This window comes from Pinus tabuliformis, chromosome Q (genome assembly GCF_031772625.1).
Source record: "Pinus tabuliformis cultivar Carrire ecotype Pingquan chromosome Q, CPIR1, whole genome shotgun sequence".
Classification (NCBI taxonomy): Eukaryota; Viridiplantae; Streptophyta; class Pinopsida; order Pinales; family Pinaceae; genus Pinus; species Pinus tabuliformis.
The window spans coordinates 1,307,484,497-1,307,628,675 of record NC_142296.1 but is presented as its reverse complement, the minus strand read 5'-3'; the positions used below and the strand labels follow the sequence as shown (position 1 = coordinate 1,307,628,675).

The window sequence follows — 144,179 nt, the reverse complement described above, 5'->3', positions numbered from 1 at the left end:
CAGTTGTCCCTTTTATTGTGGTATTGCTAGCTTTTATGGTTGGTTTTTAAGCCCTTTATGCTGGCTTCTTGTTGTGTTCTTCTACACTAGAATCTTCTTTAACCTTTACCTTTCACCTAATACTCTTTGGCACTAATACTCTTTAGCTAGCCGACCTGTCTTCATTTGTTTACCTGGTTATCTACTTTTACAGTGTAATAACCTTTTCATTGTAAATTTCTCACAGTAAATCAGTCATCTTTTCCCACCATTCAACATTAGTTGTCTTGACATTCATCGTTCTCCATATATCTCATCATACTCGGTATTTTTGGCAAAATTGGGCTTTGTGATGAACAAATGTTTTACCTCGTGCTGGAGGAAAAACAAGTTTTATTAATGAAATGCTAGCTTATTTTTTGGCCAACTGTCTGAGTCTCTTATCATAGTCTTGTTGTGTCCTAATTTTTTCATTGATAACCAATATGCTCGGCAGTCCTTTCTCCCTCAAGATTTGGAATTTAGCCATGAATCTATCAATGGCTACCTGCATGTTATGGCACTTTTCCTCTATGTTAAGCATTAGGTTCCTTTTGGAAAGGACCTTCGTTATTTCCAAAATAGTCTCAATTCTGTCTTCTATATCTAGCTCATGAAGTTCATACCTATTTTTTCTATTGAGGAAGTCGATGAGTCTACTGGCATCCTCAGGCATCTCTCCTAATTCTTCTTTGAACTTTTGGATTTCTTTTGGAGCTATCTTTATCAATTCTATCTACTAAAAAATAACTTGAATAGATGGCCAAATATCATTGAAAGATTCAACGATATTGGCCCATAAAAATTTCTTGGCTTGCCCAAGGGGTTTCTCCAGTGTTAAGTATTTATCTATGAATTTGATTCTTTCACTCATTCTTTGGGCCTTTTGTGCCTCTTCCTTTTGCTTAAGTTGGACAGGTTTGTAGTCAGTTTCTAAACATGCCACCTTTTCTCTTAGTTTGTTCATTCATGTAGCTTGGATAGACATTTCTTCCATGGCTTTAACTAATTCTTCTTCTTTTTCTCCTGATGCACCTATTGGTGTAGGCATTTTTATGACTAGCAATGCTATGGCAGGTGGAGCTATAGGTGCTAGTGAAGCTACTAGTGTGGAAGGGACTATTGTAGATATTATAGGGATGACATCCTTAGAAGTTGTGGCCAAGTCACTTTGCTTCAATTGAATTAAAGTGTCCAACTCCTTTTCTATCTCCTTTAATTGATTATTAAGCTTTAGGACCAAGTCCATCAACTCCTCATGTCTGGTTTGTCTCTCTAAGACTTCTAGAGTTTGAGGATGTTGCAGCTAGGGTATTTTTAGTTTCCTCTTAAGTGCAACAGTATCATCATTTTTCTTCTTTATAAGCTTCTCTGTAGCTTTGATATCTTTGAGATCGTGTCCCATTTCAATCGCTAAGTCCTCTAAGTACTTGATCCTAGTATCCTTGGCCTGTGAGGAGGCCTTCACCAACTAACATTGAGATGAGATATTGGTTAATGAGTTTTGCAGCTGATGGGAAGCTATGGCTTTACCTGTTAGGGTGGAGTATATCATCTCCTTAGCCTGTTTATGCAGTTTTATTTGGTCTATAGGATGAATATCCCGAGCCAATACTTCAAAGTGCACCATTTTGAGGTCTGATGAAGTTTTGAGTTGTTGTGTTGTAGGCTTAATAAAGGACATTTGCAACTTTCCCTTCTTGATGTGAAAGGCTGACATCAGCCTTGTTTGATTTGTAGGAGTGAGCTTAAGGTATTGAGCATATGTTTGAGCTCTAAGTTTATTATTCCCAATTTTGATTCCTTTATACCTGTGCTTTATGTCTTAATTTTTTTCAACAGGCCTACTAAAGGAAGACACTTCCACGCTAAGCTAACTTTCCAACATATGAGTCTGTGATGTGGAAGGCTCTTGTATGTCTTCATATGGAGTTGTGGGTCTGCTTCCATATACCTCTGTGTTGGTTTCCTATGCTGATCCTTCTATATATTCTTGTTCAGAGGCTGAATTCAGCCTTTGCCTCTTGTTGTGACATGTTTCCTGCTACAAATTAGAGGTGTCCATTCCTAAGGTGGAAGCTCCCTCTTTGTTTCTTTTTTAATTTTTCGACTCATTCTAAGGAGTCTGTATGATTGGAGGGGTGTTCATGGCTCTTTCTTTCTCTTCTGGTACCTATAGAAAAGAGATCCCATCAAGCTACTTTTCCAAATCAATAAAATCATTTTCAACATCTACCCTTGTGTTGTCTCTGTCTACTAAGGTATTTTCCACCCAATCTGTCTGATTGGCATATCCCTTTATCTCTGGTATCGGGTGGTGGATAACAAGTCCTAGCTTAAAATTTTTCCTTTTCTTGGTAATGACTTATAAAAGACCATATCTCCATACAAAACTCCTTTGGAACTTCATTCTTTGCAGGATCAAGTATGCTTCTTTCCCTGCCTCTATGGAATTGCATATGAAGGGACCTAATTGGTCTCTGATTCTGAAATAGGCCTTCTTCTTGGCATTGAAAAGGTTGACTTCATCTGCATTGATGATCTCTCTATAATACTCTAAGGAAGATAATCTCATATGGAGGTATCTTGGAAACATATATGGTGCAAGTAGGCAACCATATATTCTTATTTCTATGTGGTTTTGGTAAAGGTACCAATCTCCCACTCTGTTTTTCTTAGAAGGTTGGAGGACTCTTTTTATCTTTGGACTTATCCTAGGTGGAGGATTTCTAGTGAGCATAGTCATGATTGGATACACAAAATAATATATGAAGTCTGAATATGGATATGGTGATCCAAACTCATAGAAAAGCGGGGTCTAGAAAGTGATAGATCTGTGCTAGCCCATGGTGTCAAGCTTTTGGAGAGTGAGAGGGAACTTATCTGAATGATAATACAAAAATATATGGTACAATATAGAGGAGTATTTGAAACCTCTCTCATTGCCTATTCATGTGAACTGCTCATGCATTCTATCAGCCATGAATTTGGCAAAGTCATGGTTGCAGGAGGCTATCCTAGGGTATAAATGGACATGAAAGTAAGAATAATTTCATCAATGTATTCACTTGTAGTGTAACCCAAAACACGTGATATCATGGTTACAATGTTCTGGCCCCATTTAGAGAAAATGGTTGACATATATGGAGGGGGGTCCTTAGGGATGTGTTTATCCTCTACAATGAAGTTTTGGAATAACTCGGCCAATTTTAAAGGGCTTATCTTGGGATACTGGTCCAACAGGTCTACAATTGAGAGTGGGGTTAGTTTTGGCCCTGGTTGGAACTACAACATTTCATTAATTCACTCATCTGTGATAGTGAATAGAACCTTCTGGTCTTGATACATTATGGCTCTATGGCTGGGGACATAACATCCATAGCACATATGAACACCTTCTGGAAAGGTATGAACTTGGGGGAACTGGTATCTAGGTAAATTAGACTCCCATAGGCCAATATCATCTCTATGGTTCAAGTGTCTGTCTTTGCTTAAGCAATGAATTTTGAGCAAGAGCTCTATGGTAGTAGTATCTTTTATTTGGAAGTCCCTATCATCTTGGGGAAGGTGGTCTAGCTCTAAGTGTGGAGTGGTAATGGGTCTAACGTCCATGGTAATAGGGGCAGCCATAATTCAGTTCTTGTGGATTTAAATTTAGGCTCTAGGGGTTTTAGAAAAGGTTTTGGGACTTTCATGGGGTTTAGGCAAATAGTTCATGAATTTGGTACATTTTTAGGACTGGAGAGGACTTGGAAGTCTATGTGTAAATTCAACGTTTGTAGGGATTGCAATGGTTTACAAAGTTCACAAAGGGAATGCATGAAGAAATGGAAAGAGCGCTTCGCGGCCTTTTATGGAAAAAATGGTTAGTTTTGGCGGGTTCACTTTTGGATGAACAATTAATGGTTTTTGGTTAAGTGGGGAAGTGGTTTTGTGGGGTTATCACACTGCTTTTATGTTGCGGATAGCTTTTGGGATGGGTCACCCGATACCATACATCATTTGACATGTAGCCATCGGGGGCCAGGAGAAAATTACTTTATCGGGTAGTTATTGTTCAGCGATGGGGCGCGGCTGATATTGCTTCAGGCAATTGCATTTGGGAAATTGTGATATGATGGTAGTCAGGCAGAGAAGTTACGTGAAGGGAACAAATGGGAGTTTGAGGGGGGGACCAGGGGTTTAATCGTGGCGATTTGGGATTAGTTTAGGAATTAATCATGGGATAATCGATCGAGCAAGGCTTAATCTTGTGTTTAGTGGATCAGATGAGGTTTTTTAACGGGATTAACTTAGGTTTACCGGGATTAGGTAAAGAAAGTAAAGTTGTAGTGGGATATGGGTATTTATATTAGTTTTCATTAAAACTAAGGTTTGGGGTATTTAATTAGGATTTAGTTATATAGGAAAAATGGGGAATTTATGGGATTTATATAATAATGTTAAATAATTAATATGAAAATGCAATGGCGGAGTGGGTTTTTTCTTAGTAATAAGATAAAGTAAAACATTTGCACACTTAGCCTTATACTTAGGAAAAAGGATTTTTTGTGGGTCTTTTGTGCGAAAGGGTTTTATATGGCGGGGTATTACTTTCCTTATGTAGAAGGTGTTTAAACCTTAGGAAAAGGGATTTTCTTAGGATAATGAGGGGAAATGAAAGCAAATGAATTTTATGAAGGGGATTCTAATAGTTGCATCCATAAGTCATTAAGCTGAGGATCGGTCCCTCCAAAAGTCATAGAAATGCTCTGAGCCTTTTTTTCTTAAAGGATTTAAGTGTTTAGAACGTTATTTGAGGGGAATTAACAAATGGATGGGGTAGAATGAATGAGGGGATGTTAGAAAAACCAAGTTGTGAACCATGTCCTTGCTTTATTTACTGCTTATGTACATTTTAAAGATATATTTAAACATGACATAAGTAATTTTTGTGTGTTCACTTGATATTTCTGCAACCTTTCTTCTACTTACTCATTCACTCACCTTACCATTTTTTCTTCATTTTATTTGGGTGCATTTAGGCTAGCAAACCCTTATCGATCCTTTTCTTTTACAAAGTAGACTATCTAATTATAACCTTATATCATCCAAGGGCTCATATTAAATAGATGAGCTCCTTTTATTTTCTCTACCTATCTAATGATCTACCAAGATTACATTGTTTCATCAGATTTTATTCTCTAACTATAAACATAAAATCCAAAGAATGGTATAATCAAGATTAAACAATTTGATTACCATGGATTGTGGCATGAGTGAAAAGTTGCACACAATCATTATTATGCATGAAAGTAAATAGTAGTGGCATTTTGAATTGCACACTTTCATGGTCTCTTTTTCTCTTTTGGGGTTCATATATCTTTATTTTTTGGCCTTTTTCATTCTTTTTGCCATTTGATTTTTCTTTTAGGACATACCCTCTTTACAATTTTTAATTTTTTTAATATTAAAAAACATTTATAAAAGGAAAAGTTATCTACAATATTACAAGGCTTAACCTTAGTCATTCAAAATTATGACTCCTATTAGTATAGGAACCTAACAGAACCTAAGACCTCTATTCTCATGAAGTTACTTTAGGTCAAGTGAGCGAGTTAAAATATTTAGTAATTATTGGAAAAGAGGAAGGGTTTCTTTGTTTTTTTTGCTTACTAAAACTTTAAGATGCGTTCTTTCTTGAAAAAACCCTTCTTGCCTACAAAACAAGAAAACATGTACACAAACCAAACAAGCAAGAAGAGGTATCCAAGCCTTATGACTTAAAGTTAGTTTTGGGGTTAGTCCCCTAAAAATGAGATATTTTTCTCAATGTTTTTAATTTTTTGAGATCACACTAAAGCGTAGTAGAAAATATCATACCCATGAGAAAGATCCTTCCTTTCTATTTATGGATTTACTAGATCGCACAGAGTCACAGGAAAAATACCATATGCAGAAATGAAAGGTTTATATATGGTAATAAAAAGAATTATATATGACTATAAACCGAAATAAATAGAGAGATAAATAACTATAACTATAAATAAAGACTATATACCTCTAGATCTTAAAAATGGCGTATCTAGGGCTACCATAAACGTTTTCGCATGAAATGAAATGGGTTCCTCACTGGAAAAGATGATCCTAACACAATAGACCAGTCATCTTGGTCTGAAATTGGTCAGTAATAGTAGAACTAGGAAAAAATAGTGGGATGCAGTTGTACTGGCTTCGGATTTGGATCACCAATGGATGATTCTCTAATGGTTCTGATACCATGTAGGAATTTACAGGATGTGTTCGTTCGATTGAACACCAAAGGACACCACTCACAAATAGATCACAGATTAGTACACCAGTATTCTTAACGTGGTTAAGACCTTCGAAGAGAGAAATAGTCCACAGCCTGAGCCAATGCAGTCACCTCACGCAATATTCTTAATAAAAAGAAAGAATATTTACATAATCTTCTCTCATACATTGTCATTAGAAAAATGAGCACCCATGCTCTTTAAATAGAGGTCATGGAGCACTCAGGTGTTAGGAAACAGATTAAGTATCGATAATACCAAGGATAAAACGAATTGTCACATCACTTCATGTTTAGAACATATCGTGACCATCATATTGTAAGTTATAAAAAGTATATACTAATGAAATAAACTTTACCTAACTATACACTAGACCAAGTTATACTTAATTATTTCCTATGTGTTATAATATCCTAACATCCCCACTTAAGAAAAACTTGGGATAGGATTAAAAGATGTAAAAGAATGTGACGATAAGGGAAGAAAGGAGGAATTAGAGCCTATTAGGACCATATTGGAGTGGTTTGAGCTTTTGATGGGCTATGGCAAGGTTTTCTTTTTATAAATGCAACCAGACCTTGTCACCAACTCGAAACGTGTCTGGCACACGATGTTGATCATGTTGTTGCTTATACCTGGAATTTGACTTCTCTAAGATGGCATGAACCTACTAGCGGATGTGTTGGATGTGTTCAATAATATGGTTGCTTTATTAGCCTCGAAATGTACATGTATGGATTTTTTCTCTATAGTTGCATGAGGCATGTAAACATCATTCAAACACAATGATTGAAATCCTAGACCCACTTCAAAGGGATTATGATCGATCAAGCTATGGAGAGATCTATTATAATTGTGTTGCACATATGAGAGACTCCCATCCCACATTTGAGGATGCTTGGATTTGTACATGCAGAGTATGCGCACTATCATCTTATTGACGACCTTCGTCTGATCATCATTATCGGGATTGAAGGTAGTCAATTTGCTAAGCTTAGTGTCCAATATTTTCTAAAGGCTTGACTAGAATGTGCTCATGAACCTACTATCCTGATCAATATAATGGTTTGTGGGATCCAAAAATGTACCCATACTCCTTCAAAGAATATTTTGGCAAATTCCTCTACTCTGATACTCTTCTTGTAGACCTCCAATGTAGCCGTCTTAGGAAATTTCTCGATGACCACAAATACACAGTCATTACCATGCTTGGTAGAAGGGAGGCCAGACATATAGTTCATGGAGATGGATTCCCATGGCTAGTTGAGAGTAGGTAGAGGAGTATACAAGCCTTGCTTCCTAATGGTTGGCATGGTGATGGTGTAGGCAATGCAATGTCTGATATATTTCCGAACCTCTAGTCAAGGTTGGGGCCATTAAAATTACTTTTGTAGTTCATCCACAATTTTCTCCACACCAAAGTGCCTTACGATCTAATTATAGTGTGCCTCCCATATCATCCTACCACACTTACTTGAAGGAGCACAAAGGTGGCCCAGGTAGCATAATAATGCGTCCTGGATGTGGAAATTAAGAATTTTCTTGCCAGCTACTAGCATCTGGTATGTCGAGGTGAGCTCTGGATTATTTTTGTATAGTTGTTGCCATCTAGAGGTCTGGTGACCCCAAGTGTTAAGAACAGTAGTCAGTGCTACAACTAGGGGCTAGTTGTATTTAATTTTCAAACGGAATTGTTTCAAATATGTAGACCACTTCTTATGGAAATTGTTTTGTAACTTTCCTTATGTCTCTATAAACTAAATAGGTGGGTGATCGGTGTGGATGACCATCTCCTTCCCCATAATGTAGTGCTTCCATTGTCAAAAAGCCTCCATGATGGAATACATCTCTTTATAATAGGTGGGGTACTTTTGAATTGTATCAGAAAGTGTCTCACTATGATAGGCCAATGGATTCCTATGTTGGGTGAGGATTGTAGCAATAGCATAGTCTGAGGTATCTTTATTGATTTCAAATGGCTATTGCAGTTTTGGTAGTGTGAGTATCGGTGCAAAGTAGATGTGGTGCTTCAACTTAATGAATTCCTTCTATTGGGACTCAGACCAGGAAAAATTTTCTTTTGTTCTGCCCTTAGTAATCTCACTCAAAGGCAAAGTGCTATGGGAGAATCCTAACACAAACCTTCGATAGAAATTAGCAAGGCCCAAAAAGTTTTGAAGCTCCATTAGAGTGGTTGGGGTTGGCCAATCCTGAATGAATTGGATCTTGGTTGGCTCCACATGCACACCATGCTCATCTATGACGTAACCCAAGTATTGGACTTGGCTCATGCCAAAGGTGCATTTCCCCAAGTTGGCACATACTTTGTGATGTCGAAGGCTTTGAATGGATTTTCAAATGTGTTACAAGTGTTCTTCTCAACTCTTGTTGAATATGAGGATATTGTCCAGATAAACCGCAACGAAAATTTTGTGTATGGTTGCAAGATGGCATCCAATAGCCTCATAAAAGTAGTAGGGGAATGTTTCAACTCGAAGGGCATAACTAACAATTTAAAAAGGCCTTCCTTGGATTGAAAGGTGGTCTTCCATACATTTGTGGGCTCTATTGGAACCTCGTGATAACATGAACTCAAATCAACCTTGCTGAAATACTTGGCTCCCTTTAGTTGGTTCAGTAGGTCATCAATTTATGCGATTGGATATCTGTTCCCGACAATGATTTTGTTTATTGACTGATTTTTAGTACAGAGCCTCCAGGTCCCATCCTTCTTTTGTAAAAGTACAATCAGGCTCCCACAAGGCGAGGAAATGGTAAGATGTTCCCTTTTTGTAGAACCTCCTGGATTTTCTGCTTGATCTCTTCAATTTCTAGAATGGAGCAACGATATATCTATTCATTGGTTAGAGGTACTGCAAGAGTCATATCAATTGAATACTTTACCTCACACTACAAGAGTACCTCTTTGGTCAAGGAAAAGATGTACCTGTATTCTCCCACGACTGTATCCACCTACTTTTGCTACTTGGAAGAACCCTTTGTGTGGGCCATGGATGTGCCTATGACCATACCCTTACTTTGAGAGTGAATTAGAAGGAAAAAAAAAATATCCAGTCTGGGAGATGACCTTACTGCATTTCTTAGTAGAGATCAAAGAGATTGTAGTAGGTGAGGCTACCTTCGGTATCCTGTATAACTTAGTACCCAAATAAATAATAGGAGAGCGAGGTCTAGAATCATATACAACATGTCGCTTCCATCAGTATGGGTTTTCTAATAATACATCACAAACCTCAAGAGGAGAAACATCACACAGTACCTCATTCATGAAGGCCTCGATGCTATAGCGAAGGCGAAATTGCTAACTTACTTGGAGGTCTCATGCTTGGTGAAGCCACCTAATGGTATACCGCTGCAAATGTGTTATAGTCTATAGTAATAACTACTTCATGACCTCTACTAAAATGAAGTTCAGCTCCGGCTATCGACAATGAACACCAGCGGAAAACCCTTCATGACCATTTGTGACTAGAATAGGTTCTCCCACTCTTTTGGATATTCAAGATCAATCTTCTGGATCTTGCTCGTGGACCTAATGGCATTGGGCTCCATGTCAATAATCTTTTCCTCTTTTTAGGTTTTGATTTAGAGTCAAAACATGCATTAGACTTAAAATCCTTTATGTCGACTGCCGATGATGGCTTGGCCTCACACTCACTTGCCTTGTGAGTGGAGCTCCTATGGAACTCACACCACTTTCCCATGTCCTTATTTGCCTTCATGGTGTTATTATTTTCTTACGGCTTTGGTATGTTCTCCTCGGTCGCCCTACCTTAGCCTTGCCCTTTTCTCTGTAGTTTTGGAGCCCATTTTCCTTGCTTCCAATTTCCATATCCAAAGTATCGCTTTTTTTGTTTAAGCTTCTGCTTGATCTCGACAACATATTGGTACAATGTGCCTAGCGAGGAGATGTTTAGTTACTACATCTCATCTGGGATGTACTTGTGTAGGTATTCGCAATACTTGAGTACCAAATGTTTCTCAGAATCCTTGATACCCAGCTTCGTGCGAAGGGTATGAAAAGCATTAGTAAACTCTTACACGTCTTGGCCCCTTCCCTATTGTAGTGTAGTTTACTTTACTTATTTATCCTCATAGCTCCTGATAGGGTATTGTTGTTCCTTGATGGCATCCTGAAACAAATCCCAAGTGGGTGTGACCGAAAATAGTGAGGGAATAATTTCATCCTTCTACTCACAGTAGGTTTCCCAAAACTTGTTGACGTGGGGGGGTGGCTTTGAGAAGAGAAAAATTAATCTTTTCCTCACTGTAAACATCACGAACAAAAAAATATCCTTCTAGTAAATTTAACCATATATCTATGGTGCCTGAATTTATCTAACCCTGAAATATGGGAATGTCAAAGTTACTTGTGCCTTAAAGGGTTTGGCGCTTTCATAGTAGTGACTGGAAATAAATGCATTGTCCTTGGGTAGCTGCTGAAGGATATGGCAAAAGTTATCCATCATCACACTACTCTATCACTCTAGGGATTCTTCAAGCAATATTTTGAAAGGATCTCCTGCCCCTTCATCTTTATTTTCTTCCCACATGGGAGTTTGTCGAGATTTGCGAGGTTGGTCTTCCATAGGTTCGACTACTTCAAGCTATAACTCCTTATATCCCATCCTCTTTGGGTACATGCAAAGAAAAACAAAGAAAGGGCAGACCGCTCTGGTAACACTTATCCAAATTTAAATAGGAATGGAACAAACTATAGGTATCACCGTAAATGCAAAGATGCAGTGGAAATAATATTTCATTTCAGTAGTATCAAGTATTTAAATATGCTTAAAAGGGATGTGGCAGTTGCATGCCTTTGAACTATGTTACAATGAGGTTCCAAGACTTATTTATTATCAGGAAATAATGGAGAACCCTAAACATGCATAAGACTAACCCTAGGAGATTAAGCGCCAAAACTGTGGGTTCCATTTGGGTAAATTGGCACATCAATTTCACAGGGTCGTAACTTTGGCATACAATATCGATTTGGCTATCATAATGCCTTATTTTGAAGATCTCGAGGAGTAGGGAAAAATCAAATGGGTTTCCCCATAAGGGTATTTTCTAGACACTCTTTTTTCCCTAAAAACATCGTTTAGGGCCTCAAAACAACTCCGGAAGTTCACGAGCCGAAAAGCTGCCAAAACAGTACACTGTGCTACAGTTAAGGAAACTGAAAAACTCAAGCAGACAATGTTAGTGGTCCAACTAGAATAGGAGGGTGGTCACCAATAGCCACTTAGATCGTTGCTCATTGGTGAATAAACTTATAAACTTGTTGTAGTTATCAATTTCAAACCTGTGTTTTTCAAAATATTATGCTAACAGCATGGTCGACCTAGGGAATCCTTCGGCCCATCGAAACCCTTGTCTGGTGTAGTGGGTTCAACATAACACTCTTGGATATATGACACGATTCTGGTTATACGAAGAAGAAAACGGAGAAACCCTCAGAAAGAAAAAGAAAACCCCAAAGCTATTAGTACTAGTATGTTTGGCGAGCTTTCAAAAAAATTCAATACCCAAATATAACTCTCATTACTTGTTTATCATCAGCCAAGCGGGGGAAAAGTTACATGTCCAATATAAAAAGAAATCAATGGCTGCTTCCAGAGCAATACCCTTGTCGCAAGATTTGCAAAGGTTTCATGAAATTAGAAATGATGAGAATGGGACTCGGTCATTGGTGGAGAGAAGTGAGTAGTTACTCAAACAATCCATTACAACCTTAGTCATAGATGTCAAGCCTAGTGGCTCAGGGTCATCAATCTTGCAACCATGAATCTAGAGGTATACATATTCCATCTACCATTTCGTAGTAGATTAGTGTGTATCCACAAAATGTCACCAAGACATTATAACGAAAAAAGAACAATGTGTTGTACATTGGGTAATTTGTTTTTGAAGAGGAAACTTTATGTAAGTCCAACCATAACGGGAGCCCCATACTTGAGTAACCCCAACCATTACCTCGAAGTTAGGAATTAATTTGCATATAAATGCATGTTTGTTCTTGATTGTCCCTTTTCTGGGGTAGAGGGTATGTTACAAAAATAAATTAAATTAACAATAAAAAAAAAAAAACTTATATTTATAACAATAATTATAATTAATAATTAAGTCAACCTACATCCATCTAAACTCTTGATCTACCAACACTAAGAATGATCAAATCTCTAATGATGCAAACCTCTTTGGTAGATCCTACTTAAGATGAATTTTCACTGGTTATTATTATTGTGGTTATTTTATATATATCTATATAAAACAAGATTGTTAAGTATGGAAGTTAAACCTCTACCATCCAACTAATAATTAAATTAAAATTCTAAAAACTCTATACTAAAATAGATATTCATGTAATTAGAAAAATTAACAATTTATAATAACCTAAATTTAAGACAAGCATCAAATTAAATGTCAATAAAATTTTAAAAATTTTATCAAAAAATACTTATATAAACGAAAAAAAACTAATTAATAATAATAATAAAATTTTAAAATTATGTTCAAATTAAATAAGCAAATCAAAAATAATTACCAGCCAAGATGTAAAAAACCGTGGCCGAGTATCTCCATTAAAATATTTTGGATGTACCTGTAACAATTATTAAGTTTTTCATTAAAACACTGAACAATTATTCATAATTTCAACTCTTAGAAATTTTTTATTCATATTGAGCAAAGATAAACAATATTTTCATCATTCATATTTTATAAATTATTATTGAGCAAAGATAAAACAATATTTTCATCATTCATATTTTATAAATTATTATGTATTTAGATGAAAGGTTTAAAATATTTAGATATGCACTTAGAAAAAGCTTACCATCCAGCCAGCCACAATGGTTTCGATTTGTCCATGCGTAATTTCTCCACTATCATTTATTACCCAAATTTGTGACGCACTGAATGAACCGTTACCATCCACATTTGGCTTCCAGACGTTCAACGTTGCACTTGCTTCATTGACTTGATAATGATGGAGTGGGGGGAGTTGGTCTGTCGCAGTGCCTCGCAACTCTTGGAGTTGGTATGTCACAATGCCGAACTTTCAATGATAAACCAACGAGAAGGCGTTAATTAAGTGTTTTTTAAGTGTTTTTTTAAGAAATAAAATGTGAATTTTATCTTAAAAAAAAATTGTTTAATTTATTATGGATCACGAAAATTTGAATAGGGAAATAATCTTAGAAATTAAAAAACTCTATTATAATATATATATATATTTTTAAACAATTTATATTGTTTTTATTTTTTCAAAAATTTATTGGTAAATAAATTTAAATAAATTCAATGAAATGTTTTAATTTTATGAAAAAAAATTATTGAATTAATTAAATGCACAAAAAAATTATTATTATTTTTATATGGTTTTAAATTGAATTGTTAAATATAAAAATTATATTAAAAAATATAAAAATTATTAGACAAATGTCATGATAATTTAGACTTTGTTACAATATCATGGATCAATATTGTCTTATCAATACAATATGACTAAAAACCATAACTCATTTCAAACTCGAAATATTTTATTTTAGTTTAATTTTATAACATTTTTTAATTTAAAACTTAATAATAATAATATAAAAAATTTTTTAATCATAAATATTTAGTAATAATGATATAACAATACTTTTAATCACAAATATTTATCCCCACTTAGAAATAAAATTTTCTAAAAACCTTTAACTAATTTTAAACTCAAATATTTTATTATAAATTCATAATAAAACTCTTATTCTGTTAAATTTTACATTAATTTATATATATGATAGAACTTCTAAATAACCACATTACATATTATATTTATTATCATTCCTACAATATAATTATTATAAACTTTAAGCATTATATATTATTTCATAACACTAAATTAATTATTTAAAAATATTCTTATCTTATTAGAACAAAACGAAAATCTTAAACTTTAAACTTTTTACAACGGTATATTAATGGTTCAAAAATATTCCAATCTTATTTAGATAATATAAAAATTATACACTTTTTTCAAGTGAGTTTAATTTATAAATAATATATATTTAAATATATATTATTATTTAAAAAAATTAAATCAATAAATAAATAAAAATAAAAAAACCTTTCAATATTATTCATAAACATTAATAAAAAACAAATGAATATATTTAAATATTCATATTCATTTTACTATATCATACATATGTAGAGGATAGCTAAAACTATTTAAAATAAGAAATTTATAACTTTATTTATAACATGTTTTTACACATTTCGATTTTTTAGTTTCAGAAAGATGTATTTTTAGTATAAGACAACTAAAATATTTCAATATCTATAATAAATGATCTAAGTTTATATCAAATAATAATAAAAAGAATTAAGTATTTTAAGTTAAATATAAAATATTTAAATATTTATGTTAATTGATATATTTTTATATCAATTTTATATATAAAAAGAATAAAAAAATGTTTTAATGTCGATATATATATAGAAAATATAAAAAAATATCAATGTCATTTTTAAATTTAATTATTTCTTATTTTTCTATATTATATATATATATATTTTAAGTTTTTGATTAATTTGTTAAAATATGGGCATACAATTTTGTATGAGATTTTGATTTTTAATGATTCAGCATTCTAAAATCTCTTTTCCCACTTGGATTGTATAATCTAGACAAATCAAACTGGTGATTTTAATAAATTGTGCCAATTGAGATTTACGTAAAAATATGTTAAGGAAAAAAACCCTAAATCTAGGTATGTATATATATATATATATATATATATATATATATATATATATCATGCAACCATGTATTTAAACATTTTTCACTATGAGAAAAAAAAATTACTGTGGATAATATAGGACATAGATAAAATATTTCAATCTTCATCTTAAGTAGAATATTTCAATGTTAATTTTGGGTATATTATATAAAAGAATTGAAAGTAAAAATAGTTTTATAGTTAGCACATTTTGTTCGTATATTGTTTCAAAATGAAGGAGATGTGTGATCCCTTCCATATTCACCATGGACTGCACACACATACATATATCACAAATGATTATTAACCTTGGATTTATGAAGATATGATTGAGTCTCTCCAAGTGTAAATAATTTTTAAAGTTTCACACGTTAAATGAAGTTTGCACCTTCAAATATTTGATCCCTCTTGTCACACCGTTGAGTTGGGACCAAGGCCAATGGGAACCCAAGATGGGACATGATCACTTCATGGGAAAAAAATGACTTGGATGCATGATGAGTTCACCCTCGCGATGAGTGTGCTATCAAGGAGCAGGGGTGTCTAGGTCCACATAGGGGAAGCGTGCATGATTTGGAGGGGCCTTTGCCCTTGACATGCAGACACAATGGTGGGGTACCGAGCGCTACACCGCGTGAGACAAGTGGGTATGTCACAATGGGCACGCCCACCCAAATGAAATAGACTCAGGTGACACAAACTCGGGCAACAAAAACTTAGGTGACATGAGTGACATGGACATGGGTGATATGCATTAGGTGACACAAACTCGACTTACATGGGTGACACAGAATCCGGTGACATAAACTCGACCGACAAGAACTTGAGTGAAATGGGTGACACAAGCTCGGGTGACACAAACTCAGGTGACATCAACTTGGGTGTCACGGACCCACAGTGTGGCTACCTTGAGTTGAATGCAACGTTGTGTGACACCGACGATATTCCATTACAAGTTATATAGTTACTTTAACCTGGACTACGCGTACTTCCCAAAACTTCTTACTTAGCCATTTTTTTCAAGTTTTTTTTACTTCATCAAGTGCTTCATTAACGTTCAATAGTTTTGCAATATCGTAAGTTCAACATAAGTAGTGGACATGAACTTCATTAACATTTTGATATCGTAAGGCCAATAATGTGAAAAATAATATGGTGGGAGGGAGAAACTCCCAAAGAATCCCCTCCCTTTACTTTTATTAATTCAAGTATATTACATAAAAATTAAAACCAAGGGAGCCCTGAACCCCAAAGCTTCATTTCCGCAAGACTTATCCATGTTTTTTGCAACACTTAAGCTTCGAACTTCAACAATAAAACAATTTTCTTTACAACCAAACTAGGGTGCTATATTGTTGGCCCTTCCCATAGAAACGCAACAAAACACTTATTATAAGTCTTCCTAGCTTGTTCTAGATGGGTGCATAGCCATGCAACTCTCTATGTGTTTTTTTGGTACTGCCCTTTCACTGCCTAAAAAAATTCTACGATATCTCAAACTTTTCCTTACGAGCTTGTTCTACAATATTACATTTGTATTCGTTGATGCCTTTCTCCTTTGTTCGTATGCTCCCTTTATATGGGTCCTATCTTATAAATTAAGTCTAACTGACACTCCTTTACATATTCAAGTCGAACTTACATCTTGTGTGGGTGCCCCTTACCAAGCGGATGTGCCCCTTGGCTTACCTATCAAAATGTTTCTAAAATTCCATCAGTTGGTGCAATCATGCCCTTTCATAACATTGAGCCGACCCTTCATTTTTTTGTTCTGGAGTTGGGGTGCCCATTCCATGGTCGACACCCTCCAAACTGTTGTAGCCCACATTCCTTCACCATGTAGATCCCCTCAATCTTAGAGTCTTAGTCTGATAGTCACCGAGTGCCCTGCCCTTGTGCAGGTGCACCCAAGGCGTATGCCCATCGCCAATGTGTAGACCATGTTTTTCCCATATCTCTTTTACTTGTGTTTTGGAGTCACCTTGTGCACCCACTAAACAAATTTTTTTATTAATGCCTAGGCACCCCTGCCTTTGTGTAGGCACACGTAGGGTACACACCCTCCTTTCCATGTTCTTATTTCAACATCTGACAGTCCGCTCCAACCTAGTTTAGCTCGCTTGCACAATACAATATTTTTGCCTTGCTTTGGGTGGCCATCGCCCACCTAGATGCAAGCGCAACTAGTTGGCATGACCCATCCAAATTTCATTCACCAGGTCACTTCCTTTTCACAAGGGTTGGTGCCCTACCTTCTGCGACCCGTTCCATTAAATCGCTTTGCCAACTCGGTTGCTAATTTTGGTTTGTTTCCACTCCGAGTGGTTGTGGGTCTTCATGGGTTCCTGTTGGCCTTAGTGCCAATTTGAGGCCCTGAAATCCTCCTCTAGTTTCAAAAGGTTATATTCCTCGACAAAAACTCTAATTATCAACTTCGCTAATAAGTCCATCTATCGCAAAGTGCTACTATCTCAAACTTCAATTGTTCCTACTATATGAACTCCTTTCCTTCTTCACAAAAACGTTCAATGAGGTTCATGACTCCATACGAGAATCACCTCTGGATGTTACATTCATCAACCACAACTTTTCGCAATTCTCCACACTGCCCCATCTTATGAAAGGCTACCCCTCCCCCCCCCCCCCCCCCCGACATGGTTACAATGCATTAATTTCAATTTGCATCATGCCCACCCACCATATGCCATCATGTGAACTTTTTCTACCATACTCCTACTCAATTGCAACAAATCTCAGTGCAGTCATTGGCCTCATGAATTTACCTAGCTTGGGGATCAGTCCAACATCCCATTCAACCCATGAGAGTGTACCTCCTCATGCCTTCGTTAGTTTCTTCTCCAGCACTAGTCACATCTTTTCCTTCAGTAATTCCTCCCATGTGATGCTCCTCCAAGCATTGCTTCTTTGGGCCACAAGGCTCTTTCTTCAAGGACCCATTCTTGTGGTGGTGTAGCACCTCTTACCTCAAAAAGGCACTACACTCAACCATCCCCAAAGGTTCTAGTGCATGGAAAGGATTAGGAAGTTTCCTCCCCAACTTTTGACCACCCATGTATCCAATTCATGTTGTGTCATCACGTAATTTTTCACACCATCAACCTCTTCCTTTGTGTATCCTAACTTATAAAGTATCTCTTCAGTCAACTAAAATTCATAGATTCCCATAGCATATCTACAAAAATTGACTATGTATGTTAGATCCATACCTGCTTCATCACTTCCTTTGCTTGGCTTGGAAGAAGCACTTGGGCCTCCTCCCACTTCAACATTCTTTTGGTGAAGACTTATGGTAGAAGTCACTTCTTCCTTTTTTGTGATGGGAGGAGTCATTCCTCCACCTTCATCCCCTTTATTCTTCCTCGTGGCTTGTGAAACAGAGCCCATCAACTTATTCTCCTTTAATTCTTGAGCCAAACTTCCAACTTCTTGTTGTTACACATGTTCATTCTTCACATTGGTTCCTTATCCTACAAAATCATCAAAGAAATACTTAAAGGATACCCTAAGAAACTCTTTCTTGTCAATGAAATGGTCACAATCTTTTGATCAACTATAATTATGTCTCAGTCCATCATGGGTATGGCTGAAGCTTCTACCAGAAAATCTTGTCCCAACACCATAGAATGATCATCCATCTCAACCATCCTTAGATCTGAAATTTGAAGCCATGATCTAACCTTGACCTACGTATCCCTTACAAGACATGTCACAACCATCATGCCTGAGTTAATAGTTGTGAAAGTGTATAACTCCCTTTCCATTTCAATATTCAAATTCAGGGCTTTCACAACCTCCTTCCTAAGGAAGTTGTTCATAGCTCCAATTTCAACCAACGCAACCAAATTCCTTCGACATGTGTTTACCTGCACAAAACATAACTCTAATGTATTTACATTCGATTAGGGCCTTGTCTTTCATCTTACCTCTATAAGCTTCTTCATTGTTTCCTCAACGAACTACCTCTTGACTCATGTTTCAATATAATTGTCCTCTTAAGATACATCACTTCTTCTTTCAGCACACCTGAACAACTTGAACCTAGTTTAGTTTGAGTGGACTACATTCCACCAAACTCATCCTTATTCATTTGTTGCCTTATTGCACCTACTTGATATTCATCAGATCCCTCAACTTCGAGAGTTGCAATAATCTTCCCTTCATTCTTAATCACTCTAAACCAAGTGGAAATATTATCAATCCATTCAATATCATGCTCTTCTATGGTTATTTGATCATATTTTTTATTAGGAAAGTCCCTCTTGATCCCTTCTTCAATTTCATCAACTTCACCCTACAACCTGGCTTGTTTCTCCCTTATGTGAGCTCATGCATGCATGAGTTGTTAAAATCTATGATTTCCTTTTCATAGTTCTTCTTCAGGTGAGGGAAGCTTTTCATGGAAATCTTCCAAATCCCTTCACAAATCCATTATCTCCACTTTGATGTAGTTCCAGTGTTCAATACCTGCACAAGTTCCTCATAGTGTTTTTTTCTTCGAGATTCCAACAAATCCGCCATCTCCGTGGTATGTTGATTAGCCCTTGCATTTTCCTTCAACATGACTATGCCTCAACAATTTCCACAACGTGTTGTTGTACTTCATTTAGTTTGGCTCTTACCTTGCTTTGTCTTTTCCCATGCTAAACCAAACTTCATATTTTAACCAACTAATTAATTCATCAAGTGCCTAACTTCACAAAGTAGACTCTAATAGCATCCACTCACACAATGGGGAGATGTATCTCTACCTCAAACCTTCACAAGTGGGCTATGGTAGAATTTGTCATGGCCCCACACTATGGATTCCTTGATTCCACCATGGGTGTTGTCTGACATTGAAGATATTTGGTTATAAGTAATACAATTAATCTAACCCCGGTTATGCCTACTTCTCAACATTTCTTACTTAGACAATTTTTTCAAGTTCAATTTACTTCCTCAATTTCTTCATTAAATTTCATTAGTTCTATGATATTGAAAGTTCAACATAAGCAGTGGAAATAAACTTCATTTACAGGGTGATATCATAAAGTAAAATTTTCCATATAAATATATAATGGGGGGGGGGGGGGGGGGGAATCTCCACAACAAGTTTGCCCCTTTAATTTTATTAAATTCATGTTAATATTATAATGGAATTATAAACAAGGTTGGGTCCAAGCCCAAAGGTTCACTACCACAACACTTAGCCAAGTTTCATGCAGTACATAAGGTTCGCACCTAAAAAATACAACAATTTTCTTTACAACCAAGCTAGGGCACCCTATTGATGCACCTGCCCACAAAAACCCAACAGAACACTTATCACAAGTTTTCATAGCTTTCCCTAGGTAAGAACATACACCTACTCCTCTCTACATGTCGGTTTCCTCTGCTTGTTCACTGCCTCAAAAAAAAATTTCGTTATCGCTGACTTCTCGCTACTAACTCATTCTACAATATTACATCTTTTTTCAAGGACACCTTCATCCTTTGTGCCTTTGATCCTTTTATATGCATCCTAGATCAACCATTAATTCCAATTGACATGAATTTACATCTTCAAGATGATATTACATCTTGTGTGGGTGCCCCTTACCAAGTGGGTGTGCCCCTAGGTTGACCTATCACAATGTTTCTGGAACTCTTTCAGTTGGTGTGGTCGGCCTCTTCATAATGTTGAGCTGACCTTTCGTTTCATTTTTGTTGTGGATTTGGGTCACCCATTCCATGGTAGATTCCCTCCCAACTCATGTAGCTAAAATTTATTCACTGTGCGAGGTCCCTTCATCTTAGATTATTGGCATGCATGACACGTGATGCCAACTGGCTCAGGCTCCTGCTCTCATGCAAGTGTGCCTAGGGCATGCACCCTTTTCCAACATGCACAATAGATTTTTGCCATTTCTCTTTTACTTGTGCTCACCTGTCTCCTTGCACGCTCACTAAAAAACTTACCCAATAGCTCCCAAGTGCCCTTTCCTTCATGTGGGCATGACTAGTGCACACGTCCTCCTCACCATGTGCCTGACGCAACATCCCATAGGTCATTCTAACTTGGTTTAGTTCACTTTCCTGATAGGGCATGTTTTCCTTGTGTTGGGTGCACGACCTTCCACCTTCATTTAGGCATGCCCCATCCAACCGTTGTTCACCAAGTCACTTCCTTGTCATATTGGTATAAACCTTGCCATGTGTGACTTGCCCCACTATACCACTTTCCCAAATCGGTTCCTCATTTCATTTTTTCACCACTTCAAGTAGCCATGGGTCTTGATGGGCACCCATTGGCCTTGGTTCCAATTTAATTCCATGACATTGGGTGACATGAGTAACATAGACTAAAGTCATCTGAATTTGAGTGACACAAACTTAGGTGACATGGACTCACGAAAACCGAGTGAAGGCATGTGAATGAAGGTGAAGTCAGGTGAAATTTTAGCATGTGAGAAAACACTGGCAGGAAAGGAATGAAAACATAATGAAGGGGCACATGCACAAACAAATCATTAGTTGGCCCACATGATATGGTTTCCCACATGGCCAAAGGATGGGTCGACCTGATGCCCACATGACCAGACAACTTGAACGATGTGCCGGCTTCAATAGAAATGACATGTCGGTTGGAATGGAGGGTGGCTTCACAGATATAAAGAGAAGTTTACACAACTTGGAGGGAGAAAGAAACAAAGTTCACACAAGGGAATTAATATCGCAGAATGGATCATAAACATGGAGAATTCCACGGTATGACATAAATGTAGGGGGTGTGATATGATAGATTCACAAGCCATACATCACAAAATTTGAAAATACAACTAAGGCACATCAGAGAAGGAGGAGAGCTCTCCCAAGTGGAATTGCTTTTGTGTAAGGCTGAGGGTTTTTTTTTAGGGCTATTTTGGGGTGCCATTTTCTAGGTTTCTGTTGGGAAAGGTTCCAACCTTAGGTTGCGCACACCCTAGTTGTGAGACCAAGCACTTTTGTTAGTCCGTTAGGTTTCGCCAATGACTTCCACTCTTTGTAATTGGTTAGCACATGATTTTTGACATGGTTGGCCCCTTTATAAAAACTATTTTAAATATTATTTCAATTTTAATAAGAGTAAATATCAAAAGTGTTTTGCGAGTTGTCCCCTCCCATCGCATATATTGTCTTCCTAATATAGGTTTTCAGATATCACAAAACTGTGGAACTATTCAATGTTAATCAAAGTTTTATTTCCATTGTTGTAATAATTGAGTAATAAGATTGAATTGGAATATATATTAAGCATTGAAGTGTGAAGAAAGTTGTGTTTAGTCCTGGTTAGAGTACTTTTGTAAATTGCGACAAAATTTTGTTAGTGCCCATGGTGGTCTTAAGGCATCATATTGTGGGTCTGTGATAGATGGTATGAAAGCCTACTTTGCAAAGTTGGGCACTTAAAGAATTTGGGTAGAAGATGAAAAGGGATTGTGATCAAGGTTGTGAACAGGTTGAAGGTTACGGAGCACGATTGTAGGCCTACAAAAGGGCCATCATAGACTTATGGAGCTCATGGAAAAGTTGGGTCTCATGAAGGAAGAGAGTCTATGATTGCGTAAGGATATTGAAGTTTTGGATGACAATGTTAAAAGGGATCTTATTCAGCTTGGTTGGTCAGTTGGGAAAGCTCCTAACTGCGACGAAGGAGAAGTTGTGATTTATGAAGAGGAAGTTGGTCCAATGCTCAAGTGTGATGTTAGTGTTGTGAACATGCATCCAAAAGAGGAAGAGGTTTTTGGGATGATTCCTACTGTAGTTGGACCATACTTGGACATGTCGCAGTCATTGAAGGAAGTAGTTGACAATGGTAATGAGCATGAAGAAATAAGTGTTGCTACTTTATTCATCAAAGAGGTAGAACTTGGTGAGATGGAGCTTAGCCAAGTTAGACCATATTCATGCGTATCACAATCATGGAAGAAAGATGAAGCTATTGATGGAAGTAATATGATGGATCCGCTAGTGTTGATCAAGAGGAACATGCAATGGATGATTTTCACATCAAAGGTTGATGAGGGTTTGGGTTTAGTTTCACAATGGATGATTTTGGATTTTCTAAGACTTCTTTGGGTTATATTCAACCTTAGGGTAGATGGTGTGAATGCCAAATACAAGGGTGTAATGTGATTAACTTATTATATGAGTGATTCATGCTTAGATGAAGGGAGGTTTGGCTAAGTTCCCAACATGAATAATGGAAAGAATGAAGGAAGGGCACACCAAAGTGAAGAAGGAAATATGATTCATATTTGGGTTGAATTCATCACTGGATCTTCACTTGGGCCAAGGAGAAGAATTTGGTGAACCTTTAGTGGGGGAAGAAATAGTGATGGAAGGAACATGTTATGGAAATATGAGGGTAGGGAAACCGAGGGCACTAACTTGACTGAAGGCATGGATGCAATGACTAAAATTCTAGTTCTTTTGTAGAAAGGAATAAGTTGGGCTACTAAAGTTATGTGCATGAAGTAGAAGAGAAAGGGCATGGAAAAATTTATCAAGGACATCAAGAAAGGGCACTTGTAGAGATGTCGCATATGTGCATTGAGAAGAAGTGCCAAGTGTGGATGTTGTATAGAATGGATGTATAAATTCCATACAATGATGTTTTGTAGATGGAATGATACAGGTATTGGGCTCATTCGAACAATAAATCCATGGTTGTTTTGAACACATGGGAGACCTACGAGACCATTCATTCAATGAAGAGGGTATAGGAACTCGTGATGGCACTTGCGACTGAGATAAGTGTGCTTTCCTAAAGTGTTTGATGAAGATGGTTTAGAGGAGCCTATGATGACTTGAAGGAAGTTATAGCTGATGAAGACTTCATGAGTTAGTGGTCTTGGACTATTTGATTCGTTAAGGAGTTGAGGTTAGTTTTGACTTGAGTTTGATGGGGAATTGAACAAATATCTTTGGGATAGTATGGGACATGCTCGTGAGGAGTGACTTGATGGATGTGATAGGAGTGAGACACCTTGGAGTTTGATGCTAGTTGCACCAAAGAACATGCCTTAGTGGGAGTCCTTGGGCATGGATTGAGTTTGATGAGACCTAACCATTTCAATAGACATGGAGGCTGTTGGTCTATGACCAAAGGTATCATATGAATGACACGATGAGGCAAGTGGAGATTTTTCCCTCTAGCAATGTTAATGGTAAGCATATCATAGATGAGATGAAGTTTTCTTCATGGACCTAGATGTGGCACAATGAGTATTGGCTATAGGGTTGATGCATGGGGATGGGAAGAATTCTTAATCGAGTTGAATATGTGACGAATTGATAAAGAAATGACTGACGAAGCCATGAGGAAGTGAATTCTAATGGATTTGGACATGATGGTTAGATTGATCATCTAAGTAATTCGAGTCACGGGGACATGCAGTGCACTGAGATGTGCTTAAATTGAGTTGGAGTATGGAAGTAGTAGTTCACATGATGATGATATTCAATGGATTGGGACAATATGAGTTTGACAAAAGCAGACAGCTGAGTTGGGGGAGTAACCTTCCATGAGTTGAGGCAGTGTGAAGGATTCCAATCAGTTGTGGGTGATGACCATGATATTGAGGAGCCTTTCCCACATTGACTCGTGGGTCTTGATGAATGTTTGTGTGATGAAGGCAAGGAGTTCATGTACAATAAATGATTGGTGTTGGAGACATTGCCACTTTATTGCATATGGACTTGGCAGTGGAGTTGCTAAGTGGAGTTGTTGTCGAAGAAGACAACCATTTTGAAGTGGGGGAGGATCTCAGAGCCCTGAGTTGGCACCAAGACCAATGGGTGCCCATGACTGGCCATGCTCGCTTGGTGGTGAGAAAACAATTTGGAGGCATGATGACTGTGTCCTTATGATGAGTGGACCCTTGCAAGAAGCATGCCAACATGGAGGAGGGCCGCCCAAGTCCACATAGTGGTAGCATGCATCACTTAGAGGGGGGTGCGCCTGCATCATGCTGGAGCATCGGGTGCTACGTCAGGTGAGACATAGCGGGAACATCACAATGGGTGTGCCTACCCACATGACACAAACTTTCATGACATGAACCTAGGTGACATGAACTCTAGTGACATGGGTGACATGAACTTGGGTGACATGAACTCAAGTGACACGAACTTAGTTTACACGAACATGGGCAATAGGAACTAGGGTGACATGGAATCAAGTGTCATGAACTCGGGTGACACGAACTCGTGTGACACAAGCTCGGGTGACATGGGTGACATGGACTCAAATGGCACAAACATGGGCAACATGGACTTGGATGGCATGGACAACACGAAATCGGTTGGACTGGCTGATGTCATGTGAACGAAGGTAATTTTAGCTGAAAGTTTATCGTGTGAGTGAGCGACCGCGTGCAAGGCATGCAGACATCACTGAAGGAATCACACATGACCAAAGTGTGGGTCAGCTCGATGCATACATGAATACACAACTTGAATGACAAGTCAACTTGAACAAAAATGATGCGTCAGTTACAACAGAGCATGGTCACATAGGTATAAAGAGAAGTTTGCATAATGTGGAGGGAGCAAGGAAGACATTTTGCACAAGGGAAGTAATATTGCAAAGCAAATCAGAGAAAGGGAAAAGTCTACAATATCACCAAAATGTAAAGGGTGTGATATCGTAGACCCACAAGGTGCACATTGTAGTGTTTGAAAATGCAGCTAAGGCAAGTTGCAAGACGAGGAGAGCTCGCCCAAGTGAGTTGATTTATGGGCAGGGTCAAGGTCTAGTTTTCCTAGCTATTTTGGGGCATAGTTTTTGGTGTTTCTGCTAGGCGAGGTGCTAACCATATGGTTGGGCATGACCTGGTTGTGAGACATGACAATTTGGCTAGTGCAAAAAATAATAATATAAAAATATCAATTAAATGAGTTGAGTTTCATACTTGTTAATTATAAGAAATAAATGCTAAATTTGTAACAAAGATAACTCACAATAAATTTTGGTAAAAGCTATAGTGAACCTATTTATTGGGTTTAAAAAATATAAATAATGTTATAAAAAGTAAATATTAAATTTGCAAATAAGTCAACTGATAGTAAATATTGGTAAAAGCTATGGTTAATCACTCACAAAATATAAATAACTTTATGTAAAGTTAAATGAAATGCTAAAACTCTTTAAAAATATATAAAAGTAGAAGTAGAATTTCTAAACAAATAATTTTCTATATTATATTTTGAATAATATAAAATACGTTATTATAATCATAATTAAAAATTTTATTATAAAAAATATAAAATATATTTTAAAAATTTTCAAAAAATAATTTTAACATTTTGTTATATGTTATTTTCAAATTTCTATTAAAAAAAATTGATTTTATAAACTTGAAAGGGTAGTTTCTTGGGTCGTGGTTTTATATATACGAAAATATGATCATTTTTACTAGTATTTTAATAATAATTAAAAAATATGCTTATTTTTTATTTTTAAATTTGTTTAGCAATCTTTAGAATGTTTACAACACATCTCTTAAATAAATTGGAATTAAAAAACATAAATCAATAGAGAAATGGGGGGTCGCGGTTTTGTCACTACTTAAAAATTTATGTAAAATATTAATGATACCTTTTAAAGAAAATGAATAAATTAGATAAAAATTATATATTAAATTTTAGAAAAAATATGACATGAAATTGAATTTAAATTGACATGTTTTGTCTTCTTTTACCACCACCTAGTTTTTGATGATTTTGTAATTTTAAGAGTAAACATTCCAACTCCATTTATTTTTATAAAACTTCTTTGCCACAAGAAGGGAAAAAGTGATACACATTAACATGCTTGGCCAACAAGTACCACTCTTTGTATGTTTGGGCATTGCATGAGCTTGGACATGGTTGGCCCCTTTATAAATCTATTGTAGATATTATTTGATGTTTAATATGAGTAAAAGGAAAAATTGTTCCAGGACTTTCCCTCTCTTGTCACATATACTGTGTCCATATTTTTTGTTTTACGATATCGTAGAATTATAGAACTGTTGAATGTTAATCGAATTCTTATTTCTATTATTGTAATAATTGAATAGTAAGATTGAATTGGAAAATTTACTAAGCATTGAAGTGTGAAGAAATTTAGACATAATCCAAGTTACAGTAGTTGTGTAAATTGTGACGAAATATCATGAATGTCGCACAATGCTCACAATCATCTTAAAACATCACATCCTCTCAACACTGAGTCTAGAGTTAAAATAAATTTATCTAGAATTATTGAAAATAAATTAATATTTATTATTGATCAATGTTTTTGAAATTAATTTCAAATAATATATATATATATAGATATATATATAATTTCCATTATAGTAAAAAGACTAACTCTCTAATTTAAACCATTCACATTACACGGGTGGATGTCGAAGAATGTGAGTGATTAAGGCGGAGAATGTGAGTGATTAAGGGTGAGAGAGTTAATTCAAGTGAGGTTTTGCCGGTCTGAGTCTAGATTCACTCTCCCGCTTTCAATAGGAAGGGAGCTACTCCCTCGCTATTTGGATGGGATCTAAATATGAGTGAGAAATATGTCCGTAGGCAGGGTGGTCCCACAAAAAAATGAGGAAAGACAGGACGATCCACAAGACTTTGTCGACTGCTCCAAAACCCCAACTGCCAAAGAAAGATGGTGATAGTAGGATTTGTAGTTTTGAACCCTAAACTGATTTTTTTCCAGTTGAAAAAGATTTCTCTCTACTTTAAATAGTTCTATAGTAAGAAATCTCATAAATATATATATCCATTCCATTAAACCTATTTAAATTTATTATATATATATATATATATATATATATATATATTATATAAGATATTTATACGAATACATTTATGCTTAATTTATATTTAAATATATAATATTAACTATTTAAATTAATATTATGTATAATCATTTAATTATACAATAACATTAGTTATTTAGAATATATTAATGTTTATGGTTTGTTTTGATTTTTTATCAAAATTGTGATTTTCCATGATGATTTATACATTTTTATTTATTTTTTATTTAATTTTTAAGTGATAACTATAGCATTGAGAAAAGGATTAATGGGATGGAAAGCTTATTTTGGTTATGAAAATAATTGTAAAACGACAAATCTCATAATGTGGGATAGAAAGAAGTTCCTCTTTGAAACTTTAGTCACTCAGGTTATCTTATATGGATGTGAGGTTTAGTGTTGTAGCATCTCTAGAGAATCTAGAGAAAGATTGACAAAATTCAGAAGTGTTTTATAACATATAACCTCAAAATTAAAATCAACACACCCAATCCTATTCTCCTTATAGAAGTGGGTCTTTCCCGTTATCGATAGCCTAGCTATGACTAGTTGTACAAGCATAAACTCAATAACATAGGAGACCATAGACTTCCTAAGCTAGCTTTAAATTCTAGGAAAAGCTACCTAAGGCTCAAACTAGATTTCTATAAAGACACCAAGGCTACTTAAACTATTGGGCGATGGACGAGAATGTTGCATTGCAAAACATTAATAACATTAAAAATATTGTTACCACTAAGTTCAAAGAAAAAATGTGGTGTGAGAAAGATTTAGCGGCGAAAAGAAAATTACGATATTATGAGGAGGTCATTAATCCCACCCTAGAAGATCAAAATTATCTCTTTATTTTAATGAGCTCAAAGAAGTAAATTAATATAGCCAAGATTAGAACGTACCCTCATGAACTCCATAGTGATAGATGGAAAGGTTCTGCCATCTTTGTTAGAATACGAACATGGAGGATGAAAATCACTTCCTCTTAGAGTGCGTGGCGTACAACCACATTAGATCTCACTTTCAAAATCTTTGTTGCAATACTAACATTCCTAGCCTTTTACATTGTAAAAATTAATGTGAGATGGGGAGGCTTCTTTCAAAGCTTTTGACCATAGGAACAAAACCTTAAATCAAACTAAATAATTAGTTTCTTTAGGTCCAATAGAGCAAAGTTTGGTCTCACTGAACACTACCGTCATCATCATAATAACTAAAGCAAATTTATTATTAATTTTTTTATAATTTTTAATGAAATTAATTATTGATTTTGATGTAATAATATGTTTTTTTATTATATAAATTTTGATTTAATTTATAAAATAACAGTTTAGTTAAAAAAATATTTATTATTTTGAATCAATTAATTAAAAACTAATAAATTTTTATTAGAAAATTTGCAATTTTAAATTATTGAGTTTATACCATTTATATATTTCATTAAAAAAATCAAAATATCTAAAATTTAACTTTTGTAAAACTTGAAAATCTAAACTCTAAACATTAATCATTCTATCTATAATAATGAAATAGCAAAAATTACTCTACTTAATTACCAATTCACTGTATGTATGTATATAAATATAAATATAACAATACCTCAACATCCATTACGCCATCAGGATCCTCAGTACGGTCATCGCTGTCTTTGATTTCGCCCCTTAGAGTTTTAGCTGACCGTGTCATGATTTCCCTGTTGCTGTTTATAAAACGTGTCACAGATCCAGCCCATTCTACATGTTCACGTTTTGTCTCCATAATTGCCACTGTGTCTCCAGGACAGCCTGTTTTAGTATCAAACCTTGAAAAATTTCGTACCGACTCTGTCTTTCGTTCATCCCCGGCTACCACAGACGGTTGCTCCAAACCCTTCAACAAAAATGCATGCTACCACATTATTTCATTATTTCTTGTAACTGAGTTGAAAAAAGGCAAAATGCTTCCCACAGTGGATTTATTCAAAATCAGCTAGGATTTGGTTATGCCCACGCCATCTCGCATATTAATAACTCACTAAATTGACGAATAAGATGTTTCGAAATGTTTCAGAAATGACATGGACAGAATATGGGTGGGAATATTGCAAATTTATTTGAAATATTAAAATTTCAGAAGCCCTAATTGGTAATGGGACTTGCAGTAAAGTTAGTAAAGTTATTTGTTTATGATTTTATATCTTTCAATATTATTTTCTAAATATTCTAAAATTTAGAATTAAATTCCAGATAAAGAGCTAAAAATACTATTACATAGCTGTATATTGCTATTAAGTGTTTTAAATTTTCACTTGCCTTGAGAGATATTTGATCAGTGTACAATACACAGAGAATGGTATCTCCATATTCATTCTGCAGGGAGAGAAATGTTATTAGAAAATTGTATACACTATCATATAACATAACGTAAAATTGTATACAATATAACATAGCATATGCGCAGAAATTTAAAGATGTAATTAGATTAGAAATTACTCGAAATTTGTGAACTGCTGGAGGATTGATGTAATTAAGATATTCGTCAATATTCATGTCATGCACGTTCATAGCAAATGCCACAATAGTAATACACAACTGTAAACACATAAGAGTCCATTGAAAATGCAAAAAAGCCATTGTAATGTTTGCTGGTAAGCTTTGGTTACAAATCCATGGCCAGAGAGCTCGATATAAAATCTAGTTCTCTGAAATATTGTATGCATAATAAATATTTGGATATTTAAAACAGCGCGATTTTTTCAATAGATATAAGATTTTCGAGGATAAGTCATAATGGGTTCGTTAGCATCAACATTTATTTTAACCATCGTTTCTGGATTATTAGTGGGTCTAAGTGCGCTTCCTAAGGGCTGCAGGAAATCTTTTTGTCATGGTCTCTTAACACGTAAGCAATAAATTATGAGAGCCAGAAAATCTTTCTGAAGCATTTAAGCCGATGTGTCCGCCAAATTTTTAGTATCTAAACTTATCTTCCTTCTTTAATATTGTTGGGCCATTACGGGATAGGGCAAAGGAACACCTTCGGAGGGTCTTTCAACACGTAACCAGTAAACAATGGCCAGAAAATCTGTCGAAAGCGTTTAAAACGATAGTGGCATATCTAGTGGCATTTCATTGTGACGCTCTCTTGACTATGTGTTTTTCAGCCCGGCTTTTTTTCCATATTCCCCATGTGAAATGGCAATAGCATTTTATTTTCCCGTTAGTCTAACAAGGTAGAGGAATTGCCCTTGAAGTTATGGAAATTCCCGTTATATTTAGAGAAAATTTGGCAAGGATTTTTGTAAATCTAAATTATAGTTGTTAAACCTCAAAATTTTAGGTGTCTTAGAAGTGTTTTATGGTGCTGAATCAATTTCCAGCATCAAAAACACTATTCAAGCATTGCCTCTACAAAATTTTTTGAAATTCTTTTGCCCAGATTCCAATCACCAATTCCTCCGCTTCATTAGACTACTCTTTTATTTTACTTCAGAAATAGTTACATTCAAATGCGTAGAGAGCACTTTGATGTTCAGCTCCACGAAAACTTTGACAAAATACTGCCCATAACAAAAAATATAAAAAAATGATCTTCAGTCCAATATCTAACCACTCTACTAATCATAACGGATCCCTAAAGTTGAAGGTCCATTGTCTTGTTCATTAACCACTCACATATTTTCTATAATCAAATGATTTTTTAACATTTTCCATAATCCTATGATTTTTTAACACTAGCATTTGCAACACATGTTGCAAAGGAAACGCCGTAAGGAAATGGCATAAGAAATAATAGTGTAGAAAAAAAAAGTCAAAATTTTATACAATGCATAAGAAATAATAGCATAGAAGAGAAGTTGTGTGATTTTAAAATGGGTTTCTCTCCATCATAAAAAAAACTAAACACATGTAAGACTACGCTAGTTGTCACGCCCCGAGGCCGGCGGTAGTCTTTCAACCGCTCTTGGCCAGGTGCAGCACCACCAAACACTTTCTTTTCAACAACACTTACGTTCACGGACTACGCCTAACCACTTCTCCTACTTAGTTTGTGTTTCGCAACCAAGTATTATTATGTTTTCCTTTATACCAATGAACACCCATACACACTCATTATCAACAACAATTATAAACGAGAACACAATTGCACAGTATAAAGGGAGGGGCAACTCCCTGAACAATGAGTCTGCCTGGATAATATATTATACAACTTTACAAAGTCACAATGCTTTACAAGTATACTTGGAAACTCCAAGTTTCATACTTAGCCAAATTTACAACCTCGGCACACCACCATGTCACAACCAAGATTTCTTTGCCCAAGGTGGGCGGAGGCGCCCTCAGACAAGATGCCTCTCGCACTTCGCAACTGAACCTTGTCTTCGTGAACGACGGGCAAGTGACTCCACCAAGTCACCAAGACACCCCCTTCGCACAACTCGCTTCACTTCGTTCCATCATGCACAACTTTCGCGTTTGCCTCTGCATGATGGGCGCGCGCTCACTCGAGTTTCCCAAGAACCCGTGCACAACCGAACAACTGCACAACCAGGTCATCCACACCTTCACTTGTGCACCTTCACAAAACCAAGCACCCATGCCTTCACCTGTGCATGCCTTGCACAATCGGGTACCCACGCCTTCACCCATGCATGCCCTACATCGGCAGGCGGGTGCTCCTCACCCTATGCCTTCATTTAGACTTGTGCGTTCAAGCGACCTGCCCAAGACTTGGGCGCATAACCATCTGCGCCTTCCTCTTTTCTACAGCCTTTTCTACGCACCTCTTCCTTGAAGACTTTGCTTGCTGAATTGATGAAATTTCACTCCAACACCTCGTTGCATATATAAGGATGGTTGGGCGAATTGGCTTGCCCAAGCCGACTCATCCACCATGTAAACGCACACCCCTACTCTTCGCAAATGCCATCATAATACATGTCGGATTTGCTTCCATGTGTAGGTCGGCTGTGGATAATCCTATCATGCTACCACGCGTATATAAACATGTCGCTCTCCTTCTTGTGCTCACATTATTACATGACTCCATCGCACATCAAATCCGAGCTCATTCATTCAAGTTCCCCAACCGTTCATCCATCGTTGAATGCAATCACACTTCATGTGGAACCGTAGGTCCTTACATCCTCCTCCACCTAAAGTCATTGTCGTCCTCGACAACATACCATCTTGGTAACCATCCACCAAGATCATCTGTCTCATCCATGGTCCATGATGTCAGCTCCTCCACATACTGCAAACATCCCTACAACATATGTAGAACTGCCATCTCCATCATGCGGCATCCCATCCCGTGAATTGTCCTCCTTGTCTGCCTCATGCCAACATCTCTTTGGTACACTACTAGCCGTCATGACTTGAACTAGTCAGGTGATCAGTCTAACTGTCATGCTCAAATCATAAGAATTTCCATCCTTATGCCTTCACGAGTCTACCTTAGATTCTGCCACATCCTGGAATCACCAAGAATCTCTCCCATGCTCAGGTTCATGGAAACGCCATCCCATCTGCAACATGTCATGATGCTTGATTCCAAGCCGTCCCTACACCATCTGCCATACCTGCTCATTCTGTTTTAAGGAATCACTACCATGAGCAGTTAATAACGAGCCCCATCTTCTATGTCATCTAAGAAGATGTAGAGGGAGTAGAGCCTCAAGGCTCACCCTCACTAATCATCTCAATCCATCTATTAGGATTTCCTATCTCCATCCTTTGTAGAAAAGTGACCCGATCCTCCTCCCAGATATTCGGCCTCACATAAGCCTCGTCATCATCATCATCATCATCCTCAACCACTTCTGGCCTTCTTGACAAATCCAAGATACTATTAGAAAGTCTCTTGATGACCAATGACTGCTCGTTAAGCTTTATCTCAACCATAGACAACCGCTTACTCATGTCTTCCATCGATTCTCATCCTCGATTTGCATCACTGCCAACTTACAATCAGGCTTTGTCACTCCAATGGTTGGAACACGAATGGGTACATCTTCCCTTCCATCGTAAATGTACAACTTCTTGAAATGTGGAACAATAACAACATAGAATTGTTTCAAGAATTCCATTCCCAGTACAGCTTCATAGTCATCTATATGCACTATAGTGAAGTCGACTTTCCCTGTCCACTCACCTAGTGTTGTGTCCACCTTTTCAGCTACACCAAGAACACAATGAGGAGGAGAATTCACTGTCTACATCTATGCCTTCACCGGTACAAACTTCAACCCAATTCTTCTCGCAGTATCTTCACACATGAAGTTGTGAGTAGCCCCACTATCCACCATAGTGAGTATATTAGCGCTCCCAATCTTGATCCAAACATACTCCAAATTGTTCCTCTCATGATCTCTCTGAGAGACCACCTCTGTAGCAGCAGCAGCACTAAGTGTCTGCATCATCCTCACAGAAGCTTCTTCATTGTTCGTATTAGATTGTGCAATAGTAGCCACTTTTGGTTCGGAAGGACAATTCTTCACTGTATGTGGTTCATCACATATCCAACACTTCAAGGCTTTCTTCTTCTTCGACTTATCATTTGATTTAGAAGCATCACCCTTCTTCTTCTCTTTCGGCTTATCAGACTTCTTCTTCCTATCATTAGAAGTCTCATCGTAATGCTCCACCAACTTGTCCACTGCAGCAAAAGCTTCCTCAAGTGTTTTAATCTTCTGCCTCTTCACTTCATTTCATGCCCAAGGCTTCAATCCAATAACGAAGTTGAACACCTTGTCCCTCTTCGCCATGTGAGGAAGTTCTAGAACCGCACTTAACAACTCCCACTGATATGTCTGTAGGTTCCCTGTCTGCTTTATGAACTTAATCTTCATCCTTGCTTACCACGTTTCATCCTCAGGATTGAAATGGGTCTGCAGAGCTTTCTTCATATCATCCCACGAAGTAATGTCACCAGCACTACCATTGGCAATCTGATCCATCCTCCTTCGCCACCACATCTTAGCATCCTTCATCAAGAACTGAGCAGCTACCTTCACCTTCGTATCATCACCAGATAGACCCAAGCATTCCAAGTATTCCTCTATGTCCCATAGAAAGTTGCCAAGAGTCTTTGCACTCCTTATACCATCATAAGATTCTAGTTCCTTGACTTTCATATGAGGCACTCCTCCACCTGAGTTATGCCTCACGGCCTTCTTCAACACCACGATCTCATCTTTGGCTTCATCAAGAGATTTCTAGAAGTCCACGATCTCTGCCAAGCCTCTATCTCTTTCCTCTTCCATCTCCTTGAACCATACTTCAAGTTGTGTACACATAAGATCAGTGTACTCATGTTGAGTCTGGAGTTCTTTAAGCTCTTCCCTCATCTTCGAATTGGCCTCTTGATTCTTCTCGACCAAGTCCATCTTCTTAGTCCAGTAAGCCTCTAAGTCCTCCATCTTTCCCAACACCTTTTCCATGAATGCCACAGTAGTATCCTTCGCACCGTGACTAGACCTAGCCTGAGATTCACTGCCATTGCTAACAACTTCATTCTTTTATGCGATCTATTTTCCACCATCCAATAGCTTCACCAAGTTGCCTGCAACCTGAACCAGCTCTTGTCCCACTTGTATGTGAAAAAACTTCCTTCACCTGCAAGTACTTGCTTCACTGTCACCAACTATCAAGTGTTAACACACCTGCTTCACCCACCTTCCTGCAAGGCTTCTCCAAGCCTTCAGACTAGCTCTAATACCAACTGTCATGCTCATAGGCCGGCGGTAGTCTTCAACCGCTCTTGGTGAGGTGCAGCACCACCGAACACTTTCTTTTCACCAATACTTATGTTCGTGGACTATGCCTAACCACTTATCCTACTTAGTTTGTTTTTTGAAACCAAGTATTATTATGTTTTCCTTTATACCAATGAAAACCCATACAAATTCATTATTAACAACAATTATAAATGAGAACACAATTGCATAGTATAAAGGGAGGGGCAAATCCCTGAACAATGAGTCTGACCAGATAATATATTAGAAAACTTTACAAAGTTACAATGCTTTACAAGCATACTTGGAAACTCCAAGTTTCATACTTAACCTAATTTACAACCTCGTCACACCACCATGTGACAACCAATATTTCCTTGCCCAAGGCGGGTGGGCGCACCCTCACATGAGCTACCTTCCGCAATTCACAACCGAACCTTGTCTTCGTGCACGACGGGCGAGTGACTCCACCAAGTCACCAAGACACCCCCTTCACACAACCAACTTCACTTCGTTCCACCGTACACAACTTCCGCATTTGCCTATGCATGATGGGTGGGTGCTCACAAAAGCTACCCAAGAACCCGTGCACAACCACCCAACCACACTACTGGACTGTCCACACCTTCACCTGTATGCCTTTGCACAACCGGGTGCCCACACCTTTAGTCGTGCACGCCTTGCACAAACGGGCACCCACGACTTCACTCGTGCATGCCTTACTTCAACCGGCGGGCGCTCCTCACCCTACACCTTCGTTTAGACTTGTCTATTCAAGCGATCTGCCCAAGACTTGGGCGCATAACCATTTGTGCCTTCCTCTTTACCGCGACCTTTTATACACACCTCTTCCTTGAAGACTTGCTTGTCGAATTGATGAACTTTCGCTCCAACACCTTGTTGTATATATAAGGATGGTTGGGCGAGTTGGCTTGCCCAAGCCGACTCGTCCACCATGTAAACGCACACCCCTACTCTTCACAAATGCCATCATAATACATGTCGGCTTTGCTTCCAAGTGTAGGTCGGCCGTGGGTAATCCTATCATGCTCCCACGGGGATATAAACATGTCGCTCTCCTTCTTGTGCTCGAATTATTACATGAATCCATCGCACATCAAGTCTAAGATTGTTCATTCAAGTTCCCCTACCACTCGTCCATTGTTGAACGTGGTCGTACTTCGGGCAGAACTGCAGGGCCTTACACTAGTGGACCTTAAGTGGCAGAGGAAAACCTTGAGAAACAACACTATACGTCACTAATGGGACCTAGATTCTAGCACCAACATTTTGATCCCTCTTTGTGCAACCACAAATAGATGTTTCATTTTAGCCCAACTAAACAAATGAAAATATTTCACGTCTTCTTTTGATTTCTTAAGTAAAAACTATTTAAAATTACTATATAAAATTAAGATAAAATTGAACTTATATTTATAATTTTATATTTATTTTTCATTTATTAAAACTTATTTATATTTTGTTTTTAGGATGTAGTTTAAATAAACTTGAAGTATTGTGTAAATTAAGAGATTTAATGTTCAAATCTTGTGGTACAAGTTAAAAAAATAAATAAAAAATTAAAAAATGCAATTCCGAATGTCCCAAATTAAAAAAATGCAATTGCCTACAAAGAAAACAATGACAAGCCAATACAAGTTAAAAAAGAATAAAAATAAAAATAAAATAAAATAGATAAAAAAATGCAATTCCAAAAGTTCGAAATTAAAAAATGAAATTCGCTTCTCTATACAGTGACTCCCAATATTCTGATAATCCCAATCTTCTTCCCTTCTCTATACAATGATTACCCAATATTTTGATACTTCCAATCTTCATTCATCCCTTTGCTATATAGTGATTTCCCAGTGTTTTGATACTTTCATTCTACTTTCAAAGTACTTGGATGAAAAAAAATCATATATCAAGATATCAAGAAATTGAGCCCATTTCCATTGTTTACTTCTTAATAGTGAAACTGAATTTACAGCAATGGCAATGCTGGTCCCTCAAGAAAATTATATAACAAAAGAAAACTTCTAACTGAAACATAAATTCAAACGCCAACTATTTATATTTATTGTAAACAAAACAATTATACATAGAGTGCTTCTCCGCTGAATAGATAGAAACACATGTCATGCAGGGAAACCTAGAGGCTGCAATTGATCTTAGCCATCCTGATATAAAATATTTCATAACGTAGAGGCTGCAAGTCAGCGAATCAATCTAGAAGTTAAATTATTTCAAATATTAAAGAAAAAAACCAAACCTCTATACAGATCACACTGCAACATAAACACTAAAAAATAAATACCAAGAAAAGAGAATGACCAAGAATTATCTGAAAACCACACCAAGGCAAGGAAGAAACCTGCCCTTCCATACACGAACAAAGGTTCATTTCTCTGGTAGTAGAAAAGATGCATAGCATTACCTGAATCTGTTAACCAACTTCATGCATCAATAGCCACAAAGGACTAAAGCATTGACTTCACTCTATTTTAGATTTTGTTTATTTCAAAACTACTAACCTATAAAATCAATCATATGGAATAAGCTTCATGCTAATCTTCTATTATTCATTCCTACATAATGCTTTGACGCATCATTGGTTTCAAGAATGTATTTGACAGTTCAATATTTGATGCACTGTTTTATTCTAGGGAAGCGAGCTCCGCTCTGGCTCTTGCTTGTTATTCTAGATAAAGTAGCCTTCAACAGGATGAATCATCTGCTTTAGCATCCAACATGAATTGTTTATAGGTATTGACTGGACAACTTTCCTTGCTTCACAATAGAATTTTGTGAAGGGAAATATTTGTGAGCCAATGCAGGAATGTCAAATAGCTACTCTCCTAGCAGATGAGGCCGAGAAGGAATTCGTAATAAAGCTCATATTGGTGTCTAATATCATGCTCTTTTGCTTCTGTTATAGATTTGTTTTTTCCCTTAAATACAGTTCTCCAGTAAGTGGCTTCCTTAAATACTCAAATGTAATCTAGCTAACTATGTCTCCAATCACCAGATCAAACCAAACTTTTAGCTCCTCACAGCCACAAACCAAGAAGCTAATCAAGAGTTGAGCACTACGGCTTTCGAACTTAAAATTTTACTCTCCACTCCTAAAAAGTATCTGACACAATCCAGGTGGAAGCTGAAATCTTAATCTCTGCAGCTAAGTTGAACTTCTATTCAAACATACATAAGAATGCTCATGAAATGCTTATCACTATAGCTCAAACCATTCACAGTAGAGTTTCCAACCTTCAGCCACTAGTAGTGACAAGATAGAACTTTGAAACTTAGCATTGATAAAAGGGTTTTCGGGACTCTCCATAAGAACAGGAAGAAATCTCTCCACTCCTGGTAGATGATTTGTCAGATCTCAACATAGGTGGAGTCAATTTGCAAGCATGCAGAGAAGAATCTGAACCTACTGTGCTCTTCACTTCTGCATTATATGAAGAAACTTTCTTCTGCAATTGAAGATCATTATATGAGGGTCTTAACTTTCGAGCACTAGACGAGCGTATTTTAGCCTTGGCAGACCCTATAGAGTTCATGTAATTAGGCCTTACCACACCCTCATCTGATGTCTGCAGAGTATTTCCAGATTTTGGAGTACAGGATCCCCTTGAGATTGTTGAGCTCTCATCAGATTGGATATCAGAGCTAGGCTTTGAAGATGATATACCAGTAGGATGACTGGAAACTGCTGAAGGTGGTTTTGCAGCAACACAAACACTAATATTGTTTTTGTGAACTTTAACTTTCCCTGGTTCATGAGATTTCCTCAGTTTCTCTCTAGCATCATCATAGCTTTTGAGAGACTGAATTTCACAAGCATGCATTTGGTCTTTTTCCATTAGTCTATTCTCCTAGGGCTTTGCAGCCATTTAGCATTCTAACCAGCTCCAACCCCAGCTATTTTTGTCTGGTTCAATTCTAGCATAACTCATGTTTGTTTTTGAATTCCTTCTCCATTTCTGAAAACAAATTCAACACCCATAAAAGTTACTAGTATATAAATTTCAAAATGTCAACCTGACATCTACATCTAAGGTCTTGTGTAGAGGATTCTACCACAACATTTAAAATCTTCTAGAAATAGAGTGTTCAATCAAGGACTTATACAAATGAATTTTCAAGTGACTTTTTTGCATTGAACATAGTTATGTACCTGGTGGGAGAGAGCATAAGCAATTTCTCTCTAACATTTGATTGCACCCTCTTGTCTCATTTGCAGTTTTGTACGAACTTCTTCAAGGGTTCATTGACTATCACACAACCCCTCCTGAAACATGAGAATACAACTTATTGGCCAAAATGATAGGTGGGGCATTTAGCATACAACATATTCAACAAACCATGTACTTCAAATTTGCCCAAAAAACGAAAAAATAAGGTATCTTTTGGCAATTCTTGGATTCATAGATATTGAGATTTTTGAGTTGCTGGTTGGCAGGAAGGAGGCATATTCTGATGAGAATAGAGTTGTTGTTTCTAAATAAATATGATGGTAGTTCTACACTTCACAACAATGTTTCTCCTTAAATATTACATCTGTTTACAAAGTTGTGGCCATAAATTTGTTTTTAACGAAGAAATACCATTGCAGTAATATTTACAAATCAGCCACTGAATTCTATACAAAAATGGAATTGTACAATGTTTCTTTTCCCTTCCATTTTTAGTTGCAGAAGCTCAGGGACCAAATTCAGTATCCAGATATTTCTGGTCCATAATTTCGTGCTTACATATGGGGCACATCTTAGAGTGATTTAGCAACCACTCTGCCCCACAGTGGTTATGGAAACTATGGGCACATGGTAAGGAGATGATCTGGTCACCAAATTCATATTCAAACTGGCATATTGCACATTTGCTACACAATGTCCCAAAACATGGATTATCAAAATCACAGAAAATAAATCGTCTCCTTAGGTTGTTAAGAACAATGATAGGCATTGTATCCTAAATACAAGACATGAGAACCTGATAATAGATAAACCCTTACTCCATTTCATCTGTTGACCCTGTTTAGTATTTCCATCAAAAGTTAATATTGGCATAGAGTTCACTACTGTGGCAGGAGCCACACATTTTACACTTTCTAGCTGAACAAAAGACTGCAAAAATCCCAACAACAGACCCCAATATCAGTAATATTAAAATTTAATCTCAAATTGGAAATAGAAAGCCTACTAAACTTTCAGAACCTTTCTACCATAAGTGTACACTCACTCTAGCTAGTCTCTTAAAAACACACATTCCAATGAAAACATAAATCATTTCATTATGTTGGTTCATCTGCTGATGGTTCCAATATTTAATGTATATCCTTCTGTATGCAGTAATATTATCGGTTTTGAACATATATCGCCCAAGTTTGATGGCGTGATTTATTTCCCTATTCAACAAATTTCCAAACTATGCAAACTAGCTATCAAACAGAATTAGATACACAAGTCTAGTGTCAACTCTGGCATGTATGTAAAAGACAAAGGAACAGACCCTAATCATGTTTATAGAAGACTTCACTTATAGTAAAGGTTGGGCATAGAAAGAGGTGAATGTTGTATCTGCTCAAAATCCATGACATTTGGATAGAACACCTTATTAATATTAAAAGGATTATTTTGAAGTATTTCATAACAAATAAATAATATAAACTTATGTCCCTCAGCAAGCATTACCTAATATGGATCACCATGATTGAACCTGACATCAGACCTGTCATCTTTTCAATTCAAGAATCAACGCTAAGGTTCTCAGAATTAAAAACCCAATGAAGCCAAATCAACTTAACGTTATAAAGTCATGCACAAATTTTTCTGACTTTGTGGCCATCCGCTTAGGCCTGTGGGCTTCCTTTGTTATGTACTCGAATTGGAAAAAGAATTAAATACGCGTAATGCACACTAATCCCTCATAATGAAGCCTTCCACTCTCGCATTCGAAAGATGTATGAAACACATTGAAGCGAATAAGACACACGGACCTACCTATACCTCTGTCCGGAAACTCTTGAACATGACAAAGCTGACAGGAATGTTTGAACATCCCCTGTAGAAGCACTGATGCATCAAACCTTTTGTTAGTTCTTTAGAAAGAAGTTCATTTTCTGCCCTTGATCCCCTGATGACTTAGGACAAACACTACTAAGGAACAAAATTTGTTTCCATTTGAAAGAAATTTTGATTTTGATTTTGAGCTAGCAAAGCTCATGGCTCAAGCCTCATATGAAATTCCGTGCTTATTAGGCAACCCATATTCTCACCGTACCTTAGGAGGTCCACACAAAGATATCTTCACTCTCATACTTGTTCCACAAGGGGGAAAGCTCTTCAATCCCCTAAGAGGGTGAGTGATTACTCCACTAATGCCATGAAAATTTATTTTCACCAATAATTATCAACAATAATGTGCATAGTACAACATAATACATTTTTCCTCTGCAAAGTGCAGAGACTTGAATCTTAGAAATATGTAAATATTACCAAAACAAGAATAAGGGGAAGACAAATGATAACAAAATCTGAAGACTAATATATCTCGTTTCAAGAAAATATCTAGTTATTAGAGGCATACCTCAATTGACATGTTAATAGTGCCTTGGTTACTATGTTCAGTGACCCCCGAGTATGGAGGAGGATCTGCCAATGTTAATGAAAGGGCTGAAACATGTAATGATTAAATTGGTCATAGTTCTACTTAATAAGTTGGTATTCAATAAAAGAAAACAAACTTTAAGAATTGCATTAGTTAATCAATGCTAACTAGATGGAAAAGTTAAATCATGAGTATCCATTATTCTATGAAACTTGCTTGCAACAATTCAACCCCAGGGAAGCAGCTTACATAATGCCATTTCAAGGTAAAAATCATCATAATTTTCATTTCTCGGCTGATTTGAATGGAAAAGATCATGAGAAAGAGCGTGGAAGCTGGTAGGAATGTCAAACAGCTACTCTCCTAGTAGATGAGACCAAGAAGAAATTCGCAAAAAAGCTCATATTGGTGTCTAATATGATGCTCTTTTTCTTCTGCTATAGATTTGTTTTTCCCCTTAAACACAGTACTCCAATAAGTAGCTTCCTCAAAGACTCAAATGCAATCCAGCTGACCCTGTCTCCAATAACCAGATCAAATCAAACTTTTAGCTCCTCACGCCCACCAACCGAGAAGCTAATCAACAATTGAGCACTGCAGCTTTTGAACTCAAAATTTTACTCTCAACTCCTAAAGAACACCTGACATAGTTTAGCTAGAAGTTGAAATTTTAATCTTTGCAGCTAAGTTGAACTTCTGTTCAAACATATAGAAGAATGCCCATGAAATGTTGGTCAGTGTAGCTCAAACCATTCACAACAGAGTTTTCAACCTTCAGCCACTAGTAGTGACAGGATAGAACTGTGAAACTTAGCATTGATAAAAGGGTTTTTGAGACTCTCCATAAGAGCAGTAAGAAATCTCTCCACTCTTAGTAGATGACTTGTCAGATCTCAACATAGGTGGAATCAATTTGCAAGAATGCAGAGAAGAATCTGAACCAGCTATGCTCTTCAATTCAGAATTAAATGAAGAAACTTTCTTATGCAATTGAAGATCATCATATGAGGATCTTATCTTTGGAGCACTAGACGAACATGTTTTTGCCTTGGCAGACTCTGCAGAGTTCATGTAATTAGGCCTTTGCACACTCTCATCTGATGTCTAGAGAGTATTTGTAGATTTTGGAGTTCATGATCCCCTTGAGATTGTTTAGCTCTCATCGGATTGGATACCAAAGCTAGGGTTTGAAGATGATCTACTAGTAAGATGACTGGAAACCACTAAATGTGGTTTTGTAGCAACACGAACCCTAGTATTGTTTCTGCGAACTTTAACTTTGCCTCGTTCATGAGATTTCCTCAGATTCTCTCCAGCATCATCATAACTTTTCAGAGACTGAATTTCACAAGCATCCATTTGGGCTTGCTCCGTGAGTCTATTCTCCCAAGGCTTTGTAGCCATCCAGCATTCTAACCACCTCCAACCCTAGCTATTTTTTTCTGGCTCAATTCTAGCATAAGTCATGTTTTGTTTTGAATTGCTTCTCCATTGCTGAAAACAAATTCAACACCCATAGACGTTACTAGTATATAAATTCAAAATGTCAGCCTGGCATCTACATTTAAGGTCTTGTGCAAAGGATTCTACCACAACATTTAAAAACCGCCAGAAATAGAGTGTTCAATCAAGGGCTTATACAAATGAATTTTCAAGGGACTTTTCTGCATTGAACATAGTTATGTAACTGATGGGAGAGAGCATCAGCAATTGCTCTCTCACATTTGATTGCACCCTCTTGTCTCATTTGCAGTTTTGCACGAACTTCTTCAAGGATTCCTTAACTATCACACCACCCCTCCTGAAACAAGCAATGCACTTCTGAAACAAAATGGATAACAGAGCCAATTTTTTGCATGTTAAAACATAAAATATTTTTAGGTTATCAAAATTATTCTAGAAATTCCACATCACACAGATATTACTATTGTAGTATAAGTGATGGGATTGTCAGAAACTGAAATTTAGCATATATAGAAACAAAGCGAAAGCAACTGGTAAGAAAAACCGAGATCATTTCAGACCTATGATAAAGAAGTATCTATATGAGGTATGATCTAGTCCACTGCACAAGGGTCGTGAAAAGAAATATGGCCATGAAAAGTCTACAGAAAGGGCAGCTACATTTCTTCATGAGTAGTCTTGGTTTGGTGTCTGAGCACAAATCACAACAAGGGCCTGAAGCATTTGTGTAGGAAATTTTCATTATAAGAGTAAACATGATGATGATTAGGATTTGCTTTTGGTTTCGTATATATCTTGAACTACAGTTGACATATGGTAATCTGACAGTCATAGGATTCGGCACTTCGACCTATTGTGTGGGTAGAGTAAGCTACTAAACCATAGTGGCCAGAGCGTTAAAATACCTCAGATTCTCGTATTTTTTTTGGGCGAATTCAATGTTCATCAATAATTTCTTGCACAACTAAGCCTTCAGTCAACATTCGAACATGGAGAGCTCTTACATGGGCCTGAACTCTAACAAGTGCTTGTATGCACCTCAAGCTAACTGTAGCTTGTTTCCTTACCTGATGACCTCGAAACAATGCTTGCAATCTCACAAACTCTTTCAGCACTCGCAGTGCCTTCCTAGCCTATAAAACCCAAACCAAAGCCAATGGATTGAAAACAATCATCTCTCAAAATAACCAACCATACAATTTATAGAGGCTTGTGCATGAATAATGGTTACCAAAAATCCTCGAAAAGTAGTTTGTATGTGAATGGCGACCGATTCTTCTCTGACAATCTTGAAGTCTTTAGGGGGAGCCCTCACAGTAGTGGCCACTGCAGCATTATAAGCCTCTACAGCAGCAAATATAACTTCAGATGTCTCCCCATTTGAATTTACACTCTTATGGAAACTTCCTTCCACTCTCCCCTTGGATTCATGGCCACTAGAAATTTTCCACAGGCCCCATTTTTTCGTCTTTTCATTGGTGAGATTTTCCTGTGCATGTTACAACAAAGTCAATAAGCTTGCTTCCGCTAAATGAATGAACTTAGAACAAGATTTCTACATAACTAATGACTGGAAAAACAATGAAGTAGCACAAAAGACGGGTGATATGCAATTTCCCAGGTAAGGAAATGCATCTGTTATTAGGTTCCAATGATAACCTAAGGTGATGAGCAGGACTGCAAAAAGTTACATGAGCAGAGTATGGAAAGGCCATGCTGTAAAAAGTTACATGAACAGAGTATGCAAAGGCAGTGCTGCAAAAAGTTACATGAACAGAGTATGCAAAGGCCATGCATAGAGCATCTCCCACAAAGTAAGACATGAGAGAAGTACAAGAAGATATAAAGCATGAAAATTTTAAGAAAGAAACAGGAAAATATCATGAGAAAGAGGGTGGAAGCTGGCAGGAATGTCAAACAACTACTCTCCTAGTAGATGAGGTCGAGAAGAAATTTGCAATAAAGCTCATATTGGTATCTGATAGAGGTCGTTTAACCCTATATATTTGATTAATAGCCTAAATTCTTCTGGTCACAAGAAATTTTTTGGTCTGAGATGTCTCAGGGAAAAACTACCAACAATCCTCCTCCTAGCCCTCCACATCCTCCTGGTGCTCCTCCTCCTCTAGAAAAATCCGCCCTGCACAACCCTCTTCATCCTCCTGGCCCTCCTCCTACAGGATAAGCTCATTCACCCAAGGCATTTGCCCTTGGCCCCCGTCTGCAATGAACGGGCTATCTGTGTGCGCACGACAGACCGACTGGGTAGATGGATGGGGTGGGATGCGTTTACTTAATTTTTTAACTAATATTTTTTTTTAATGTTTTCTTTTGACGACAAATAATTGTTGAATTGTCTAACAATAGATTTGATGGTTGAGATTAGGAGAAAAAGGTATTTAGGGGATTTCATTTCAGAGGGAAATTCCTTACGGCGTAATTATCCAGCTGCATGTTGAGTTGTTGTAGTATTCGTTTTAGGAGAATAATCAAATATTCATTTCATTTTCTCAATTACTATTTCAATTTATATCTTTTATATATATTAATTGGTTTGGTTTGATTGAAATATTATAGCAATGTGATTATAAAAGTTAAGTATAATTTGATTGTAAATTTTAGAAATCATAAATATTAGCGAAATTAAAAATAATGTTTTCTATATCTACAAAATTTAAGGTATTTAAAATTTTTAGAAAATATCTAATTTAAATTAATCATACCATATTAATATTTAACATTTTTAAAATATTTTAATTAATAAGATATTTATTGTTTACCTTGATCATAAATTTTTAGTTAATACAAAATCACTATACTACACCATTTTTTATGCCAGTTCTGTAAACTGAAGCTCTCGGTCAAATGGAAACTTAAGGTAATCAACTATATGTTTCAACTAATATAACCCCTAATTCCTATACATAACACAATTTGAAAAAATGTTTCCATGGATTATATTATTGAATACCCTATAGGGAAAGTTAAAGCAATCCCCAAAGCAATAAGAATAACATTATAACTTAACATGAATTGATGAGCTTTAGTTTCTCTATTTCTCTTGAAATTTTTAGAGTGGTTTTACTCATTGGAATTATCATTTCTTATTCTCATAACATGAACATGAAAAGCACAAACTTTCCGATTTCCATAATCAATTCATGTATAACTTAGCACTAAACAAATAATTTTGTGTTGTATGAATTCGTTTTGGTATGTTGAAGAGATGATGTTCTATGTTGATGATGACATTACAAAGACTTTGTAGACGACATGTGGCTTCCATTCATAGGTTTGACAAACAAAACTTTAGAAACCTATAGCATTTCCACATCACTAATGAATTATCTATGGAAAACTTCAGATATATGAAATATAACACTATATACTATTTTGCTAATGCTTAAGTCTAAACCCATTCAATCAACTAATTATGTATGGCTAATGTTGAGGCATCTTTGTCAACTTCATCTTTCTAAAACATATGAGAATATCAAATTCATTTGGCTATCAGTATCCATAGTGGAGTGTGGTGTCGTATGCTACCGTTGTATGTGAGCGGAAATTCATTCCTTATTTTGTGCTTCCTACAGAGTTATGTATCACAGTGATGGTAGGTGGAGGCCTATTCGGCATATTATATTATTTATCTATATTCATGATAGCATTACTCGAGGTCCAACTACCTGCTAGTTGATTAACAATTCTTATTGGGGATTATCCCTTGAAGTTCCACTTTCTCTTATGGATTTTCACAATTCTTGTTGGTGTTTTGTCATAATAATTTTATATACAAGCCTTATTTGTTAGACACTTCGATTGATTATTAGAATGTTGGTAATTTCTAAAGATTTTCTTGTGACATTTTTGAACATACCTAATTCCATGCCAATTTTTTTCCTTTTTTTTCATGCTATATTTAGTTAACTAGAAAAATTATTCATTTGTAGTATTTCATCAATGGCTTGGATGTATTATCAATAGTGATATATAAAAGTTTTCCACTTCCTCCTTTGCTAGCATTTCTTTGGTGTAAATATATTGTTACCAAAATATCCCTAATCCATATCACCCATATGAATTTACACTATGCATTTGTCTCAAACATGCATCATACAATAATTTGGCTCTAGCTCTAATATCCTTCCGAACTTGCATCAAGTAAATATATTGTTACCAAAATATCCTAACCCATATCACCCATACAAATTTACACTATACCTTTCTCTAAAGTGTGCATCATACAATAATTTTTCTCTAGCTCTAAAATCCTTTCGAACTTGCATCCTATTCATATCTCCTGATCCTTTATTATTTGTACTCTTAATTCTTAATTGATAGTGTGCATGTCAGGTAATGGAACTTGTATCAAGTTTATGATTAGCATGCATTCTTTAATAAAAGTATGGACTATCTATGCATGCATTATCATACCTAAGCTCTAATTCTCAAATTTTGGCACATCTAAGAAATTTGATTGACTTTAATGACACAAAGGTAAGTTCATGTATGTTTCACCTTTTGGTTCAGATATCAATGTGGGACAAGTTGTTAATGGTTCCTAGTTTTTGATGTATAATTGGCACTCTTGTCTATCGTCCTCATTGCACTTTTCATATGGTATTCACATGGTGTACAATAGGGGTAATAGTCTGGATGGTTGGGATGAAAGGCAATGATCCAATGGCAGATATAGGGTTCAGTTTTCTCCCAAAACCATCCCTCCCAAATCTGAGTGCATTTCACTCTTACTATTGGCAAGGTATCACTCTACATGTTGGTAAGGTATGCTATAATGATTGGAATTTCCTGATTTCCTTATACTTGTCATTGCTTCTAGCCTCTAACTCATCACATTATCAGTGACATCATTGAGGAAAATAGGGTTACGACCATAATTTTAAGGTAATATTTGTTTTAAATTTGAATATAGTGATAATTCCACTTCCGAATTATATGAAGTTCTATTTGTAGTTCATTCTCTCTTTGAGGCTAATCCTCTTGACTGTGATCGTTGGTGAGACTTTTATTGTTTATTTGTTTGACCATTCTCTTTGGATGACTTAGTTCCATGAGTAGATGGTGTGGTGTGTACCTTGTTTTATAGTTGAGCGTGTAACTATGTTGGAGCTTTTATTTGCTTTGATTTTGTTTAATTTGTTAAAACCATAATTCTTTTCACTCTCTAGATGAAAAAAGGGAGATGGGGCTATAAGACATTAAAAAACAAATTTTTTATTAGATCAGACACACTTTAGTGTTCTGATTAAAATGTCCGCAATCAGAAACACTGAACACACAAGGAATCTGAAAAATGCAGTCTCTTATGTATATTAATAGATCTAAAAATGATACATTCCCATACAAATAATATTGGATCACCTCGCATGCATGACCCAATGGCAGGCACGAATTCTCATCTAAAAACTAATCTAAGACATTGAACCACACTTGTGAATCCTGGCTGGATCCACCATGCCAATTTAGTGTGGGGTTTTCCTCTTGGAATCAAATTGAAATTGGTCACACCAAGTTCTCAATGAAGCACAATAAGAGAGATAAAATATAGATTCTAAAATTCCTTTCTCCTCTCCCCTTTTCCAGGGTTAATGGACTGTTTGTGTATTTATTTTATTAGTTTCCCAAAAAAATGAAGGAAAATACCATGGATAAAGACGATGGGAAAATACCACAACAAATATCATGGTAAAATATCATAGATATTGACCATATCAAAAAAAGTAATATTACAAATCCTCCCGCCCCAAGATTTATTTCCCGCAATAAATTCACAACTGTATATTAGTATGGCTATCTAAATCACTTGACTACCAATACCGAGGTCCGGTATGAACCATTGAATCATCACAGTATGCCACTAGATCAACCAATCAAGCATAGAACTCTCGATGCTTGGATCCCAGATCAACCTCTTAATTCATCTCCCATCAATAGATCTATTGGCGTGTGAACTTCCTCCTAGATCCAAATTTGACCATAAACAAACTACATAGCCCATGCACCATGGCTCTAACTATATTTTGTCCCCAACTAACAATTTTGTCCAAGTAATAATCTCGTTAACTAGGTACCGACTCATAATCTCTTGTCTATACATATGAGAAACAATCTCACCAAGATGACGCTATGCCACTCTAATTCTAATTGGGATGATCCTAAGTTATCCGACTGTTTCTCAGTCTTGGCCAACTTATAGAAAACATCTAGAGGTATCCCATAATATCCATCTAGAAAAACATTCCCATTTTCCTTCAATGTAAGAAGGTGTGCTGGAAAAGCTACAATCTTTGTCAATATATCCCCAAAAATGGCTTCTCTGTGGCTCCAAAGTATGTTATTTCTATCTTGTGAGAGACTTCAACCATTCCTAAACACTAGACAACTTCATCACTGTCTCATATCATACGCCTATGAGCTTGTGAATTTTCATATTCTCTTATAAGACATTGTCGTGCACTATCTGAATTATTTTCTTTAACATCAAAATATCTATCTTGAAATTCTTAGTCTTTTCTAATAAGTCATCTCTTCACAATTCTAGTGTCGTGTTGAATGTTTCTATATCTAACTACACTAGATTCATAACTTGAGCCTTTCACCATGTTTTAGGAAATGGCTCATCTTGCACACCATGTTTTTCATGATCCTCCTCATGTTTATGTTCATATTTTTGGTTCACTACTACTTTCTCCTCAATCATGTATCCCTGGATGTCTTCCCCTTGGCCTTCCACACTTGTGGAAACAATCCATTATTCATCCTCTCTCCTTGTTGAACATGGAAGCACTGGTGGACTACTATATACACTTGACTTCTCATGGATATCCCTCTTTAAGACTATGGACATAATTGTACAAGATTCTACCTCATTAACACTATTAGGAAGAGTTTACTAACGTGCTTCTAAGAATAATATCATGATATCCTGCAAGTTTCTCTGAATCGCATCGTGTCATTGCTCACCATATAGAATTGACTACTTGGATTATTCATGTGTGCTTTCCTAAAGATCAATGGAGTCAACTATAGAAGAATACCTATGGTGAGAAGGAATCCCCTCCTATTCTACCTCCGTTCCTTCATTCATATTACTTAGGCATGAATTGTCAGGTGCCAAATGTCCCTTGAAGATAAATCATAGTCGTTTCTTTCTTATCCCATTCTTATTTCTAGTTTTACTTCCTTTTTTATTCATTCCTCCATTAGTCCTCTTTAGCTCCTTCTTCGTCAGCACCATTTTGAGCAATTTGATGTTTTTCATGACCAACTTCTCCACTAGATCATAGGCATCAAGTTAGACAATTAATTCCTTTCTCTAAATGGTAAATAATTTAGATCTGGCTATTTCTTAGATTTCAACATCTGCTTCTAAGAAAAAGGACACAGTCTCTTGCATGATTGTTTTGACATGGCCTAGATGAGATGATGTAACATCAATGGAAAATTTCCAGAGAATCTAAAATATTCAGTCGCCACATTCCAAATTTAGCATGAATTTGGAAAAGATTAATTCTACCATCAGTTCTAAAATTTTCTTCCTCTTCTAAAATGTAGGAACAATGATGTTATCCAACCCTTGAGGGATTCCTACTATCATCCACAATATCTCCCTCATGATATCATCAATGTTGGGTTGCAATGGCAATGTGAAATCTATGATCACGTTGAGATAAGAGGAATTATTTGCTTGACTTCTTCACAAGGATGTTCCAAAAATTTGGGTTGTATTAGAGCAAGCATGGATGACTGGGGAGCCCAGTTAAGTTCCTTTCATTCTTGTTGAACAACCATGCAAAAACATGTGTCAAATTTCTCCAACTTGTGAATGACTATTACTAATTTTGTTTGTCACAACTGGAATCAAAGTGCAAAGAGTTTAGGCCCTCTTCCTTGTCCTTCCTTCATCTCCCAAACGTGCTTCTGTTATAAAATAACATGGACTCTTTACAAGAAGGTTTTGCTACTCTGACTTTTTCCTTTTTCCAAGGAGTTATTCCTGTTGAAAAGTGTGCAACAAGAAATTCTAAAAGTAGAAGATGATAAAAATAGCACTGTTATAAAAAGCCAGGCTATAAATAACTGCTCAACCATTGGAGGTCTTAGCAACAACTGGTGAAAAGAGAAAGTGCTAAAAATATCTTTTCTAAAAATACCATTTCGCAATCCCTTCTTATTTTAGTGAGTCCCCGGGCTAAACATAGGAAGAAAAATTCGAATTTGATATCAAGAGTAGTTTGAAAATTAATTAATTAATTCATCTTGAGTTAATTAGTTAAGGAAATTCAATATTGAAGTCTATGTGAGGACATGCAACAGTTTCTCCGTTAATTGAGGAATTTAACCTTTAGTTAAAGAGATAAGGATAAGTTGTAATACTGAGTTGTAACCAGTTGACTTAGTTTAACATAGTCAAGTCTAGTTAGATTAATTTAACAATTTGTTAAATTAATGAGAGTTCAGTTAGTTAATGCTTTCATGCATGTAACTACTGTATTTCAGATAACTTAGTATTCACTCATGGATAAATATTTCATGTCAATTCAGTCAGAGACCCAGTTGAGATTAGATGGAGGGATAATGTACTGCCAGTTGCTAGGATTTTCTTTGGCGAATATTCGCTGCATGCAGAAGGAATATTATGTTGGAAATAATACTGGGGGGGAGGGGGTGAATCAGTATTATCAAATCAAACTCTTTTTCATTTCCATACTCAGATTCAGATATGCTACTTTAGTTAAGGGAACCTACGTGTACACACAACTGTGTCTAATGCAACTAACATATATCCAATAAACTTATGATTCAGTTAATCCATTAAATGTTGATATTTAGCTAGTGCATTAGAAATTTATTAACCATATGAACAGTAAATAGGTGCAGTAAAACAGAACAGATCATCACACACAAGAAGCACACATGAACACCATGATGTAACGTGGAAACCCAATGTGGGTGAAAACCACCTACTGCAATTCATCTCTATCTTCTTTTAATAAGAAAGTTATTTTTACAATATTTCCATACTGATGTAGCCTTATACCAGTACATAGGCTTCTACTTGCAGAAGCTTACAACCTCCTCTCATTCTCCAACTTCTCCTAGAAGGGAGCTACAACCCTCTTAGTTGTACTAGCTGATCCTTTTACTAGTATGTAGGCGCCAACCTATAGAATCCTCCAACCTTCACTCATTTTCCAGCTACTACTGGAAGGGAGAAACAACCCCCTTAGCTCTTGTACTAGCTGATGTACTAGTACGTAGGTGCCGACCTACAAAAGGCTACAACCTTCTCTTTCTTCCTCCAAGTACCACGTTAAATAAATTTTCAGACTAGATACTCTTGAAGCACAACACCATAATCTGAAGGCCAAGTTTCATCCAATTTTCATACTCGACCCGTCAATATCATTAAAGCACACAATCAATCAACACTAGCATCATCAATCTCTGAATCACTGAAATCCTGTCAACAAACTAGAGTCACCAGAACACAAAGCAAAACACAGAACTCTGCAACAATGTTTAGATCTAATTGTATCACCAAAAATCATGCATCAGAGTGCATACACTACTTGGAAGAGTTGAACCAGCATGTATACACAACTTCATCAAAGCGAACCGGCATATATGTCATTAATTACTTACTTATAACTTCGCTACACTTCTTGACTTCAGACATACCCAGATCATTACATATAGAAGGATAATATGTGTGTTAGCAACCAGATCTAGTCCATCAGATCACATAAAGATAAGTCGCTATGATCCTAATCCATTATTGTCACACGGAATCAGTCAAAAGTGCAGACACAACTGACCTTCCTAGAAGTCAAAGACATTCTAATGACAAACAAAACAAACTAGAGCTATCCTTCTCTAAACATGCATCATGATATGAGAAATCAAGTGTTTTGTTCTTACCTTCGTCCAAACGCTGTTGTAGAAGTCCAAGCTTTGTTGCTCTGGATGAGCTCCTCCTTTTCTCCAAAACCTGCAATCACCAACAGTCAAACAATTAAATAGCACCTGATTATAACATAAAACAAAGCATATTCAACATATAGACCAAGGAGTACATGAAATAACTCATAAACAACAAGTCATTGAGAAGAATGGACCAATTTGCATTAAAGGTAATCAAAAGGAACCATTACAACCTGAGCCTTGGTGTTGTGAAAGCTCCTTCCAGGGTCTACAAGATTCTTCCTTTACTTTGACAAAGCTCACCCACTTCCAAATAGAACAAGCAAAGATGGCAATCTCTCCTCACAAGCTTCTAAATGGGAGTCCTAATTCCTGCAGCATTTACCCTTAGAAATGTATAGCTTTCAACCTCCTCTCCTTCTGGCCCAATGCCTGTATTTATAGTGCTCAAGAGGAAGTTAATCAGGTCCACCATCAATGGGATAATCCCCTCTTTGGTTGGGTTAGCTCCCTTATTGATGGGATAAGTTCCTCTTTGGTAGGAGTGCATGAACCATCTGGAGGCGCTCAATACACGTAGAACAACCTTCTAGAATTCTCTAGAAATGACCACAAGTGACTTTTTAAAGATGAAACTTGCGCATTTTAACCTTTTCAGGGGGACGCACCTGCCCCTTTACATACAGAGCGTCTAGAGACGCAGCTTTTGTGAACATTGGGTGCGTCCCCGCAGGTAAGGTTGAGAGAACCTGCATCCCCAGAGATAGATACATTTAGAAAGACTTTCTCTCTTTTTGGAGTTTTGACATGGAGAGCAGAGGCATAAGACTTGCCTAAGAGGGTAGTATGACTGTTGATAGAGCCATTATAACTGTAAATAGTCATGGTGACATTTTTTAGTGTAACAGATTGCCCCCTAAAGTGCGAAGCCTGGAATAGATTAGGGTTTTGTATTATCTAGGAAGGGTGAAGCGCTTTATCATTTCAAGGATTATCTCGTGGAGAGCCTGGTCAGAACCTGCAATTTTCAACACAAAATACATGTATAAGATTATATCATCACTGAGGTAGGCATTCCCATACTCAGATTAAACTTTAACTAACAGACTAACTACTCTGATACAGGAATGATCTTGCAGTACATCATAATCATAGACTTTTGTAGACACAGTATGGGTGTAGCCATCTGTTTATGATTAGTCTACTTAGATAATGAATACAAAACTCCTCGCAGCCTGGATGGTGGAAACTAGATCCAGGGTCTTCATTTCTACTTCTCGAATTGGTACGATTCTAGCCATGCGAATAAATGAGTTGATGTCGAACATGGTAGAAACCACTTGATTACCAGTCGATGATGTAAAATGTTAACAAGCGTGAGAGAGACCACCAGTAATGTCAATGGTTCTCAAAGTACCAAGTACAATCCATGAGATGTGAATGAATGAGTTGATGTCGAACATTTCACGGAATCCTTCGATCGAAAGTCAATGATGTAAACTGACGTCAAAGGCGAGAAACCTGCCAATGATGCATGCAGACTTCAAGGTACTGACAATTTCTAAGTCATCTCTCTAGATAATGTGCTGATGTCGATAGAAAGCGACCCATTGCAGGCAAGCCCGCAACACGAAATCATTGTTCAAGTTGAAGAAATGTTGCTGTAAGGACTGACTCAGGGATGGTCAAATGGATGACAAGTATTTTGCAGATGAAAATTTTGCTTGCAGACCTCTTGAACACATAACGACATGACAGATGGCTTGGTGCTTAAATAACTCAAAGTTAATCCCCAGAACCCGGCTGAAGACTTTCAAAGTGGTTTGATCAACTGTGGGGTAAAGGATTTCCCAACCCAGGTGAATAAAAAGTGTCGTGTTCAAGAGTGGTAGTAAAGTTTCTTCTGAGACAAAAGGTAACAAATAGGCTCATTCTTCTCTCTTTTCCCCCACCATTTCTGGCAAGTACCTCTTTATTTTTAACAAGCTTGAGGAGGACAACATATGCTTGATTATAAGCTCATCCTTCGGATGAGTCCAACCTAGTTTTGATTCGAACCCTAGGAAGGAGTGGTTCGTTCCTGTTTGTAATTGAACAGGTCCTTTACTGTGAAATGTTTAACGAGCCCAGTATAGGAGAAACTCAGCGTTTTTCAATTTTAGAGAGTCTGAAAAACTTAAGAAGACTCCAAGTTGAACTTTTTCGTAGATTTGTGTCCCTCAAGCCCGAAAAAGTATAAAATAATACCTCGGGGAACCGCTTGATCTTGCGACCAAGGAGTACTTTCATAATTAGTGTCACTGACCTGAAAAGTAAAAAGCGATCAAGGACACGTCGTTTTATTTCCGTATCGAGTTTGAAACGACAAAAACCCGACAATCTTTTCCTGATTTTACGGTCAGAAAAGAGCTATAAGGGGACCGTCTTTTAATTCCGTTTTAACGAGTGTAAAAGAAACGCTCGGCAATCTTTTCATTTTTTAGGAGTCAGAAAAGGGCTTAAAAGATGACTGTGATGTTTTGGTTCGTGAAAAATGACAATTTTCCCTCTAAGTCCCTTTATCCTGCACAGAAGCAACACATTACTCATACCTGTTTAAGATAGGCAAAAATACATCGAAAAACACCTTTCCATGGTGAAAAATGAACAAATTCATCGAAAAAACCTATAAAAATACTTTTTACCATGTCATTTTTACCGTTTGACTGTTGAGGTTGAAAAAGGAGCTTTTGGCAAGAAACTTCCCGTGGTCGCTGCGGAAAATCCGACCGTCAGAATCGAACGCCGTCTCTTCCAGGTATTTTACAACATCCTACTCTTCAATTTCATCCGATTAAAGTTGATTTTTAGGTTTTAGTTTTGTTTTTTTGGGGGGGGTTAGGTTTTAGAATGTGCCCCTCGGTGGACGCAGGTGCCCTTCGGGTGACCTGCGTCCCCCGACTTTTTCCTATACAGGAAAATGGTCGGCGGACGCAGCCCGCCTTCAGGCCAGCTGCGTCCGGACGCCCTGTGTTGTAAACGCGGGGTGCATCCTCCGTGAAAGGCGGATTTTAAAACCCCAATCTCCACAAATAACCATTCAAATTTCCCCAAATCAGTTCTAATCATTGTTTCTTGGGGTGTAGGGCACTCACCATGTTGGATTGGAGAGAAAGAGAGCATGAAGATGTTGATTTAGCTGCAATTGAACATCAACCTTCCATTGATGCCCTAAAATAATGCGGGCTATATAAATACTGGGCCATACCTGGCATGAGGGCTCAGGTAGGATTCTTAGAATGGCTAGTTGAGAGATGGAACGTTCAAGAGAAATGCTTTTACATAGGAGGGCACCAACTCGAGATAGAGCCCTCAGATGTATACTTTCTCACTGGCTTGCCAAATAGAGGCGAGCAACTCAATCTAGCCAGAACTAGGCCGGGTGGCCAATCCCTTGTTAGTCTCCGGGAAGATTAGTGCACACCTGGTGCTCACCATTCGAAAGGCGTGGAGATCAAACACATCTCTCTGCGTGAACTCAAAGTCATAGTGTTCACGGTTACCAGAATTTGTGGCGCGGCCGCTTTACACATTGCTTCTGGGTCCCAAATGCGGATGGCAATTGACTGTTACCAAGGCACCATTTTCAACTGGTGTGATGCTGTGTCGGCTAACGAGAAGAGCCAACTGACTAAGGCAAAGAACGGACGATTGAAAACTTTTGGATATGGGCCTTTAGTCGTGAGCTTTGCCTTAGAGAGAGTTCCGATGCTGATCCCTCAGCAACTCATTGTTGATATCTTGGGTCCTCGGGAGCCAAAGCTGGTACGATGGGTTGCGGTGATGGCCCGACATCCTGACGAGGGCGCGGCAGTTGTTCGATTTTCTGATAGTTACTTTCCCTGGTTGGAGGACCAGGTTTTCGCGATCCAGGACTTTCCGTATGCCGGAGTAGATTTTCGAGGTGATCCGGACATGGTTCTTCCACAGGGAGAACAATGGGATGACAGAGGTACTTTATTTTTCACAAGTTTTCAAATTATGCATTTTTTTTTTTTTTATATATATCGTCTCAAAACTAACAGTAAAATTTTCAAAATGCAGATGTTGGTCCACAGCGCCCAGCCAACCTCCGGCCTTTTGAGAGAAGACATCCAGTTGCACCGGTACCGGCCCCACAGGACGCGGCGGCTGCAGAGGTACTAGCTGAGTTGGAGCATGATCTAGAGCATCTGACGGCGGATATGCCTGAGACTACTATGGATGATATTCCTATCAGACTTCAGCGCTATGTAGTCACGGTCCCTGGACCGTTTAGGAGATTTTTGCGTAAGGTAGCCCGTGCAGTGGTGTCGTATAGGGAGCACCACCAGTGATTGGCTAGTCACTTTGTAGACACATGTGACATTTTTGACTTTTTGTACTTTATCATTTTTGCCGATCATAAGGTGTTTTTCAACCTATGATCGAAGACGATGTATATTTTTTGACACACTCCTATCTATATATATATATCACTATTATCGGCTTATCTTGTTTAACATGTATGATGAAATGTTTTTAAATTTACTTGCATGATTATCGTAAATGTCTGTCCAACACTCGAGAAGAAATTGCATCTGCTAATGTATTTAAAGACCTTGGAATATGCTGATATTCAATGTAATCAAATTCACGTTCCAAGAGACGCACTCTCAAAAATAACCTTAATAACACAGGATTTCTAATGGCATAAACTCTATTAAGCTGTAATACAACAAGTTTAGAATCTAACCTCACTATCAAACGTCGAATTCCAAATGAAATAGATTCGGATAATAATTCAACCACTGCACTGTATTCTGCAATGTTGTTCGTTGTTTGACCGAGGCTTACCCCATGCATAGAAACTAACTCGTCAGAGGGTGAATAGATAACCCAAGCTGCGGAAGAGATATTCTGTGTACTACGACAAGCACCATCAGCAAATCCAATGTATGTTTGGAGAGGCGTCGACATCTGTAATATCAAGAGTAAAACCAAGATAAGCCAGAATAACGACGAAAAAACACACTCGCTAAGCTAAGCACACTGACTAACTAACAAACATACTAGCTAGAAAGAAAACCTAACCTAACTAAAACTTCTCCATACCCACCATTTAAGCATAATACCTCTTTAAGTGAAGTCCATTTCTGGGTTTACCCAAAGAGTCCCCATCAAAATCTACCAGCTCATAAGCCCCTTTTGCTAGCTTTTGCTTTACAATATAGGGTCCATGCCACATAGGAACGAATTTTCCAGCACCTAGCTTATCGTTAGCTTGATCATATAAAAGCACTAGGTCTCCCTCCGAAAAACTTCGAGGGGTCACATTTCTATCATACTGAGCTTTCATTCGCTTTGCGTGAGTCTCGATTGCCAATGCAGCGTCATGTCGAGTCTCATCTAATTTAGCTAAGTACAATAAACGTTTCTCCTCTTCGGAAGTAGCTGGGAGTAATTCGACAGCCATTTGAAGTGATGGGATTTCGCATTCAATGGGTAACACAGCTTCCAAGCCATAAACTAGCTGGAAAGGAGTGAACCCTGTTGAGGTTTTCACTGAGGTTCGGTATGCCCATAGCGCTGAAAATAACATGTTGTGCCAATTCGACCGATGAATACCAATGGTTCGTCGGATCATGATAACCAGAACTTTGTTGATAGACTCAACCAAACCGTTGGCTTGCGGATAATAAGGAGTGGAGTTATCGTGGCACAAACCAAGCTGGCTTGTAAGCTCAGTCATCATGATGTTTCGAAAATGGCTCCCATGGTCAGTAATGATTGCTTGTGGGACACCAAACCTAGTTATAATATGATTGAATACGAAAACTGCAGCTGTTTTGCCGCTTGCGTCGAATGTAGGCATCACCTCGGCCCATTTAGTGAAATAATCAACCGCGAGGATGATATACGAATGCCCCCCAGCCGAGTGAGGGTTACAAGTAATAAAGTCGATACCCCATTTAGTGAATGGACCAATGGCAATTATAGGGTGGAGAGGAGCAGGCGGTGTGCACATCTTTCGATCAAACACTTGGCAGTTGTGGCACTTCCGGACTGCAATGATACAATCCTTAAACATAGATGGCCAGAAGTAACCAGCGCGCAACACCTTCTGAGCTGTGGCATACCCAGACATATGACCGCCACATGCTCCAGAGTGAAAATCATTCAATACCCTCTCAGCCTCTTCGTGAGTTAAACAACGTCGAAAAACTAAGTCTGGCCCCCGGCGATATAGTGTGTCTCCAATAATTTTGTATTGCTGGGATTGAAACCGAATTTTTCGACGTTCCGCTTTTGAAGCTTCAGGCGGAAAGGTTTGGGTTTGGAGATAGATGATTATATCCCCGTACCACGGATCTAAAGTACTGATAAGAAACAAAGATTCATCCGCAATGGACTCCTCCGCCATAGTCTCTGTGTCAGTACGCGGGAAGTCACACATCAATTCCGAAAAAACTAAGGATTTCTTAGAATTGGACTTCTCGAACTCCAAGTCGAACTCTTGCAGGAAAATGATCCATTTAGAGTAGTTGCCCCCTAGCAGTTGTTTTATCAAAATGTAAATCATAGGGTTGCAATCCGAAATAACTGTAGTTTTACGGAGAAGAATGTAGTGACGAAAACGCTGGACAGCTTGAACGGCTGCCAGGGCCAATTTCTCCACATGCGAATATTTTAGCTCAGTGGGATTTAAGGTCCTACTGAGATAATATATCACATGCTCTGCTCCGAATTCATCTTCTTGAACTAACACCATTCCAATGGTGGAATGCGAAGCTGCGAGGTATAAGAAGTAGTCCTGGTTGTAGTTGGGAGGATGCAACAACGGTGCATGGGTCAACGCGGAATTCTTGGAATAGGGCCTTGTAAGTTTGGATTTCATCTTTTGTACATGCGACACCTATATGAATGTTCTCCTCAATTCTGGGCTTCACTGAAATATCAATGGGAATAGTACGAGAAATATTCCCTAAATTCAACTCTGAATCAGAATGTTTCGTTGGATCTTGAGCGTCTTTGACATATTCAGCGGTAAAGATAGATGAAAAATCATTTTCAAATGCATCATCCTTAGGTAAAAACGAATATCTGTGATGGAGATCCTCCCATGGTAGATCGTCTACACTTAGGATTTCGCGAAGTTGTTTGTCAGATGACACGACTTCGGGAAACGCTATCCGTTCTAAGGTTGAGGTGAAAAGTGATTCTTCACTGACCACATTCATTTGGTCGATCTCGGTTGAATGAGAGTCAGTAAAAGACATGAGAGCTTCATAAGCAATTTCATATGGACTCAAGGGCATAGCATCACCGAATGAGTCTATTTCAGAGTCAGATGGGACAATCCAAGGATCATCATAAATAATGTTTTCTGATGTAATCATATGAATTGTTGCAAATGAAGGTTCTACGCTGAGTGGAGGGAGAGGAAAAGTTCCCAGTAAACCAGAATCCTTAACTAAACCTACACCAACGTCCCTATAAGGGATTTTCGTCTTACCGACATGTTGGATACTCTCTGAAGAGGCTGGGTCGGATGAAAAGTATGTTAGCTGATCAATAGTCACGATCTTACCGTTATGTGGAAACTTAATTACTCTGAAGACCGATGAAACGACCGCCGTCATAGAATATGACCAACTTCGACCCAAAAGAAGGTTGTAGTCTAGAGGGGCATCAACCACTTCCACATCCAGACTAACGGTTTTACCTTCTACCCCTATAGGCAATTCCTGTAGAATACCAAACGGACGGAACCCACGGCCATCAAAGGCCTTAAGGATGGTGGGGGATTGGTTCAACGAAGGAGAACCAAGGGATCTCCAACATTGAATCGACATAATACACGTAGAATCTCCCTCATCAATCACAGTCCTATGAATAGGTCTGTTTTTTACTATCACTGGAATTTGGAAAGCCAATTGATGGGGGAGACGCGGTGTACTATTTTCTAGATCGAAGATTATTAGATTCGGGTCCTGAACATCAACAGCTCCTATAGCCGACAAAAGTAATTTTCGTTGTGCTGGGCATGATTGCAGCACTTCTAACGCCGACATTGCTGAGGGTGAAACAGCTAAGTCCTCAACAATGTTGTAATTCTGGGCCGCTCTCGCATGTGGATTGAAAGCAGACCTTCGAAGTACACCCTTGGCGGGCGGTTTAATTACTAAGTCCGGGTTAGGTTTCTCGATCTGTAGTGGATCGGAACCAGGAGCTGAGGTTGACGGGTTAGAGTGAGAAGATTCTGCTTCCTTACCATCAACAGGATTCTTACTACCATAATCTTGCGATCGAGTCGCAATCCTCACATGAGACATCATCAAAATGGGTTCTTCACTGGCATTCGAGGAAGAACCTATCATCTTATTCTCCTGCTCCGGAAATGGATTTTTTAACACAGCAGGAGTGGGAGAACCTTTGACTATTTTCACAACCTCGGCCCGATGAGGGCAATCTCTCGTAAAATGATCCTCTTCACAAATAAGACAAGGATATCGAGGTTTGCGCTTTTCGTCATTGGTTTCTGACTTTTCGATTTTCTCCTTCGGAGCCTTGTCTGCTTTATCCTTCTTCTTTCCTTTCTTCTTTCCGCTGTTTTTTGATTTGGCCGTAGATGACTCTACAGCGTGAATATCGGCGGTAAGTTCAGGAGAAGACTCTCCTATCGGGGAATCGGGCAAAGTGATAATAGGAGTAGTTGAAGCCTTGGAAGACTTCTTCTTGCTCTTTGTATTCACGATACCAATCATACCATCAGCGGCATGAGATCCCGAAGGAGCAGCAGCGCTTTGATTCGACTTTGGAAGATCCGAAATCTTCTCGTGTAATGTACCAGACTGAGTGTAAACTAAGTCAAGGTATTGCGCCTGAGCAATGACTTGCTCCTCAGTAACTACTCCGGCCTTAGCTACATCTTCAGTAATCCTTGGTAATAATGATTTAACAAACCATTCAGCTAAGATTTGGTCTGGGATAAAAACTTTCACTAGCCTTCTTCGACGTCTCCACTCATGAATGTGATCGAAAATATACGTGGAGGTTGATTGTTTTAGTGAAGTTAATAACTCTGTGCCGTTATCGTATCTGACCGGCAACTGAAAGTGAGTTAAGAACGAGGTAGCTAACTGGCTAAAATTGTAAAAAGAGGCCTGTGGTAACTCAATGTACCAGTTGGCCGCGAGACCAATGAGTGTACGCTGGAAAAGACGTAAGCGGATCGAATCATCCGAGATATAATTTGAAGCACACCAGAGGTGGTAAGTCATCACGTGATTGGACGGATCCTCTCCAGACTTACCTTCAAACTTGGGTATCTCGCTGGGCAACTTATTTGGCATTGACGGCTAGAACGGAAGATATTGAATTGGATCGTTCGTTAGGCGCGTCAAGTCTGGTAAATCCAAAGTTGCGATAAACGGTAACTGCCGGTTAGGATCTCTAAAACTCTGGGTCACAATACCGGCCCCAGGAGGAGGATATCCAGGATAACTAGGAACAGGAGTCGCATTTGGGATATTATATCCTCCTAGAAAACCAGGATTAACCGGACCGTACTGGGGTTGCTGAGGTTGTTGATAAGTGTACCTAGGATACGGTTGATACTGGTAAACGGGTTGTTGGACAGCTTGCCCAGGTTGGTACTGTCCCTGGTACGGAGGTTGAACAAATTGAGGTTGAGTAGTGACAACTGTACTTATACCAGGTTGGCCTACAGGCATCTGGACCGTGGTTTGAATCGTAGATCCAGACAACGGTAAAGATGTCTGAGGAGTGGTTATAGAGACAGTAGAAACCGGAGCCGTCGATACTCCAGAAGTAAGTATGGTAGATGTGGCGGTAGTTGCAGCAGCCATTTGAGATGGAGTACTAGGTGCAATTGGCGGCTCAGTAACTACTGAAGTTACAGAAGTTTGAACACTTGACTGGACAGGTTGCGGTTGCTGGGGTGGACCAGAAACTACGGGTTGTCCAGCTTGAGGTACCGACTGTATACTTGGCTGCAACACCTGTTGACCCTGTGACGGATCCCACACTAACATTCCAGGGTATTGACCCACAACAGGTTGAGGATTCTGAGATCCATAGCCGGATTGAGGATAGAATTGATAATTGTAAGGTGCAGTTCCCATACCTTGACCATATGATTGACCTTGAGGTGGTTGATAACCTTGACTTGAGTATTGACCTTGAGGTTGATAACCTTGAGGTAAATACGGATACTGGGGTTGACCTTGACCTTGAGGTTGGTACCCTTGAGGTTGATACCCTTGGGGTTGATACCCTTGGGGTTGCCATCCTTGAGGTTGCCATCCTTGAGGTTGATATTGATACTGAGGTTGACCTTGGGGTACATACTGAGGCTGGGGTTGACCTTGAGGTATGTATTGCCCCATAGGAGCGTACTGACCTTGAGGTTGCCCCCCAGACACAAATGAAGTACCTTGAGGTTGCCCCCCAAGCATTAACTGAGGCTGCCCCCCAGGCGGCAATTGGCCACCTTGAGGTTGGGAAACGGGAACTGAACCTGACATCTTGTAAATGTCTCCTACACCCAATGGTACATTGCCACTGTTTCCAACTAATAACCCATGATCAACGGGTTGAGGAGATGCCCCCGCAAAGGTACCAGAAAGAGATTGATACCCAGTGGGAACAGAAGGACCGCCATATAAAAAAGATTCAGGACTTTGAGTAAACACGGACGACGGACCAGCCATATTGACAGGAGTATGAATACCTCCAGGTGGAAAAGGAGTACGAGGTGTAGAAAAACCTAGCCCAAAGTTGTCTAAATAATTGGTTAACGAAAGGTACCAAGTAGTACTTCTAGGAGGACTGTAAAAGATAGATTCACGCTCCCTTAGATAAATAGTAAGTTGATCTTCAAGGTTAGAGACGACTATTTCTTCCTCTGGAGCAAGTTCTTCAATAGCAATCAAACCAGTAGGAAGATTTTCGGTGATAATTCTTTCTATTCTCGGTGAATCAGGAACACTAGAAGTCGGAGTAACAGGTTTAGATATTTCTGGTTCTTCGCCTGTATCACTAGCAGACGAAAAACTACCAACAAGCTCAGAAACTATAACAGCTTCGGGATTATAACCTGTCTCTAAACTTTTGTAATCTGGATGGACCACCAAGGAAGATTCTCCTTCTTCAGGTGAACCTACTCTACTGCCACTAGGAGGAGTTACAAGGACCTTCAACCCTTCGTACTGACCCGGAACGTCTTCAGGAGATCCACCCCGCGATCTACGGAGTTTTCTTAACAAATCTTTTCCGGTAACAATTTCAGGTGACTTGCCTCGAAGTCTACGGGACTGTCTCGGTAATTCCGCCACAGCTAAAAACTTTTAACTACTGCACACGAAAACAAAATAAAATTTCAAATCAAACCACCTAAAGTCTCTAAAGAACCAAAAAAATTTGAATCACACGCCTAAAGAATCTAGGGCGTCAAACCAAACACAAACAGTAGTCTTCCAGACCGAAAGCGCTAGTTGGTGATGAAGCCCAACCTCGCTGGATTCAGTACAGAAGTGGCGTGTGGAACAGTTACCCCGGCAACCTGCTTAATGAATAGACTGGACCAAGTTCCTCCACTTTAACCGTCTCGAGTGAAGTGAACCCCCCAGAAAATCCAAGTGAGTCTAGCCGACGTCTGCTCTAGGTACAGTGGGACCTTCCCTCCACCGTAACCTCGGTAGAATCCTAAAGATAATGGTCACTAAGGTTACCAACCGCAACAAATGCACCTGGGGGAACAGTCTAAACTCCGACAGCACGCAAGGGCAGAGTAGCAAGCTCAATCCCCTTGCTGGCTCCTTGACAATAATCCAAGGTTTACCGACAAGTGACCCCTGGCTCCTCGACAATGGTTAATCCGAGGTTTACCGTTTGTAATACGTGCGTGTCTGGCATCGTTCCCAACGAGGGGGGATTGATCCCCTCACTGGTTCGGACACGAGCTCGTGCTTCTCCTTTAAGAGGAGCTTTCCCAGAGTACAAGTGAGACAATTGGATTTATTCTATCACAAGATAAGCTACTTGTTTGGTTTTGTTGTCTTGGAGAGTTAATTACTCACCTACTCCAAGACACTAGCCTGATCTAAATTGGTGTTTCAGAGCCCTAGTAAATAAAAGTTACTACGTCGATTTTACTTTAAGCGTTAATTTTATGGTTTTTCTTTAAAGACAAAAGGTAGTGGAAGTGAAACCAATGGTGTGTAGACTCGACTCAAACCACTACAAAGATGCACCTAAGATGATTTACGCTACTTTCCTTTTTCAATGAAATTCTTAACTAAGAGAGTTGAGAGAATGCAAATTTTAGAGAAAACAACTTCCTTAGAAAAGACAATCAAAGAAACAATTCTCTTTTTCTTTTCAAGCATGCAAACATGACCACTCTCTACGTGCACGAAAAAACTCTTTTTCTTTCAAAACTTTTTCAAAGCTACTTGAAACAAAACTTTTCAAAGGAGATGTTTTTGTATTTTCCCTTTTTAATAAAGCATATAAACCTATCTTAACAAAAAAAAATTTCAAAAGCTATAAAATCTATAAAAACTTGGCTCACAAGCAAATCAAAAGAGAAATTACTCTAACCAAACCTAACAAGGAAAAAGCTCACAAAGATGATTCTAAGTTGTTTTACTTGATAAAAATCAAATCAAGGACCAGCTAATGCAGAATCAAAAGACTAGTCAAAACAAAACTCAAATCTTTTTGTTCTTTTTGTAAAATGGAATTCAAGACTTAATCAACAAGCACTTCGAAATTTGCCCAAAGAAACAACTCAATGATAAGTTGCTCTCATAGGTAGACTTTGTGACAGGTCTAACTTCTTAGAATGCTGACAAAACCAGAGAGATCTAAGGCTTGACAACTTCTACCGCCAAAGTCACTACAAGACCTACTCAAAAATCAAACCCTAGGGCTTACACTTCGATGAAATCCACTAAAACACTCAATGCTATCGAAACAAGTTCAGGTGAAGATCTTTGAAAAGGGACTAATGAATCTGGGCTGCAAAAAATGGAATTTTCTCAAATTTTAGCAGGGGACGTAGGCAACCCGTTAGCACAGGTGCGGGCCCGCTCTGTGCACACAGCAAAAGTGCGTCCAGGGACGCACTGTGCAGCACTCAGAGGGTGCGTCCTACTGAAAAACTCAAGAAAAACCAAAATAAAACTAATCCTAAGCTAACCCACCCAAAGACAAAGTCACAGAGTCAAAACCAGAAAAATAAACCAAATTTCTCAAAGCAAAGTTCACACAAAGGAAAAGACTTTTCTCTTCAATGGATTCCCCAGTGGAGTCGCCAATTTGTCACACGGAATCAGTCAAAAGTGCAGACACAACCGACCTTCCTAGAAGTCTAAGACATTCTAATGACAAACAAAACAAACTAGAGCTATCCTTCTCTAAACATGCATCATGATATGAGAAATCAAGTGTTTTGTTCTTACCTTCGTCCAAACGCTATTGTAGAAGTCCAAGCTTTGTTGATCTGGATGAGCTCCTCCTTTTCTCCAAAACCTGCAATCACCAACAGTCAAACAATTAAATAGCACCTGATTATAACATAAAACAAAGCATATTCAACATATAGACCAAGGAGTACATGAAATAACTCATAAACAACAAGTCATTGAGAAGAATGGACCAATTTGCATTAAAGGTAATCAAAAGGAACCATTACAACCTGAGCCTTGGTGTTGTGCAAGCTCCTTCCAGGGTCTACAAGAGCCTTCCTTTACTTTGAAAAATCTCACCCACTTCCAAATAGAACAAGCAAAGATGGAAATCTCTCCTCACAAGCTTCTAAATGGGAGTCCTAATTCCTGCAACATTTACCCTTAGAAATGTATAGCTTTCAACCTCCTCTCCTTCTGGCCCAATGCCTGTATTTATAGTGCTCAAGAGGAAGTTAATCAGGTCCACCATCAATGGGATAATCCCCTCTTTGGTTGGGATAGCTCCCTTATTGATGGGATAAGTTCCTCTTTGGTAGGAGTGCATGAACCATCTGGAGGCGCTCAATACACGTCGAACAACCTTCTAGAATGCTCTAGAAATGACCACAAGTGACTTTTTAAAGATGAAACTTGCACATTTTAACCTTTTCAGGGGGACGCACCTGCCCCTTTACATACAGAGCGTCCAGAGACGCAGCTTTTGTGAACATTGGGTGCGTCCCCGCAGGTAAGGTTGAGAGAACCTGCGTCCCCAGAGATAGATACATTTAGAAAGACTTTCTCTCTTTTTGGAGTTTTGACATGGAGAGCAGAGGCATAAGACTTGCCTAAGAGGGTAGTATGACTGTTGATAGAGCCATTCTAACTGTAAATAGTCATGGTGACATTTTTTAGTGTAACAATTATTAGATCTCATCCATCAACACTAAAGCTAAACACAGTCAACCAAACTGAATATGCAGAATACTGACACCAGTAAATAGTCATCAGAACTCATCAACAACCAGAACCAACTGTAACTTCAAACATCATAGCTCATATGGTATACACTACTTAGATGTATCTAACCTACGTATGTACGCACTTTTATCATATTCAACCAGCGTATACATCTGTAAATATTCATTCGTGATTTGCAGCTATTCCAAACTTCAGTTATACCTAGGTCATAATATTTACAAAACATTACATTCATTAGTATATAGAACTAGAATAAACATGATCAAACCATATAGAGATGATTCATTACAAGCCATTAGATCTCGATCTATCCTTAGATCTTGTTCTCCATCAATCGCTGAGATTCCTCCTTACCTCAGTTCAAGCAAGGCATCATGAACCCATAGCCTACATACTGGATCTCATACTTCATCAAATATTCGAGACTTCCTTGGTGCCTTTGCCTAATTATCTTCTCCTCCTTTTATAGTCTTAGGCCTTTACTCAATACCATGGTCCAAAACCACTTAGAACCAATACCTTGGACCAAATACCTCGGATCAACACGTCAGACAAGATACCTCGGGCCAATACTATGGATCACAATACCATGGTCCAAATACCGCGGATCAAAACCATATGTACACGCCTTCCCTTGCATGAGAGTGTGTGTATATGTATACGCACATTTTGGTCGACTAACTCGCATGTATACGTGGATTTATCAAGGGTAACCTGTGTATATCCCTTTTTCTTCATTCTGTGAGCCTAGGCTGTGATCTATCATCTTAGTAAGTTGCCATCAAGGACAACACCTGTATCATAATGCCAACAATCTTCCCCTTTGGACTTGATGGCAAAGCTATCTTGCCATATTGATAATTGTCATCTTAATGAGTTGTCATTGTTCATTACATCCGAACTAATTCTTTTGAGCTACCCTGCATCCCATGTATTCTATCACATCTGATATCTATTCAGTAGATTCATCTAGTTATATATTAGTGATTTGTTCTGCTCAAGTGGGTTTCCATCAAGTACAACACATGAATCATAATGCCAACGATCTCCTCCTTTGGACTTGATGGCAACAACCATAACAAGTCACTCTCCCCCTTTGACATGAAGGGCAAAGGGCAGACCAAGGTATTCTCTTCCTTGATATACATTCCGCTATCCATACCCCCCCGAGTACCTGCTGGAATCTCTGATTGAGCTCCCCCTTTATTATGCCAAGTTGTACCAATCTGTCCATGATCCCTCTAAGTACATGCTAAAATCTCTGTTTTGCTAAAGTGTGCTATTCATGCTCCCCCTAATTGTAAGCAAGGTCTACAAAAATATGTTCTAGAAGAAGAACATGACTCTATCATAAATGACCTTCCTATCACCAGAGACTCATATAGACATCCATCTCCCAACCAAGTGGGGATATACCAATATTGACTCATCCATCCAACCAAGTGGGGATACACCAGATACAAATTACATGACTGAAACATTACATCATCCTTCCCATGCATAGTGGGGGTAAAAATTACATCATATGACCAAAATGGATTCATCAAATGACTATAATAGATAGACACAAATTATTACATCATGAATCTTGATATGACCTTTGCATGACATTTATAACAAAGACCAAACATCTAAATAAGACCATGATAGTCATCAGCAACTATCATACACAATGTATGATCTACTCCATAAGCATCTGTCAACAACATTTACACCAACAACCTATATATGTCCATTAGTGTATAAGTCATCAACCTATAACAAGGTATGTTTGCATATAGATTCCAACTCATCCTTTCGAACAAAATTCTGCATATGACATACATAATCATTAACATTATATCATATGTGAAAAACACCATAGTTATCTCATCAACATAAGGATCTACGTGATCTTATATATCATCCAAGTATCATCACTTGGGAACAACTACATCAATCAACATATGTAAGTATCAACCTATCATCATATAGGTAAGAACTCATCAACATCATGTCTCCAACAATGCAACTTTGAGTCATCATCCATGTATCTAGCATATTGTATATAGCACTATGTATCTTTAGCTCAAGATATTTTGTCAAGACTTCTTGATATCATCAACAACAACAATCCTCATCCATGTGAGCACCAAGAACTATAGGAATCCTGCATCATGACTATATTATATGTCAATAGCAGCATATGAGTGACTCATCATCAAGTAATGAAATTGTGTATTCAAGCTTTGTGCTTCTCCTTATCCTTATGAAGATCACCATGTAAGAACCATATATGCATCATCAGAGAATCAACCACAAATCTGATGTAAACACCAACTATGTAACTCCAAGAATCATATGAGATTTTTTCATCAAAAACTCATAACCATATCATAGCAAGATGTATCATTTTAGCCATATAAGCATCATCAACAAGGACTACTAACCATAATGCCAACAATGCATTATTAAAAGCATATGCTCCCCCTAAACCTGTGCCATCTTGTTTACTGTCAGATATGTGTTGGCATTATGTTCTCTGGTATGGCTATATGTTACAGATGTTGTACTTGATGGCAACTCCCATGACAAGGCTCTCATTTTATTGAAAAATAAGAAGGACGCAGGATATCAGCTCAGAAGGTGCGTACCCGCAGGTACACCTTGCAGGGACCGCGTCCAGAGACGCAGGCCAGCCATTTAGGAGGTGCGTCCACCCAGTGCACACATTTCAAGGTAGAGAAAAGCTCACGTGGGGGTTTCTTGTGTTTTACTCTCGGTATCTAGCCGACGATATTGTGTTATTATGGTGTTGGCTCGTGGTATTGCTCCATGATTTGAGGAGGAACTTGCCTATATAAAGCAAAGGAGATCATTTGGTTTAAGCATGGTTTTGGTTGAATATCTTATGAGGGCTAGATCTGGTCTAGATCTAAACAAGGCGAATCTACTGATGGACCGAGATCTCTTCGGCGCATGTTCAGATATATAGATCTGACTGTCTGGGTTACTTCTGAAGTCTTGAAATCATCTATGCCCGGAGGGACGCAGGTGCAGTAAGGGTTCAGGTGCGTCGGGACGCAGGCGCAGAAGGGTTCAGGTGCGTCGGGACGTAGGCACAGAAGGGTTCAGGTGCGTCGGGACGCAGGCGCAGAAGGGTTCAGGTGCGTCGGGACGCAGACGCAGAAGGGTTCAGGTGCGTCGGGACACAGGCAGTTCAATAGACTCAGAGCGAGGGACGCAGGCTAGCAGTTGAGCAGGGTGCGTCCGGGACGCAGGCTAGCAGTTGAGCAGGGTGAGTCCGGGAAGCAGGCTAGCAGTTGAGCAGGGTGAGTCCGGGAAGCAGGCTAGTAGTTGAGCAGGGTGAGTCCGGAAGCAGGTTAGCAGTGGAGCAGGGTGCTTCCTTCTCTTAAAATCTTTGTTTATCATTGTTGTGTTCTGGGTTTGGTCCTATTACTGCTGATCTAGTTACTACAGTTGATTGGGTGATTCTCTCATACTTGATGATCAATTGATGCTTATGGATCCAGTTTGAAAATTTATGAAAAGTGGTCCTTGTAAGAAAAGAAGTAGGGGGTTGTAGCTCCCTTCCAGGAGAGACTCGAAAACGAGAGAGAGTTATAGCTCTCTGCAGCTTGCAGCCTGCGTACTGGTAAAGGACTGCACCAGTACAAAACCATTGTAAAAGAAGTTTCTAATTTGAAAGAAGATAGAGACATATTGCAGCAAGTGGTTTTCACCCACATTGGGTTTCCACCTTACATCTTGTGTTCTTTGGTGTGACTATCTGTTTTCTTTGTTCATGCACATTATTTTATGGTACTGACATGCAAATATAATTCAAAGATCAAATTAGGAAGGTTCATTAAAAGAATTAGATAATACTGATTCACCCCCCCCCCTCTCAGTATTATTTCCAACAATTGGTATCAGAGCAGGTCCTTCTGAGGAAGCTTGATCGCTTGAAGGAAAAGATCCATCAGAATGGCTAATCCAGAAAGAGAGGCACACATCAGGCCACCAGTCTTTGACGGGAACAATTTTACTCACTGGAAGATAAGAACCACTGCATATCTACAATCACTTGGAGCAGAAGTTTGGGGAATCATAGAAGGAGGATACAAATTCCCATCAGCAACTCCTATAGATCCAGTAGAGAAAAAACAATATGAGCTCAATGCCAAAGCTGTTACTGTCCTATTGATTAGTTTGACTCAATCAAAATTTATGAAGATCATGCATTTCAAATCTGCTAAGGAAATATGGGACAAAATCGTCACAAGCTACGAAGGAGATGATCAGGTAAAAAGAGCAAAGCTTCAAACTCTCAGAATCAGGTATGAAACTCTTAAGATGCATAATAATGAAAGCATAGCTAATTATTTCCTGCGTATGGATGAGATTGTGAATTGTATGAGGGATCTGGGTGAAGAATTTGAGGAAGTTGTCTTAGTTGAAAAAGTTTTGAGATCTTTGTCTGCTAAATTTGACTCTAAAGTATCTGCCATAGAAGAAAAGGAGAATGTGCAGAAAATCACCATGTCACAACTTCATGGGATCTTAACTGCTTTTGAAATGCGACAAGAGGTACCACCAGAGGCCGCATTCAAAGTGTCAAAGGAAGAAGATGAGGTAAATTTTTTCAAGAATCTTGAACGGGGAACTGGACGGTTCAAAGGTAAGCTACCTTTCAAATGTTTTCTATGTGGTAGAGTTGGTCACTATGCTGCTAGATGTCCTCATAACAAAGGAAAGATATCTGAAGAAGATGGTAGAAGCTATTATACCCATATTAAAAGTTCATTCAATGATAGTGAAGATATTATAAGTCTCATGGCACATAAGAAGAAGAATGCTTCATCCAATAATAGCGAAGATATTAAAAGTCTCATGGCACATGAAGAGAAGAATGCAGAAACTGAAGAAGTTGCCAAATTAAAAGAACAATTGGAGACAGAAATCAGGGTAAGGGAGCAATTGCAGGATATAGTAAAGGATCAGAGTACAACTATTCAGAAACTTGAATCAAGGATCCTCTCTCTAAAAGAAGATCTTAAAAAATCAAGAGAAAAAAACAGAGAAGATCTTGAAGATCAAGAACATGAAGTGATCAAACTAAAGCGACAAGTGGAAGAAGGAATAAAAGCTGAAGAAGACCTAAGGAATCAATATCTGAAAAAGGAAGAACAACATCAGGTTGAGGTAAATATCTTGAAAGGTAAAATAGAAGAAAAGGATAAGCTTTTACGATTTCAAGATAGTACTAAAGTCTTGGATGGTATTCTTAATAGTCAAAGGTCTCCTGCTATCAAGACTGGTCTTGGTTTTCATGAATATGTTGAAGGTGAATCTAGTTCACAAGGTGAGGCAAGAAACTCTAATGAGGAATCTGAAATGCTCAACAAGGAACAACCAAGGAAAGAAATTCCTCAAGGAAGATCCTTTACTCCTAACTATGATAGACGATTATTTCCTCCACTAAAAAATGTTGAATGTTATGTATGTCATAATCTTGGACATGTTGCAGCCAGATGTAGAAGTAGAATGGTTCAAGACAGATCATCGCATCCCAGGTATTTCAGAGGATATTGTTTTGCCTGCAATGCATATGGACACAAAGCAATTGATTGTGATAGAAGGAACATGAAAAATGTAAGATGTTATACATGCAACAACTATGGGCATAAAGCAAGGGAATGCAGGACCAGATTTCAAAATTCAAAACAAAAGGACCATACATCATCACAGTTGCAGGAATTGAAGAAGACAGAGACAGAAAGGTGTGGCATAATTCAGACAGCGGACATAACAGACACAGGGGAATCTGAAAGTGATGAAATTCAGTATTCCATCTTGCATACGCTGATATAATGAAGACAAGTCGCGTATATACGTGAGTTACAGGCTGCAAAGTCGCGTATATGAAGAAAGGGCAGCAGAACAGACTCAGGTTCAGTCATGGTTGGCTCAGGCTCAGGGGGAGCAGAACAGACTCAGGAAATGGTTCAATCATTGTTGGCTCACAGGTTCAGGGGGAGCATATAATTCATTGTTGGCATTATGGAAGATGGTCAGAAGGAGATCTTGCTGCAATATGTCTCTATCTCTTTCATGGTGGATTATGGTTCTTTGTTGCAGATCTGGTTCATTTTCAGGAGGAGCATGATCTTAGGGGGAGCATACCCCTTTGCCCTTGATGTCAAAGGGGGAGAATGAAGCTGAAGATTGTAAGGTTGCCATCAAGTCCAAAGGGGGAGATTGTTGGCATTATGTTCTCTGGTATGGCTATATGTTACAGATGTTGTACTTGATCGAAACTCCCATGACAAGGCTCTCATTTTATTGAAAAATAAGAAGGACGCAGGATATCAGTTTAGAAGGTGCATACCCGCAGGTACACCTTGCAGGGACCGCGTCCAGAGACGCAGGCCAGCCATTCAGGAGGTGCGTCCACCCAGTGCACACATTTCAAGGCAGAGAAAAGCTCACGTGGGGGTTTCTTGTGTTTTACTCTTGGTATCTAGCCGACGGTATTGTGTTATTATGGTGTCGGCTCGTGGTATTGCTCCATGATTTGAGGAGGAGCTTGCCTATATAAAGCAAAGGAGATCATTTGGTTTACGCATGGTTTTGGTTGAATATCTTATGAGGGCTAGATCTGGTCTAGATCTAAACAAGGCGAATCTACTGATGGACCGAGATCTCTTCGGCGCATGTTCAGATCTATAGATCTGACTGTCTGGGTTACTTCTGAAGTCTTGAAATCATCTATGCCCGGAGGGACGCAGGTGCAGTAAGGGTTCAGGTGCGTCGGGACGCAGGCGCAGAAGGGTTCAGGTGCGTCGAGATGCAGGCACAGAAGGGTTCAGGTGCGTCGGGACGCAGGCGCAGAAGGGTTTAGGTGCGTCGGGACACAGGCACAAAAGGGTTCAGGTGCGTCGGGACGCAGGCAGTTCAATAGACTCAGAGCGAGGGACGCAGGCTAGCAGTTGAGCAGGATGCGTCCAGGACGCAGGCTAGTAGTTGAGCAGGGTGAGCCCGGGTAGCAGGCTAGCAGTTGAGCAGGGTGAGTCTGGGAAGCAGGCTAGCAGTTGAGCAGGGTGAGTCCGGAAGCAGGCTAGCAGTGGAGCAGGGTGCTTCCTTCTCTTAAAATCTTTGTTTATCATTGTTGTGTTCTGGGTTTGGTCCTATTACTGTTGATCTAGTTACTACAATTGATTGGGTGATTCTCTCATACTTGATGATCAATTGATGCTTATGGATCCAGTTTGAAAATTTATGAAAAGTGGTCCTTGTAAGAAAAGAAGTAGGGGGTTGTAGCTCCCTTCCAGGAGAGACTGGAAAACGCGAGAGAGTTGTAGCTCTCTGCAGGTTGCAGCCTGCGTACTGGTAAAGGACTGCACCAGTACAAAACCATTGTAAAAGAAGTTTCTAATTTGAAAGAAGATAGAGACATATTGCAGCAGGTGGTTTTCACCCACATTGGGTTTCCACCTTACATCTTGTGTTCTTTGGTGTGACTATCTGTTTTCTTTGTTCATGCACATTATTTTATGGTACTGACATGCAAATATAATTCAAAGATCAAATAAGGAAGGTTCATTAAAAGAATTAGATAATACTGATTCACCCCCCCCTCTCAGTATTATTTCCAACAATCTGGTCATGCATATATCAACAAGAAGTATCAAGGCAACATCATCATCAAGTTAGGATCAAAACACTTACAAACATCTTACAAGTATCAAGACATTTCCACACATCATCAGGAGATTGTAACCATGATCAAACAGAGAAAATAATGAACTGAATCATATCATACCATTTTCTTAAGCCTGTCCCACAGCTTTTCTCAAATGGACATATACGCGACTGTGCTGAGTCTAACTCGTGTATATACGTGACTTCTCTTTATGAAACTTGCATATTACATTGATAACATTGAATGTTTAAACTTTCATCTTCCTCTGAGTTTGTTATGTCTGTACATTTTTTTGTGCCAGATCTTTCAAACTATGCTTCCTTCTTCTTCCATATCTTCAAGTGTGATTATGTTTTCTCCTTTCGATATGGTGCTCGTACTTTGTTCGTCCATCCCTTTGCTATATGTCCCAGCTTGTTACATGCATAACATCTTACATTTTTCATATTCCTTCTATAGCAATCAAGAGCTCTGTGACCAAGCATATTACAAGAAAAACAATATCCCCTAAAGTACCTGGAACATGATGATCTTTCTTTGTGATGGTCTTGAATCGTTCTACTTCTGCATCTCACTGCAACATGTCCAAGATTATGACATACATAACATTCAACATTATTCATCAGATGAGTAAAAGATTTTCTTTGAAGGATTTCTTTCCTTGGTTGTTGATGGGATTGACCTCTCATCTCCTTGTTGAGTATTTCAGATTGTGCATTAGAGTTCCTTGTCTTATTTTGTGAACTAGATTCACCTTCAACATATTCATGGAAACCAAGACTAGTTTTGATAGCAGGAGACCTTTAACTACTAAGAATATCATCCAAGATCTTAGTACTATCTTGAAATCATAAGAGCTTATCCTTTTCTTCTAAGTTATCTTTTAGAATATTTACCTTAACCTGATGTTTCTCCTCCTTTTCATGGTACTGCTTCTTCATGTTTTCTTTAGCTTTTCTTCCTTCTTCCAACCGATGTCTTAATTCAAGAACTTCATTTCCTTTCTTTTCAAGAGCTTGGAGTAGTTCTTTATTCTGCTTATTTGATTCTTCAATATCTTCTTTCAGCGAGAGGATCGTAGCTTCAAGCCTTTCATAGTAATTGGATCTTTCTCTGAGTTTCTTGATTGTTGTGCTCCTTTCATTTACTTCATTTCTTAATGATGTTACTTATTCTTGCAACTTTTGACATTGATATTCCTTTTCCTTGAATAGCTTCCTTACCCTATTTCCTTCCTCTAGTTGAGATTTTAGATTGGTAACTTCTTATTTGGAGACACATTCCCTTTTGTGCAATAGATATTCTTGATCTCTAATTTTGTCTATAAGCCTTTTAAGTTCTGCTTCTATTTTATATCTTTCTTTCTCACCCATAAGAGTAAATTCAGTTGTTTCGCTATCACTTTCATTATCTTAAAATGGATGGAGAAATGTATCACCAAAGGATAACAAATTCATACCTGATAGTTATTTTGCTTATTCATCTTCATTCTGAAGTGATTCTAAATCTGAAGTGTTTCTTCCACATATTCCCCAATCGATTCTCCCACTATCATAGTTTCTTTGAGATGTTTTCTTCTTTTGAGGTGCTTTCTTCTTAAGCTTCTTTCCCATTGTTCTATGGATCTCCTTCAAGCGATCAAGCTTCTACCAAAGGACCTGCTCTGATACCAATTGTTGGAAATAATACTGAGAGTGGGAGGGGTGAATCAGTATTATCAAATCAAACACTTTTTCATTTCCATACTCAGAGTCATATATGGTACTTCAATTAAGGGAACCTACGTGCACACGCAACTGTGTCTAATGCAACTAGCGTATATCCAGTAAACTTATGATTCATTTAATCCATTAAATGTTGATCTTTAGTTAGTGCATTAGAACTTTATTAACCATATGAATAGTAAACAGGTGCAGTAAAGCAAAACATATCATCATACACAACAAGCACACATGAACACCATGTTGTAAGGTGGAAACCGAATGTGGGTGAAACCACCTCCTACAATTTGTCTTTATCTTCTTTTAATAAGAAACTTATTTTTACAATATTTCTGTACTAGTGCAGACTTATACCAATATGCAGGCTTCTGCCTATAGAAGGTTACAACCTCCTCTTGTTCTCTAGCTTCTCCTTGAGGGGAGCTACAACCCTCTTAGCTCTTGTACTAGCTGATCCTTTTACTATTACATAGGAACTGTCCTACATAACGCTCCAACCGTCACTCATTTTCCAGCTACTACTGGAAGGGGGCTACAACCCCCTTATCTCTTTTACTAGCTGATGTACTAGTACGTAGGTGCCGACCTACAGAAGGCTACAACCTTCTCTTTCTTCCTTGGGGTACCACATTTCATAAATTTTCAAATTGGATACTCCTGAAGCACAACACCATAATCTGAAGGCCACGTTTCATCCAATTTTCATACTGGACCCATCAATATCGTTGAAGAAGACAATCAATCAACAATAGCATCATCAATCTCTGAATCATTTAAAACCTGTCAACAAACTGTAGTTATTAGAATAAAGAGCAGAACACCAAACTTTGCAACAATGTTCAGATCTAACTGTATCATCAAAAATCATGAATCAGAGTGCATGTGCTACATGGAAGAGCTGAGCCAGCTTGTATATCCAACTTCATCAAAGCGAGCCAGCGTATATGTCATTAATTACTTACGTATAACTTTGGTGCACTTCCTGACTTCAGACATACCTAAATCATTACATATACAAGGATAATATGTGTGTTAGCAACGAGATCTAGTCCATCAGATCACATAAATATAATTCATTATGATCCTGATCCACTATTAGATCTCGTCCATCAACACTGTAGCTAAACACAATCAACCAAACTGAATATGCAGAATACTGACACCAGTAAACAGTCATCAGAACTCATCAACAACCAGAACCATCTATAAATTCAAACATCATAGATCATATGGTATACACTACTTAGATATATCTAACTTGCGTATGTACGCACTTTTATAATAGTCAACCAGCGTATACATCTGCAAATATTCATTCATGATTTGCAGCTATTCCAAACTTGAGTTATACGTAGATCATTTTACAGAACATTACATGCATCAGTATACAAATTTAGAATAAACATGATCAAACCGTATAGAGATGATTCATTCCAAGCCATTAGATCCTGATCTATCCTTAGATCTTATTCTCCATCAACCACTAAGATTCCTCCTTAGCTCAAATCAAGCATCACATCATGAACCAATAGCCTACATAGCAGATCTCATACTTCATCAGATATTCGAGACTTCCTTGGTGCCTTTGCCTAATGATCTTCTCCTCCTTTTAAAGTTTTAGGCCTTTACTCAATACCATGGTCCGAAACCACTTAGAACCAATACCTTGGACCAAATACCTAGGATCAACACGTCGGACAAGATACCTTGGGCCAATAATATGGATCACAATACCATGGTATAAATACCACGGACCGAAACCAAATGTATGTGCCTTTCCTTGCATGAGAGTGCGTATATATGTATATGCACCTTTCGGTCGGCTAACCTGCGTGTATACACAGATTTATCGAGGGTAACCTGCGTATATCTCTTTTTCTTCATTCTATGAGCCTGAGCTATGATCTGTCATCTTAGTAAGTTGCCATCAAGGACAACACCTGTATCATAATTCCAACATATTATTCCTTCTGGATTGCGTAGTTGGACCTAAGGTTACAGTGAGTGTGATAAAGCCAATTCACAGATGTGATATCATTGGACCCCAATCAAAAATGCATAAGGAAATAGAAGGCTTGGAGGGCTTTAGGAAGATATATTCTATGTCTTTTGAGTTTGTGAGTTGTATTGTTTGAGTGCACAGAGATCAAGATAGCTTGAGAGCTAATTCTTTTTGTAACTTGAACAAGATTTCCACTTGTATGATAATACAGAGTTGGGGTTTTAGACTAGTGGCTTCCCCAGTGATATATCTTCTGTGTTATGGTTGATTACTTCTCATTCTCAGTTCTATCTATTCATTCTTGATGTTTCTCATGTTCGATTAAGCTTCTACTAAATTTTTTGTAGAAGTAGATCAAGTGTTTTTTTTAGTAGATTGCATTACCAGGTCATCTAGAGTGGGAATTTCTACATGGTATTAGAGCAAAGGTGATCAAGGAAGAACAGTATACAAGTAGGAGAAGTACGAAGTTTGGTTCTAAATATTGAAGTGAGTTTATCACATGTATTTCACCAATGGAATTCAGTGGTTTAAGACTCGAATATGCCCTTGATGGAAGTTCAAATTATATAGCTTGGAAGGATCACATGGAGGCAATATTGGAAGATAATGGTATTAAGGACTTCATTGATCAAGAAGCCAAAAGCTGACTGATGCTACTCAACTGGAAGAATGGAAAACATGTGTGGCTAGAGTAAGAATAATCCTCCTAGAGGGAGTTCGAGATCAAATTGTCTCGAGCCTGCATGGGAAGGAGACGTTGTTTTCAATGTGGAAAACATTGAAAGATATTTATCAGAATAGCAGCGCTTAGAGGAAGCTAGCGCTGAAGGACAAACTTTGAAATATCAAGTGCAAAAGGGGTGACACAATCTCTACATTCCTCAACAAGCTCACCACCTACAGAGATGAGCTTGAAAGTGTAGGAATCGTGACTTTTGATGACGACATGGTGAGTCTAGCACTCCTCGGTCTTCCTAAGAGCTGGCATAGCTACTAGGACTTGGTCAATGGAAGAGAGAAACTACCAGATTGGGAACAACTTTGGTCGGATATGATGCAGGAGGAGAGAAGATGGAGCACTAGTGATGGATCTTCATCAAAACAAGATGATGAATAAAATCTAGCTTTAGCAAGTAAAGCTAAGAAAGGGAAAGGGATGGTGTCCCAATCTAAATCTTCTCATGGTGGGAAGAAGGTTGACAAGTCGAAGGTGCAAATATTTCATTCTCATGAAGTGAGCCATTATACTATGAATTGTCCATAGAAGAAATTCAAGAAGGGTTCCCCTAAGGGAATTGATGGTGATGCACTAGCTTCACAATTTGAGCTGGATTTCTCGCTTATCACATGCATGGTTTCATCCATGGTGGGATGTGTTTCATACTTGGAAGATGAAGCTTCTTTCCACATGTTAGGTGACAAGAATATTTTCAGTACATTGGAGGAGAAGGATCTCCAGATGTAGATTGAAATGGGTGATGATGGAAAATACTGTGTCTCAGGTGAAGCTATAGTTGTGTTTCAGAGGGAGCATTATGCTCCTCTCACCATATCTGCTATTAAATATGTACCAGGTTTGAAGAAGAGTCTTGAAGAGGGATGTGTTTCATACCTGGAAAATGAAGCTTCTTTCCACATGTTAGGTGACAAGAATCTTTTCAGTACATTGGAGGAGAAGGATCTCCAGATGTAGATTGAAATGGGTGATGATGGAAAATACTGTGTCTCAGGTGAAGGTATAGTTGTGTTTCAGAGGGAGCATTATGCTCCTCTTACCATATCTGCTATTAAATATGTACCAGGTTTGAAGAAAAGTCTTGTGTCTATTGCTATGCTAGAAGATAAAGGCTATGATGTAGTCTTTAGTAAAGGAAAAGTGTTCTTGAGGCATATCGGCACCAGACAAACCAATCGAATAGGGATTCGAGTAAAGAATCTCTACAAGCTACAGGTAGATGACTATGCTACATTGAGTTCCAAAGCAAAGGTGGTGCAAAGCCAAGACGTTAGCGAGCTATGGCATAGGAGACTGGGCCACATGCCTCATTAGGCCTTGAAGATCATGCAACAAATTTCTACCAGCTTACCTAAGGGAAAACTAGAGCAAACCGACACATGCAAAGGATGCACCCTAGGTAAGTATGTGAAAGCTTCCTTTCAGAATTGGGATAGTAGAGCTGGATCAATCCTGGAGTGAGTTCACTTAGATGTATGTCGACCATTCTCTATATCCTCATCCGCTAAAAGAAGGATCAGACCCTCTTGAGGTTTTGTGAGTTTAAAGCCTTGGCATAGAAATAATATGCGAAGAAAGTAATATCCTTGTGTAGCGACAATGGTGGAGAGTGTGTTTCCCAACAGTTTAAATACTCCAGTGCTACAGAAGGAATTAAACAGGAAATGATAGCACCTCATAACCCAAAATAGAATGGGGTGTCCAAAAGGAAGAACAGATCTATTGTGGGAGAATCTTGAGCGATGTTGCATGACCAAAGCCTACCACTTGATCTATAGGCTGAGGGATGCAATACAACAGTATATATTTAGAAGAATTCGTCATTGTGTTTTGGGGATGAAGACACCTATAGAGGCCTTTTTGGGGAAGCGACAAGATTTGAGTCACTTCTGTATCTTTGGATCATGAGTTCTCTGTGATGTGACCAAAGATGCTTGGAAGAAGGTAAACCCAACAGCTGAGGTGGGGATACTTGTGGGGTACACAGAGACACCCCACAACTATTGTGTTTCTTCTTGCCGGTCAGAGGACCATAGTGCGCAGGGATCTGAAGTTTGACAAGTAGAGAGCCATGTGAGTGTCACTTGAGAGGGAGATCAAGTTGCATGGTGATGAGGAACTTTTAGTTCCAAAGGAGAAGGAGCTTACTGATGATGTGGATCAGCCACATGCAAAGGAGCTAGTAGTGGAGACCACCACTCATGGAGAGTCATTCAGAGATGGGCGGAAATGCTCACGAGATGCTGACAGATTGATGCAGGATGCGAAAGAGAATGTGGGGCAGCCATACTCTTAGTGCAGAGAGAGGACATATCCTAAGAGATACGCTGGCTACATGGCCTTGGTTGGGGAGTGTGTAGCGACCGAACCTTCTTCTTTCTAGGAGGCAGTGCAGCAACAAGTCTGGGTTGATGTAATGGTAGAAGAGTAAGATTCTATCATGCGGAATAGTGTGTGGGATGTTGTCCATAGACCTATAGACAATTTAGTGGTTATTTCAAAATGGCTTTACAAGGTAAAGCAGGCAACTGATGGCAATGTTGAGAAACACAAGGCAAGGTTTGTTCCCCGAGGTTTCTCACAGGTTAAGGGGATTGACTACGATGAGACCTTTGCTCCCATAGCAAGGTACTCATCTATCAAATCAATGCTAGCTCTATCAACACAGATTGGTTGGAAGATCCATCAGATGGATACGAAGATGACGTTCCTCAATGGGAAGATTGAGGAAGAGGTATACATTAAGCAGCTCAAAGGATTTGAGACCTTCAATTGTGAGTCACATGTCTACTGATTCACATGAGCACTGTATGGGTTGAAGCAAGCACCACGTGCTTGCTATACCAAGATTGACATATATTTCACTGGGTTGGGCTTCACCAAAAGTGAAGCAGATATGAACTTTTACCACATCATGGTAGAATGTAAGCCATTGATTATTGAAATTTATGTCGATGATCTGATTTTGACAGTTGATGAGCAGCTGATAAAGTGTTGCAAGGAGGACCTTGCAAGAGAATTCAAGATGAAGGACATGGGCCTCATGCACTACTCTCTAGGAATGGAAGTGTGGAAGAAAGATGGAGAAGCATCTGTGTCTCAAGGCAAGTATGTCAATGAGTTACTCAGGCACTTTGACACGAAGAACTGCAAGCCCATGCAAACTCCTCTAGCTAGGAACTAGAGGAAGGAGGATGCTACTTCTGGTGAGGTAGTAGCTGCTACTTTTTATTGATAGCTGGTGGGTTCACTCATGCATCCAGTGAACACACGACCCGACTTATCCTTTGCGGTGAACCAGCTGAGTCAAGCTATGGTTCAACATACCAAGTTGTTTTGGAAGGCAGCGAATCATGTGCTGAGATATCTTAGAGGAACTACACAGTACAAATTACGGTACAGACGGATAGAGGGAGTGAAACTGGAAGGCTTCATGGATGCGGATTGGGAAGGTAGTCCATTAGACCTGAAGAGCACTTATGGAGGAATCTTCAACCTTGGTTAAGTTGCAGTTTCTTGGTATAGCAGGAAACAGAGATCAATTGCACTTAGCTCAACAGAGGTTGAATACATGGCTGCAAGTCAGGTAGCATGTGAGGCCATTTTGATGTGGAATATTCTAGTGGAATTGTTTCTTAGATGATGGATCCTATGGTGATATACTGTGATAATCAGAGTTTCATAAAACTCTCTGAAAATCTAGTGTTTCATGATAGGTCCAAGAATATAGAGATCTGTTACCATCATATACGAGACTGTGGACAAGAGGATCATGATGTTGCAGTATGTTTCAACCGAGGTGTAGGATGCAGATATTTTGATAAAGGCATTGTCAAAATGTAATTTTGAGTTCCACAGAGACAGGATTGGGGTTGTTGATAGTCCCTTTCTTGTTGAGATAGAGTGTTGAAAATTGTGCAACAAAGAAATGTTAAAAATAGAAGATGCTAAAAATAGCACTGCTATAAATATCCAGGCTACAAATAGTAGTTCAGGCAGTGGAGGTCTTAGCAACAATGGGTGAAAATTTAAAGTGCTAAAAATATCTTTTCTAAAAATAGAATTTTGGGATCCTTTCTTATTTTAGTCAGTCCCTGGACTAAACATAGGAATTAAAATTCAAATTTTATATCAGCAACAGTTTGAAAATTAGTTAATTAATTCATCTTTAGTTAATTAGTTAAGAAATTCAATCTTGAAGTCTATGTGAGGATGTGCAATAGTTTCTCCATTAATTGAGGAATTTAACCTTCAGTTAAAGAGATAAGGATGATTTGTAATATTGAGTTGTAATCAGTTGACTTAGTTTAACATAGTCAAGTCCATTTAGATTAATTTAATAGTTTGTTAAATTAATGAGAGTTCAATTAGTTAATGCTTGCATGCATGTAAGTACTGTATTTCATATAACTGAGTATTCAATCATGGATAACTCTTGCATGTCAGTTCAGTCAGAGACCCAGTTGAGATCAGATGGAGGGACAATGTACTATCAGTTGCTAGGATACTCCTTGGTGAATATTCCTTGCATGCAGAAGGAATATTATTCCTTATGGATTGTGTAGTTGGACCTAAGGTTATAGTGAGTGTGATGAGGCCAATTCACACATGTGATATCATTGGACCCCAATCAAAACTGCACAAGGAAATATGAGGCTTGGAGGGCTTGAGGAATATATATTCTATGTATATTGAGTCTGTGAGCTATATTGTTTGAGTGCAGAGAGATTAGGATAGCTTGAGAGCTAATTCTTTTTGTAACTTGAACAATATTTCTACTTGTATGACAATACAGAGATGGAGTTTTAGGCTCGTGCTTTCCCCACTGATATATCTTCTATGTTATGGTTGATTACTTCTCATTCTCAATTATAGTTGTACATGCTTGATGTTGCTCATGTTTGATTAAGCTTCCGCTAAATTGTTTGTAGAAGTAGATCAAGTGTTTTTCTTTAGTACATTGCATTACCAGGTGATCTACAGTGGGAATTTCTACAATTTCTACCTAACAAACTCCATTTTTTCTCTAGTTCATCAAGAATGTTTTTTACGTTCTCCAAGGACATTTCAAAGCCCATCTTCCCACATGTGAGATATTGTAAGATACCGAAGCAGTAAGTCTTCATAGTGAGATTGTGTCAAAAAATTTTCCAGACAAACATTTTTTCAAATAGTTACCGTGTAATAAATATTTGAGCCTAATCAGTTGTTAAAATGTCGATTCTCAACTTAAATCAACTTTGTTTCAATTTATGGTTTGGCCCTTTAATATAATCTCTCCCATTAAACCCCTTAACAACAATGCATTCCTCTAATATCGACTCACTCTAGTTATTTTGAGGATGATATATGGCATAAATATGGAATGGTATGAAGAGATACGACATAAAATATGGAAAACATCTTCCAAGATATTTTACACCCAACCCTTTTATCTCATTTTATTTTATTTAAAACTAGGATAAACACTTTTTCTTTATTTTCTTTGAAGCTAGAAAACGACACATACATCATACTATAACAAAAATGCATGACGTTCCTTTATTTCATAATGGTGACCCACCAAGAATGTTTTGAATTTTGATAAAATATAATTTACCTAATTCCACAAAAAGAAATTGACCTTGTATTTGTGGTGAGACAAATTTTCTTGATCGGTCAACACCCATCAAAATAAAATAAAAGAATTATGGCTCCACCCAAGGTACTCAGCAGCTTCTCGTTCATAGTTGCCCGAATAAATTAAGGGAATTTATCTACTCACTTGATCCTCAACGATTCATAATGTACATATGATGTCCCTCATCTGTTTGCATGAATAATAACATCGATGTGTCTCACGCTCATCCTCATGTTCATGCTCATATTTTTGTTCACCACTATTAGCTCCTCACTCGTGTCTCCCTACATGTCTTCCCTTGTCCTTGTCCACTTGTGGAGATAATGCATCGTTCATCTTCTCTAGTTGTTGAACATGGATGCAATGGAGTATTTTTATCTACACTTGACCTCTCATGGATGTTCCTCTAGAATCTATGGACCCAATTGTACAAGAGTCCACCTCATCAATACCATTAGGAAGATTTTCTTCATATTCTTCTAAGAATATTATGAGATTATCCTACAAGTCTATTTGAATATCATCGTGTTCCCCCTCACTATCGAGACTTGACTACTAATATTATTCATGTGTGCTTTCCTAAAGATCAATGGACCCCACTATAGAAGAATCCTCATGATTAGGAGGAATCCCCTCTTGTTCTGACCTTCCTTCTTCCTTCCTATTACCTTGCATGAATGGTTAGGTGCCCAATATCTCTTGCATTTAAAGCATAGCCATTTCTTTCTTAGCTCATTCTTGTTGTTGGTTTTATTTCATTTGTTCTTTCTTCCTCCATCAATCCTTGTCACATCCTTATTGGTGAGCACCATTGTGAGAAATTTTATCCTTTTCCTAACCAACTTATTAACTATATCATTCATAGCTAGTGATACAATTAGATCCTTTCTCCAAATGGTCAATAATTTGGATTTGAATATTTTTCAGATGTTAACATCTTTTTGTAAGAACAAGGACACAACCATTTACATGTTTTTTTGACATGTCCTAGATGATCTGATTTAATGTTGGTGTAAGACTTCTAGGCATTTGAAATATTAAATCGTCACATTCTAGATTTAGCATGAATGTACCAAAGCTATATTTTACCATGAGTTTGAAAATTTTGCCCCTCTTTTTAAAGGTATCAAGCATGATGTTGTCTAACCCTTGAAGGATTTCTACTATCAGCCACAATATCTACCTCGTGCTATCATTATTGTAAGGTATTTGTGGCAATGTTAAAGCTATATGATATTAATCAGACAAGAGATAGATGTGAGCCTAACTTCTTCACAAGGATGTTCCTAGAATTTGGATTGTATTAGAGAAAGCATGAATGGCTTGAGAGCCAAATTGGGATTATACCATTCTAGTTGCCCCACCATGGATAGAAATGTGTCTAATTCCTCCAAATTGTGAAGGGAAATTACTTGCATTGTCCATTACAGCTAAGATCCAAGTGCAAATAGCTTTATCCCTCTCTAGTGTCCTTCCTTCATCTCCCACTGTTGCTTCTATTGCAAAATAGCATGGGCTCTTTTTGAGAAGGGTTTGCTACTCTGAATTTTTCCTTTTTTTTGAGGTTTTGTTTTGTAAAGAACTACATTTTTCTCATGTTCATCAAGAATGTTTTTAACATTTTCTAGGGACTCTTCAAAGGCCATCTTTCGACATACCAAATATTGTAAGATAGCAAAGCACTAATTCCTCATAGTGAGGTCAAACACTTTTCCATACAAAAATTCATTCAAATAGCTACCATGTAATAAATATTTGAGAAAAATCACTTGTTACAATGGTGATTCTCAACTTAAATCAACCTTCTTTCAGCTCATATTTAGGCCTTTGAATATAATATTTCCGATTAAAATCCTTAACACAATTTTTTTTTCCGTATCTAAGACTCCAATAATTTTGAGGATGATATATGGCATAAATATGCCACGTCACAAGGAGATGGGATAGGAATATGCAAAATATATTCATAGCTAATTTAACACAATATTTTATCACATTTTATTTTATTTAAAACTAGGATAAGAAATTTTCTTTATTTTGTTTGGATCTAAGAAAATGCACTTGCATCATACTATTAAAAAAGCCATGACATTGCTTTATTTGATTATGGAAACCCACCATGAAAGTTTTAACTTTTGATAAAATATAGTTTACCTTATTCCATAAGAAAAATAACCTTGGCTGAGTGATTGGTAAATTTTCTTGTTAGGTCAATGCCCATCAAAATATAAAAGAATGATGGATCCACCAATGGTCTTCACCCCCTTCTGGTTCATAGCAGTGCAAATTGATCAACGGAATTAATACTCAATGAAGGGACCAAGGTCTTTAGACCCTTTTGTTTTGAAAGCCTTTACAGGATAATCATAGCCTCCAGAATTGTTAAACATAATTGATCTAGCAGTCGTTGAATGCTCAATGAGGCATAAAGAACATGCATCATCCCTCCTCCATCTGTGCAAGAAATAGCCCTTCGATCTTCAGCTTTGGCCAATACTGTGCTACTTATATGGCATATACGGTCTTGCTTTTGGCTTGAATATCATTTATTATACTAATAAAACTATCGATCTAATCATTATACCATTGAAGGTTCACGCAGAAATGTATGTTGCAACAACTTGGCTTCCCATTTACCTAATGAAGTGGAAAATAGCACTATATTCACCACCAGATCCTTAAATATTTAAATATCGGCTTTAAGGCCCAAATTTCATTTGAGATGACATTTGTAGCTTCACAGCAACATATTTCAATGGACAACATTTTGGCCTTTGCAACTCGATTCCATGCATGGATGACCCTTGATTCATGAGTTGTGACTATATGGTATTCAAATTAGAGTAACACTTGTCGATAAGCACGATGTATCCATCCTGCAATAATCTAAGTGGTTGACATCTCAATTAGCAGTGTTCTTCTGAAGCATGATTTTCTCCTTAGCAATGCCTCATGACCTTATTATTGGCAGATAGTGTATATCTTATGACATTCTTTCCCATTCTTCATATAGATCATGATCCCTCAACTTAATTCAACAGTGATGTCGTCACTTGACTCTTCTACTGATCCCATGGGGTGTTTTTGAAATGTATTTTGGACCTCACAGTCCAGCACCCAACCTGTTGGGCACCAAATCTGGCTATCTTTTTTTCCATTTTTATCATCCTTTTTAAGCCTTTTTGTACTTATTTACCCATGTGGCCAAGATAAACTTATAAGGAAAATATCCCTGACTTGTTTGATTGGAATATTTTAATTAATGAAGTAAATTCGCAGAGGCTTATCTATTCGCAGTGTTGAATTGAATGTTTGACCACAACTTGGAGAACAGGAACCCTTGCTTCAACATTTTGAATGGATTTGGTAATGGCTAGCCCTAAGGAGGCCACGTAGTTGGACTCACAATTGCCTGGAACTATTCTTGGGCCTTTTCACTATCTCAGTTATCTGGTGTTGGTGTCATTCCAACTGATGTATATTTCTGCATATGTAGTTACCTTGCTTTAGGAGACATGTTATTCTCCTGTGTTATGTATAAAAGAGAGATTGTTCGTGTAAATGGGGGTTCTCCCATCGATATTGTAATCACCTATTACAGATTAATAAAATATCACCTGTTTTGTTGTTCCAATCTTCTCCGTGACTAACGTAGCCCTGATCAGAGAGTTGGGCCCGCTCTTCTGATCAGGTGCTATGTCTTTGTGTGTGTGTGTTATTTATTAGTTTATTATTGTTGTTACAGTTCCTTACTTTTTATGATTATTTTTGTAACTTTGTAGTTAATTTAATCTTACAGCCATGCCTTTAATCTTAACTGCGAACCATTGGTCGAAACGGATTGCACTTTTCCCCTGCATATACCTTGTGTGTTTCCCTGAAAGGATATGCACCTAGATTGATAAATTAATGTCAGAATAGCGTGAATACATTGTTCATACCTGGACACCAACATTTTGGCGCCATTGGCGGGGAGGTTAACAAGGTGCAAATAACAATCCAGACCAACCAGAGGGTCAATCTCTCTTCCTAGGGAGAGAACGAGTTTTCTCACTCTGGTTCAGGTCCTGAGTGTACGTGTTCTTTCTTCTTGTTTATTTTTTCCTTTCTATTGATTTTGGGCCATCCTCTTGTCGTGGGGAGGGAGGAGTCTTTTGACGCCCTACTTCAGATATAGAAGTATTAGGTATTCCTGTGGTTTGTATTTGTTTCTGGTTCTTGTCTCAAGGAGGGAGGAGTCCTTTGATGCCTTGCTCTAGGCATTAAACCATAGATTTTTGTTTTTTTAGATGCTTTTTGTATCGCGAGCTCTTTCATCTTGGGGAAGGAATAGTCCTTTGACACCTTACTCCAAGACCTTCCATCATACCAACTTTTGTATGAACAAAGAAGCAAATAAGAGGGGTAGAGGGAGTGCCCTAAAGAGGGGAGGACCAGATCTAGGAAGAAAAACCTATATCCAGTAGATCATAGCAAAGGTTGAATCAGAAGCATCCTCTCACATAGTTGTGAGATGAGGAGCAAGGAGAGTGAAGTTTGAAGGAAATTCAATAGAGCAACTAGTGCTGTCTACGACATTCTTCGATGATTCAACACAACAATTTCCTCTAGCAGTGGAAGAAATATCAAGCAGTAGACTTGACCAGGAGAATCTCGCGGTAGTGATAGCAGAGGAAGAAATTACAAGCAGAACATCAACAGGGTTAGACTGCTCCAATAAGGGAAAGGAGTTTGTAGCTAAGGGATCAAGCCATCAGGGCACAAGAGAAAGAAATGAGGAGATACTTGCATCACGAAGGGATCACGGAAGTGCTGTTAAAGCGACTTGAGTCCCAGTAGTAAGGAATCCTCAGTGATCCTCCACAAAGCCTGTTGAAATCCCCAGTGACTATTGGAAGATATTTATGGCTCCCATAACCTCCACCATCAATTTTCTGATCAGGTATCTAGGAGCTCACACACCTACAAAGCCTATTCCATTGGCATCCTTACCAAAAATTCATGGGCTTGTTTCAGAAGACCCCGACACATTTCTATTTGAGTTCGACATATTGAGCCAGGGGTACAACTACACAACAAATGCCTAGAGGTTAAGTATTTTCCCTCCTACATTAAAAGGAATGGCTCTACGATTGTTTATGGGCCTTGGAGGAAAATCCATTTCCACATGGGATGATATGCAGACAACGTTTCTGGAGAAATACCAAGGTCATTGTAAATCCAAGAACATCAAGGATGAACTTTTCAAGTTCACACAAAAGGAAGACGAGAGTTTGGAAGATTGTGTGGAAAGGTTCAAGTACACCTTACAAAGGTCAGGTCATTCTGAAGTGGATAAGGAAATTCTAAATATTATCTTCCTTCGATCCATTCAAGAGGACTCGATGGAACTATTGAAGGTTGTGGGAAAGGTAGATATCTCCAAGGAGACATTCGAAGATATTTGCAATTTATGTATTCAGTGCTCCAGAGGGCTTGCAAGAAACATGCTAGGGATTCGCTTAGTAAAGAGGTCTGGTGGGGGTGTTGCAAAAGTAGAAATCAGAAACCTTCTAGACAACTTAAGGATATATATCCTCAGTACCCTGTCGACATAGATGGACACTCTGCAAGTAAAACAGAAGCTGCTAGAACTGGATAGGACCATGGCAATATTTTTCCTGAAATGTATAAAGAAGCACTCGGAAAGGTAATGTCCACTAAACTCCATAGAGGAATGTACAATCCATGAGCTCAACCATGCGACAAGCCCATGCCCCTCCTTTCTAGATCTAAAAGTAGTATTTCAAGGAACAGGAGAGGATATGGAGCAACTATACCTCATGGGATCTAGGAAGACATGGCAGCCTTGACCACCGCTGGGAAATGAAGCTATGGAGCCAGATCCATCTGAGTATTTCAGTAACTGTAGCATGAATCCACAGACAATGCCTTATCCCCCCATGTGGCCTCAATACCAGTTCCTAGCTTGGCAATAGTGGATCCCTTAAGCTAATACGAGCTCTTCATGGGCTACAACTTGGAGAGGACCCTCTCCTAGATAGTTTCCTCTGCAGATGCCACAATAGCAGCTCCAACATCCCTCCAATGTGCCTCCTGGTAATCAGCCTACCCATCCTCAGCTTCGAATGCAACCTAACCCTAACCCTAACAATAAGGGAACTCATGAAGCTCATGTTCTTAACCTGCCTTTATATAGTATCTCCACTGCAGAGTTGTGTGAAATAAATTTACGATCAGGACAAATAGTTAATGCCCAGCCTCCACCAGTTATCATTGAACAACTTGATAGTGAAGGTAAGGAGGTAGAACCAATTAGTAAAGAGCCAAAACAAACTGATAGAAACTAGGCGCCTCCCATTAAATGGCATCAATTTGAACCGTCTTACCTAGAGAGACTAATTATGAGTAAACCAAGCCCTTAGGAGAATCAGGATAATTGTAGAATTTATTTGTTTAAATTCCCTTGTTGAAAACTATGAAGGACATGCCAATATATGCAAAGAATCTTAGGGAATATTGTTCAAAGAAACCTGCAAAGAAAACTAAAGGGCCTATCGCTATAAATTTTATGGGAATATTATCGGACTTCATGATGGGAAAATCAAAGCTGATGAAATATGGAGATCAAGGGAACCTGATTTTGACAGTGTAGATTAATGGGATAGAGATTCCAAATGTGCTAGTATACCTGGGTGTTGCCATCAATGTCATCACCACTGAAACTATGCATGTGGTAGGTCTTCGCAATTTGAAGCACACACATATGGTATTGGAATTGGCAGACTGATCTACAATAAAACTAGTAGGGAAGTTGGAAGATGTAACAATTTTAGTGGGCTCATGGCACTACCCCATAGATTTCTTGGTATTACATACACAATCTTCAGTGGGCGGCCATCCTTTCATTTTGGGTATACCATGGCTGGCTATTGCAGATGATTACATTGGTGCCATTCAACAAATATGGTTATTTCTAATGGGCATAACACTAAGAAGTTAGTGCTATATCCACCTACAGAACCAAATTCACCCATAAAACCAGCAGGGGGCAAGAACGTTGTATCTAGGGTAGAGGCTGAAATGGAAAATGAAGAAGTGAGACCAGTCCTCACTATTGGATTGGCCCTTCAGTTGAAAATGGAATCAGAAGGTGATGTAATCACTTCCTTCATGGATGATCCTTGCTCCATTTTAGAGCCAAACGAGCAAATCCTAGAATCTATCATAAGCTGTGAGACTCAGGAAACTATGGAAACAATAGAAGGATTAGAGGAGCCACCTGTTGATGGACCTCATGAACGCATTCAAGTAGAGTTAGAACCAAGAAAAACCCTGAAGATTAATCGGAATCTATCAGAATCCCAGAAGAAGCAACTTGTATATGTCCTTCAAATGTATAGAGAATCCTTCACATGGGATTATTCATATATGAACGAGATTCCTGCTAACTTATCTACCCGTCACATATATATCAGGGAATATTGTCGTTGTATAAGACAACCTCAGAGAAGAATTAACCTTGCATTGAAAAGTGAAAGAGGAACTTTAAAAACTACTGGACGTGGGTTTCATCTACCCTATCTCAGATAGCCAATGGGTCTCATGATTAGTAATGGTCCCCAAGAAAAATCGTAAATGGCAGATTTGCATAGATTATCGAGAGTTAAATAAGGCAATGCAGAAGGATCATTTTCCTTGGCCATTTATTGATAAATTTTTGGACACTTGGCTAGTAAGAAGTTTTTCTCTTTTCTAGATGGGTTTAGTGGATATAGCTAGATCTAGATAGCTCCTGAGGATCAGGATAAGACCACTTTCACATGCCACTAGGGAACATTTGCATACCAGGTCCTTCCTTTTGGCCTGTGTAATGCTCCTGCAACGTTCCAAAGGGAAATTCTGGATATCTTCTTTGACTTGATAGATGACAGTGTTGAAATTTATATGGACAACTTTACTCCATATGGGGACTAATTTCTAGAAGGGCTGAAAAATTTAGGAAAAGTTCTTGAAAGATGTATACAAGCATGTGTCTCTCTGAGTAAAATGAAATGCCATATGATGATGGAAGAAGGAATCGTTCTAGGGCAATTTCTCTCAGCTGAAGGAATCAGAATGGACCCAACGAAAATAAAGGTAATTCTACACTTTCCAAAACCCAAAATGCCCAGACAGGTATATAGTTTTATTGGTTGTGTTGGTTATTACGGGCGTTTCATAGAAAATTTTGCGAAAGTAGCACACCCACTATTTCAATTACTAAGAAAATATTCATAATTTATGTGGTCAGGTGATTGTGATGCAGCCTTTACAAAGATTAAAGAATTGGTCTATAGTGCTCCAATCCATAGGGGTCCGGACTAGGCATTACCTTTCCACATTCATACGGATGCTTCTGAAACAAAAATTGGTGCAGTGTTGGGAAAGCAAGAGGATAAAGTACCCTACGCAATTTACTATGTTACTAAGAATTTGGCTCCTGCCGAATTAAACTACACAGTACCTGAGAAAGAATTCCTTGCTGTCATTTACGTGATCAACAAATTTTGCAACTACATTACTGGGCATCCTACATTTGTGCACATTGATCATGCAACTATCAAGTATTTGATACTACTATAGTAGATAAACCAAGGAAGGACAATATGGTTGCAAATTTCTTATCTCAAATAGAATATGATGGTAAGAACACACCAATTGAGGATAATTTTCCAAATGAGCATCTTTTTGTAGTTTTTCCTAACACTCCGTGGTATGCAGATATTGCTAACTATCTTGCTACAGGAAAGGTGCCTCATCATCTGTCATATAAGGAGCAGAGGAAGATCATTCACCAGAGTACCTGATATTCATGGATGGCAGGATATATCTTCCATACAAGTGTTGGCCTGCAGATTCAATGTTGTGTCGTAGAAGATGATATTTTTGAGATAAATAGTTGCACACGATGGACCCTGTGGAGGAAATTTTGTAGATAAAAGAGTAGGTCATAAGGTGCTGAAAATGGGATATTACTGGCCCTTGTTACAGGGAAAAGTGTCTACTCAGAAATGCTTATCCCACTAAGGTGTGATAGCTACCTTAGAAACAAACAAAGTAAAGCTACTTTCGTTTTTCCTTTATGAAGTATAGATAGAGAGGAATAAAGAAGACCAACCTCTATCTTGCACTAATCTCCTGGTTCGATTCCTCTCTTCCTTGATAGTCTTTCGCTACTTGTTCCCTTACACACCCAGCTTCACAAAGTACCTGTAAGATCACAGTAGAATAGCACTATGCAAGAACATGGATCTATAATCATAAATAATCTAGGATCAAATGTAAATTGACCATACAAATGTAGCAAACATAAAAGACACAAGAGTATGGAGGAAAACTTGAATAGCTTTTATTGAGAAACAAGAAAGATCCAAGAGGAGTTACAACTAGTTGTTCTGACCCAGTATCAACCTCTCAGCAAGGAAGACCCCCTTCACCTCATACAAAGCTTACATCACCCAACAATCTAATGTTTGTCTCAAGAAACCAACAACAATTCCTTACAATATGAAAAATTCCAGCCTCCGGATCTTTGGGATGAGGGATCCATATATAGATATCTATAAGGGAGATAAGTCAACTTGTGATTTGATTAGTGTCTTCCCTCTGATAGTTCTTGCTTCCACTTGGAGATTGATGATCTCTTACTCATCCTTGGTTGAATTCAGAGAGGTAGGTGTCACAGGGGAAGTTTCTGGAAGCTTCCATTGCTTCTCCACCTCGCGGAATGACACTGCCATTTGTAATTTCTCATCCATCGCACCCTATAGAAGGGCCTTTTGAAATGAAACGCACCCAAATAGTGTATTTAGGTGAGATGCAATGCACTTTGCCTGTGGAGCAGCTGAAATGATCCTGTTTTGACCAATTCTGAGCAGGTTTTCATGGAGAACTTCTGGGAGAAGCTATAATCAGATGACCTTGTTCCTTTAAGGGTTAGAAAAACACTTTTAGGGACTTAGGAGCCCTTGTTTTATGGACATTTCATGCTTGGGGTTGTAGTGCCCAAAAATTTCTATAACAATTGCCCCCTAAAGCATGAGGTCGTTAATCTTTTGATGTCGGGTGAAATGCTTTATTATGAGGATCTGAAGTTATTTCAAGCTGGGAGGAGACCTGTAATAAGATACAATACAATACATTATCTTTATAATATTTTCATGATCTAGCTGAGGCGGGCATTCCCATGCTCAGCTTTATAGATTCATTTTCATGTACATAGGACATACAATCGTCTGAGTGTAGACTGATGATTCTGGTAGAGCCATCATCCCTTTGATTGGATGATTATCTGTGCAGCAATGATGTACATTTAATGTGTTTATTTCCCTAAATATATATCGCAACCCAGATGGATGAAACTAGATCCGGGGTCTTCAGTCTCGTTCGATCTTCACTCGAAGTACAAATCTATCCATGTGAGAGATGTTCTGGAGTCGAACATGGAAAGACATCGCTTGATTACCAGCCAATGATGTAAGTTGTTAACAAGTGCGAGAGGAATTTCCGATAATGATAATGACCCTCAAGGTACTACAGTACAATTCACGTGGTGTGAATAAAGGACTTGGCATCGAACACCACGCAAAATCTTTCGGTCGAAGGTCATTGATGTAAACCTATCGCCGGAAGTGAGAAACTTGCCATTGAGGCATGCAAGCTTCAAAGTACTGAATGGGGTGTTCCTAGATCAACTTCTTGGATAATGAGCTGATGTCGACAAGAAGCGATCCATCGTAGGAGGGCCTTAATGAATCCCACATCAATGACACAGAACGGAGAAAATGATTTTAATGGAGGTGAAAACGATTTGGTGATATAAGGTTCAGGGTGGCGGTCATGAAAGAATGGAGTATAAATGTATTGTAGTGGCTGAGACACAGGTGAATTCTCTAAATGACTTCTCTTGAACATATCAGTGAAACTGACGTGATGGATTGGTAGCATTAACCCCAAATGTGGATGGTATGATGGGACCATGGTGATGTGACCGGTGAATGAAACAACCCAGCCCGACTTGGATGCAGAGTGAAAGTGTCAGGTTCAGGAGCGACTTGCTACCAACAAAGTTTCTTCAAGTTTTCTTCCCAATTTTTCCCCAGTCATTATTGACCAGTACCTCTTTATTTTTATCAATCTTGAGGAGGATAACATATGCTTGTTCTATAATTTTCCCTTCGGGCAAACCCATCGCTATGTTTTAATGAGCCTAGCGATAGTGAAACTCGTTCTCGTCTATAGACAAGTTTGTCGCTATTAAAATTTTAATGAGCTTAACGACAAAGATAACTCGGTCCTTTTTAATTTTAGAGAGTTTGAAAAGGAACGTAAAGGAAACTCCAAAATTCCTTTTTCCTCATCTAATCCCTTAAGTCTAAAAAAGTATAAAACAATACAAAAGGGATGAATTTTCGATACTTTTAACGAGTCGAACAAAACAAGCGCTCGATCTTTTTGTGTAATAATTCCTCAAGTCCAAAAAGATTAAAATTCAGAGGAGGGATAGCACTTCTGGTCCCTTTAACGAGCTGGAGAGGCCAATGGCTCGGCAATCTTTTCATATTTTACGAGTCAATTGAAAAGAGCTTAGAGGAGACTCGTATTTTTCAGGAACGAGTGATAAAATGGGTAGCAACTGATTCCAGGTAAGGTTTGGAATTTTCCAATCATGGCAGTGTTACAAGGATGGCTAACATGATCACTCTTCGCAGCTGTTCTTCAAAATGGGTAAACAATCAAATGGAGGTGAATGATCGGCCAATGCAAAAGTGGAGGTGACGGTGCAAACACGACCAAGGTTTTAAAGGCTGAAGTATTACATTCACGATGGTTATTTACCAGAAATTGATTCATTTTTTAATGAGCTTAAACTCTGGAGGAACATGTGCTCATTGCTTATGTTTATTTTTTAACGAGCATGAAGTCTGTGCTAAAACTGCTTGATTAATCCAGTCGTATAATAAGAATGTCTCATATATAAAAATGACAATTTTTAGGGTTTTGCCCCACATCCTTCCTTTATGCAAGTTAGGAAACGACCAATCCTACGAGTTTAAAGGGTTAGAGGACCTACAAATTTAAAAAATAAATAGTCGCTCTTCGCTTGCACGCCAAAAGTTTTGCATGCCCCCAGGTATAAAACAGAGTTTCAAGGTTACCCCTTCTTCCTTCCGTTAAAAAATTTGTTTTATCGGGAGAGGTCTACCTCTTATAGGTTACCAAAGATTGTTCTATTTATGGCATAAACAAAACACTTCTTTGGTGATGTTTATCGAAATAAACAAAGGTGAGTGGCGATGCTTGCCAACCCACATAACTTTGACAAGAGAATCTTATTCCAGAATAACCCCCTCTTCCAATCACGGACGGGAGTATAGACTAGTCATATTTTCTCGCGAAAACCTACCCTATACTCGAAGTTTTCCTGCTGAAGCAGATCAGGATGCATGCCCCCTGGGTTTCAGTCATGTCCCCCGAATCACTCGCGCTCATCAGGCAAATGGACTAGAGATTGAGACATTTCTTTCTTGAAAAGACCATTCAGGGATGATATATGACTATTTGCTCTGTGTGATCCAGGAAATGAAAGCTGGTCCACGAGCTTGACCACTCTTCCTTCATGCGGAAAATACATTACTCTAAAGAGTGAGGAGACAATCGCTCCCATGCAATAAATATAGTCTCGTCCAAGGAGTAGATTATAATCCAGGGTCCTTGAACTCCCATTACGTTCATCTGAATGGTTTTCCCTCTCAATGTTATGGGCACATTAGGAAGGATCCCTAATGGTCGACTGGTTCCTTTATCAAAGCCTGTTAGATTTCTCATCTCAAGCAAAAGCGATGGCGAACCAAGCACTTTCCAAGTAGTCGAGGAAAGGATACTCACAGAAGCCCCTTCATCTATGATGGTATCGGCCATAACCACTCTATATATTTGAACAATGATTCGGAATGGTATACTAGCTGGTAAACGGGGTCTGCCTAGTTGATTCCAATCAAAGGAGACAACTAGGTTGCTTGGAGGTGGGACCGAATAGACGGCCGGGTACAAATCTGATGAACTTCCTTCCTGCAGTAAAGGAATAGGTAAATTGGCCCCATGTTCATCGAAGTCTGTGCTTACGAAAATAATTTGGACGGTGTCATCCTTGTTCTCTTCGGTGACTGTATCATCTGAACATGGAAGCTTTGAAGGCAAGAACGGGTCAACTGCCGCCTCGACCTTTTGAATTTCGTCTGGTATGGGTTCAGATGGTTTGTCTTCAATGATAGATGCTTCAGCCGACCACCTGAGTGGGCCAGCCAGATTTTCATCTAATGATGGACTTGGCAAGAGTTTTTTAATATCCAGGAGGAAGTCGTAACGGTGAAACTGGACGATCGTCCAAAACTCTTTTAGCCTCGTCTAAGAAGTGACAACGGTGGACAGCATGATCACCTTGGCACAGTTTACAAGGAAATCTATATTTTCCTTTTTGTCCTGGGACTTCACTTTCACTAGTCGATGGTGTGTTTTCAACATGATCATTAGAGGTTGACGACATCGAGTTGTGAAAACGAGGAGACCAGTCCCTTAAGATCCAAAGGATGCAAGGACAATCTCTATGATAGTGGTCTCCTTTGCAAATGACACATGGCGATTTAGGCCTGGTCGTTGCAGTGTGTGGATTTTCGCTAGACGACGCTTGGTTGCCCCCTTTCGCTTTTGGCTCCTTATTCTTCTTCTCTTTCTTCTTCTTTTCCTTCTTCTTCTCACGTACTTGAATTTTGGCTTTACCGGCCCCATCAAGTGAAGAGGAAGGAGGAGAGGAAGAATTGGAGGAAGTAGAAGGTTGGTGGGTAACTCTGGAATCGTCTAGTTGCTGACTCGATTGTTTAGGAATTGCGGTGTTTTGAATGACAGAGGTTGAGAAGAGCCATATAGGAAAGCCGATTGTCAGTCCTGGAAGCGACAATGTGGCCATATGGGGTGCAGCAACATCTCCCCAAGAGGAGAAGGGACTAGGATTTCCTCCAAGGGGAATTCCTTGGTTGGTGGATTCCATTTTCTCAACCCAAGATCAACGTAGGAAAGGGTGATGAATATTCTGTTTAAAATAAATTTTAGACGCTTTGACACAACTTGTTTTTTCAATTTTTAAGAGTCGAGAAAAAACAAAAGATGACTCTAGTTGCCTTCGATTTTTAATGAGCCTGAAGTGACAAGTGCTCAGATGGACCTTTTCCGTTAAAGAGTATGAAAAGGAACGAAAGGGACTGCTCTGGAAATCTAGTTAGAGGGATTACCAAACCAATCGCAAAACTGCAGAATACTTTTTTACCGTACGGCAGCCAATCTTCCGGAATGTTGTGTTCAGTGCATTGCGATCGATAGGGCAGCAGACACGGCTTCCTATGGATAAAGGATTAAGCCTATTGCGGTCTCCCAAAATATACTCGACGGTACGTGGGAGCACAAGTCCATACTGGCACTTATCATCTCAAAGTGGAGGAATCACCTAACCATCAGTGAGAACAATAGTTACCAGGCTTTACGACGTCGGAATACGTCTCTAGCCTAGACTTCTAAATGTTGTGCGTTAGGTTCCAAAGCGTTGTTAGATTCATTGAATTTATTTTATAGTTGATATTATTTATGAAGTTTACCTTTCAGTTTCACCGCGAGATGTAGATGTAATTCCTAAAATTCAATCTAAGATGATAAACAATCTTTTTATCTTCTTTGTGCAATGAAAATCCTAGCTACTAAGGAAAGAAAGACAGAATCCTTTCACAAAGAGCAAAGAGCACACTCTAAATGCACTTTCCTAAATCAAACCAATTAGACTGTCTAAATGCAAATGCACATGCATGTATTTGTTTTTGACTTTCTTAGTATATGAATGATAAAAGGAAAGTTGATGCACAAATCTGAAATTCTTTTCAAGCGACAATTATCAACAAGTTTCTCTTCGAAATCAAAAATAAAGGCAATCACAACACCTTACGATTTGAAAATGAATACTTGTTTTTGACACTAGAAAAATTACAAATTCAGACCAAAAACAATAGTAACATGTTAACCGGCTATCAACAGCAATCAAACTCTTTCCTATGATTGAAATCGACACTTGCGACACTTTCAAATCAAAGGACGACAGTGCGATTATGTTACTTTTTGCAAAGGAGAACTGAAAATGACTCAACAAACACACAAAAACATTTACAGTTCTTTTGTACAAAGGAAGTGGAATAACAGTAAGGAAAATGGGTTTCAAACAGAGATATATTGATCATAAGCAGCAAAAGTCATGAATAGAACTGGAAAGAATGAATCACAGAAACCAAAACTGCACAAAGCCTAGTCTGATCAGCGCACTTGTAACACAGGGAACTTGAAATGCAGTGCACCTACTACACTCAGGAAGTGTTCTGAATTTCAGATTCTCATAACAGTACTTGCGCTGGGCCAGAAACGAGACTTTGCTTGGGTTCCGGGTCACAATTTGCAGTTCAGGTCATGGGTTTTGGCTGAGCAAAAGGTAATCAGTAATGCAACAATCATGGGTAGATCTAAGGAGGATCTAAGAGCTATCACAAGGGCAATCAGAGAGTTTGTGAATCAGTTGTTTAAATCATAAACAAATCTCGAAGATGGACTGAAGTGGCATTTATCTACTTTAGATTTGCATAGCAAATGCAGTTCGAATGCTACCTAGCACGACTTCAGACTCAGTCTGTAAGTTTATGAAATAGACAACAAGGAAGATAAACAAACAAACTAATTTGTCCCCAGTGGAGTCACCATTTTGTTACAGGGAAAAGTGTCTACTCAAAACTGCTTATCCCACTAAGGTGTGATAGTTGCCTTAGAAACCAACAAAGTAAAGCTACTTTTGTTTTTCCTTTATGAAGTATAGATAGAGAGGAATAAAGAAGACCAACCTCTGTCTTGCGCTAATCTCCTGGTTCAATTCCTCTCTTCCTTGATAGTCTTTCGCTACTTGTTCCCTTGCACGCCCAGCTTCATAGAGTACCTGTAAGATCACAGTAGCATAGCACTATACAAGAACATGGATCTATAATCATAAAAAATCTAGGATCAGATGTAAATTGACCATACAAATGCAGCAAACATAAATGACACAAGAGTATGGAGGAAAACTTGAATAGCTTTTATTGATAAACAAGAAAGATCCAAGAGGAGTTACAACCAGTTGTTCTGACCCAGCATCAACCTCTCAGCAAGGAAGCCCCTCTTCACCTCATACAAAGCTTAGATCACCCAACAATCTGATGTTTGTCTCAAGAAACCAACAAAAATTCCTTACAATATGCAAAATTCCAGCCTCCGGATCTCTGGGATGAGGGATCCATGTATAGATATCTGTAAGGGAGATGAGTCAGCTTGTCATTTGATTAGTGTTTTCCTTCTGATAGTTCTTGCTTCCACTTGGAGATTGATGATCTCTTACTCATCCTTGGTCGAATTCAGAGAGGCAAGTGTCACACGAGAAGTTAATGGAAGCTTCCATTGCTTCTCCACCTCGCGGAATGACACTGCCATTTGTCATTTCTCGTTCATTTCACCCCATAGAAGGGATTTTTGAAATGCAACGCACTTGGCCTGTGGAGCAGCTGAAATGATCGTGTTTTGACCAATTCTGAGAAGTTTTTCATGGAGAACTTCTGGGAGAAGATGTAATCAGATGACCTTGTTCCTTTAGGGGTTAGAACAACACTTTTAGGGACTTAGGAGCCCTTGGCTTATGGACATTTCATGCTTGGGGTTGTAGTGCCCAAAAATGTCTATAAAAGTCCTCCATCTTTCATGACACTCAGGATTATGTTCAAAGGTGTGATAGTTGTTAATGGATGGGACAACCTGGGAAAGCTAATGAAATGCCTCTTCATCCCTATATAGTCCTTCAACCATTTGATAAATGGGCCATCAATTTCGTTGGGCCCTTCAACCCACCTTCTCATCAGAAAGCATACATTCAGGTCTGTAATGATTATGTAACTAAATGGGTGGAAGCCACAGTGGTCACGAGAGCGACAGAGAAAGCGGTGGAAGACTTTATTTTTGAAGAAATATTTGCCTGATACAATACTCGAAGGGAAATTGTATTAGATGGAGGATCAAAGTTCACATCTCATATGATAGGAAAGTTGATGCAGAAATATGGGGTCAAATACAAAGTGAAAACTCACTGTCACCCACATGCAAATGCGTAAGTAGAGAGCACAAACAAGGTATTGGAAAATATCTTGACAAAGAAAGTAGCAAGCCATCAATGGGACTAGGAATAGAAACTTTCAGAAGCTTTATGGGCATACAAAACACTGAGCAACATGGTGGAACACAACTGGGTTTTCTCTATTCGAATTAGTCTATGGGAAATCCACCTTGTTTTCGGTAGAATTTGAAATCAGTACATTTAGAACAACTCTATAAGTAGGCCTAGATCTACCAGAGGCACAAAAGCATCGATTCGAACAACTGAATGAGTTAGACAAGATTCAATCACTAGCTTTGCAGAAGGCTATTGATGTTCAACAACATAGAATGAAATGACACGATAAATTGATCAAAATGAAGGTGTTTGATGTGGGAGATTGGGCATTACTATATGAATCCCAATTTAAGGATTTCAGAGGAAAGATTTGTACTCGTTAGATGGGACCATACCAAGTAGAAACAATGTTCAACAATGGAACAGTCAAACTAATTACAATAGGTGAGAATTAGACCTTGTTCTTAGTAAATGGGCACCATATAAAACAATACCACCATCTAGCCTCTAAAGATGAATTTGTCAAACACCTTTCTGATTCATCTAATCTAATGGTTATTGGAATAGAGGACATTCTCACTTCGCTCTATAAAAAACTAAAATAAATAAAAATAAATAAAAATAAAAGTAAAAAAGAAAAATATGTGGTTATTACTTATTTGTTTGTTTTTTGTAGGAATAAAAAATAAATATGGCCAGGAGAAAGTTAACACTCAATGTTATTACTCCACCAATGCTATTATTAAGATGTTGCTATTTAGACCTGGTCGGTGCAGTGTGTGGATTTTCATTAGACGACATTCATTTTCCCGAATTCGCCTTTGCCTCCTTCTTCTTCTTCTCTTTCTTCTTCTTTTCCTTCTTTTCCTTAGGAACTTGACTTTTGGCTTTACCAGCCCCATCAGGCGAAGAGGAAGGAGGAGAGGAAGAATTAGAGGAAGTAGAAGGTTGGTGGGCAAATCTGGACTCGTCTAATTGCTGATTCGATTGTTTAGGAATGGTGGTGTTCTGAACGACAGAGATTGAGAAGAGCCATACAGGCAAACCAATTGTCAGTCCTGGAAGCGACAATGTGGCCATATGGGGCGCACCAACATCTCCCCAAGAGGAGAAGGGGCTAGGATTTACACCAAGGAGAATTCCTTGGTTGGTAGGCTCCATTTTCTCAACCCAAGATCAACGTAGGAAAAGGGTAATGAATATTCCGTTTAGAATAAATTTTAACACACTCTGACACAACTTGTTTTTTCAGTTTTTAAGAGTCGAGAAAAAACAAAAGATGACTCTAGTCTCCTTCGATTTTTAATGAGCCTGAAGTGATAAGTGCTCAGATGGACCTTTTCCGTTAAGGAGTCTGAAAAGGAGCGAAAGGGACTACTCTGGAGGTCTAGGTAGAGGGAGTACCAAACCAATCGCAAAACTGCAGAATACTTTTTACGGTACAACAGTCAATCTTCCCGAATGCTGTGTTCGGTGCATTGCGATCAGTAGGGCAGCCGACACGACTTCCTATGGATAAAGGATTTAAGCCTATAGGGGTCTCCCAATATATACTCGACGGTACGTGGGAGCACAAGTCCGTACTGGCACTTATCGTCTCAAAGTGGAGGAATCACCCAACCATCAATGAGGACAACAATTACCAGGCTTTACGACGCTGGAATACGTCTCTAGCCTAGACCTCTAAATGTTGTGCGTTAAGTTCAAAAGCGTTGTTAGGTTCATTGAATTTATTTTAAGTTGATCTTTCTTATGAAGTTTGCCTTTTGGGTTCACCACGAGATGTAGATGTAATTCCTAAAATGCAATCTAGAGATGATAAACAAACTTTTATCTCTTTTCAGCAATGAAAATCCTAGCTACTAGGGGAAAAGAAAGACACAATCTTTTCGCAAAGAGCAAAGAGCACACTGTAAATGCACTTTCCTAAATCAAGCCAAACAGACTGTCAATATGCAAATTCACATGCATGTATTTGTTTTTCACTTTCTTAGTATTGATGCTAAAAAGAAAGTTGATGTACAAATCTGAATTTGCTTTCAAGCGACAAACACAAACAAGCTTCTTTTCGAAATCAAAAGGTTGAGATGATTACGACACTTTATGATTTTGAAATAAATACTCGTTTCGACACTAGAAAGTCACAAATTCAAACCAAATGTGAAAGTAAAAGCATAATCGACCATCAACAACATATAAACTTTATCCTATGATCAAAATCGACACTTGCGACAGATCTAAATCAAAGGACGAAAGTACGATTATTATACTTTTGCAATGCAAAACTATAAACGACTCAACAAACACATAAAAACATCTACAGTTCTTTTGTACAAACGAGGCAGAATACCAGTAAGGAAAATGGGTTTGAAACAGTCATATACTGATCACAGTCTGCAAAAATCAGAGACAAAACTGAAAGAATGAAGCAAAGAACCTCAGCTGCGTAGGGCTAGGCTGATCAACGCACCTGTTACACAGAGAAACTGCATTGCAGCGCAGGTTGCCCTCTCGGGAAGTGTGTTGAATTTAAGAACCTCTTCACAGTTCCTGCGCTGGGGCAGAAACGAGAATTCTATCCGCGTTCTGGGTCACAGTTTGCAGTTTAATCTTTGGTTTTTCGCCGAGTAAAAGCAATCAATAATGCACAATCAGAGGTAGATCTAATGGGGGTCTAAGAGCTATCACAAGGGAAATCAGTTAGTCTATGAATCAGCTATTCAAATCATAAACAGATCCAGCGAATGGATTGAAGTAGCAGATATCTACTTTGCATTTGTTAATGGAAAATGCAATTCGATTGCTACTTATAAGTTTATGAAACAAACAACAAGAGAAACACAAACAAACTAATTAGACACGATCCCCAGTGGAGTCGCCCTTATATTATCGAGAAAAGTGTCTATTTAGAACTGCTCTATCCCACTAAGGTGTGACAGCTACCTTAGAAACAAACAGAGAAAACTACTTTTGTATCTTCTTTATGAACTATAAACAAAGAGGAATAGGAAGAACCAACCTGTGTCTTGCGCTAGTCCTTTGATCCAATCTCTCTCCTCTTTGACAGCTTCCAGCTACCTGCTCCCTTACTTTCCCAGCTTCACCAAGTACCTGTAAGATCATGGAAGAGGGAAACTATACAAAGGCATGGATTTATATTCATAAATAACTTAGGATCAGATTTAAGTTAACCATACAAATGTAACAAGCATCAATGATACAAAAGCATGGAGAAGAAACTCAAATAGTTTTTATGATATACAAGAAGATCTAGGAGGAGTTACAACCGATGATTCCTGACCCAGCATCAACCTCCCAGCAAAGAAGTCCCTTCTTCACGCCCAACAAAGCATAGATTACCCAATTCTCTGATATGTGTCTCAAAACCAACAACAATTCCTTACAATGTGCAAAATTCTAGCCTCTGGATCTCTGGGATGAGGGATCCATATATAGATGTATGCAAGGAGGATGAGTTAGCTTATGATTTGATTAGTGGCTTCTCTCTGTCAGTTCTTGCTTCCACTTGGAGACTGAAAGCCTCTTACTCATCCTTGGTCGAATTCAGTGAGGCAAGTGTCATTGGAGAAGATTTGGAAGCTTCCATTGTCTCTCCACCTCGTCGAATGACACTGCCATTTGTCATTTCCCGCTCAACGCACCATGGTAGTGCATTTAGGTGCATTGTAATGCACCTAGCTAGTGGAATTAGGTGCTACGCAACACACTCAGCTAGTGGAGCAGCTGAAATGATCCTGTTTTGAATTATTCTGAGTAGTTTCTGGTGGAGAACTTCTGGGAGAAGCTGTAATTTGTTGACCTTGTTCCTTTAGGAGTTAGAACAACACTTTTAGGGACTTAGGAGCCCTTGGTTTATGGACATTTCATGCTTAGATCTGTAAGGCACAAAAATGTCTATAACACAGATGTTCAGGTAAGTGAACTTCAGTTTCTAGATCAACCCTAGATGGAGCTGTTTCTAGTATAGAAGTGTCTACTGTTACACTAGGATCAGTTCTAATGTTCTCTTGTAACCATGGAGCTTCTTCTATAAAGGCAGATGTACTAGAAATGATCAGAGTAACTGTAGTGTCTGATGATTTTGGAACACAAGTTTCAAATGAACGAAGAGAGGTAGACTCAATTAAATGAGACCATTTTTCCCGGAATGGTTTCATTTCGAGAGTCAAAGATGGTTGACTCACTAGCCTCTGTGAACAACGGGGTTTTGATTGACTTTCTTCCATGATTGCAGATTACTTGATCAACTCAAAATTAAAAAGGGGAAAGTGTTATTCCAAATTAAATAAATTTTAATGATGCTTAGACACAACTTTTCTTTTTCAATTTTTAAGAGTTGAAAAAAAACTAAAGATGACTCTAGTCAACTTTGATTTTTAATGAACCTTAAGTGACAAGTGCTTAGATGGACCTTTTCGTTTAAGGAGTTGTAAAGGAATGAAAGTGACTACTCTAGAAATCTAGACAAATGGATTACCAAACCAATCGCAAAACTACAAAATACACCTTGGTGGTAAATTAAAGAGAAATTACCAAGGACTTATGTACAACAATCAATCTTCCCGAATGCTATGTTCAGTGCATTTCAATCGATAGGGCGGCAGACATGGCTTTCCTATGAATAAAGGATATCAGCGTATTGTGGTCTCCTAATATATACTCGATGGTACATGGAGCACAAGTCCATACTAGCACTTGTCATATCAAAGAGGAATCACACAACCTTCGATGGAAATGATAGTTACTAGGTTTTACGGCACTGGAACGCGTCTTTATCCTAGACCTCTAGATGTGTTGTGTTAGGTTCCAAAGCATTGTTAAGTTCATTGAGATTTATTTTAAGGTTGATCTTGCTTAGAATTTTTCCATTCAAAGTTCATCAGATGATGTAGATGTAAAATTTCTAAATGTGCAATCTAAAATGATAAACAACCATTTATTTTATTTTAGCAAGGAAAATCTTAGCTGGTAACGAAAGAAGATAACGATTCTTCCAACAGAGAGAAGAGAGCACACACTAGATGCACTTTTCCTAAATCACTTTCCACATAAAGTCTAAATGAAAATTCAAATGCATGTATTTCTTTTCATTTCCTTAATGTGAGAATGCCAAAAATGGAAACTAAGTACAGATCTGAACTATTTTCTTCAAAGAAACACTTCGACAATTTCTTTTCAAAATGAAAGGAAGAATAAAATGATACTTTTCAATTTCGAATATAAAACTTCTCTAGACACTTTAAATGCTAACAATTAAAATCAAATACAATGGAAAAAGTACAATTGACTATCTAGAGGAGGAAGACTTTACGACACTCTTATTTTTTATTCAAAATGACAGTTACAACACTTTTGCATCAAAAACAATAGTTTGATGTAGGTTACTTTTGACAATAGACTATAAATGATGGACAAATACATAAAAATATTTAAACATCATAATAAATGGACGTTGAACAATGTAAAAGAAAGAGGCTTCAACAATGAGATACTGATCATAAGCAGCAAAACAACCGAATAGAGCCGAAAACAAGGAGGAAAAAACCAAATTTCAAAAGGAGAAATAGTATCAATCAGTCATCGCACTTGTGCTTCAGGAAAATAGGGATGCATCTCACCTGATACACACGGTAGGTGTGATGCATACAAGCTTCTAGTTACAGACATTGCGATGGGTTAGTGAGTGAAACTGAGTTTGGTTTTCTCTCAAAATTTGTAGCTAAGTTTAGTGATTTAAGCTAAGTTATGATAGAAAATGAAAATAAAGTAGAGGGGTATTATCTTAGGAGGTTATTGAGCTACCACAAGGGCATTTAGGATGCTTGTAAGTTAGATGTTCAGTTCATAAACCAACCTAGATATTGACTGAAGCAACATTCATCTACTTTGTAGTTGCATACCGAAAGCATTTTGAAGGCTATATGGCTAACTTCAAGCTCCGTCTATAGTTTATAAATCAAACAACAATAACAAACAAACAAACTATTCGATCCCCAGTAGAGACGTGATTTTGTTTCTGGGAAAACTATTGTCTTTTCGATCTGATAGTCCCACTAAAATGGGTAGCTATCTTAGAAGCAAACAATCAAAGCACTTTGCAATTTCTTTTATGTATGATAGATAAGAAAGAAGCAAAGGGGGGCCAAACTGGATATGTCACTTGGCTCCTTGCTTGATTCCTCTCTCCCTTGATGGAACTTGCAACTGCTCTCCTACTTGTCTTGCTTTAGAGAATATCTGTAGAGAAAAAATGACAAAACACCATCAAAGCAATCTCGATCTATGATGTGATAAGAAATGCAAAATCATAAATACATTGATCATACAATTGCATTCACAAATAACAAGATTCACAAAAACATGATTATATGGAGGAAAAATCAAAGAACTTTATTAATAGTAGAAGAGAGGATTACAACCCAGTTGTCTGATCCAACATCATCCTCCCAACATCAAAGCCCTCTTTACCTCATGAAAATCAAGATCACCCAACAATACAATGCTTCTTCTCAAAGGCAAACTAACAACATTTCTTTACCAATTACAAAATTTCAGCCTCTAGATCTCTCAGATGAGGGATCCATTTATAGATATTTGCAGAGGTGTGAGTCAGCTCTAGTTTTTTTATTAGTGTCATTCCACTTCTAGCTCTTAGTTCCACCTGGAGATTTCTTGAATCTCTTACTCATCCTTGGGTGAATTTAGAGAGGCAAGTGTTACAGAGGATGTTTCTAGAAGATTCCATGAGAATCCACATAGCAAACTGCCTCAGAAATTTGTCCATTCTCGCTCATCACACTCCACAGAAGGCCTCTTTTGTATGCATTGAACCTAGCTAGTGTAAGAGTCAGTATGCATCACACCTTGAGCAAGGAGCAGTCAGTATGGTCCAGTTTTGGCCAGTTCAAAGTGGTTTTTCAAGTGGAACTTCTGGGAAATCATACAATCAGTTGACCATGATCCTTTAGGGTATGAAAGAAAAATTTTAGGGGTTAAATAGCCCTTGGTTTATAAACATATATGATTGTGGTTGCAGTTCCCAAATATGTCTATAACAAACACAGATGAGTTGGAAGTTGGGTAATTGTTCGCAGAGAGGAACATGACATGCAAGGGTAAGTGGTGACTGTAAAGGAATGTTAAGTCAATGCATCAAGGACCGTGATATGCAAGAGTAAATAATGGAGTATATCTTAAGAAAAATTAATGAATCTTTGATCTAGCTTGCAAGCTTCATTGAATTAAATGAAGAAAAATTATTTACAAAAAAAAAGATTCGATTATAAAAAAATAGAGCCATGTTGGAGTACATTCTAAGAAATACGATCAAATCAATAAGGATGGGGAGCCTTACTAGAATCTGCAGGATGATTGAGATCTATTTTTTAGTATGAGATACTCAAGTTCCCATCCTCATGTTTAATGGAGAAACAAAATTTAAGCATTGAAATGCAAAAACAAGATGGACTGCCATGGTCAGGTACACACTCAGGAAGCAAAGAGGATAATAGAGATAGTATTGTTCACTGCAAAGTAGAGAGAGAAGGAAGACATCAAGGAAAACATCAATCATTGTGCAGCAAATGGACAAAACCCAGGATTGCAGTTGTGAAAAATGGGAAAACAACTTGTTGCTAATTCTAGAGAGTTGTGTGGATATCTCTATGTGTGTGTGGTGTTGAAAAAGGTTAATTGCGCCTACATTGCATTGGGAGAGGCTAATAGTGCCTACTTTGAAGAGAGAGGGTGAACTGTGACTTAGATGCTAATAGGAGGCCATGAGTGCCTATACAGAAGTAGAGGATCGAGATTTGAAATCTTTGTGTAAGATTGTGTGATGTTTTATTGTGGAAAATTTTTTGTGGGATTGTGTATGAGCGACTATTGTTGAGTAGAACAAAGAGCCTAATTTTGAAGCCTATAGAGGAGAAAAAAGAGTTGACGTGAGGAAATATGTTATCATATACAATGAACATTAGTTCCTCATTGAGTGTGGGTTGAAGCCAACATATAAGAAGTTGGTGCTTTCCTTTTATAGGGTGTCTGAAGAAATATTAGGGGTGTGTGCCTCCTTTAAGTTGGTTCTTCAATAAATCCATGGATTTGTAAGGTGGTGTTTTACATGGTTCTCTTGGTAAGCTGATCATACATCTACAAAAGGAGTGCACTGGTGCTTCCTACTAATGGGTGCTAGAAAATAATAAAAGAGATTTTTTCCCTCCTGGGAGTGGTGCTGCATAAAAAATAAATTGATTTAATAGATTAGGTTCTATCATTTACATCATAATAACAGAAAAGATTTCGTGGTTTTTCTCCTGGAAGGGTTTCCAAGTTAAACATATATGTGTCATGTTTTTTTTTGTAATGATATGTATGCTTCTATTGGTTGGTATAGGTGTTGTTATGTTTGCTTAATTATTTAAAACATAATTGTTGGCAAGTATGAATGTTCAATATAAATTTGTTGAAATTTTTGAATTAGCCTTAATAGTGATTCGCATACTCTTAGTATTAAACATTGTTTCCAACATGAGGACTGTTGGAAAATGTTATATTTTGTAGTGTGTGATGGCTCCTATCAATAGGTATATTATAAGGCCATTTTTCCATCCTCCAACCTATAATATACCCTTTTTTCACATAACTGAAATATTATAGACCATAATGTGTTTTATAGGAAGGCTAAAGGATGTTTTCCATGCTTCATGGCCAAATGTGGTTAATGTGCAGGGAAAAAAGAAATTTTTAGTACATTTCTGATGTGGAGGCACATTGGAGGGATATAGAGTAAGTGTAGGAGGCTTTTACCTTGCATTTACTCTCCTTTTAACCTAAGTCAAAGTAAGGATCTAGGGAGCTAGATCCACATTTTTTGAAGTTTTGGAGTGAAGAAGCCTTATTTTCAAGGAGGCTTTCCCTTAATCCTCTTTGTATCAATAAATAGGCCTAAGGGATCATTAGTGAAGAGCTACTAAGGGCTACGAACTTGGGACTGTCATTATTACTTTCCTTTACATGATGTACCTAGAATTTATTTCATGCTAACGAGAAGTATACTATTGTTCTACATCCAAATTAATTTTGAGAGAATTGAGTCCCATTAAGTTAAAACCTAACACAAAGGCTCAAGTCCCTCTTTGTATCTTATTTACACATTATTTTTGTAGTAGCATCCTTTCCCTGGTTTTTGTACAAGTTTATTTGCTAGAAAAATTATGCTTGTGGTCCTCATTACAACCTCCCTTTAGGGAACTATGGTTGAGGGGTCTACAGTAGCAAGCCAAAGATATGTTGTTGTTTTCCTTTGTAATTTGTTATGCTTTAGCTCATTGTCTCTTGCATACTCTAATATATGGTTTTTCAATCAAGGAGTTAAAATCATCTTTCTTAAGTTTTCATTTATGTATGTTAGATGCATTTTGTAAGGTGAATTAGTTCCGAATGAAATAAAATCCTTCTTCATTTGATTTCATAAAATTTGATTGATCCATTCTTGCTTAGATTATTTTGCGACAATTTGATTATCATTTTGAGTGAAAAAAGAGGCTTTATTGTTGGTATATAGCATTTATCAATGGATTTCAAGTTTGGAACACTCATCCTACATCCCCCTTTTCATCATTATGCCCTTCCTTTTCATCTAAAACTTCCCTCCTACCAGCGAGACCATATTTCTGCGTTATTTGAGGGACACTGTGTACATTTTTTTTTGTGCAAGAAGGTCCTTTCAAAGGTAATAGGCTTCGAGAAGGCCCAACACAACCACCACATACCCATACCTACATTTCTCTACCTTTAAACAAAATTTTCCAACCTCATGATGTTCACGGAATCAATTATGTAGCAAAATAGGGCAATCTTGTAGCAATCTTATGGCATCCTATAGCAATCCTGTAGTAGTACCTAAAATTTATCATATTTGCTCCAAAATATTCATTTTGTATTTTAGGCTTCAAAAATTAACTCTAGCCTTCGAATCCATTGTTGAGGAGGACCCAACACCACTTTAAACCTGTCATTTCTTCAATTCAAATGCAATTATGCAGTTAGCATTAGGTGATGAATTTCTAAACTGAATGGTAATGATGATTTTATTATGAAATGAATACACACTCTATTACTCTAGCCAAGTTCCTTTGAACATAGCGATTAAGAGGTTGATTTTCCAATGCAAAGTAGATTAGGCTTATGTATTTGAGTTCATGCTCTTAAGATTTCAGTTATAAAGTGTTGTTATTACATAGCATTAGTTTCCTTTCAAAGAAACTTTTCACATTTTGAAATTAGACTAATGATTCACATTTTTGCAAGTAAAACAAGCTTTAAATTTTAAAAATAAACAAGAACTTTAAATTTTTGAAATTAGAACAGCCTTTACACTCTTAAAACTAGGGTAAAAATTTAGATCTCATGAATATCACTTTCCATTTATGCATGTAGAGAAATTGTTTTCATTCCTGCAACTAGAGTAGAACCTTGTTTTTGATGTAATTCCCTTCCTTGAGCTAGCCAAAAGAGTCATCTTTGTGTATCATGATTTGGTCCATTGATTAAAGGTGGCATGAGTAGAACTTCACCAACTATGCATACAACATTGTCACCTCTTAAAGTTTTTATGAACCCTGGGTTAATAATTAAGGTTGGTAGGCTTGGGAATCTCAACAATTTTGTTCTAATAATGGGGCTCATCAGTGTGATCTTTGTCATCAATGTTTTCAACCTCAATTTTCTACAACTTAAGATGAGAATAAAATTTTATCTCTTCACAACTCCAATACATGAAAACTTTATTAATATTTTCATTTTGTACAACATCCATGTTGTCTTCAACATTACTGAAACTTTTGTGAAGACTTCATTAAAACATGGTATTTCAAGCCATGCTTCAAGGAACTCTAATTATTCTTTAAATTTTGTTCCTTCTCCCTATTTGCTACTAACATCTACACCATCAAAATCAAAGTTCAGTTTAAATTTTTTTATGGAACCACATTAATTCTATTCTTTCTACTCTACAATGAGAGATTTCTTATCTTACACTTTCTTCTATTCACCTACCACTTCCACTTGTTTTCTATCCTAAGGTACTTCACATAACTCGTCTTCCACTTGGTTTTGGCTTCTCTAATGAAATAAAATAATATATATGATATTTTTCTATTGCATCATCTCCAACCATTCATCTTTGGCTAATTTTTTGTGATGAAACTTATCATCAAAAAATTTCGTTGTTTGATTCATCATAACATTGGCTGCTTCAATTGAAAATGGCTGTCATCAACAAGATCCATTGTCAAAATCACTAAATGGTCATCCACTTCTGATTGTGCATAGTGGGATACCTAAGCATATGTGTGCTCTTTCACTACTACCAGTAAGAGACCATCATCATTGGCATCCACTTTGTAGAGAGATTCACCAACATTGTTTTGTAGATATGTTTGAATAGATCCTCCTTCATCTTCTACTTGAATACTTCCCCTTACACCAAAACTCCTATCAAGGGCATCCCAAGCTTCCTTTGCTACCATTTTTGTTGGCTTTACGGATAATGTGTTGTCCTTTATGGCAACCTGCTTGTAAAATACATCCTTGATGTCATCTTGGTTACATTATGATGGCTATGGAACTAATGTAGATAACATGTATTATGGTAATTTGATATGGACATAGAAATGGTAATTCAGTCACAGATGAATGAAAAAATTAAAGATTGAGAAAGTATACGTGGTTCCTATGAATAAAGGTCACATACATATGCAGGTCTTGTGAGAAAAGGTCATGTACATAATCCAATCCATTAAAATATGGATACTAGGGGTCATTACCATGGTATTTTACCATAGTAATTAGGGACGAAAAATTTATTTGATCTTGTCAAAGAATGCTAATGGAAGTACCTAGGGATTTACCTCATGTATTGAATAAGGAAAAATATATAGAAGGAGATGGATATCAAGGTGTTGGGTGATCCATGTGAATGGTTTATTCCTATGTGATTTGGTATGAAACTGGTGTGCATTAGGAAGCAAGGGGAAGACTCATATATGAAAGATGAGAAGCTATGTTGATATATACACTTTATTGATTTACTACTTGAAAATGTATAAGTACCTAATAATGATGGATTTGTGATTATACTAATGCTTTGATCTAAATGAATTCTCACAAGTCTCTAGTTTTGACAGTGAAGGATGAAAAATGTTAGTTGTGTCTGCAACAAAGGTATGCTTTAGATATTTAATATTTGTACATTGGTCTTCTTCTAAATAGTTGCGTACATACGTGGATCTATTTCTATTCATTCACATATATATTATGAGATATCTTTTTCATATGTTGAGATTGGTATTCAGCTGTTGCACATGATAAGCATTTATGTACATTGGTCTTCTTAATAACAATATTACATTCTGGTCAGGGTTTTGATGATAATAATTGATGAGTTCTATTTTTGTTTTTTAATGATGTGTTTTTGCATCTCGTAGTATTGATTAGATTGGGTGTGCATTAATTTTATCTAGTTCCAATTATTCATTTAGATTATCTTGCTTTAGTATTCAGTTGGTTTACATTGCTTCAATGATTCATATTTGGAAATTTAATAATTCAAGTCGGTATATAGCATAATGTTGGGTATGGGTCCAGTTTGAAAATATGATGAAAGGCGGTCTACAGGTTTTGATATTTTGAGATAGTTGACTCTAGTAGGAAATATTATGAAATGTGGTCCACAAGGAGTGCTGAAGGTTGGAGCCTTCACTAATGGATATATAGCTTCCTTCTAGTGGTAACTGGTAAATTTTTGAGGGGGTTGTTGCTCCCTTTGGTAGGAGCTAGTAAATAATTTTGAGGTGTTGTAACTCCCTTCCAGTGGGTATTGGAGAATGAGTGGAGGCTATATCCTCCTTTGTATGCTTTGCTACATGTTTCTAAGACTCTACACCAATACAATATGTAATGAATATTTTCTTTAATGAGAAAGAAAACAAAGGTTACGGTAGTTGTGGTTTTCTCCCACATTAGGTTTCCAACTAAAAATCTTGTTGTTTTATGTTTTTTTTTATGTGTTGTGATTTATCTATAGTTTATTGGATACTAGATGGTTAATGAATCAATAATGAAATGGTTAAATTTAAATCATTGATGGATTTATGATAAATTAAGTAATTTGGGTATACATTGTTTTCCTTCACTAAATTTTCATACACCCATCGATTGCATAAAGAGAAGTAGCTTACGTAATTCATAATATGAAATGAGAAGTTAAAGTGATTTAAGAATATTTATTTTCCCCCCTCCGCCAGCCTGTTAGTATTTTTCTAAACATTTTCATGTACTATGAGGCAAACAATGATTTCATCTATGAATTTTAATGTGAAGGAATTCTTTTACCTTTTGTCTTTCAACTCTTTCAAATAAAACTCAAATCACTCTTTTTTTTGCTTCAAATTTCTTATTCCCTTCGATTTTACCATTTTTTTAGCACTAGCTAAATATGGCTCAATAAAAAAATCAACACACGACCAGTGGTGAATACACATATCAATGATCCAACATATCGATTCACCTACAAATATTTATCAAAACCAATAGTGGCCTGAAACTCTTTACTTTGTACTCTAGCCATAGCATTGAAAGGAATTTTGAAACTTTCTCACAATGAAGACACTTCCATACATACATTGGAAAATACATTTTCATTTAATAAACCAAATATTCTTCCAAACTGCAACATTACAATGGCCATACGAATTTGAGCCACAAATCTGAATGACCCCTTTTCATTCAAAGAAATAGTTCTTCCAAAAACAGAAACTTTTCAAAAGAATTTGGCTTGCCTCACAATGATAGTTTTCAAATAATCCTTTCTAAAAAGCCACATAAGCCCTCTGTTAAATGAATGAACATTTTTTTTAATTATATATAAATCCATTTTTTAATAAAAAAGAATGATCATTTTTAATATAAATGAGGCCATTTTTAGGAAAAAATTGAAACTTTTGACAAAGAAAATAGAAATGATTTTTATGATGCATACCCGCAACTGATATTTTGACAAGTCAACGCTTGGTATTTTTGTACCTTTTTTTAATTTTGATGAATGGTCCCTTTTTTATATTGCATATTTTTATGGTGAATTCCTCCTTTGTTGATGTTGCATACTTTGAAATATAGTGTTTTCAATATTCTACAAACTATTTTTGTGATGTTTTTAGTGATTGTTGCACTACCTGATATAGAGTGCCTACGTTAGTCCAAAAGAAACTCTATTACATAAGTTTTTCCTCTTCTATCACACCTTTCCTCTCTGCAAAGGTGTGATAATATAGATTTTATTTCACCTTATTTAGTTTTTTATAAAATATTCATTTCTGAGACTACAATGGTCTCCCTCTTGACCTCGATCTCCTCTCAACATCTACTATTTCTTTGCGAGAATAAATAAAATTTGAAATGTTTCTCTCTTTAGAGTATTATGCAATTTGGTCCTCTAATACCATGTTAAAGATAGAAAATTTGGAGTGAATTACCCTTCCCAATATTATCAATAGATAAATAGACTATATAGGAGACAACAATAATAAATGACTAGTGTGAGACTCAACTTGAAGTAAACTCAAACTAAATATGACACCTACATTGACTATTATGACACCTAGCAGGTTGTTGGAATTAATTTCTTGAATAAATATCTATTTCCATGGCTATACAATATAGATTTTAAGTATAACATTTGGCTTGCATTCGAAATAGTTATGTTCAATGAGAACTATAGTATATAGAAACATCATTCTTTCTAATAGCTTGTAATACCCCTCTAGGCTCATGTAAATATTCTTTATTTAGACTAAACTATTTTTAGTAATGGCTAGAAAGCCATAGGGATTTGTATTGGAATACAACATGGTGATGTATTAAATAAATTTGAAAAATAAAAATAAACTGAATAATTAGTTGGGAAAGAACTTGAGTTAATGAGATCCTTATCCAAAAATTTAGAAAGGGAAAACTTCCCTTAATTACTCCTAGAAATCCCTAGGAGGGGATTAAAATGATATAATATGATTGGGAGAAAGAGAATAGGTTAAAATGACTCATAATCAAAGAAAAACACTGAAAAAGGGTGAATAAAGCATTTCAGGAGAGAAATGTAGGCTTTAATGAAAAAGGGAAGGGACTTTTTTGAAAAATAAGAAAACCCTAGGAAATTCACCTTGTTGACCCTAGAAAATGGGATGTCACTTACGGAAGGCTGCTAGGGAAATGCATAAAAATTCCTTGCCATGAATCACAAGAGGTTTTTTATTCTGGGGAAAAAGGATATCTCACCTCGAGGAATAATCTATGGAAAAAGATTCATGGTTACGGAAAACCATTTGTCCCAAGATAATTATAGTTGATATCAGTCAGAACTTCTGATTGATGAGCTAAATCTACTTTTGTTTATTATGTTCATTGACTCTTTCACCTGAATTTTATTTCTAATGAACTATAGTTAAGAATTTTGGTGAATATTCAATTATAGAAATGTACATACAATTATATATGTTAAAAAGATGTCGATGAGTGATGCTTAAGAAAAGGATTTGTAGATATTGTGTAGAAATGATTGAATTTATTATTTAGGAAATATGTTATTTAGAAATGAATGAGTTATGTAGATTTGTAGAGTAAATCCGTTATTTAGGAAATATGAACTCTTATGTAAGGAATTGTTGCTCTCATAGATTGATATATGTACATAAGTAAGTTTGTAATTGTTTATACTACTAATGCTACGAATTATAATAGAATGAAAATTATGACGAGATTTAGACGGTATAGGGAAGAGAGTAGATGAAAAATTAGTAAATGGATTCTAACAGATGAAGAATGACTATGAACCATTCAATAATTGAAGGTGTTTTCCTCTATGTTTCTTAATAGTTTTCCCATAACTAGTTAGGGAAAAGTTGAATCAGATGTTGGTTTTATAGGTTGAATGAATCTTGCTACTCTTGGACCTGAATTTACATCAGGTAGCATTCTATCTCAATAAAGAAACCAAAATAATTACCTAAATAAGAAAGTGAAGTCTAGTGGAAGATTGTTGATGTTAGAAATCCAAATGAAAGATTCGAAGCATGAATTCTAGTTGTTATTAAGTGGTCATTTAATTATAGGAACAATAGGAATTATGAAATAAAATTTCAATGAACAAGATATTTAAACCTTATAGATAAAACAATGAAGTACTATGTACAAAATTATTACACAAGTAGCATGCATTTATGAAAGTAAAGAAATCTATGATTAGTTTGATTGTGATAAATATATTGAATTTGTAGAAGAACTATTTGAACGTTGTGCCAAAGTAGTGAAACTATCATAATGTAGTGCCAAAAGCTACATATACAACAAAAAGTAATGACTTGTAATAAAATACAAGGTGTGCAACACTGAGAAAGATAAATATAAATTTTTAATATTAGCAACACATTAAGCTTTCTCTTGGGAGAAAAGCATGTCCATATCCCAGTCAGAAGAGGTATTTAACTATTCAATTACTCACTATTGTAATTATGTCAAAAGGAAGACACAATCGTTTCCGACATAAGCCTCGTATACAGGACCAGCGAAAGGTCTAGCTGAAGTTAATGATTTAAGAATTTACAACTGAATGAGTTATGTATTTGATAGTCACTTCATCCATATAGGATACTGAAAACATAAGAAGTTAAATGTGCACAAACAATCACACGCAGTGAAATACTTAGGGCACCCGTTTTCTCATAATATGTTTAAAATGATGACATAAATTCTCGAATAAATTGATGTCATAGTTTTAAATCCATCCTATAATATTAATATTTTGAAAATAACAAAACAAGAGAAGAATTGGTGGAATAGACAAAAAAAAAAAAAAAAAAGTAAAGCGGGGTAATCTAGTATGCACAGTATCATGACGAAATTCCCATATTTATAAAATTTCATCTTGGTAGTCCATTTCATAATCGTATACTTATAATATATTAAGAACTTTAGACATAAGAAATCAATAAATATTTCACTTTTTCGATCGAAGTATTAGATTTCAAGAACACTATATAAAAGGTTCAGATAACAATACCTCAAGGCTTTATCTGAGACTGTAAAATTATATAAATGATATTCCTATAAATAGAAAACAAAAATAAACTCCTCCATCAATAGGCAGTAAGAAAGTCCATTATTATTTTAAACAGTAATTGACAAACAAAGAACTATTTAAGCTAAATAGAAATCTCTAATGGGAACCTTTAGGAAGAAAGGAATGATGCAACAACGTAAGAAATGGGTACATTTTTAGCCACAAAATACACAACCATGACAAGGTAGGATTGGCGAGCCAAGTGAATGTAGGCCCAATTCACTTGTACAACTGAAAGGGATTAAATTAAAACAAAGGTAAATCGACTAATGTTAGTGGCCGACTAATAATAGGTACACAACTTTAAACAATAAGTAAATCAATAGAACTTTACCTGTTACAAGTTTCAATGTTGTATATTCACCTCACTCAATATGAAGAAAATTTAACAACAAAAAGATAACCAATAAGTAGATATGACTAAATCGAAGAAATCAGAAGAAAACTTAAACAAGCGAGCCTATTTTTTTACAATACATAGGATAAATGAAATTTATAAAATGGATGACATGTCGACGGAAAGGACTGAGAGTTAGCAAAATTGGCGACCCTCATTTGGTGCCCATATTTTTCCCTAAATCACAGGCCATGAAAACTTGTTAAATCATTATAAGAATGGTAAAGAAGACAACTACAAAAACAAAGTAATGAGAAGGAAAAACTAGTTTTTTCTCAGATAGAAAAATTATGGCTTATATTACCTCAAAGGTGTAAACGACAAACTTCTAAAATGGGTAGTAGCGAACTATTAAATAGATGAAAGACTATGGCCTGCAACCATATTTCAATTACTCCTTCTTGGAGAAATGAAAAAACCTAGCGAAAATTCGTAGATAGAAGCCATAGGTGAGCAGACACCCTGTTTGAAACATTAACTGTGACACACAGAAGGGAACTAGCAAGTAGGTGGATGTTCCTAGGGTATTCACTGGGAATTTCTGTGGAAAATTCATACCAACAAATGGAGTAAATGATAAGAGGAATACAATACCAAAATGTTTATGGTTTGAGGACGATTTCCATGAGTCATTGGATCACTCCTCCAAATCTCGATCGTCTACCTAGAATCATCTTATCGTGCGCATTAAACCCAATTGTCAAACCATGTGAAGAGCACATGGTATTTCTTAGATGGAGTGAAGCAAGTGCATCACGTTTTCTCGGGCGCCTCGAAATTCATACCATGTGGACTATGGACAATAGTGAATTTTGTGGAAGATTTTAATATAATTGAGTAAATAAATATCATTTTAAACATTAGAATATGAACTTGTTTATCCATGAATTGATATGCAGTAAGGAAGGGTATAGGTTATGTAATTCCCAAATTTATCCATAGAAATGGAATTTGAAATGTGTACATTCCAATAAGGGTTGAAAACATTTATACCCTTGATGTGGAAATGTGAACAGTATCACTTAATGACAGTGTGATAAAATGAGTATAACAGGATTTCCATAGCAACTATAAAATAGTAATGAGTGTGAAGAATAAATAAATAAGAGTTAATCATATCCATTTGGATATACCCCATAGAAAAATTATAATATTAAATTTAATGTGGCGACAAGGTTAAGGTTATTTCGTAATAACAAATAAAGGAAAAAAAGCAATCAAGTGTTTTGAAGGTATGTGACAAGTGGTATGAGAGCCAAGTTGTTAGACATTTAGCTTGCAATGGACTATCACAGTTTTGAAAAAAAACGTTATATATATATATATATATATATATATATATATATATATATATAATGAAATTATTCGTTACAGAATTATGTTGTTTCATAAGGTACATACTTGTAGTAGGTTGTTACAGGATGGTAGATGAATCTCGTCAACCCATAACAGGAGGGAAATACTTATATGTTGAATTGGGAGGACTAATCACAATACCTAATTATTAAATTCTAGAGGTCATCAAGAATATACAACAAGAATTGGCTAAGCTAAAACCCAGTACTGAACGCCTGGTGAGAGCCATTGAGGAGCTGAATGTATGATAAGGGTATTAACAAAAAAACTAACCATAAAAGTGTAGAACTAGAAGGGGAAAAGTGGAAAGAAGTAGATACCATTTTTTTTTTGAAAGTGCTAAAGGATCAGATAAAACTTATTCAAAATCACAGAGGAAAAACAAGAAAGGGGAGTTACAAGGAGATTTCTGGAGGATTAAACCTCACACCTTTGATGCGGAAAGAGAGGAGGATGTTGAAGCATGGATTATTAACATGATCAAATACTTTCATCCATATGACTATGAAATTAAACTAAAGGCCTAATTTACTATTTACTAGTTATAGGGGAACGCCACTCTGTGGTGGGAAGAGGAAAAACATATATATCTGTTGGAAGAAAAAATTGTCTTGGGAGGAATTTCAAAAGAGGATTAAACCCATATTTTTGAGTGAACATTATGATGATGACTGTGCTAAGGAAATCGATGAATTAAGGTTAGTATAACTTATTTTTAATGAGTTTGTAGCAAAATTTACAAACTTACTATGGTGTGTTGCCTATATTAGAGAGGAGAAGGAAAATGTTCAAATATTTTTGAAATGTTTAGCAACACCATACAAGGAGAGGATTGAGTTAGAAAATATGAAGACCATGGAAAAGGTAGTAAGGAACTCTAGAATATGTTACCTATAGTTCAGAAATAGAAGTGAAGGTTGCAAACCTTGGCAGAACAAGGATAAAAACGTAACTGTTATGAATATCAAAAGACACAAACATTCATATTTGAAATTTTTTGGTAAGGATCATGAGAGGAAGAATTTTAATAAGGAAAGTGTAAACTAGCGAGCTCAGTCTCATACCGGGTCAAAACCCATGGATATGAATAACAAAAATAATACAAGAGGTAGAGAGTGAGAACCATTGAAGTGTTGGGGTTGTGGAGAGCCACATATGTTAAGATACTATACACATAATCGAAGATCAATTCAAAATATATAAGCAGCTCATGAAGAAACTATTGTAAATGATGTGGCCAATAACATTCCCAAAATCACTGTGGCATTAGAAGACATGCAAGTTAAGCATCAATCCACAATGGTTGAAATTGAAAGTAGTACCCTAAACAAAATATTTTCTATTTTAATATACCATGGGGCTATTTTAAGTTATATTAGCCCTCAAATTGTGGAAACATGTAAATTAAAATCAGATTTTCTTTACAACGCATGGCTAGTATAGTTAGCAACCAGTACAAAGTGGAAGGTAACTCAACAAATAAGGCAATGTCCTTTGGAATTGAATGGTTATTCCACCAAAGTAAATTTTAAAATTCTTTTGTTAGGATCATATGATATATTAATTGGCATGATCTGGCTAGAAAAATAGAAGGCTATCATAATTTTTTTAGAAAAAATTGTAAATTGTGTAGATCAAAGTGGAAAAACCAAATGTACATGGTGCATGTGGAACAAGATTAAAAGCAAGGATAAAATCAAAGATTAGAGACTATATTGGTCATAAGAAAATTTCCAGATGTCTTCGGAGAGGAAATTCCTTAGCTACCATCTTGTAGAGATTTAAATTTCTCTATTGATTTGGTACCAGGTGCTACCCCCATGTCTAGAGCCCCGTACAGAATGAGCCAGAGCTATTAGAATTAAAATTGTAGCTACAAGAACTGCTAGATAAGGATAAATTAGATCAAGTGTGACATCTTGGGGGGGGTCAATGTTATATGTCAAGAAAAAATATGGCACATATAAAACGAACATCGATTATAGACAGTGGACCATGTTAACCATCAAAAATAAATATCCATTGTTAGGGCATAAATATACCTCAGGATGAGAAAGGAAAAATCTAGAGTAACATCAAACCATGCTTAACCTGGTAGCTAGCCCTACCAGGTCGGGAGAGGGCTCTCTCCTTGTCAATCTCAGGAAAATTTAGCAAATGAGGCTTGAGAGGACTGATATAAAGATTAATTTTAGGCTAGGTATATGCTCAGAGGAATTTGATTGAATTTGATGATGTTTTGCTGGCTCAAAAGTGAAAGGCACATTTGGGTCTGGGGATTGGACTCAGTTTTGCAAAGTTTTCTGTGGGGCGAGGTAGGAAATTCTTTAGTACTTTAAATTTAATGAGATGGAGAGTATTAGGACTGGTGAAGAGTTGGAGAGGGCATGAGAGTCTCAATGATCCTCTTCAAATAGTAGAAAACATAAATAATAAAAAAACCTTAGGTAGAGCACTGCAATTTCAATGATTTCTACCTCTTATGCCTGATTCATTTAGTTTAGCCGATAAAGAGAGAGATTGGCATACATGTAAAACTTGAATTACAGAAGAAGAAACAATATCAAATAAACTCACCATAGGAATCCCACAAAATACTGCAAATCCTAGTCTATTCCTTTGCCAAACTGTAGAGATGAATGTACAATGCTGCTCAAACGATTTCACAAGAGTCTATCCTTTACCAATGACTGAAAAACTACTAGATATAGGCAAAAAACAAATCATGCTAGGCTTTATAGGTCGAATTCATGAGTTTAGAAGTTGTTTCAACAAAATCTAAATTGAGAAGTAAAAAGTAGGGAGTGGAACAACTTCCCTCTAAAAACTGGGAAATTGATTCATTCAGTTCAAAGCTACCTTTCCATGATGTATCTACCTCGATGAGTGAAATTTTAGCATATTTACATCAAATTCCATCAAGTTACATCAAATTACATCATGAATTTAACTATGAGAAAGAGAAAAGTCAAACTGAGAAAAAAATAGGTGAAAAACAGAGTCTTTTGGCCAAAATGACAAAAATTCATCGTGTGCACCGTGCTCCTGTCCCTGTGCATTGCGCTACTTTGGAGCTGATTTTGGAGGCATTTTCGTGCACCAAATTTTCTACAAGTGAGTTTTTGGAATGTTCTACCTGTCTACTTTCCAGAACAAGTGGAATTTCTGAATTTGGTGTCCATTTGCCCCTCCAAAAATGAGTTCTCCCAACACTGCTTCCTGTGTGGCCAAAAAGGGGCGGAAAGGTCATTTATGAGGTGTTTTTGACCCTTTTTCAAGCTCAAAACTTGTCAAAATTTCTTAGCCATGTGAGGGCATTCATATCTTTCCAAGAGGAATCCAAAAATGCTGAGTTTTCCTCAAAAGGAGGTCCCTAGCAAAACCGCGCGCCAAGCAAAAAAAACCTAGTTTTTAGGCCAAAAATTCAAAATTTGCAAAAGGTTTACCAAATTTCTTAAAATATCGCATGAGTGTCCTTCATTAAGTGTTGTGTATGGCTAAGAAAGCCTCAACCATGATATGGAGTCTATCTTGCTCATTTCTCTTCCTCAATGTTTTCTTCAACTTGGGCTTCAAAATCCTAATTCCTGCTTTGAAAACTTTATTTCTCGCCAAATAGTGATAGGCCATGTGCCTCAACATCTGTTTCTCTTTTTTGGACTTCTCTACCATCTTTTCCAAGTGCATTTTTGCCCTCTCAAGCCAAGATTCATTATCTGCTTCAATTTCTTGTTCAAGTGGTGTCAACTTCACTTTCCTCCTCTTGGCAACTTGCCGGTTTTCTCTCATGCTTTGGAGCTCCATGATGGTTTGCTGATCCTCTAACTATTTTTTCCTTTGCTCCAGATAGTTGACTATCCACTTGGCTCTTTCCAGGTTGAGAGAAAAATCATGAATGTCATCTTGCTGCTCCTGAATGATCTCCTCGAGCTTTGAGCTTTGAGAGCCCAAGTCAGTGTCATCATCTTGAATGAGGATGAAATCTCTCTCTTGAGCTTATGAAGGCCCCTCATCATGCAATGGCTACTTACCCTTGTCCTGTGCCTGCTTTGTTGTTGAAGGAAACCATACTGTCATGCAGAAAGAGTCAATTTTGCAGACAAAACCGACCTCCCTAGAAGCTAAGGCTTTCTAGTGACAAACAAGACAATCAAGCACTATCTTTCCCCAAATATGCATTTAAAATACAAGCAAACAGGTGTTTAAAGCATACCTTTAGTCCAACGCTATTTGTAGCAGCCAAGCCTCTCCGATCCAGATGAGCTCCTCCTTCTCTTTGAAACCTGCATTCACTAACAAGCAAACGATTACATAGCACCTGAATAACTCATATAATGAAACATATTCATCATAAAGACCAAGGAGTATATGAAACAAATTATATATAAAAACTTGTTGAGAAAAATGAACTTAATTGTATTAATTGGAAACAAAAGAAACCATTACAACCAGTGCCTTGGTGTTGTGCAGGTCCCTCCTAGGGTCCACCAAGAGTTCTCCTTTACTTTGATCAACTGACCCACTTCCAAATGAAGCTAAGAAAAGATGGGAATCTCTCCTCTCAAGCTCTATAAGGGAGTCCTAATTTCAGCAGCATCTACCCTTAGGAATGTTCAGCTTTCAACCTCCCCTCCCTCTGGCCCAATGCCTATTTTTATAATGCTTTGGAGGAAGTTAATCAGGTCCACCATCAATTGGATAAGCCCCTCTTTCAATGGGATAGCTCCCCTCTTGATGGGATAAGTTCCTCTTCCATAGGGATGCATGAACCATCTGGAGGCGCTCAATACACGTTAAACCATCTTCTAGAATGCTCTAGATTCGATCACAAGTAACTTTTTTGAAGTAAAACTCGCGCCTTTTGACCTTTATAGGAGTATGCACCCACCCCTTTACAGGCAGAGCGTACAAGTACGCAGGTATTATGAACTTGAGGTGCGTACACGCACGTAAGGTTAAGAGAAACTGCGTAACCAGAGTTAATTGAATTTTTAAGGATTTTCTCTCTTTCTTGGAGTTTGACATGAGGAGCAGAGGTATAAGACTTGCCAAGGAGGACAGTATGATAGTTGATGGAGCCATACCGACTGTAAATAGTCATGGTGACAAATTTTAGTGTAACAGATTGCCCCCTAAAGTGCGAAGTCTGTAGTAGATTAGGGTTTCATATCATCTAGGAAGGGTGAAGCACTTTATCATTTCAAGGATTATCTTGTGGAGAGCCCAGTCGGAACCTGCAAATATTCAACACAAAATACATAGATAAGATCATATCATCGCTGAGGTAGGCATTCCCATACTCAGATTGAAAACTTTAACTAACAAACTAACTACTGCTCTGATATAGGAATGATTTCACAGTACATCATAATCATAGACTCATGTAGACACAGTATGGACACAACCATCTCTTTATTATTAGTCTACTGTATAATGAATACAAAAATCCTCGCAGCCTGGATGGTGGAAACTAGATCCAAGGTCTTCATTTTTACTTCCCGAAATGGTACGATTCTATCCATGCGAATAAATGAGTTGATGTCGAACATGGTAGAACCACTTGATTACCAGTCGATGATGTAAACTGTTAACAAGTGTGTGAGAGACCACCAGTGATGTCAATGGTTCTCAAAGTACCCAGTACAATCCATGAGATGTGAATGAATGTGTTGATGTCGAACATATCACGGAATCCTTCGATCGAAAGTTAATGATGTAAGCTGTCGTCAAAGGCGAGAAACCTGCCATTGATGTATGCAGATTTCAAGGTATTGACGATTTCTAGGTCATCTTTCTAGATAATGTGCTGATGTCGATAGAAAGCGACCCGTTGCAGGCAAGCCCACAACACGAAATCATAGATCAAGTTGAAGAAATGTAGCTGTAAGGACTGACTCAGGGATGGTCAATATGGATGACGGGTATTTTGCAGATGAATGGTTTGTTTGCAGTGACCTCTTGAACACATAACGACACAACATATGGCTTGGTGACAATTGACCCAAAGTTAATACCCAGAACCAGCTGAAGATTTTCAATGTGGTTTGATCAACTGTTAGGCAAAGGATTTCCCAACCCAGGTGAATGAAAGGTGTCGTGTTCAAGAGTGGTGATAAGGTTTCTCTGAGACAAAGGATAACAAATATGCTCATTTTTCTCTCTTTTCCCCCACCATTTCTGGCAAGTACCTCTTTATTTTTTACAAGCTTGAGGAGGATAAAATATGCTTGATTATAAGCTCATCCTTCGGATGAGTCCAACTTAGTTTAGATTCGAACCCTAAGAAGGAGTGGTCCATTCCTGTTTGTAATCGAACAGGTCCTTTACTGTGAAATTTTAATGAGTCCAGTATAGGAGAAACTCAGCGTTTTTCAATTTTAGAGAGTCTGAAAAAACTTAAGAAAACTCCAGGGTTGAACTTTTTCATAAATTTGTGTCTCCCAAGCCCGAAAAAGTATAAAATAATACTTGAGAGAACCGCTTGATCTTTACGACGAAGGAGTACTTTCATGATTAGTGTCTCTGACCTGAAAAGTAAAAAGTGATCAAGGACACGTCGTTTTACTTCCAATATCGAATTTGAAACGACAAAAATTCGGCAATCTTTTCATGTTTTTGGTCAGAAAAGGGCTATAAGAGGACCGTCTTTTAATTCCGTTTGAACGAGTGTAAAAGAAATGCTCGGCAATCTTTTCATGTTTTAGGAGTCAGAAAAGGGCTTAAAGATGACTCTGATGTTTTTGTTTGTGAAAAATGACAATTTTCCTTGAAAATCCTTTATCCTGCACAAAAACCAACACATTACTCATACCTATTTAAAGATAGATAAAAATACTTTGAAAAATACCTTTTCATGGTGAAAAATAAACAAATTTACCATTTATTTACCCAAAAAACCTATAAAAAGGGCTTTTACCAATTCATTTTTACCATTTCACTTTTGAGGAGAGAAAAAGGGCTTTTGGCAAGAAACTTCCCGTGGACACTGCAGAGAATCCGACCGTCGAAATCGAATGCCGTCTCTTTCAGGTATTTTACAACATCCTCCTCTTCATTTTCATCCATTTAGAATTTGTTTTTAGGCCCTAGATATCATTTTTTTGTAGGCTTTGGGGTTTCAAGATCCACCTTTCGGGGTACGTAGGTGCCACACTAGGGACCCGCGTACCCCGACATTTTCTCAGTTGGGAAAATGCCGGGCGTACGCACCTTGCCTTAAGGAAACCTGCGTACGCATGCTATGTTCCTAAAGGCGGGGTGCGTACTCCGCGCAAAGGGTTTACAAACCCCAAATTCTCCAAATTGGACCAACAATTTTTTAATTTCATGGATTCTAATGGATGTTTTCTGGTGTGTAGATTGCCCACCATGCTTGATTGGTGCGAGAGAGAGCACGAAGATGTTGATTTGGCCACCATTAGTCATGAACCGTCCATTGATGCTTTGAAGGCATGCAGCCTTTACAAATAATGGGCCATACCTGGCATGAGGGCCCAGGTGCGCTTTCTAGAGTGGCTAGTAGAGAGATGGAATGTTCAGGACCAGTGTTTTTATATTGGAGGGCACCAGCTTGAGATAGAGCCCTCAGATATCTACTTTCTCACTGGTTTTCCCAAGAGAGGTGAACACTTGACTCTGTTCGGGACTAGGCTGGGTGGCCAGTCCATCGCTAGTCTCCGACTATAGTGGTGTAACACTCAGTCTCAGGAGAAGGGGATAGAGATCAAAACTATATCCCGACCTGAACTTATGGTAATTGCTTTTACAGTTACCAGACTTTGCGGGGCTGCCGCTTTACACATTGCCACTGGATCCCAGATGCGGATGGCGATTGATTGCTATCGAGGCACCATTTTCAACTGGTGTGATGCTGTGTTGGCCAATTTAAAGGGCCAACTGACTAGGGCCAAAAACAGACAGCTAAAGACTTTTGGTTATGGGCCTTTAGTTGTGAGTTTTGGCCTAGATAGGGTTCTGATGCTGATCCCACAGAAGCTCATTGTTGAGGCTGGGCTTCCCCGAGAGCCTAAATTGATGCGATGGGTTGCGGTTATGGCCCGTCATCCTGATGAGGGCACTGAGGTTGTCCGATTTACTCCGGAGTACTTTCACTGGTTAGAGGACCAGGTCTTTTCTATACAGGATTTTCCTTATGTCGGAGTTGATTTTCGTGGAGATCCGGACATGGTTCTTCCACCGGGAGAACAATGGGATGACATAGGTAATTCATTTTTCACTTGTTTTTAAATTATCTATTTTTTTGTTTTTTACATCCTCTCAAAACTGACAGTAATAATTTTCAAAATGCAGATGTAGGCCCACATCATCCAGCCAATCTTCGGCCTTTTGAGAGGAGACTACCAGTTGCAGTGGCACCGGCACCACGGTACGAGGCCACAGAGACCTTAGCTGAGTTGGAACAACACCTAGAGCGTCTAACGGCAGATATACCAGAGACTACTATAGACGATATTCCTATCAGGCTTCAGCGCTATGTAGTCGCAGTCCCAGGACCTTTTAGAAGGTTCTTGTGTAGGGTATCCCATGCAGTGGTGTCGTATAGAGAGCATCACCAGTGATTAGATGGTCGCTTTGTAGACACATGTGACATTTTGGTTTTTTGTACTTATCATTTTTGCCGATCATAAAGTGTTTTTCAACCTATGATCGAAGACGATGTATTTTTTGACACACTCCTATCTATATATATCATTATTACTGGCTTATCTATTGAACATGTGTGATGAAATGTTTTTTAAATTTACATGTATGATTATTGCAAATGTCTATTTAACATTCGAGAAGCAATTGCATCTGCTAATGTATTTAAAGACCTTGGAATATGCTGATATTCAATGTAATCAAATTCACGTTCCAAGAGACGCACTCTCAAAAATAACCTTAATAACATTGGGTTTCTAATGGCATACACTCTATTAAGCTGTAATACATTGAGTTCAGAATCTAACCTCACTATCAAACTCCGAATTCCAAATGAAATAGATTCAGACAATAACTCAATCGCTGCACTGTATTCTGCAATGTTGTTTTTTGTTTGACCGAGGCTCACCCCATGCATAGAAACTAACTCATCAGAGGGCGAATAGATAACCTGAGCTGCGGAAGAGATATTCCGTGTATTACGAAAAGCACCATTAGCGAATCCAATGTATGTTTGGAGAGGCATCGACATCTGAAATATCAATAGTAAAACCAAGATAAGCCAGAATAACGACGAAAAACACACTCTCTAGGCTAAGCACACTGTCTAAACTAACAAACACACCAACTAGAAAGAAAAACCTAACCTAACTAAAAATTCTCCATACCCATCATTTAAGCATAATACCTCTTTAGGTAAAGTCCATTTCTGGGTTTACCCAAAGAGTCCCCGTCAAATTCTACCAGCTCATAGGCCCCTTTTGCTAGCTTTCGCTTGACAATATAGGGCCCATGCCACATAGGAATGAATTTTCCAGCACCTAATTTATCATTAGCTTGATCATATAATAGCACTAGGTCTCCTTCTGAAAAATTTCGAGGGGTCACATTTCGATCATACTGAGCTTTCATACGTTTTGCGTGAGTCTCGATCGCCAATACAGCATCACGTCGAGTCTCATCTAATTGAGCTAAGTATAATAAACACTTCTCCTCTTTGGAAGTAGCTGAAAGTAATTCGATGGCCATTTGAAATGACAAGATTTCGCATTCAATGGGTAGCACAGCTTCCAAACCATAAACTAGTTGGAAAGGAGTGAAACCTGTTGACGTTTTCACTAAGGTTCGGTATGCCCAAAGCACTGAAAATAACATGTTGTGCCAATTCAACAGATGAATACCAATGATTCATCGGATCATGATAACTAAAACTTTGTTGATGGACTCAACCAGAGCATTGGCTTGTGGATAATAAGGAGTTGAGATACCGTGACGCAAACCAAGCTGGCCTGTAAGTTCTGTCATCATAACGTTTCAAAAATGGCACCCATGGTCAGTGATTATCGCTTGTGGGACACCAAACCTAGCAATAATGTGATTGAATATGAAAATTGCAGCTGTCTTGCCGTCTGCCTCGAATGTAGGCATCGCCTCGGCCCACTTAGTAAAATAATCTACCGCAAGGATGATATACGCATGCCCCCCGGCCGAGTGAGGGTTACATGTAATAAAATCGATACCCCATTTAGCAAAAGGATCAACGACAATTATAGGGTGGAGAGGAGCAGGTGGAGCACGCATCTTTCGATAAAACACTTGACAGTTGTGGCATTTCCAGACCGCAGTAATACAATCTTTAAACAAGGACGGCCAGAAGTAACCAGCGCACAATATCTTTTGGGCTGTGGCATACCCAGACATATGACTGCCACATGCTCCAGAGTGACAGTCATTCAGAACCCTTTCAGCTTCTTCGTGAGTTAAGCAACGTTGAAAAAATAAGTGCACCCCACGGCGATAAAGAGTATCTCCAATAATTTTGTACTGTTGGGGCTAGAATTGAATTTTCCGACGTTCCGACTTTGAAACTTCGGGACGAAAGGATTGGGTCTGGAGATAGACGATGATATCCCCATACCACGGATCTAAAGTGTTGATTAGAAACAAAGATTCATCCGCAATGGGCTCCACTGCCACAGTTTCCGTGTCAGCACGCGGGAAGTCACACATTAACAAAACAAAAACTAAATATTTCTTAGACTTAGATTTCTCAAACTCCAAGTCAAACTCCTGCAGGATAACGATCCATTTAGAGTACTTGCCCCCTAGCAATTGTTTAGTCAAAATCTAGATCATAGGGTTGCAATCCGAAATGACTGTAGTTTTACGGAGTAGAATGTAGTGACGAAAACGTTGGACAGCTTGAACGGCTACCAATGCCAATTTCTCCACATGTGAATATTTGATCTTAGTTGGATTTAACGTTCGACTAAGGTAATATATCACATGTTCCGTTCCGAATTCGTCTTCCTGAACTAAGACCATCCCAATGGTGGAATGAGCGGCGGCGAGGTACAAAAAGTATTCCTAGTTGTAGTTGGGAGGATGCAGCAACAGTGCATGGGTCAACGCATGCTTGAGTGCATCAAAAGATTTCTGAGCTATCTCATCCCAAGAGAATTGAGCATTCTGTTTCAACAACCGGGTAAAACCCTTTGTAACCTCGGTGTAGTTAGGAATGAATCGTCATAAAACGTTTGCTTTCCCCTACAAACTTTGGAGTTGGCGAAGACTCGAAGGAGGAGGCAATTTGATGATAGCTTCGACCTTTGAGGGATCGACGCGAATGCCAGCTTTCGAAACTACAAATCCCAGCAATCGTACCACTTCTATACAGAAGACACATTTGTGTGGGTTCAACTGAATACGATAATGCCTACACCTCATAAAGATTGCTCATAAATGGACAAGGTGATCAGCTCGATGTAATGAATGAGCAGACAAATCATCGAGATACGGTTGCACAATGCGTTTGAAGTCATGAAACGCATAAGGCATCGCCCTTTGAAAAGTTGCTCTGGCGTTCTTAAGCCCAAAAGGTAATTTGAAATATGCAAATGTCCCCCATGGACAAATGAAAGCCGTTTTTGGTTGATCGGCAGGTAGAATATTTATTTGATTGTAACCGGAAAACCATCCATAAAGGAAAATATTTCACTGTCGGCAGAATCATCAATTATTTGATCGATATAGGGTGTTGGGTAGTTGTCCTTTGGACAAGCTCGATTAATGTCTCTATAATCGATGCATATTCTTATTGTTCCCTGTTTTTTGTTAACCGGAACAATATTCGATACCCAATCCGTTAACGGGATCAGATAAATGAAACCTGCTTTCAACAACTTCTCAACTTCTGCTTTAATTGCAGCCGCTTTTCGTGGGTGAATCTGACGCAAACGTTGCCGGACGGGTTTAGCATCCGGGTAAGTCTTGATCTCATGAACAACAATCACGGGATCAATTCCTGGCATTTCCTCACAGGACCAGGCAAACACGTCGCAGAATTTTTGAAATAGGGCCTTGTATGTCTGAATTTCGTCATCTGTACACGAGGCACCTATATCAATGTTCTCAACAATTCCTGGCTTAACTGAAATGTCAATGGGAATAGTTCGAGAAATGTTTCCCAAATTCAGCTCTGAATCAAGATTTTTCATTGGATTCTGAGCTTCTTTGACATATTCAGCTGTAAATATTGGTGAGAAATTATTTTCAAAACGATCCTCCTCAGGTAAAAACGAAGATCTGTGATGGAGATCTTCCCATGGTAAATCGTCTACACACAGGACTTCACGAAGTTTCTCGTCAGATGACACAACTTTGGGAAACGCTATTATCTCTGAGGTTGATGTGAAAAGTGATTCCTCACGAACCACATTCATTTCGTCGATTTTGGTTGAACGCGGGTCGGTAAAAGACTGCATGGCTTCATAGGCAATTTCATATGGACTCAAAGGCATAGCATCACCAAATGAGTCTATCTCAGATTCAGAAGGAACGATCCAAGGATTGTCATAAATAATGGTATCTGATGTAATCATATGAATGGATGCAAACGAAGACAAGGCATTGATTGGAGGAAAAGGAAAAGTTCCCAATAAACCGGCATATTTAACTAATCCTACTCCAACATCCTTATAAGGGATAGTCATTTTACCGACATGCTGAATACTCTTTGAAGAGGCTGGGTCAGATGAAAAGTAGGCCAGCTGGTCTATTGTGACGATCTTACCATTATGTGGAAACTTTATTACTCGAAAAACTGATGAAACGACCGCTGTCATAGCGTAAGACCAACTTCGACCCAAGAGAATGTTGTAGTCTAGAGGGGCATCAACCACCTCCACATCTAGACTAACAGTTTTTCCTTCAACCCCTATAGGCAAATCCTGTAGAATGCCAAATGGATGAAACCCATAGCCATCAAAGGCCTTAAGAATTGTCAGGGATTAATTTAGTGAAGGAGAACCAAGCGATCTCCAACACTGTATCGACATAATACATGTGGAAGCTCCCTCATCAATTACAGTCTGATGAATAGGCCTGTTTTTTACTATCACTGGGATCTGGAAAGCCATTTGATGAGGTAAACACGGTGCACTATTTTCTAGATCAAAGATTATTAGGTTCAGGTCCTGAACATCAACAACTCCTATAGCCGACAAAAGTGATTTGCGTTGTGCTGGGCATGATTGCAACACTTCCAAAGTCGACATTGCTGAGGGTGAAACAGCTAAGTCCTCAATGATGTTATAATTCTGGGCCGCTCTCGCATGTGGATTGAAAGCAGACTTTCGAGGTATTCCCTTGGCGGGCGGTTTGATTACTAAGTCCGGGTTAGGTTTCTCAATCTGTAGTGGATCGGAACCGGGAGCTGAGGTTGATGGATTAGAATGAGAAGATTCTGCTTCTTTGCCATCAATAGGAATTTTACTACCATAATCTTGCGATTGAGTCGCAATCCTTACATGAGACATCATCAATATGGGTTTTTCACTGGCACTCGAGGAAGAACCTATCATCTTACTCTCCTGCTTTGGAAATGGATCTTTCAAAACAGTAGGAGTTGGGGAACCTTTGACGATTTTCACAACCTCTGCCCGATGAGGGCAATCTCTTGTAAAATGATCCTCTTCACAAATAAGACAAGGATATCGAGGTTTGCGTTTTTCGTCATTGGTTTCCGACTTTTCAAATTTCTCCTTTGGAGTTTTGTCTGCTTTATTCTTCTTCTTACCTTTCTTTTTCCCACCGGATTTTCATTTAGCTGTCGATGACTCTACAGCGTGAATATCGGCGGAAACTTCAGCAGAAGAATCTCCTGTCGGGGAGTCTGGTAAGGATATAATAGGAGAAGAATTCTTTGAGGACTTCTTCTTACTTTTAGTGTTCACCGTACCAATCATACCATCAGCGGCATGAGGCCCCGAAGGAGCAGCAGCGATTTGATTTGACTTAGGAAGATCTGGGATCTTTTCGTGTAACATACCTGACTGAGTATAAACTAAGTCAAGGTACTGCGCTTGAGCAATCACTTGCTCCTCAGTAACTACTCCGGCCTTAGCTACGTCTTCTGTAATCTTCGGTAACAATGATTTAACAAACCATTCAGCTAAGATTTGGTCCGGGATAAAAACTTTCACTAACCGCCTTCAACGTCTCCATTCATGAATGTGATCGGAAATATAAGTGGATGTCGATTGTTTTAATGAAGTTAGTAACTCTGTGCCATTATCATATCTGACCGGCAACTGAAAATGAGTTAAAAACGAGGTAGCTAACTGGCTAAAATTATAAAAAGAGGCCCGTGGTAACTCAATGTACCACTTGGCCGCAAGACCAATGAGAGTACGCTGGAAAAGATGTAAGTGGATCGAATCATCCGAGATGGAATTAGAGGCACACCAGAGGTGGTAAGTCATCACATGATTCGACGGGTCCTCTCCAGACTTACCTTCGAACTTGGGAATGTCACTGGGCAACTTATTTGGCATTGGCGACCAAAACGGAAGATAATTTATTGGATCATTCGTTAGGCACGACAAGTCTGGTAAATCCAAAGTTGCGATAAACGGTAATTGCCGATTAGGATCCCTAAAACTCTGGGTCACGAGATCAGTCCCAGGAGGAGGATATCTAGGATAACTAGGAATAGGAATCGCGTTCAAGATATTGTATCCTCCCGGAAAACCAGGATTAACCGGACCGTACTGGGGTTGTTGTGATTGTTGATAAGTGTACCCAGGATATGGTTGATAGTGGTAAACTGGCAGCTGGACAGCAGGCCCGTATTGGTATTGTCCCTGGTACGGTTGATAAGTGAATTGTGGTTGACTAGTGACAACCGTACTTAAACCAAGCTGTCCTACAAGCATCTGAATCATTTTTTGAATTGTGGATCCAGACGATGGTAAAGATGTCTGAGGAGTAGTTACAGAGATAGTAGAAACCGGAGCTGTCGATACTCCAGAAGTATGTTGGGTAGATTGAACAGATGTTGCGGTAGTTGCAGGAGTCATTTGAGATGGAGTACTAGGTGCAATAGGCCTAGACTGAGAAACTACCGAAGGTACAGAAGTTTGAACATTAGACTGGACTGGTTGCTGGGGTGAACCAAAAACTAAGGGTTGTCCAGTTTGAGATGACAACTGTACACTTGGCTGCAATACCTGTTGAATTTGCGATGGATCCCACACTATGTTCATTCCGGGGTATTGACCCATAACAAGTTGAGGATATTGAGATCCATAACCGAATTGAGGGTAGGATTGATAATTGAAAGGTACATTTCCCATACCTTGAACATAAGATTGACCTTGGGGTGGTTGGTAACCTTGACTCGAGTACTGACCTTGGGGTAGATACCCTTGAGGCATGTACTGATACTGGGGTTGACCTTGAGGTATAAATTGATACTGAGGTTGACCTTGGGCTACATATTGAGGCTGGGGTTGACCTTGAGGAATGTACTGCACCACGAGTACATACTGTCCTTGAGGTTGCCCCCCAGACACAATTTGTGTACCTTGAGGTTGCCCCCCAGGCGTTAATTGAGGCTGCCCCCCAGGCGGTAACTGGCCACCTTGAGTTTGAGAACTGGGAATTCATCCTGACATCATATAAATGTCTCCTACGCTCAACGGTTTATTACCATTTTTTCCAGTTAATAACCCATGTTCAATGGGTTGAGGAGATGCTCCTGCAAAAGTACCAAAAAGAGACTGATACCCAGAGGGAATAGAAGGACCGCCGTACAAAAAAGATTCAGGCGATTGAGTAAACATGGAAGACTGACCTGACATATTTACAAGAGTATAAAGACCTCCAGGTGGATAAGGAGCATGAGGTGGAGAAAAACTTAACCCTGAGTTGTCCAAATAATTAGTTAAAGAAAGATACCAAGTAGTACTTCTAGGTGGACTGTAAAAAATGGATTCAAGCTCCCTTAGATCAATAGTAGGTTGATTTTCAGGGATAGGGATGCCTATTTCTTCTTCTGGAGCAAGTTCTTCAATAGCTATCAAACCAGAAGGAAGATTTTCAGTGATGACTCTTTCTACCCTAGGTGAATCAGGAGAACTAGAAGTTGGAGTAACAGGTTCATATATCTCAGGTTCTTCGCCTATATCACTAGTATATGAAAAACTAGCAGCAAGCTCGGAAACTGCAATAGCTTCAGGATTATAACCTGTTTCTAGAGTTTGGTAATCAGGATGAACTACCAATGAAGACTCTCCTTCTTCAGGTGAACCTACTTTACTGTCACTAGGAGTTATGAGGACTTTCAAACCTTCATAATGACCCGGGACGTCTTTAGAAGGTTGGCCCTAAAGTCTACGGGACTTCCTCAACAAATCGGCCACGGTTACAATCTCAGGAGACTGGCCCCGAAGTCTACGGGACTCTCTCGGTAATTCAGGCACAGCTAAAAACTTTTAACTACTGCACACGCAAACAAAGTAAAATCTCAAAGCAAACCGCCTAAAGTCTCTAAAGAACCAAACAAATTCGAATCACACGCCTCAAGAATCTAGGGCGTCAAACCATACACAAACAGTAACCTTCCGGACTGAAAACACTAGTTGGTGATGAAATCCAACATCGCAGAATCCAGTACAGAAGTGGCGGGTGGAACAGTTACGCCAACAACTTGCTTAATGAATAGACTGGCACAAGTTCCTCCACTTTAACCGTCTCGAGTGAAGTGAACCCCCCAGAAAATCCAAGTGAGTCTAGCCGATGTCTGCTCCAGGTACAGTGGGATCTTCCCTCCACCATCACCTTGGGTAGAACCCTAAAGATAATGGTCACTAAGGTCACCAACAACAACAAATATACCTGGGGGAACAGTCTACGATCCGATAGCACGCAAGGGTAGAGTAACAAGCTCAATCCCCTTGCTGCCTCCTTGACAATAATCCAAGGTTTACCGACAAGTGACCCCAGGCTCCTCGACAATGGTCAATCTGAGGTTTACCGTTTGTAGTACGTGCGTATCTGGCATCGTTCCCAATGAAGGAGGATTGATCCCCTCACTGGTTCGGACACGATCTCGTGCTTCTCCTTTAAGAGGAGCTTTCCCAGAGCATAAATGTAACTATTGGATTTATCTTACCACAAGATGAGCTACTTGTTTGGTTTTGCTGTCTTGGAGAGTTAATTACTCTCCTACTCCAAGACACTAGCCTGATTTATGTTGGTGTTTCAGAGCCCTAGTAAATAAAAAAGTTACTAAGTAAATTTTACTTTAAGCATTAATTTTTATGGCTTTTCTTTAGGACAATAGGTAGTGGAGATGAAACTGATGGTGTGTAGACTCGACTCAAATCCACTAAAAAGATGCACCTAAGATGATTTATACTATCTTTCCTTTTCAATGAATTCCCTAGCTAAGAGTGTTGGAGAATGCAAAATTTATAAAGACAACTTTCTTGGCAATGAAAATCAAAGAAACAATCTCTTCATCTTTTCCAAAGCACACAACACATGACCACTAATTATTTCACGAAAATTCCTTTCTCTTTTCAAAGACTTCAAATGCTACTAAAACAAACTTTCTTCAAAAGAGATTTTTGTATTTTTCCTTATTTTAACAAAGCATGTAAAACTACTTAACAAAAATCAATTTTAAAAAATCTATGACAATCAAATCAATTTTACCTAAAATCAAATCTAATGAGGTAAAAGCCTACAAAATATAATTCCAGGATGTTTTACTCAGTTACAATTCAACCAAGGACTAGTTCATGCAGAATCATAAACTAGACTGAAAAGACCAGGGAGATCCAAGGTTTTTACAACTTCTAAAGCCAAAGTCACTACAAGACCAGTACAAAAATCAAACCTAGGGCTAGAACTTCTATGAATTTCACTAAAACTCTTGATGCTAATGAAAAAATCTTAGATGAAGACTTTTGACAGGTAACCAGTGGATCTGGGCAGCAAAAAACACATTATAAAAAAAATCTAAGAGGCAAAAAGGAAAAAATTGGAATTTTCTCAACTTTTGACAGCGTACGCAGGCAGCCTGTTTGCACAGATGCGGCCACACTCTGTGTACAAAGCTGCAGTGCGTATAGGTACGCACTGTGCTTAACACAGAGGATGCATACCACTCTCAAAACCAAGAAAAATAAAAAACTAACTTAACCCTAATCTATTCCACCCAAATTCATAGTCAATCAGTCAAAAACCAGAAAGAAATCGACTTTTCTCAAATCAATGTATCAATCAAAAGAGAAATCAATCAAATCCATGGATCCCCAGTATGGTCGCCATTTTGTCATGCGGAAAGAGTCAATTTTGCGGACAAAACCGACCTCCCTAGAAGCTAAGGCTTTCTAGTGACAAACAAGACAATCAAGCACTATCTTTCCCTAAATATGCATTTAGAATACAAGCAACCATGTGTTTAAAGCATACCTTTAGTCCAACGCTGTTTGTAGTAGCCAAGCCTCTCCGATCCAGATGAGCTCCTCCTTCTCTTTGAAACCTGCATTCACTGACAAGCAAACAATTACATAGCACCTGAATAACTCATATTATAAAACATATTCATCATAAAGACCAAGGAGTATATGAAACAAATTATATATAACAACTTGTTGAGAAAAATGAACTTAATTGTATTAATTGGAAACAAAGGAAACCATTACAACCAGTGCCTTGGTGTTGTGCAGGTCCCTCCCAGGGTCCAGCAAGAGTTCTCCTTTACTTTGATCAGCTCACCCACTTCCAAATGAAGCTAAGAAAGAATGGGAATCTCTCCTCTCAAGCTCTATAAGGGAGTCCTAATTTCAGCAGCATCTACCCTTAGGAATGTTCAACTTTCAATCTCCCCTCCCTCTGGCCCAATGCCTGTTTTGATAATGCTTTGGAGGAAGTTAATCAGGTCCACCATCAATGGGATAACCCCTCTTTCAATGGGATAGCTCCCCTCTTGATGGGAAAAGTTCCTCTTCCATAGGGATGCATGAACCATCTGGAGGCGCTCAATACACGTCAAACCATCTTCTAGAATGCTCTAGATTAGATCAAAAGTAACCTTTTTGAAGTAAAACTTGCGCCTTTTGACCTTTACAGGAGTACGCACCCACCCCTTTACAGACAGAGTTTACAAGTACGCAGGTATTGTGAACTTGAGTTCCGTACACGCAGGTAAGGTTAAGAGAAACTGCGTACCCAAAGTTAATTGACTTTTTAAGGTTTTTCTCTCTTTCTTGGAGTTTGACATGAGGAGCAGAGCTATAAGACTTGCCAAGGAGGACAGTATGACAGTTGATGGAGCCATCCCGACTGTAAATAGTCATGGTGACAAATTTTAGTGTAACACATACCCCTTCCACCCCGGCTGGAGATGGTACTCATTTTCCTGTTGCAAACAATCTCCTTGTGCACTTTTGCTAAGTGACAAACACTGGCACACTGGTGGTTTGAGTCTCATGCATCTCTTACTAATGTGAAGGCTCTCCTGCCTCATGAAAAACTAGTGGGGGTACTTGAGAGCATGTGAAAACCTCATGTGAAATGAAATCATCCCATGAAACATTCAGTAAACTAAGCTGATGCAAAACCACAACCTTAATTAATGCAAAGTGATAGATGCTATTATATTGCTGATGAGGAGGCTTACTTTGAACCAATGTGGTCAGTTTCTCAATATTTCGGCATATGAAATAGGGGAGGTTCATCATCCTCACCTTAGTGAAATGCATCAATAATCTAATGTGGTAGGCATACAGGCGAGAAAATCGACCTTCACAGCTGAAATATTTGATCATGAGCTTCATCAATGGATGTGTCCTGTAGGTACCTAAAAGGGAAAACTATACTAATCTACCTTTGAAAACTAGCCTTGATATAAGGCTCATAATGTTCTATGTCTACCAACTACCCCTTATTCCACTGCTCACCTACATTCAGAATACCGGTTGCTTGAGCTATAATCTCAGGTGTCAAGTTGAATGTCACACTTGCCAAATTGACTTGGCCATTGTGAAGACGGAGTACAAACAGTTTGGCAAGAACATGGTGGTATTTGACTCCTTCCACCATCTCACAAAATTGGTAACAACATTGATGTTGGAAGCATGTGACAGCAAAAGGACAAGCCAACAGCTCAACAAGTGAAGTAGGCTCCTCCTGGTTATGTTTTCCAATCTTGTTAGGTCTCCTTGGTGCATAAATTTCTCTGGAAGAGTCACTGACTGTTTCCTCATTTCTGTCATAAGAAGAATTTGACTCCATGTTTTCCAATGGTTGATTTTCTTAGATGAGTATGAAGAGATTTTATAGTCTCGATAGGTATTTGCTGCTAAACAACAAGGATTCGATGATAGGACTATGGAGGGATCGTGTATGAGGGATTGGGGATGCTATTGGTAGGGCTTTTTGGGAATAGAAGGGTTTGGTGAATGATATTTATGGTTTAGGATTGCTGTTTAGGGTTTGGGATAAGTTAAGGTAGGGATTAGGGTTAGTAGTTTTGGGGATGTGGGGAATAGGGAATTGGTAAGTATGAATGAAAAGGGAGGAAGAAAATGAAGTGAGGGAGTGAGGGAGTGAAAATGATAGGGGTAGGATTTAGCAGCAAAAGGAGCAATTTGTAAACCCTAGGCAGTGTTTTTTCAAAAAACAGTGCAAAGGGCTAGGGTTTAAATTTTTCCCTATTGAATCACCATGAACACTGAAGCAAACTCATGCATTGAGCATATAGGAGTGTTAACTTACTTGTGCAATGAGGAATTTACAATTTGAGAGCCTTTGGAGGAATATGTGAACGATTTCGAGCCTTATAGACTGGTGCACTATGCCACCTCACAGGTGTGCTACGCCTCTCTGGTACATCACGCCAGTTATAAATTACAACATGGAGTGAGCTCTATGTGCGCTGCGCTGGCTTGGTGCTCCGCGTCTTGACCCAGGTGCGATGCACTTCAAACTTTCACAGTCTTGAATGGAAAATCCCTCTCTTGGATTTGAAAATGCAAATGTACTTGCTCTCCTTCACTTTTGGACACAAATGAGCCTCCTTTGTCGTGAAAAGACTTTATATAGCAATGGCTTTAATTTTTCACTGAAGAAAACCCACTTTGCTAATGTTTATCTTTTCACTTGCTTTTTCAAAACTCCATTTGGGTAATTTGCCTTACTTTTTGCCTTTGATGGGCTAAATACTTTGGCGCTTTGTTCCTTTTGCAGGAACTAGAGTTGGAGAGGCTTGGCAAGGTGACCAGGGATGCCTCTTGAAAATATTACATATAGAAAAATGAAATTACATAAAATTTGTACATAAAACATAAAAAACTCTGTTTTTCCTCAAAGCAGGGTTTTGAGGAAAAAACAATGATTGAAAAAAAATCACTGAGCACATGATTATTGAAATTATTGCTGCTGATACTTTATTTGACCTCCTCATGTTCCTGCTGACCATTATTAAGCTCTTATAAGACCTTATGGACAAACCCTAGACCTAATGAGACTTAAAACCTAAAAATGAATTTTTGCAGATGTAAAGACAAAAATGATTGTAAATGACCTGAAAATGGGCCAGTAGTTAAAGATCATGAGGGGAAAATTTATAAAATACCACTACCATCAGATGATCCATGATACTAATGGAATGTAGATGATCAGATGAGACACCTAAAATGCAATGCAACAAGAGAATTTTGATCACTGATGGAGGAATGAAGATACCAACACTAACATTTACTCCAATGGGGATGCTAGCTCCTTGGAGGTGCCAAGAACTAAAAATGGGAAAGCATGCTGTGCCTTTGCCCATTGGGCTATGGAGTCAATAACTTCAGAAAAACATAAGACGAATATCTTGACTCAAAACTGACTTAAAACTAACTCAAAACTAAACTGACTAAAACAGAAAATGTCTCAAGACTTACTTAACTGAAACAAGTACTTACAAAGCTTTTTGAATGGCAGTAGACCATTGAGATTTTAGGACTTCAAATCATGATGAAAACCACATGCATACTGATGAAATATGTACAATCATGTGTAGTGGGCCT

The 144,179-nt window shown here is 38.0% G+C and overlaps 2 pseudogenes; both read right to left on the bottom strand.

Moving 5' to 3' along the window:
• Window positions 1-40,345: 40,345 nt before the first annotated feature.
• LOC149224636 (putative E3 ubiquitin-protein ligase RHG1A) lies at window positions 40,346-42,977 on the bottom strand (annotated as a pseudogene).
• An 86-nt stretch (window positions 42,978-43,063) lies between these two features.
• On the bottom strand, window positions 43,064-114,756 carry LOC149224635 (protein IQ-DOMAIN 6-like; annotated as a pseudogene).
• Window positions 114,757-144,179: the final 29,423 nt, after the last annotated feature.